Genomic DNA, 142611 nt, shown 5'->3' on the forward strand with positions numbered 1-142611 from the left:
CTGTCCCAAATCCCAGATTCTCTCCAGGTGGGAATGCTTGGCTCCTCCCCCTGGGCATTGGGAGCATCTCCCAATGGGATGAGGAGTCGTGCAGTGGCTCCTTGATGGCCCATTAAACAGAGAGAGCTCCTGGAGGGAGTTCCCTGTGAGTCCTGGGCAAGGCATTGATGGGCCATGAGCAGAAGAGCCCAAAGGAGGGGCCTGGGAAAACACTGCCCCACCTGGTTCCAACAGCTCATGGGGATGGGGATGGGATAAATACTGTGTGCACATCCTACACTGCAACCCAGGACATCAGCCAACCCAAACAGGACCCACTGACCCAGTATTTATATTTTATATTGTATTATAATGTCATTTTCTCATCACAGCTGCTGCCTGCTGGCTGTGTGTGCTGCAGAGGAATTTCTGTGCCCTGAGAAGAGGGTGGCTCTGAGCCCCAGGGGATCTGCCTGGTTGGTTGGGGAAGAGACTTTCTTCTCTCTGTCTTGGTGAGATCACAGAGCAGAGCTGTGTGTGCAGCAGGGATGTCACCAGTGTGGGGTGGGATTGTCTCCATCCCTGCCCTCAGGTTTGTTCCATGGTGGGTGTTTTAGTGAGAAATCTTCCCTAAAAAACCCTCCCTGGCTGCAGCTCACACCAGCCCTCACTCCCCTGCTCTTGTAGAGCTTCGATCTGTTCCTAATTGCCAGAAAATAAACCAGCCAAACCCCACCTGCTCCCTACCACCCACAGGCAGCCCTCCAGCCCCACTCCTCCACTTCCCAGCTTTAAATTCACCTCTTATTGCTGCTCTCTCTGTAAGGCATTCCCAGAGTGTCTGACAAAAATAAAAATCCACAAAAAAACCTCCCTGAAGTGGAAGCTGCAGCTCTCAGGGCACAAATATTGTCTGTTTCTTCAGAGCATCTCCACCTCTCTGGGTCCCTCCTGAAGAAAACCCCCAAAAATACTTAAAATATGATTAATTTTTCCTCCTTCAGACCCCACCGTGGGTCTCTCATCAGTGCAAGGAAATGCATCTGCATTCCCCTTTTACTGCTGGCTGCTATTGGGTGATTAAAAAACGGGGCAGCTGGGGCCATTCATTCTTGACCTGGAGGAAAGCAGGAGGCTTATTAAAAAAAAAAAAAAGAAAAAAAAAATCTGAGTGCTGCAAGAATTATGAGGTAATTAAAAAATAAATAAATAAATAAAAAATCAGGCCAGAGCTGGGACCACGTCAATAAAAGCAGGAGGAAGTGATGTCAGCCCTGTGCAGGATGTGGGGACTGATATTCCTGTCCTCTGCTCCTGGTGTTGGGTCCCTGGTGGTTCCCTCTGGCAGGGATTTGGGAATTCAGGACACAGAACAGATTCTGGGGCTGGGTGGGCTCTTATTTCCTCGGTGCATTCAAGCTGACTTGATTAATACTTAATTATTGATTAATTATTGTTGACAGCCCATCTTTGTAGCTGCAACTTCTTTTTGTGCTGCTAATTTTTTTTCTCTCTTTCGGAGCCATCCGCCTTCTCACAAATGTAAATCAGCTTTTTTTTTGGAATTAGTTCTTCCTTTCTTATTTCACATTACTTTATTTTTTTAGCACAAAATATTTTATACAGATATTTTGTATAACACTCTCCATCCCTGCTGAGTTCAGATTTGGGATAACCCCCGGGGTGACATCACTAAGCTGAGCCATATCTGCCTTCACAGCTCTGCTGCAGCCACCCCAGGTTTGCCTTGGCTGCCAAAATCCAGTGCAGAAAATCCTGGGAGCCTCTCCAGGAGCAGCACAGGGCAGTATTTGGGATCAAAATCTCAGGATTCCTCCCACCAATCCAAGCTCCAGGTCTTGGGTGTTAAATGCCAGACCTGGGAATGAAATCCCTGCCTTTATCAGCCCTACCAGGCACATTCTCACATAACCCCTCCTGAGTCCCCACTGCCCAAAAAAAACTCCTTTGGGTTTTCTCTCTGCAGAAAAGGAAAAGTTTTCCCTGTCAATTCTCCCATAATAACTTTTAGCTTCATTAATAGATTTTCCCTGGAAGCCAAGCTGGGACTTTGCCCTTGAGAGAATCCCAGGTTTTTTTCCCTGTTTTCAGAGCCTTAATTCAAATATTAGTCCTTAATGTGAATGGTACAGGGAAGAAATCCATTCTCACTGCTTTGTTTCCTCAATATTTCCCTCCCAGCTGATGGTGTCAGGTTGGTGGGTGTGAGTTTTTTCCCCTTTTTATGAATGAACATAATATTTTTGCAGAAAGGAAAGTGTGAGCTTGGGATGTTTTCATCCTCGGATTTTAGTGGTCATTAATAAATCCTGCAGTGCTTCCTGCAAGCATGAGCCAAAGATTTGGGATGTTTCCTAGTGGAAAAGGGGATTATTTTTCCATTTTTCCTTTTGCAAAGATAACACCTTGTTCCTGATAAATTCTTTTCACTTTATTTCCAGCTTTTTTTGTCTTGTAAAATAACTTGCCAGGTATATATTTAGATATATATTTATCATAGAGATGCCTGCTTTAAACAAATGGTTTGTTAATTAAATGAAATATTTCTGCCTGGTTAAGAGAGAGAAAAAGTGGGAGGGATTTTGCTGTGAGCTCCTCTCAAAGCCAGGCTGTGCCCAAATCAGGGGTGAGATTTTCCACCTGGGCAGAGCAGGGGATCCCCAGGAGTCAAAATTCTGCTGCCCCAGAACTCAGAGCAGCCTCATCTCTATTGATCTTGTGATGAATCCCAGCTGATTTTCCAGCCTGAGCTGTCCAGCCTCTCATCCTGGATTACAAACTGGAACTTTTACAGGCTCTATGTGGGGTTTGTGGCTTCCTTTCCCTCTCTCTGTCTCCAAAGTCCATGATGCTTCATAAATCATCCTCTAGCCTGAGCTGAGTCTGGCTGCTTTAAGTTTAACTAGATTTTTTTTTTTTTTTTTTTTTTTTTTTTTTTTTTTTTTTTGCTGATAAGCCAGACTTTGAATTCTTCCCAAGATCACGGGTTGGGGCCTGGAATATCACGGAGGAGAGACTGTTCATGGTGATCTATGACACGCAGGGGCAGCAGCATCAGGCTCTCAGCTTTCCCTTAGATCAGCATTTAAAAGGGAAATTTTGGGAGGGAAGAGTCAGGGCTCCCACCAGATCCATGGGAAATGTTGGGATGACAGGGAAATGTTGTGTTTTACATCTATTTCTTGCATTGTGTCAGTGCCAACAACTTCCTTAAGGCTTTGATCCTGATTTCACTCCAAATTTCTGCTCTTCCGACCCAAACCCACCCAGGAGTGGGATTGAAGTGGAGCAAAGCATTGGGAGAACCTGCTGCACCCTCTCATTCCCCTCATTCCTCTTTGCCACCACCCTGACAGCACATAAATTTATTTTCTGTGACAACTCTAGGCAAACGTGTCACGTTTTCAGATCCATCACCATCCCATCCTTGTTCCCCCAGCCACTCCCTGAGCTCCTCTCCCAGGATCACTGGCTTCCAAAATTGAGTGATGGCACTGGGGTTGTGGGTGTGATGTTTGAATGGTGGTGTGTGGGTGAAAAACTTAGAATTTGGGGTTTTGGTATATAGTGATATGTATGGGGCAATATGGAGGATTTAGGGCATTGTCCAAGTCCTTCTTCTTCACCTTCTTCTTCTTAGTTTTGGGTGGATTTTTTTTAATTAGGTGAAAAAGGTCCGCATTGCAGGCCTTGGGTGGTGATTATTGGGTCAAAAGTATAAACAATTGAGGTGTCCTCTCATTATTGAATAATTTACACTTAACCTTGGAAAGAGTTAGAGACAGAGCCGTTTTCTACCTGGTTAGTCAGAGCTCACAACTCATGAGACTGTACTTTAGATAAGAATTAATAAACACCGAGTCCAAACATGAAACTGCAACTCCCGTGTGTTAATCCCGACTCTAACGCGAAGAAAAGAAGATAAAAACCTCACAAGGATCCATGAGATCCATGTGGTTGTGGTTTCCCATTCTCCCTCTGGTAGCACCTGTTGGGCAGCCCAGTCCCCTCCACCCCAGTGATCCCCCAGCCTGACTCATTCTCCCTTTTTTTTTTTAACCAAAAATCCTCCCATCCCTGCAGTCCCAGCATCCCCCCAGTCCTGGATGGGGATGGCACAGGGTTTTATCTCTCTTGGCCCAGCAGGACACAAATTCCTGCAGCCCTGGGGTGGGTGAGAGGGGCAGGGTTGTGTCCCTGTGCTCGGGGGCAGCTCCCTGTGTCACACACATCACTTTGCTGCGTTGGGAAATCTGTGTTCCTGCCCAGCTGGGGGCTGGACATCAGCCAGGGGCTCTGTGGGAAGGCAAGATGGAAGATGTGTCTTCATGGGAATTTGCCTTGCTTTCACTTTTTTATTAATTTTTTTTTTTTTTTTTTTTTTTTTTTTTTTTTTTTAGGTGGAGAGATTTTAAACCTCCAAGATGCCTTTTTTTGGGGGGGTTTTTACAGCTCAGGGAGGTCAGTGGCTGTGAGTTGATGATATCTGCCCTGTCCATGCTGCCTTCCTGATACACCTTCCCTCCCCTCAGGCTTTTGCAGGAGATCAGATTGGCTGAGCCCAGCTCAGGTGTGGACAGGGACACTGGCAGCATCCTCTGTGGAATTTTTGGGGGTCTCAGATCCCCTCCCACCTCTGCTCACTGTTGGAGTCCAGGACATCCCTTTGGATGAGCTGGGACCCAAGGAAGGAAGTTTGAGCCCTGGGCAGGGGGTGTGGAGCTGGTCCAGGGGGTTTGGAGACCTTGGCACAGCCCAGGAAGACACTGAGTTTGATTTTAGTCCATGGGAGGAACTTCCAGCACAAAGAGAGGAATTGCAAATCACCAGGAAGTGAAAATAGTAGTTTAGCATAGTAGAAGATGCAAAATTCAGTAGTTTTGGGGTTCATAGAATAGAGGTAAGGGGAGGACACGATGGTGGGATTTGGGTGGTGCCTCGTGTCCCTCTCCTTCTCCCCCGCCCTCCATCCCCTGGGGTGGTGATGGCACAGGGCAGTGACAGTGGGTTGGGTCAGAGCAGAAATGACCCTTTTAGTGTGAGCCCTGGGCATTGGTGTGAAATTGTAAATACCCCACCCGTGGTTATCTGGATAAATGTGAGGTGACCCCATCGGGGGCCGTCCCCTCATGTCCCAGCCCTGCCCAGACCTCGGCTGGGAGCGGAGTAAACTCTGTGATATCAAATAATAAACAACTCGAGAAACCTGAAAACAAGGCCTTGAAGACTCCACTTCTTTGTACCAACACGACTCGGGGCTTTTAGAGGGCAAGGACTTTAAACAACCTGAATCTCGGGTGAGAAAACCAACCTAAGAGCTCATCACACTCAGTGATGGAATTCCCAAGGTGAATCCCCCAAGGAAGGGGAGAGCCTCAGCACTGAGGTATCTGCTGATGGATGAGTGTTTTCCTTGGCCCTCTCTGCCTCGTGGCTGCTGGACAGTTATCTGAGTGATGAATTCATCTGCACAGGGACCCCTGGATGGTGGGGCAGGGGGAAAGCATCCATTAGAGCGGCTTGGCATGGGGGGGAAGGAATAACAAAGAGGAGAGGGGTGGTGGTTGCACATCAAAGCCGTGTTTTTGCTTTCCAAGCCCATATTTTTCCCTGTGCATCTCCCAGATTCCATCTGGCTGTGGTGAAAACAGGCACAGGCCAGTGGAGTGGTGTGTTGGGGGCTCTAAAGCTGTTTCTGGAGTTTCTGAACTCCAGCTGTGCAGGTAAGTTGGAGAAGTTGTTTGGAAAGAGACCTGGGCCCTGTTTTTAGTGCTGCATTGTTTTGAAAACAAACCCCTTTCTTTTCCTTCTGAATTCAGGGTCTGAAAGTGAAACCACCATCCCCAGTGGTCCCAGGGAGGAGCTGTGGGGGGCAGCCCCTGGTTTTGGTCTCTCTGAGCTGTGTGACTGTCAGAGAAACCAAACCCTCCATCACCTCACCCCCTGGGGCTGCCAAATCACCTTCAGAAAGCTCAGCACATCCCCCTGGATCTCCTGGAGATCTCTGGGTGGCAAAGCAGTCAGGAAAAAAGCTGGAAAAGGGGTTAAATTTCTCCTTCCCCACAATCTCAGAGCGTTGATGGCAGGACCTTTTGCCAGCATTGTGCAATTCTGGCCCACGTTTTGCTTGAACTTTAGTCCTGCTTTAATCCATGCCACAGCAACCTCCAGGGAAAGGAATGTTGCTGATTCCTGACTTAAACTGTGATCAAAAACCTTTCAACTCCTTCCCAGGCCATTGTTGTGTGTCCCGTCAGCGCTGTCCCCAGGGCAAGGGCAGCTGTGTACCTGCATCAGGAGTGTTCCTCCACCAGAGCCAGCAATTCTCCAGCCCTGGAAAGTGATCCTGCAGATGCCTTGGAAAAATCAACACTGCCCCAGTGACTTCCAGTCCCCCCAAAACCACAGTGAGGTCTCAGATGTTTGTTTGGTTTGTTTATGTGCTTGTTTTGGCAAGAGGAAAAAAGGGCCAAAATTAAGTTTAGGGAAATGCATCATGCATCCTTCATCTGGCATTGTGGCTCTGGCAGGGAAAGCCTTTCCACACTTCCTTCCCTTATCAGTGAACGAGGTGGTTGATGCAGGGGAGGCACTTGGACAGCAAAAAGCACCAGCCATGTATCTTTAATTTCTGCTGAAGTTATTCAGGGCCAGCTCCAGGAATCAGGGATTGCAGGAGGATCCCTGGACTCACCCTGGTCATCCAGGTGGGAGGTGCAAGGTCTGCTTTGGGGGATTCTTCCAAATCCAGATTATGTGGCCCATGACCCTGTTCTCTCAAGGAGGACAGTGTGAGCCCACAGGCAGCAGAACGGGCAGGAGTGGAAATTTTCCCGTTTTTTTTGGAAAATTGGGAGTCAGGGAGGAGAAAGCAAAGGGGTTCACACAGGCCAGGAGGGTTCAGTCCAGATTTCAGCCACCCAGAGCTCTTCTTTCCAGGAATTTCCAGCTCTCACCCAGCCATCCAAGGCTGTTTTTGTTGGTGAGCTGCATGAACCAACCTCAGCTGGCTCTTTCCTGGGAGAAGCCTTTGCTGTCCCACCACTCCAGGGCATTCTCCAGGGATGTCTCCAGCCCTGCTGGTGCCTTAAGTTTGAGTTTTGATGTATTTCAGGTTCTGTGCTGCCCAGGGGAGCAGCTCTGAGCTCACAGTCAGTGTCACTCAGCTCTGCACACAGCAGGGACACAAAACAAATCCTTTTCCTGCTGCACACCAAGGACAAGGTTACAACTTTCAGCCCCCAAAAGCACAAACAAGGGTGGCTGAAGGGAGAAAACAAGAAGGATGAGACTTCATAACCTGGAGCTGTAATTGGACAATTAAACCCCAATATGCAAATGGACCAAAATTTATAAAAGTGTGAGACCTCGTGAACGTTTGTCCATTTTGTGACCATTTTGGGTCCATTTTGTGACCATTCTCTTCCAGCCTTATTTACTGGTGGTTCTTGAGGAGTCTGCCACAAAATCTGCCTGTAGGAGCGTGGCAAGGGAACAGAGGGGAGGGAGAGCCTTCTGTTGGATGGTGCTCACACGAGCTTTGTGTTTTCCTTAAACCATCTCAGGCATTTCTTAGAATGGTGAGGCCACAAATACACCCAGGATGTGCTGAGGACAATGGGGTTTAGCATTTTCCAATGCCACATTTTGCATGTTTTAGTATGAAAAAAACCCAGAATGGTTTGGGTTGGAAGGAAACCTCAACACTCATCCCATTCCCAAGGGCAGGGACACCTTTCCCTAGACCAGGTGGCTGCAAGCCTTGTCCAACCTGGCCTTGAACACTTCAGGAAATAGTGTTATATTAATCAATATATTATCAATATTAGCTGAGTGATCAAAGGGGTTTGGGGACTGTCTATGACCATGGGGAGGTTTTTCTGAGCTGATGCCACCCCAGAATTGTTACAGATCCCATCCCTTCCTCACCCAGCCTGCAAACCCATGGTGGTGTGGAGCAGGGAACAACTGTGGGAAAGGAGCTGTAAAGGAAATAATCTGGCTTCATTTCTGTCTAAAAGTGCCAGGAGGAAAGGGCTGAGATGAAGGAGATCTGAGTCCTCTTCCCCCCAGCCCCTCCAAGGCTCCCATGGCCTCCCCAGCCAAACCCCAGTTTGCACACTGGGCTGATGAGGAGCTCCAGTTTGGGGAAAGTGAAGCCAGGACAAGATTTTTTGCACAACTACTTTAATGTCAACTGCCAAACCCACCATTTTTTTTCTCAAGTTTTTCTATTTATTTTTTAACGCGCTTTTGAGGGATGGCCAAACGTAGAAAACTTTAGCCCAAAAGGAATTGCATCCAAAGAATTTATGAGCAACTTTAAAAAGAGAAGGCAGCGAGGAGAAACTGAAAGCCAGATGTAACTGCAGCTTTAGATGGCTTTTAGTTGAGTTTCAGATTTTTTTAGGGGCGCTGACAGGGAACTGTTGGATTTTTTGCAACGGGTTGGATTTTTGTAATCGGGTATTGAGACAACTGTGAACTTTTGATCACTTATTTCTTGGTCTTCTGCCCACATCCAAAAGGGAGTATCTGACCATCTCGTTGACCTCTTGCTTTTAGATGCTGAGATGGGGAAGGGAACAGCAGAAATCAGCAGAATTGCTGTGAAAACATGGATTCAGGAGCTGTGAAACACCCCAAGCAGCTCAGAGACCTGTTGTTCTTGAATACACATCCTGAGTTAAAGGAGCTGCAGGGAAAGGAATTATTCAAATTAAACAGGTCAGTAGGGCCTCGTGTGTTATTTACTTCATTAGACTCACACTCTGGCATGAAGTGCTCTGGGAACAGCAGCAAACTTTGGTTCTGCTGAGGGAGGAGCAGGACAGTGGGGAGTTGGGGAGGAAAGGTCCTTGTTTTAAGTTGCAATGCAAGATGCAACCAGAGCTATTTATTCTATCACCAGCTGTTAAAACCAGTTGGGGAAGAGTTTCTTTATCCCTGCCAGGCCCATCCTCCCCCCAGGGGATCTCTGCTGTCCATGGCCCATCCAGGCTCACTGCAGGGCTCAGACAATTCCATCAGCCCATGGGGAGATGCTCCACCCAGGGGGAGGAGCCCAGCATTCCCACCTGGATCAAACCTGCCATTGGGAACTCCAGCACAGCCTGTTTGCACTGGATTCCCAGAGGGAGACCAGACCCAGCTCAGCCCCACTGGAGCTTCAGAGGGAAACTGCACCTTCTACAGGATCATCTCTGCTCCAGCAGAACCACATCTGTCCCTGCAGGAGGGCTGGGCTGGGCTGACACCAACACCCTGAACAACAACAGGGGGTCAGGTTGTGTTCTCACTCTGTCAGTGTTTTTTTTTTTAGTACTACTGCAGTTTTATTTTTAATTTTCCTAGTATAGAACTGTTATTCCTTTTCCCATATATCTGCCTGACAGCCCCTTTATTTCAAAATTATAATAATTTTGAATGGAAGGGGTTTATATCTTCAAGGGAGGCTCCTGCCTTCCTGAGCACACACCTGTCTTTCCAAACCAGGACAGTCCTCTGTTCACAATGGGGACAAGTGGCTTTGGACGGGGACAAAGCAAACCCAACCCCCTTCAGGAAACTGGAGTGAGCTCCTGCAACATCAGCAAGTGCTCCTTCAGCAAGGATGTCTTGACTGGAGCTCTGTCGACCAGGATGAGGCTGAGAGATGCTCAAGGCTCAGGATTTCCATGTTGAAAAGAAAGGCTTGGATCTTTTTAAACTGGCACCTTTTTTTTAGGGAGAAATCAGTAACAGCACCACAGTGGGGCCCAAAAACTAAATAGAAAATCTCAACTAAAGCAGGACAGAGGAGACTTGCACAGCTTCTGTGGAAAATGGTGAGGGATAATTAGGATGGGGCAAAGACATCAGCATCCTCTGCTGCTCCTTCTCCTCTTCTTTGAGGAAGAATCACAGGATGATTTGGGTTGAAAGGGACCTTAAACTCACCCAGCCCTTTGCCATGGGCAGGGACACCTTCCCCTATCCCAGGTTGCTCCAAGCCCTGTCCAACCTGCCCTTGGGCACTGCCAGGGATCCAGGGGCAGCCACAGCTGCTCTGGGCACCCTGTGCCAGGGCCTCCCCACCCTCACAGCCAAAAATTCCTTCCCAATATCCCATCTAACCCTCCTCCTCCTCCTCCTCCTCCTCCTCCCCTGCCCTGTGCCCCATCAGCATCAGGCCCTGGTGCTCTCCAGTGTGTTCAACCCCACTCTCTGTTCTGCCAGGGATTGTTATTAAGAAATAATGCTCTGCCTTTTCATCATCCCTCCGAGCGTCTGTCTGATGTCATTCTGTCTGGCAACTGAACCATAAAAAAAAAAAAAAAAAAAAAAAAAAAAGGCTCCCCTGGGAGGAATTTCTCAAACAAACAGCCAGCAAGAAAAAAAAATATAATAATAATAACCCATTAAACATAACAGAATGCAAAACCCCACAGCATCTTCCTGATAGATGAGAAGGCAGAGTAAATCTGAGTCCAGGCACAGAGAGTGTTTCCTACCCTGGGCCAGGGCAGGGATGTGGGATGTCCTTACCTGGGTGATTTTCCTGAATTGAAGCTCTTGCAGGGACTGAGATGATGAAGTTCAAATCCAGGAACAAATTTGGGCCAGCAACACCTGCTGCCATCATTTCCACCAGCACAGGGGACCTGCAGATCGAGCAGGTTTAGCTCTTCATGGTTTTTAGCAGTTGGGTTGTTTTTGGTTTTTTCTTTTTTTTTTTTTTTTTTTTTTTTTTTCATTGTATGAGGCATTTGTGTGCCTGCAAAGCAAATCTTGGCTGTGCTCCTGCACATCCATTAATTCCTGCAGGTTGCAGGGTGACAAACACCCCGTGAGCTTTTGGGATGTGTGTAGGTTTCTAGTTTTGGCAGATCTTATTTTGATCCAGAGACCTGCTCGCTGAGATAGGTAAGAATGAAGGAGATTTGTGCAAAACTTCAGCCCCCAAACTGGGGAAAGAGTCCCCTCAGTGTCTTATTTTCAAAATAAAACCCAACCAAGCAGTGACTTGACTCTGGATTTGGAATAAAAAAAAGTCAGGAAGAATGGGGTTTAATAATATAATCATGATAAAACAGAAGGGTGTGGGTTGGAAGGGACCTCAAAGACCATCTAGTGCAGCCCTCTGGCATGGGCAGCAGAAATCAGCAGAATTGCTGTGAAAACATGGATTCAGGAGCTGTGAAACACCCCATGCAGCTCAGGGACCTGTTCTCCTTGAATACACATCCTGAGTTAAAGGAGCTGCAGGGAAAGGAATTATTCAAATTAAACAGGCCAGTAAGGCTTCATGTGTTATTTACTTCATTAGACTCACACTCTGGCATGAAATGGTCTGGGAAGAGCAGAAAACTTTGGCTCTGCTGAGAGAGGAGCAGGACAGTGGTGAGTTGGGGAGGGAAGGTCCTTGTCTTGGGTTGCAGTGCAGGATGTAACCAGCAGTTTGTGTTCTATCTGTTAAACCAGCTGGGGCAGTTCTTTATCCCTTCCAGGACCCATCCACCCTCCAGGGGATCTCTGCTGGGATATCTGCTGACTTTGGATTTGGATAAAAAAATTTAGGAAGAAGAATGGGGTTTAATGATATAACCATGGAAAAACAGATGGGTTGGAAGGGACCTCAAAGAGCAGCCAGTGCAGCCTCTGGCATGGGCAGGGACAGCCCAGTCTCGGGGAGCAGAGGGGCTGCCATGGGAGGGAGTGAGTTGCACTGATGAAAAGCCGCCCATTTGAGCTGGATCCCAGCTGGATAATGTTGTCTCCACCCCTCACACATCTGTAGCTGTGATCCTCCTTTCCAAGCTGCTTCTCCTCAGAGCAGAGGTCATTCCTCTCTGCAAGCCTTGCAAACATCTCTGTCCCTTCCTCCCCTCCTGCTTCAGGGAGGTTCCAGCAGAGCTCCTCTTCATTTTTCCTGGTGGAACCACCTGCTCTCCACTCAGCTTTCCTGGGAAACTTCCCACCAGCAGCTCCATTGTATAAAACAGGTCCATTTTCATCGCCAGGACCCAGAGCTGAGAGGGGAATTTGCTCCTGCTGACAGCCCGAGGCTGGGAGAGCAGCCCACAGCCCCAGAATGAGGTGTTGGTGGTTTCTCTGTGGTTTCACAGGGTCAGTGCTGCAAGGCTGAAATGAAATCCAGGATCTTCCCAAAAGAGCAGCTCCAACAAATCTGGGAGAGGGTGTTGAGAAGTGCATCCACCTTAATGAAACACAGCAGGATTGTGCCCTGCTCCCTGCAGGACCTCAGCCCTGGGCTGGGGCTGCCACAGTGGGGTCTCAGGGGTCTGGGTAGTGCAGCAATCTCAGGGCTCACATTCACTCTTCCCATTTTTTTCCCAGGGTGGGAAAACTTTTGGAAATTCCTAGGAAATGTCTCTCTCTTCTCCTGCTGTTTGGGGCCAGTTTCCTTCCTTGCAGATTGCAATGCAATGTGTCAGTCAGAGCACAAGAGCCTCCCCTGCTCTCCCAGATATTCCCTGGAGGTCACTGCTCCCCTCCTTCCCAGGGCAGTTCCTTGACACCACCCTCTGCAGCAAGAGGGGAAACTGAGGCACAAATCTGACCCTTTTAGGAGGAGACAGACCTTCCCCAGATCTCTGCATGATCTGCAGAGATGGGGCAAACACCCCTGTTTGCCAGACAGAGATTCAACTGCCCTTCCATGCTTCAGCTTCCCCTTGAAAAGAGATTTTCTCCTCTCTGGGGTCCTACACAAATCTCCCTTTCCAGCTCTCTTAGGTCTGATCCTCACTCCCAAGCCCCTAAAACCCCCCAAAAATCTCCTTTTTGGGTCTCAGAGGGGCTGGTATCACTCACACACTGAGCTCAGGGGAGCTGTGAGGTTTTCCAGCCAGATTTTGTTCCCAAGGCTTTCCAACCATCTCTTAACAATAGGAAAGCAGATTTTGTTCCCCCTCTTCCCCAGTCTTGGCAGGGAAGGTGGAATGTGGCTCATGGAGAGGTGTTCAGCCACCTTTCAGGCCAGCAGCTGTTTTGGGGGGTGGGTTTGATAAACGTGCAGGATTTCCAGTCAGCCCCACCCATCCCAGCCAGGGGATTCACTGGAGGGAATGGCTCACCTGGATAATGCCTGGATAATGTCATCCCAGGATTGGGCAGACACAACAACAGCTCTCCTTGGCAGCTCAGGAGGCTGCAGAGATAAAACTCAGCTTCCTTTGGGAAGAGCTGAAGCACAGAGGGTGCTCAGGCTGTCCCAGCAGGCAGAACCAGCCCTGATTTGGAGACCGAGGTGTTTTTCCCCTGTAGAGGGATAAGGCAGGGCTGCTGCCCCAGCACATGTTGGGAGGACACGTCAGGCCCAGGGGTGAAACTTCCCAGGTGTTTTTCCATCAGCTTGTTATCCCCTTGGCCGGTCACCCACTGTCCATGGGACACCTGGGCAGCAGAGGGACAACCCCAACGCCTCAATGGGCAGGAGGTGGCACAAAGGGAAGGAGGAGCCACAGACACGGGCAGGATGGAGAAGATCCACATCTCTGGACACAGGGATGGACAATGGATGGATGGATGGATGGATGGATGGATGGATGGATGGATGGATGGATGGATGATGACTGGAGGGATGGATGGGTAATTGATGGAGGGATGGTGGATGGATGGATGGATGGATGGTGGATGGATGGATGGATGGATGGATGGATGGATGGATGGATGGATGGATGGATGGAGAGATGGATGGATGGATGGATGGATGGATGGATGGATGGACGGACTCTGCCTCCTCCCAGGACCTCCTCCAAGTGGCTCTCCAGCCATAACCCACGTCACTGGGGCACCTCTGCCACCATCCAGGTCTTCCTGCTTAGTGGGGAGACACCATCCCACATTGAGAGAACTTGTGGGAACTTTGGATTTCTTCTCCCCCTCCCTGTCTCCTCCCTCCAGCCACCCCTTTCCTGCTTCTCCCCCCAGTGCAGTGGGAAAGGGAATCACGCTCTGAATTTCCATCTGAGCACAGCACAAGGCAGCCCCAGGAGTGGCCCAGCACTCTCTGATCTCTCACTCCCCAAAATCAAAGCAAGACAAAAGCTCTGTCTCCTTTTCCCTCTTGCCAAAGGCCAGAAATCCCATCAAGATCCAAAGCCTATCATTCCAGTGGGGGATTTATACTGGGGGAAGGGGCATGAGTGGTTATTTGATGATTGTGTTGGGGTTGTTTTTAAAGTCCTTAATATCTCCCTTCCTTCTTTCACTGCACAGCACAAATCCCCTTCCCAACACATGCACAAGAGCAGAGCTGAGCCGTTCACACAGAAAACAGGTGATAAATCACAGGGCCATTGATTCAAACCATTCCAGGGAATGGGAAACACATGGACGGCCTCCCTAATTAACTGTTTGATATGGCTGCGGTGAGTTTGGGTGTAGTTTCCAGTGTTTTGCGTTTGGCTTGCCTCAGCCCTCTCCATGGTAACTGCAGCTTACCAAAAAGTGAGAAAATCCTGTGTTTGAGAGGGCTGAAGTGACTTGGTGCAGCTCAGCGCAGTCACATGAAAAGATCAACAAAAAAATAAAATTAAATACGGTGTTTGGTCCATGGGAATGTTCCCTTCTTTTTCTCTTTCCAGATGGAAAAACAAAACAAACTGGAAGGTTTCTTTTAGGCCCGTTTTTTATCTGTAAATCTGCCCTTTCTGGTGGGCTGTGGAGGGCTCAGACCATCCCCTCTCACACAGGGTGAGGATCCCTCTGCCAGCTCTCCCACCATCACAGGCACCCAAAAACCCCTTTGTCACCCCTTCCCACCCAAACCACACACCAAAATCCCCAAAAGTCTTGGGTTGTGAATGTGCTGGGACCCCTTTCCACCCACAGAGCTCAGCAGATCTGTCTGTCTGCCCTGGGCAGGACACATTTATGGGTTTGTTTTTATTCCCAGGGTGACACCTGGCCCTGGGTGTCACTGTTGGGGTCGGGGGTGCTGCCCCAGCAGGGTGGGAGGGCTGTCCCAAGAGGGGAGAAACCAGGAATGCCAGGATCTAACCCCGAGAGTAACCAAAGCTCTTAATTAATGGATAATTAGCAGTGAGAAACTCTGCTGAGGACTCCAAACACTCCAAGAGGTGTTTTGGAAGGAGAGCCAAGCCAGGCTTTTCAAGATGTGCTTCCCCAACAAGAAGAGGAGGTTCTCAGGAATTATTATATATAACAAATAAATAATTATATAATATTTATATATTATTTGATGGGACAAAGGCTGGGAGCTGCTCCTGTGAGCCCTCAGCACTGAAATTGGGGTGGAGCTGCCCCAGAGCAGTTGGAGGTGGTGGAGACCACAAGGATGGGTGTGGAAATAACAGCAGGATGAGGCTGTGGGGACAGAGATTGACCCAAGGATTGGTGTCCTGGGTTGTGGTGTAGGATGTGCACACAGTATTTATCCCATCCCCATCCCCATGAGCTGTTGGAACCAGGTGGGGCAGTGTTTTCCCAGGCCCCTCCTTTGGGCTCTTCTGCTCATGGCCCATCAATGCCTTGCCCAGGACTCACAGGGAACTCCCTCCAGGAGCTCTCTCTGTTTAATGGGCCATCAAGGAGCCACTGCACGACTCCTCATCCCATTGGGAGATGCTCCCAATGCCCAGGGGGAGGAGCCAAGCATTCCCACCTGGAGAGAATCTGGGATTTGGGACAGGACAAGCAGCCCTGAGCCACTGGATTCCCAGAGGAGCAGAGCTCCCAGACCTTTCTGTGGGATCACTGCTTCAGGAAGAGCTCCTCACCTGGACTGCTCCCCCCACCCTGCTCAGGGTGTGTTCTGACTCTGTCAGTGCTCTTTTGTATTATTGCATTTATTTTTATTTTATTTTTACCTTTTTACCTTTTTTCTATTAAATTGTATTTCTGACTTGGAGCCTCTCACTCGTTTTTCTTTCAAACCACAACAATTGGGTTCAGCAGGTTCCCCCTGGGGACACTCACCCCAAACCTGCTCTGGCCCAGCCAGTCCCACCAACACCTCCAGAGTGGCCAGTGCATTAAAACGTAATTTAAAAGGGAATAAAGATTTCATCCATGTGTGTTTAAAAGCAGCCCTTTCCCATATCCTGTTTTTGGCACGTCCTCCCAGCTGGGCCATTGCAGTTCCCTCCATGACACGGGCACAGCAAACGAGCTGGGAATGTTAATATTTTACTTTTTATTAGCTTTTTTTTCTTTTTTTTTTTTTCTTTTCCCCCCTATTTTCCCCCTTTCTTCACCACAGCCCCCTTGGGGCCCCCATGGAACACCTGGCCAAGCCACTTCTGGTTCCATTTATTGGCAGGTAATTTATTTTTGTGGATCAGCAGGGAAAAGTGACCCAACGAGTCGCTGGATGTCCATCAGTTGACCCTTTGGTGATGTCTGAACGAGGGTTCATTTGGTGTTTGGGGCCTGATCCACATTTCCAAGGAAGTCAAATCTCCCCTTTAAGGTCCAGGGCCGTTAGATCTCAGTTCAAAAACATGGGGGGAAATTAGTCAAATAAATACTCTGGGAATATTATTACATATTACTCACTCTCTGGGAATATTTGAAAGCATTATTCACTCCTTGTGCATATTATTAAAGCAGCTCCCACTCGAAGAAGGACGTTAAATTGTAAAAATCAGTGGGTTTCCTGATCCTTTTATCTTTTCTGCTTTCTTTTCCTGCCATTTCTTTCTTCCAACCTTTATTTTTTGATAAGGATAAGGGAGAAGGAGCCCAGACCCCAGAAAAGCCTTGCCTGCCATCCTCCCCGGTGTGTTTTGGTGTTGTAGCAGGAAGTTCAGCTCGTTGCATCTGAGAGGTGTCAACAGGCTAATGCTCCCCTGTCAGCAGACTCTTCCAAACCCTCTAAAGCCCTTCCAATGTCCGTGGATCCTGTTCAAATTCTGTTCCCCGTGTTTGGCTAAAATTATCCAGCTTTCAAAAGATATAAATGATCTTTTTTTAAATTATTTTTTTTAAAACTTGCATGATCAAAAGAATGGCCTTGTTTTCCTTTTGAATAAAAATGCAGAGGTGTTTTTCAAGGAGACAAAAAAAAAAAAATAATGACAATTTTGCAAATTTTGCAGCCAAAAGCAATTGACCCTTGCCCCCAGGGAAGAGTTTCATTTACTTCTGGCTTTGCCAGACATACCAGTGGTCAACCCCCTCGTGCACAGGGCTGGTCACAGCGAGGGAAATGAAACAGGATTTTGTGCCTGGGCTTTTGGGAACAGCCAGAGCCTGGGCTGTGCAGGGAACACGTCGGGAACACCACTGGGCAATGCAGAAATCTCTTCTTAGGGGCCTCAGCAACAAACCCTGCTCATTTCCTCTTGCCCCTAGAGCAGCAAGACCCAGGAGCCGGCAGATGATCCCGTCTTGTTGGCTGAGAAATTTTCAAAACATTTTAAACAAAGCAGTTTTCCCTGTTCCTGGGCAGCACCTGGGGGCTGATGTGTGTTTTTACAGACTCAGCCCCCCCTGCACACATTTAACAGCTTTGTTGAATTGTTAATACCCTTCCCTGCCCTCAGGAATGTGTCACCTGTGAGAGCCAGAGCAGCATCCTCTGCTGAATCCCATGGAAATGCTTTTCCCAAACTGACCTGTCTGTGCAGTGCAGGATGTGCACAAACCAGCAGTTTGTGTTCTATAACCAGCTGTTCAAACCAGTTGGGGAAGAGTTTCTTTATCCCCTCCAGGCCCCATCCTCCCCCCAGGGGATCTCTGCTGTCCATGGCCCATCCAGGCTCACTGCAGGGCTGAGACAATTCCATCAGCCCATGGGGAGATGCTCCACCCAGGGGGAGGAGCCCAGCATTCCCACCTGGATCAAACCTGCCATTGGCAACTCCAGCACAGCCTGTTTGCACTGGATTCCCAGAGGGAGACCAGACCCAGCTCAGCCCCACTGGAGCTTCAGAGGGAAACTGCACCTTCTACAGGATCATCTCTGCTCCAGCAGAACCACATCTGTCCCTGCAGGAGGGCTGGGCTGGGCTGACACCAACACCCTGAGCAACAACAGGGGGTCAGGTTGTGTTCTCACTCTGTCAGTGTTTTCTTTTTGTTTGTTCGTTTGGTTTTTTGTACTACCACATTTTTATTTTAATTTTCCTAGTAAAGAACTGTTATTCCTATTCCCATATCTTTGCCTGAGAGCCCCTTCATTTCAAAATTATAATAATTCAGAGGGAGGGGGTTTACACTCTCCATTCCAAGGGAGGCTCCTGCCTTCCTTAGCAGACACCTGTCCTTCCAAACCAAGACCAGACCCATTGCAGGTGGGGAGACTCATCTGCTCCCAGGGGGTGGCTGGGGACACAAATCTCCTCCCAGGAGCAGGTTCATGGCCAACAGAAACACAAAGATGGATTTTAACACACCTGGAATAGGTGGGAAGGACTTTGGCTCGTGCCAGGAGATGCTGGAGGTCAGCAGGGACTGCCCAGAGTTTGGGGCTCCTGCAGGAGATTCCCTTTCCACCTGCCTGACATCAGATCTCATCGTGGATTTTCAGCTGTAATAGGAGAAGCTTTTCCTGCTCATGACCAAATCCAAACAATTAAAAATATATAATAATAATAAAGGAGAAAAGAGACGAAAAGAAGAAATCCAAGCCAGGAATGAAATCACCACGTGCTCTGATATCTTGGTAGGGCTGTGGGATGGGCTTCAACCCTGCTGTCCTTTGCCTTTTATTTCCAACTGGGGAGGATCCAGTGGGATGAAGAGTCTGTTTATAGGAACAAACTCACCCATCAGACATCCCCTCCTGCTGATGGATCTTTGTTTGGAAAGGGAGCAAGCTCTCACTGATGGTGGATGTTCACTTCTGCAACTCCTTCAAACTTTCTGCCCTACTGACCCCCTCGAGGGCTTATCCATGGATGGTGAAATAGTTGGGAATTGCAAAAGGAGAAGCTCCTGGAATCCCAAGGGATGAGGGGCTGCTGCTTTCCTCTCCAGCAGAGATCTGTGTGACCCAGGCCGTGTCTGCTCTGCAGGAGATCCCTGTGGTGCTCAGGGATGTGCTGCCATTCCCAGCCTGTGGAAAGCCAAGGATTGGTGTTTTAGAGGCAGTGGCTGCAGGGAGGTTTTTGTCACAGGCTCTCTCTGCGTTTCTAAATCCTGAGCCCTCTCAATTTCTTGGGAAAGCATCTGGTTTCCAGCACTGGGTCTCTCCAATCTGTCATTTTACATAAATATACAAACATCCCTTTTTTGGATGATGGATTAGGGCTGCGCCCTGGCTCGGATCACACAGCCCAGACTGCAAGAGGGGCTTTGAAGCAGGAAAACTTCACATTCCCATCCTGCCAGCAGAGCAGTGCACAGGAGAGACATCCAGGGTGGGAATCACCAAGCCTGGCTCGTTTACACTGCTCCAGCACCACCCCTGTAACATCATACTGTTCATTCACCTAAGGGCCATCACTGCCCTCTGTTCCCTCTGCAATAGGAGGAGCAGGTTGGATCTCACATGGATTTATGCAGGAGAAGGAGCTGCTGGCTGTGATGGAGCCTTTGGGCCCACCACTACCCCAGATCCTGTGCTCAAATCCCCTCAGCAGAGTGGTGCAGTGCCAGCTTAATGCAGGCACAACCTGCCTTCAAAGCAGCTCCATCCCTTTTCCAGTATTTCCATCCCTGTCCCAGTATGTCCATCCCTTTCCAAGTATTTCCATCCTTTTCCCAGTATCTCCATCCCTTTCCCAGTATCTCCATCCCTTTCCAAGTATCTCCATCCTTTTCCCACTATCTCCATCCCTTTCCCACTATCTCCATCCCTTTCCCAGTATCTCCATCTCTCCCCACCACAGGGATTTGGGTTGGATGTTCCTTTGCCCTGATTGCAGGGCCTGCAGGACTCTGGTGAGAAAACCCTGCAGTTTGTCTCCCAAAATAAGCACCAGGGCTGTTGGGTCCCAGTGTGTTTCACCTTCCCTGTGAGAAGGAAAAATATCAGCCCCAACTGTGAGGATTTTTCTGCTGATCTCCTCTCTGAAGCCATAAATCAGCACTTGCCAGAGGCTGGAGTTACCTGCCTGTCCCAGGGACTGATGGAGCCACCTGCCAGCAGGACTTACCAATCCTGAGTCTGAAATCATTTGTTTAAGCCTCAGAGAAAGCTCAAATATTCATGTGATTCATCCAGGAGGAAGAACTTTGTGACTTTTGTACTGGAGTCCTGAACTGTGCAAAACCTCCTAAGGACAGCACCAATTTAAATTCTGAATTCACCTTTTGGGCAGATTTATGGATCAACTCCTGCCCTCAGTGGTAGATTTTGCCTTGGTCTTCTGCAGGGCAACTCTTCACCCACCTCTTTTGATTTTAAAATTTATTTTAAATATTGTCCCTGTGTAACACCCACAGAAATCCTCCCCAGAGCGAGACCAGATGGAGAGGGGCTCTTTGGCTGCCCAGCAAAGCAGAACTGGCTCCATTAGGAAAAGGACATTGCGTGTCCCACACAAATAAACAGAGTTAATGAATCAGGTGCCAGCAGATGGTGCTCAATAAATTGCAGCATCCTGGCTGGGATGAGCTGGTCCATTCCCAGAAAAAAAGAGGATTAAAAAGCATTTGTTGCACCAAAAGAATCACTGAGCAAGCTGAGGCACAGTTTATTGCTTTGTGGTGACTTTATTTCAAACACATTGTGGTATTAACCAGAAAATCACCTTTTTATTGACCCCCCCGTCTTGTTTGCACCCCCCCCAGGTTTTGTTTGGTCAGAAAACATTTGGAGGAGGAAAAATAACATGAAAAAAAAAAAAAAAAAAGGATGTCGCAGTTTAGTTGCAAAAGAAGCTCTGAGTGGTTGGGAAAGATAAAATTCCCAATCCAGTCACTGCCTTTATCTCCCCTGGATGTTCCACTCCCATCTGCTGCAGGGAGAACTTTGATTTTTCTCATGTGCAAATGGAAAAGGATGGAGCACAATGGCTCAGAGGAGCAGGTGGCCTTGGAGGCAGGAGCTGAAGGTTTTTCTTTCTTCTCTTTCCATGAATTACAAGCTGGTGCTTTCCTTTTCAAGGCCAGCTGGGATGTGCTTGGAGCAGCCTGGTCTAGTGGAAGGTGTGGGGGGTTGGAGTGAGGTGAGTTAGAAAATCCCTTTGAACCCAAACCATCCTGGGATTCCTGGATATCCCCTTGCCTGGGACACCTGGGTTGCTTGTTCCTGCTGCCATAAACGCCCCTTGGAGGTCCCACAGGAGGTGCCAGTTTTGTTCTCCTCTGTTCCATATTGCAGGAAAAGAAAATCACTAACAAATCCTCCTCCTAAATACCCCAAACTTCCCCTGGGTTCTGGACACGGGGATCATCCAGGTGGGCACCCATCCCTCCAAAGGATGCTCCATCCTGCAGAGCACCACAGGATTAAAAAAAAAACCTGCAAACAGCTTTTTTTTGAGCAAAAATGCACTTTTTTTGGACAAAGCTGCCAGGAAAAACAGCGTTATCCCAGGGGAACAGTGCCATTAGCTCATTTCCCATCAGCACAAGGAGCAGCCAGGCTCAGTGCAAAAGTGAGATCAGGCAGCTTGGGGCACCCTGTGGGTGTCCCAGCCCCTGCATGGCTCAGCATCCTGGCTGGAGGCACAGCACGGGCAGCAGGTGCAGGGATGGAGGCAGGAAATGTTTATGAGGCTTAGGAAAAGCTGAGGTTTCTGGCAGGTTCCCGAGACAGTCAGTTTGGCCCAGAGCTCCCTTGCTGTATAAATTGTGGAATTAGAGTCAAATATGAAACTGGAGGAATGGGCCAGAGGCAGAGCTGGCAGCTGGGAGGTCAGGGTTGACTTCATGTCAGAGTGTTCCAGCCTGGCTTTCCAAGGAGACAAAAGTGGGGAAGGGGCAAATAAAAAAAACAGGGGAAAGTGCAGGGAACCCCCAAAGGAACAGGGATGGGGCAGCAAGGGGGACAGAGAATTTGCTTCAGGGACTGTGAAGTGGGAAACATCTGCAAAGCAAAGTAGAGAGATGGAGAAACCAACATTTTCCAGGGATCTGTGTCCCAGGTGGGTGTCACCAGAGCCAGCCCTGCTCCTGGGTGACACTGGGTGACACTGGGCGACACTGGGCGACACTGGGTAACACAGGGCCCTGCTGCCCTGCCAAGGGGAGGGTGTTTCTCCATCCCTGTGTTATTTTTGGTCTTGCTCAAGATGCATTTCTGCTTTTCAGGATCAGGGCCGTGCACTGGGTTGACCTCCAGCACTTCCCTGCCGTGTGGTTTGGATTAGCTGACTCATTGTTTGTGGCCAGGCTTCAGGGCCACTTGGTGGGGCCAAGAAGTACAAAAAAAAAATCATCCGTGTTGGGCACAGAGAGTGATTTTTGGATGCAATGTAAGATAGGGAGAAAAGCAGGTTTTTCCTGGGAGTCTTAGAGAAATTTGTGATTTTTTCATAGAAATTTTCTTACGTGCTGCAGGTAAGCCCTGGGAGTGGGGAGATAAAGAGATTTCCAGCATCAGAAGCCTTATCTCCATCCTCCCAACTCTTGTTTTCTCTTTCCAGCCATCCAGACGTGCTGGGGATAGAAGTCAGATGTTCTCTGAGCAGAAACGAGGAATTCAAGTGGGGAAAATTGTACCACGTGGATGAAGTAGGAATTTGGGAACAGAGACTGATGGTGTCCTCTCCTTCTCAGCATTAACTACTGAGGAGCCCCTTCATCTGACACCTCCTGAGCTCAGCCCTGGGGGATCTCACCAACCTCAGCAAGGTAGGATTTCTCTTTTTGGAGGCCACAGAGAGCACCAAGCCACTGTCCCTGCAGGTGGGACGTGCCACCAGCTGTCCCCCAGCAGCAGAGGCTCTCCTGGAGCCAGCTGGGATCCCAGGTAGGGATTTGCTGAACAAACTCTTGTCTGCAATATCCAGGGGTGTCTGGGGCTTGTTCCCCATGGAATGTGTGACCTCAGGACCGTGGAAGGACTCAGGTCCCTGTCCAGATGTTTATGGGGTCTGTGTGTGTTGAGATTGCAGATTCCTTCCTGCTCCAGTCCTGCTCTCATCGGAACTCAGAGGAGGTTTCTGTTGATTTCCCCGTGCTCCAAACACAAATTCTACAAATGCAACAGATCCAGCTGGGATCCCAGGTAGGGATTGGCTGAGCAAACTCTTGCCTGCACCATCCAGGGGTGTCTGAGGCTTGTTCCCCATGGAATGTGTGACCTCAGGACTGTGGAAGGACTCAGGTGCATGTCCAGATGTCCATGGGGTCTGTGGGTGTTGAGATTGCAGATTCCTCCTGGCCCCAGCCCCGCTCCCGTCAGAACTCCCTGGAGGTTTCTGTTGATTTCCCCGTGCTCCAAACACAAATTCAACAAACTCAGCTGCTGTCACCAGTTATCCCAAAACCTGCTGGCACGGGGCTCCTAAAGGATCACCCCAAATCCTGTGCAGGGACCTGTCCTCACTCCCCTCCTTGGTGTGCAAACCTGCACCACCAACCCCAGGCATGGCTGGGGAGAAAATATTGATGGATCCATTCCTGTTCTGGAAGACACCTCCTGTACCCTGAGCTCCTTGTTTGGTCTTGTTGGGCTTTAAGATTGGATATTGGTGCTTTAACATTGAATATTGGTGCTTTAACATTTAATATTGGTGCTTTAACACTGATACTGGTGCCTTAACATTGAATATTGGTGTTTTAACATTGAATATTGGTGCCTTAACATTGAATATTGGTGTTTTAACATTGAATATTGGTGTCTTAACATTGAATATTGATGTTTTAACCTGAATATTGGAGCTTTAATATTGAATATTAGTGCTTTAACATTTAATGTTGGTGCTTTACATTGAATATTGGTGTTTTAACATTGAATATTGGTGTTTTAACATCGAATATTGGTGTTTTAACACTGATATTGATGCTTTAACATCGAATATTGATGCTTGGCGCTCAAACCCACAAGGTGTGCTGGAACAGGAGCAAGACTGTGAGCATTAAAAAGTGCTCACAGATTCAATTTAACATCAAATATTGGTGCTTTAAATTAATTAAATTCAATTAAATTCAATTTAACATTGAATATTGGCGCCTTAACATTGAATATTGGTGAATATTAGCATTGAATATTGGTGTTTTAACATTTAATATTGGTGCTTTAACTTTGGATATTGGTGCCTTAATATTGAATATTGGTGTTCTAATATTGAATATTGGTGCTTTAACACTGAATATTGGTTCTTTAACATTGAATGTTGGTGCTTTAACATTGGATATTGGTGCCTTAACATTGAATATTGGTGCCTTAATATCGAATATTGGTGTTTTAACATTGAATAGTGGTGTTTTAACACTGATATTGATGCTTTACCATTGAATATTGGTGCTTGGTGCTCAAACCCACAAGGTGTGGTGGATCAGGAGCAGGACAGTGAGCACTCAAAACCACAAGTGAAAGCCTTTGGGTGCCGCCTTCCCATCCCTGCCCCCCGTGCCCCCCCTCCACACCCCCCAGAGCTCTGGGGACAATACCCCATTGACTGCAGGCAGCGGGGAGGGCAGTGTGACATTCTGCAGGGTCACAAAGCCCCGAGCCAGCCCTGGCAGTGCCTCACACAAAGCACAGACTGTGCCCATCCCAGCCCCGACACCACTGCTGGGGCCACCAGCAGCACAACGAGGGGTTTATGGTGCTGGGGGACAGCCTTGCCTTTCTCAGGGTGGGGAAACGTCATTCCAGCTCCTCTCTGGAAACAAAATGCCCTTTAAAAATGAAGCTGAAGAGCTGAACTGGTTGTGCCTTGAGCCTGGATGTGCCTGTCCCATCCTGCGTGGCCTTTCCAGGGGTGCCCTGCCCGTGCTGATAACCCCAACATGCCCCAGCCCCCGGGGAGAGGGGGATTGGTATTTCATATTTCTGACGTGCAGCAGAAAGCTGCCAAAATTCCTCCTGCTCCTCACCAGCAGCTCCAGTTGGGTTTTTGTTCTGAGCCCTTTTTTTGGTGTCACCCCTAAATCTCCCTCCTGGTGGGACTGCAGGATGTGAGAATATTGGGGACAGGTAAAATGCTGAGGAAAGCTCAGGTCACAACATAAACCCTCCTGGCCATGAAATTTGGATAAAATTTCCAAAGGTCTGGGGTCTCCATCCTCCAGCACCATCCCTGGGGTCATGCAGGGGCCTCGTCCTGGGTTGTTGTTTGGTTGTGCTCGTTTTATTTTGTTCTTTAATCCCACATTATTTTTATAGAAGCCTCTTTCCCAAACATGCCCTATAAAGTCTCCAAGCAATGTCCCCTCTTCCTGCCCCTTCCTCCCCAAGTAAATATTTTTAGCTCTCATAAACACAAGCCATTAAGCACTCGAGAGAGAAAAGCAGAGTTCTGGGGAGGCACCACTGTAGGGGCAACCCAGGGTCCTCTTCTTAAATCACAACCCAAAATTACCCCTTTATGGGGGAGGTCTCTGCACTTCCAGAGGTTCCACAACTCCAGAAGTTCAACACTTCTGTCTGAACCTCCTGAGGTGTGTTTGGGACCCACCAAAACTCGACCCAAGTCCTGCTCCTCTTTTTGGGGAGATGGGAGGAGGCAAAGCTCTGCAAAGCTGATGCTAAATTGGGTTTTTTTCAAAGGAAAACCCAAAGGATGAGGCAGCCAGAGCTTGGGGAGGTTGCAGAGACCCTCAAAATGTCAGAGAACTTGGAAAATTCTCATCTCTAGCCTTAATTCCCCCAAGACTTTGCTGGACACCACTCAAGGATGTTTCGCTGTCTCTTGGTCCTGGACTGTGTGATTTGATCACAGAATACCTGTGGAATAAATTCCAACGCATTTCCTAAATTTAATGGAAAATTCGCCCTTCTCTTCTACCCCCTAAAGCCAAAAAATGTTGAAATCTGGGGGAAATCTGAGCAGCCTCATAATTTCTGTGTGTTCTGCTGGAGGCCAGCACCCTGACTTTATACAGATTGCACAAGGGACCACAAAGGAGATAAATAAATTCCCTGCAAGGATCACTCAGATCAACGCAGGGAGGAATTCTGTCCAGGTCTTGGCGTGCAGCTCGTGGTTGTGCAATGAGCAGGAGGGCTGGGATTGCACTGATGAGTGCAAGATGTCCCCAGGAAAGGCTGGAGCAAACCAACAGTGCCAGGAAAGGACAGTGGGAAAAGCTCTTGACGACAGCAGAGATGACCCTGCTTGGGTGCAAGGAGGAGAGGGGTGAGGGATGTGGGTTTGGGAACAAAAGTGGCTTTCACTGGATATTTGGGGGCTCAAGGGGGTCTTGCAGAGCTGGAGCCACCAAGGCAAGGTTTAGGGCTGGGAAGGGGTTTAGTGGCAAGGCTTAAATGGAGCAGGATCAGAGCTGGGCTCCCGTCCAAGGTCCAGGGCAAGGCAGGACTCTGAGTTTCCCAAGCTGCCCAAACCTCCTGGGCCTGCAGCTCTGCCCTCCCAGGATCACATTCCCAGGATGGATTCTGGCTGGAGGGAACACAAAGCTTCCCCAAAGGGCCCAAATCCCATCTGCTGCTCGGCCTCCTCGGGCTATTTGTGACATTTTAGATTTCTGAACAAGGAGGAATTTCTCCCTGCTTTGATGCTCCTGTTTCCCTCCTCCCTGGGGAACGTCCCTTCCCCTGCTCTGGTGTAAGGTCAGGCCCTGGAAGTTCCCACAACCCACTGCCCAAAACACCCTCCTGCTGGGGAACCACCCTGCTGCCATCAGGTGCAATCAGGCCTGCTTTCCTTCTCCATCAGCCATTTAGAGGATTTGTTAAAATGAGATTTGCACAATTTAGGAAAATAAGGGGGGGTTTTTTTGAGCTCTCCTAATATCTGAGCAGGAGCATCTCGATTTTTGCAAGTCTAGAGGGTTTTCATAATTCTGTTTCTTTCTCACACCTTCACTTCCAGCTTTATGGGGGAATAGTGTCATCACTGAGGGTTTGTGGGCTTTGCTTTCCAAAGAGAAAGAGATGTTTTCCAAAGGGAAAGGGGCACCTTATCCAACAAAATACCCCAGCATCGTTTTCCATCTCCTGCAGCCCTGAAAGGGGAGAGGTCTCATCCCCAACTGGTGTAAATGGGGGTGACATGGACTGGGAATGATATTCCTTTCCCTCCTTCACAATCAAATCCATCCATCTGCTGCTCTGTTCATTTTCCTCTCACCTCTCCCTGTTTTTCTGATGGATTCAACCCCCTGCACTGTGCAGTGGGTTTGCAGTTCCTGCACCAAGGCAATGCTGGGAGGGGGGAGGATGTCAGCTCGTCCTGAGTCACAAAGAAAACCACACACATCCATCTCCCTGCCGAGTGGGCTTTAAACAAGCCCGATGTGAGTAAACATGGGAGCACAGGCTGCTGGGGCTGTGCAAACACTGCTGCACACCGGGTTATCCTCTGCAGATGTCAGTGCTCAGCAGGCAGGGATGGCCCAAAGGGTGAAGGGAGAGGTGCTGTGGCCTCTGGAGCTGCTCCTTGCCTTGGGTGGGTGCAGGAGGCAGCAGCTCAGTGATGCCTTCTTGGCCAACCTAAAAACAGAGGCCAGACAGAATTAAGAGAATAAAATTCAGTTCTATTTATTGAAGGGCTTTCAGGTGCATTTAGGGCAGACAAAGCCCCCCAGGGGCTGCACCCAAAATGGACAATGGGCACGGCTTTGCACACTTGGATCACTTTGGGCCATTTGCACATTGGGGGTTCATCTTCCAATTCCAGCTCCAGGTCATGAAGTCATTGAGCCCAAGTTTGCTGCCCCCAACTCCCTTTTGTTCCCATCTCTGGGGCCTGAGGCAGTGAGGGGTCCTTGATTGCCAGGCCTGGAGAGGAATTGTTGTGTCTGCCCAAAGTGGGGGAGCAGCAGCTCACAGTGTGTGTGGGGTTTGGAGTTCTGCACTAAAGAACTGCAGGGTTACAAATGCATGAAAAACATAAAAGCTCAAATCTTAAGGAAACAAAACAATCACATTTAAAAGCCCAACAGGTTTATTCTGATTTGGTTCTGCTGCAGGGTTGGTTATTGGTGAACAAGAAACCCAACCTGCAGGAGGCCAGTGGTGAGTCAGTCCCTGTGAGCCCCAAGGCTCTGGGGATGTCCAGTGAAGGAACCTGCTTTGCCTTAGGCTGGAATCAGGATGTTCCATTGTCAGGGTGACGGGAATCTGGAGTTAAAAGGATTGATGTAAACTGGAAGAGCACTCTCACATCCTGGAACAGCTCTGTCTGTGTGCTCCTCCCAAAATTCTCAGCACACCCTCCCTGTGTACAGATCTACACTAAAGAACTGCAGGGTTATAAATATATGAAAACCAGAAAAGCTCAAATCCTAAAGGCATCAAGAGCATCCCCAAACCCACTCCCACGTGCCTTGTTTGGCTCTGCCTCAGCCCCAAACACCTCCAATCCCCACGGGGGTGTGCTGGGGTGGGGATCACACTCTGGGCAGGTTCTCTTGGTCCTGGAGGTTCATTATCCGCAGGGGCTGAGCCCAGGCACATGTAGGAGAGCAGCCACACTCCTGGAATAATGTTATCTTAGCAAATGGGTTTGTTATGGTTGTCGGCTTCCTCCAGGAGCCTTCCTTAATCTGGAAAAGCAGCGGGCCCAAGGCGGAGGGAAGTTTTTCATTATCGGCCCCGAGGAGTTCGGAGATGAGAGATTTGAGGGAAAGGCACAAATCTGCTGTTCCAGGAAAGAAAAATACAGGATTGCTCTCTGGTAAGATGTGAAAATGCCTTGGAAATCATGGCTGCATCCAGAGCGAGATATTGGCTCTGTTTGTATTGTATTGTTATATATTATTATGTTATATGTTATGTTATATGTTATATTATATATGTTATATTATTATATGTTAAATGTTGTAATATATGTTATATATATGTATATATATGTGTATATATATGTATATATATTATTATATGTTATATTATTATTTGTTATATGTTATAATATATGTGTATATATATGTCTATATATGTGTATATATTTGTTATATATGTTATATTATAATATCTGTTATAATATATGTGTATATATGTGTATATATGTGTATATATATGTGTTATATTATATGTTATAATACTACATATTATATATGCTACGCATTGTATATTGCTTGTATTATATATTGTACAATAATTATTATTATTACATCTTGTATATGCGATGCATTGTATATTGATTTTATTGTATATTATATAATATTTATTTTATTATTACATATTGTATGTGCTATGCATTGTATATTGCTTGTATTATATATTGTATAATATTTATTATTATTATTATTATTTATTATTATTATTGCAGCAAACTAGAGTTGAACTCAACGATCCTCGTGGGTCATCGTTTCCAACTCAGAAAATTCTTTCCTTCTGTGATCATTGTGTTGCATTATTAGATATGATGATGATGATGATGATGATGATGATGATGATGATGAATCTATAATGTGTCATTTCCAGCCTGCACAGGCACAACCTGCAGGCCTGGCCAGGAATCAGGAATTCCTCAACGTCACGAGGTTGCACCCATGAACTTGATATTTTTTTTCCCATTTGGGAAAAATAACAGTGGAGTTGTTGTTTTTTTGAGGGTTTTTTTGTGCTGCCAGATCTCTTTTTTTAAGAGGCACCTGCAGAAATTGAAGGTGATGGGTCAAGAGAGGAGTTTTGTTCATCCCCTGCAGCTGGATGGTCTCTGATCCAGCAAAGCAATGTGACTTCTTGTAAATACAAGTTTTTCTAGTGGAAATACTCCTTCCATGTCTTTTGCTCGTTATCCAAACTTGAGCCCTAACACAATTCCAGTGGGTTTGGAATGTGTCCAGCAGGAGCAGCCATGTCTGGGGCAGGGATTGACCCTCTGCAGCCTGGATTGGAGCCAGAGCTCAGGTTTAAATGTGGCTTCAGAGGCTGCTTGGCACAACACCCTACAGTCAGGGGAGAAAAGATATAAATCTATATATATAGATAGATATAATATATATATACACATAGGGATAAAGATAGATGAGACAGAGATAGAGATATATAGATATAGATTATATAGATTATATAAAGATAAGACAGAGATAGAGATGTATAGATATAGATGATATAGATATAGATTATATAAAGATAAGACAGAGATAGAGATAAAGATGATAGAGATAAAGATGATAAAGATAAAGACAAAGACAAAGATAAAGATAAAGATAAAGACAAAGATAAAGATAAAGATAAAGATAAAGATAAAGATAAAGATAAAGATAGAGGTGATAAAGGTGATAAAGATATAGAAATAGAGGTAGATTAGATATGGATAGATATATAGATATAGATAGATATAGATATATAGATATATAGGTATAAATATCTATATATAAATATATAGATATATAGATATAGAGATATAAATATGGATATATAGATACATAGATACATAGATATATAGATATATAGATATATAGACATATAGACATAGATATATAGATTAGATTTAGATGTGAACCAATCTGGGGGACAAAAAACACCACGAGGAACACTAAAAGGAGAGTAAAAGGGATGGACACAGCAGCACGCTGGATGCAAAACCAGAAGGTCCCATCCCCAGTGGGTTTCACCTCAACACAAGCAAATGGAGACACTGAAACACCTCACTGCTGCTCCGTGAAGGGTTTATCCCCAAACATTTGGGCTCAGTACCCAGAACGAGGAGGATTTAAGGCCTTTTACCAGATATCTGTACTCGTTTCTCTCCCAGGACAATTCTGGGATCCATCAGGGGAGTTCCATGACCCAAGCCCGTCTGTCCCACATTTTCAGCCTCTCCACTCCACAAGGGGAATGTTGTCGGGTTGTCTTTTAGGTTTTTTTAATCTCCTTCCCCGCTCCAGTTTTATCAGCTGGTTATTTATTTGGGTTTATTGCCTTCCTTGTTGGCTTTGTCGTTCGGTTTACTCAGTCCCCCAGGCTGCTGAAACGAGGCACCGGGCGAGAAAATATAGGACAATTAATTATTATTTGCATGTTCTCTGGAACAAGCCAAGAAAGAGTCTCCGGGGAGAGGGTGGGATTCGCCTCTGTTTGTTTCCTCAGAGGCAATTTTAACTGGAAAAACGTGAAGAGTTAACCCTTCCCAGAGCCACGTCTCTGCACCACGGCGAGGGCTGAGATCCTGCAGGATGGAGACTGAGGAGGAATCAGAACCAGGTTCCCTGGTGCTTTTGGCTCCACACCAAGCAGAAACAATGGAAAAAAACAAAAGGCGAGAGGAATCCTTGGCAGGGAGGAAGAACAAAACCCTGCAGTCTGGGCAAAGGCAAGGGCAGGGTTATCCTTTTCCCATACGAACACACCCCTCCCAAGGAAAAAAAAAATTAAAATATTGATTTTTTAAAAAAAAAAAATCAAAAATTTTATATATTTTTATATATATATATATATATATATATATATATATCCCTCCAATGGCATTGTTATATATATAAAACATATATATATGGTTTATATATATATATGTTATAACATATATATATCACATATATATATAAACACACACACATACATATAATATATATATGTATATAGATATATACACCCCCAATGCCATTGTTTTATATATATATAATATATATAATATAATATACATATATTTGTGTGTGTGTATATATATATATAATCCCAATGGCATTGTTATATATATATAGAACATATATATATATATATGGGTTTTATATATATGTGTTATAACATATATATATCTCTCATATATATAAACACACACATATATATTTTATATATATGTGTGTAAATATATATATGTATATAGATATATACACCCTCAATGTCATTGTTTTATATATATACACACACATATATACATATATACACATATATATACATATATTTTTATATATATATGTGTGTGTGTGTGTATATATACACATCCCTAAATGCATTTCAGTTGGATGTGGGGAGGAATTTCCAGGCCTGGCTGTGCCCCAGTGTGGGATCCTCCCCCCAGCACCACCCCAAGGACCAACTGTGCCTTCCCTGGGGGCATCTCCAAGGGAAACATTTGGATGCCCCTCACTCTGTGCCAGTTGTGGGGCTTTGATTGTTCTTTACGGGGAGGAAACAAACCACTGGCACCTCCATGATGCATTTGTTGTGGGGAAGCTTGGCTGTTTTGGGCCCAAAGAGAAGCTGAAACATCAGCCAGGACTGGAAAACCAACGAAAAACAGGGAGAGAGGCAGAGGAGGAGGGAAGGGAAGGGAAGGGAAGGGAAGGGAAGGGAAGGGAAGGGAAGGGAAGGGAAGGGAAGGGAAGGGAAGGGAAGGGAAGGGAAGGGAAGGGAAGGGAAGGGAAGGGAAGGGAAGGGAAGGGAAGGGAAGGGAAGGGAAGGGAAGGGAAGGGAAGGGAAGGGAAGGGAAGGGAAGGGAAGGGAAGGGAAGGGAAGGGAAGGGAAGGGAAGGGAAGGGAAGGGAAGGGAAGGGAAGGGAAGGGAAGGGAAGGGAAGGGAAGGGAAGGATTGATTTGTGGAGACTTGTTTATGCTTGAAACAGAATTTCTATATTAAAGAGCAGCTTAATTGCTTTACAATTAAATCCTTCCCATTTTTCTTCAAGATGCCAGGCCTTGCTCTTGAGGACAGTCTAAGGACTGAAGGGAGATGTGCCATCAGATGTGTCATCACTTTTCACTCCCCTTCTCTTCCTGAAAAGCAGAAAAAAATTTTAAATAGGACTGAGCTTCCTTTTCAAAAAGCTGCACACTTCAAACAGTTTGACACACCCCAAAAAATCACACTGTGAACAGCAGAAAAGGGATTTTCCTTCCCTCTGCCATGTCCAGGGATGGGTGGCACAACAGGCACCAACTCACAGAGGGGCTCCAGGGATGTGGAGCCAAAACTCCCCAGGATTCAGGTGGGAAAACATCTGCTTTGCATTAGCACCTCCCTCTTGAGATTTCTCATGGTTTTTATTCTTTCTCCTCATTTCCTTTTCTCTCTGCTCGCTCTTTTTTTTTTCTTTCCTTTGGGAGAAAACAGCTCAGCCCAGCTTCTCCCTGTCTGTCAGTGCCTGTTTTCCCCTGTGTTTGTTTTTCCACCTAATACATCCTCACCTCCAAAGAGAGTGCTGAGCCCAGGGGTTAATGGGCAACTGGGGAAAACTGGAATCAAGGCCAGTCCTTGCCATGGTGACCCCAAGCAAGACCCCAAACCCCAGACCTCACCTCCTGAGATGGATGGAGACGTGGCCTTTGGTCTCCCTAATTTCACATAACATCCACCACTGGGATATTGGATTTTTATCCCCAAATTCTCAGAGATTTCTTTAAGATACCCAGATAGGCCAAGCTTTGATAGCCTCATTCTATTCCTCATCATCCTGCTGCTTCTTCCTCTCCATCCCTGGTCCAGGTTTCCTTCCCTCCCTCTCCTGCCTGGGTTTTACAGCTGGGGCTGCTCCAGGGCAGAGCAGAGAACCTCAGGCAGCTCTGCCACGGTGATTCTCTGCACTGACACCATTTGGAGATGTGTTTATCCTCCCCAGAGCCTGGATGATGCCCTTTGAAAAACATTCTCAGTGATAGAGTTGCAGAAAAAGCCCCCAGTGTATAATATTAAAAAAATATTTTTTAAAAATTTTTAAAACCCTCCCTGTTTTGTGAGGTGAGGAGGGATATATTGAGGATATTTTCTCCTCTCTGAACACCCCAAAGGCTTTGATTCAGCCTCAGTGGAAGCTGCCAGCTTTGCTGACAGGCTGTGTTGAGCAGGGAGGTGCTGGGGTCCCTGCTCGACATTAAGACCATGCTTAAGGGCTGAAAAAAATGTGCACTTTTTAAAGTGAAAACAGCAATTAAATACTGAAACATGGCCCTGAGTGCCTCAGCAGTGAGGGGACACTGTTCTTAGCCAGCTCTGACCATGCCCAATGCTTCAACCACCTGAAAACATCTCAGATGCTCTGATGAATCCCTGTGGTCTCCATTTTTTAATTTCGAGCAAAAAGCAGCTGTTACTGTGAATAATTACCCTCAAGTCTGGATTACACACAGTGTTGTTCCCTTCACAACTCCAAAACATTGCTCCTTGAGGACTTATATTTCCAGGCCTGTCAATCCAACACCTTTCACCGGCGCTAAATTCATTTACAAGTGTGGGGAGGGGAAGAAAATAAAGAAACCCTTTAAAAAATAATCAAGGCACATTAAAAAACCATTTGGGAGCCCATCCACCTCCCAGGCTTGCTTGGCTGAGCTTGATATTAATTAGGCTAAATCCAAAGGCAGCACCTTCCCCAGGAGTTGGCTGGGAAGCTCTCAGCACTCACCCCATGGCTGCAGTTTCCAGGTTTTTTTTTGGTTTTTTTTTGTTTTTTTTAACCTAGTTAAGGATTATAATCTTTAACAGCTGCCTGGTTTACTCAGCTTATTCCCTCTGAGATGCTGACGTTGCCTCGCTCCTCCTGCCCAAATCTTCTCCCAGGATTCTGCATTTATAGGGGTGAAAGAATGTGATGGAGACCTCCAAAGAGATAAAAACCCTCCTCCTGCTGCTGGTCAATAAGAGGTGGGGGTTTGCTTTGGCCATAAATCCACAAGCTCTGCCTGCCAGGTCAGTGTGGGCCAGAAAAATTTGGCACTGACTGTGTTGTATAATTAGAAAAAAAAATTTTTAAAAAAATTAAAGAAATAAAGAAATAAAGAAATAAACCCAAAGCAGCAGAAATGCTTGTGGGAACGTGTCAGTTTGCTGGCTGGGAGGACAACAGGGGAAGTTTAGTCTGCTGCAAGGGCTGGCATGGCTGGGGGGGTCGGCATCCCCTCCCTGCTGGTCCCACAGCTCGTCTCCATCCCCATCACAAAACCTGCCCAGGCTTTCCCTGGCTGCCTGACCCAGGATTCAGATCATTCTCAGAGCGGGGAAAAGGCCTTTTCTGCTCCAAGAGCAGGAATTTTTCACCAGATTCAGGATGAAGCAGCCATAGCTGCACTATTGAGGTGCCCAGAGCTGATGAAGGAAGGGGAAGAGGGGCTGGGGTCTCACATCCTGCCTCCACGTCAGCATTTTCTTTTCCATCCCTGAGCCCAAATGAACATTCCTGTTTTCCCAGGCACAGCAGAGCCCTTCCCAGTTTCTCTCTCCTCCCAGGAGAGGTTTTTCTGCAGGACATGTGTTATCAATTAGCTCCATTAGTCCAGTGCACGTCTGGTTTTGCTTTTGTCTCCTGGCAAAGCCCAGTAATTATAATTATTATTAATAGTAATGGCAGTAATATATATTTATGTGTGTTTGTGTGTGTACGTAGAGATATAAAAATAGCAAGGCAACATCCCAGCCCCAGGGAGCTGATCCATGGCACCAGATGAGGCAGGAGCATTTCCCTCACCCTCAATAGTTTCTATTCTTTACACTCCAGGTAAACCCTTAAAAAAAATAAAATAAAAAAAAAAATTAAAAAATAAGTTCTTGGGTTTCAGCACAGGACAAATGTAAACAAGCAGATTTGCAGGCGGTCCCAAGGGCCAGATTGAGTTTTAGCTTCCTAAAGACATTTGGTGTGCTCTGCCCAAGCCTTCTTCAGCTCTCCAGCTCAGCCAGGGATGGATTTGGACCCAAATAGGGATTCCTGGACACGATTCCTTGGCCTGAGGGGATGAGTCTCATACCTATTTCTCCATCAGATCGTCCTGACCTTCACTTCCCTGCAGGTGAAGGCACATCAGTGTCCCCTGAAGGGAAAAGCAGTTCAGTCTTTTATTAAGAACTGGAGAATCCAAACACGACAAATTCGTGGCAAAGGGAACAAACAATAAAACCCTTTTTAGTGCTGGAAAATGAGAAGCATCGAGTGCAGCACCTCATGGCACTGAGAAAAGCCTCCCCTCTTTTTCAGACAGAGAATCTGATGCTCCACATCATTCCTCCTGCACCAGGAGCCTGTTCCTGTGGCTGGAGGCTCAAAGACTTGATACAGATGCAGGTTATCACTTGTGTCCCCCACAGCCACCAGCAGCTTTCCCTGCCTTGACACCCCCTTCCCTTCCACAGGGTTTATTCCTTCCTCAGCAGGTAAATACCTGGGGATTGTGTGGGGGTTTGGTCTCTCTTTAAGGGCATCTGATTAAAAATCTGGGTTAAAAGTCTGGTTAGAAGTCCTGGAGGAGCAAGGTGACAGCTATAATTTAATTTTCTGCTCCTGAACAGATACTCGAGGCAAAAGGGGTGAAAAAACTCCCTCCCTGTTCCTATTAAAGTCATTTGCAGCTGGTGCCTTTGCACTGTGTGATATATTTGGGGTGAGAGTGAACTTTGTTGTGAGGAGAGGCTCCCTGTAGGAGCTGCTGAGGGGGAAGTTCTCAGCTGTGTCTGTTTCTTTAGGGTTAAACATTAGGGAGAAATTCTTCCCTGTGAGGCTGGTGAGGCCCTGGCACAGAGAAGCTGTGGCTGCCCCATCCCTGGAAATGTCCAAGGCCAGGTTGGATGGGGCTTGGAGCACCCTGGGATAGTGGAATGTGTCTCTGTTTGTGGCAGAAGGGGATGGAATGAGATGATCCTCATGGTCCCTTCCAAAACAAACCATCCTGGGATTCTGTGATGATGAAAAGCAAACTGAGCTTTTCCCCTCCAGTAAAACACGTGAAATTTGCCAAACCATTACAACATAAACGGGGAAATAAACTTCGTTTGCTGGGGGAAAATAAAATCCCAGGCAACCTGCAGAGAGCTGGAGGGGGTGACATCAGGCATCCCTGAGCTGACACAGCCCAGGAAAAGGAAAGGCTTTACCTCATCATTGGCCTGTGAAACAGGGAAGAGAGAGGGCTCTGACTCAGGGAGGGTGTGCTGAGAATTTTGGGAGGAGCACACAGACAGAGCTGTTCCAGGATGTGAGAGTGCTCTTCCAGTTTACATCAATCCTTTTAACTCCAGATTCCCGTCACCCTGACAATGGAACATCCTGATTCCAGCCTAAGGCAAAGCAGGTTCCTTCACTGGGCATCCCCAGAGCCCTTGGGGCTCACAGGGGCTGATTCACCACTGGCCTCCTGCAGGTTGGGTTTCTTGTTCACCAATAACCAATCCTGCAGCAGAACCAAATCAGAATAAACCTGCTGGGCTTTTAAAGGTGATGGTTTTGTTGCCTCAAGATTTGAGCTTTTATGTTTTTCATGCATTTGTAACCCTGCAGTTCTTTAGTGCAGAACTCCAAACCCCACACACACTGTGAGCTGCTGCTCCCCCACTTTGGGCAGACACAACAATTCCTCTCCAGGCCTGGCAATCAAGGACCCCTCACTGCCTCAGGCCCCAGAGATGGGAACAAAAGGGAGTTGGGGGCAGCAAACTTGGGCTCAATGACTTCATGACCTGGAGCTGGAATTGGAAGATGAACCCCCAATGTGCAAATGGCCCAAAGTGATCCAAGTGTGCAAAGCTGTGCCCATTGCCCATTTTGGGTGTCCATTTTCATCTGCCTGAAATGTACCTGAAGGCCCTTATAAATGGGTCTGCTTTTTATTAAATAAATTAAATAAATAGAAACTGCTTTTTATTCCCTTAATTCTACCTGGCGTCTGTTTTTAGGTATCCCAAAAAGTCATCAGTTTTCTTCGTTAGTTAATGAGTTTTGTCATTTAGTTAATGATACTATAAAGGGGGTCAGGATCACAATAAGACAAAGGAATTCTCTGCAGCCACCAACAAAAACAACCCCTGCAGGGACATTTTCACCCAGGAAATCAGGAGTAACTTTAAATACAGATTTATTTCATGTTTGCTACTGACGCACAACCAGCAGAGATCGATGTTCAGTATACATGGTATACACAAAGCAGCCAGCACCACCGGCAGCTCCGTCCTTCTGCTGCACCCTCAGCAAAAGAACCACACACACCAGGAGCCCCCTCCCCTCCTCAGGAACGGGGCTGACGATTTTCTCGGTGGCTTAGGAAGCAGCTGTGGGATGGCAGGACACGAAAGGGCAGCTCCTCAGAGCTCTGTCCCCAGAGGGAAGCACAGCGGGCTCAGATATGCAGGAAAACCCTCGGAAAATGGGGGGGTTTGTTCATGGGAAGGGAGACCTGGAAGGGATTTCCTAAGAACATTAACTCCCGTCCCCTGCTGCGCAGAGCAACCACAACATCTGCTCCTGGCTCTGTGGAGCAGCGTGGAGAGACCTAAAATATGATTGTGTTGAAAGAGGCATCAGATGGATCCTCTGAGGAGGATCCCCGGGGAGGATGAGCCCACAGACGTTGTCACAGGCAGTCTGAGAGCTGCTGGAAAGACCTAAGAAGGGAACTCTTCATGCCACCTGTCCCATTTCTTGTCATTCTCCCCTTGCCCACAGCTGGAGACCTTCTGGAGCCACCCAAGGGGAGTTTAAGTTGTATCTCCAAGGGACTGAGCAAGCACAGCAGGCTCCAAGCTTCTACTTGCTGAGATGGTGTTTTCTCCCTGCCCAAAATCTGTGTCTCATCCCTAAAACACCTTTCTGCTCATCCCAGTAACTGCACAGCTTGACCCAAAAGCTTTGGCTCGCTCACAGTCACAGCTCGTTGATTAAGAGGCACCTTCATCAGCGACACAGCAAAAAAAAAAAAAAAAACAGTGGTGCCTGATGATTTGATCTGAGCAAGAGACCAAAATGATAAATGGGGTTTGGGAGAGGTAAACCAGCCTCTGACCACAATGGGCATGATGCTACAAAACCATCAGAGGTATAGAATAACCCCAGAATAACTGGAGGGGAAATTGGCTGTCGATGCTTTGCAGCAGCAAGAGGTTTGACAGTCCCTCTTTCCCTGCATGCCTGAACCCCACTGAGCCAGGAAAAGCCAAAGACCCAAATTCATCTCCCTCAGCTCAAAAGGGGCTGCCAGGGAAGTCACCCTGAGCTGTGACAGAGCTCAGGATATCTCAGGGAGGTTTTACACAGAGGATAAATACCCCAACCTGGTGAAAGGCTGGAGGCTATGGGATGTCTGAGCATGACATACTGGTCCCATTGAGAATTGAGCACCATTTGCAGAGCAAAGAGAAGTCTCAGTGACTGGGGAGGGGCTGTGTCTGACCCTGTGGAACTACAGCACAGCTGCTTGTTGATTTTTTTTTTGGAATGACAGCTCAAACCTCAGGTCCACTGTGATCCCTTTTAGCCCCGAAAAGCTTCAGGTGGACCAGGGTGTAAAGGAGCATCCAGATGTTCACACAGCCCCATCCCAAAGCACCATTAGGAAAGCTCAGGCCAGTGAGATCCCCTGGAGATCCCCTGGAAATAACACTGGCCCTGCTATGCATCCATCAGGAGTGGAAGGAAGGAGGTTAAAAAAATACAGAGTTAAGCACCATAAAATTTACACTGGTCAGGTCATAAACACGAGGAGAGAATGAAAATAAAGCCACCACCTTCCAGCCTGGCCCGGGGACGCTGCTGGGACAACAAAGTCCCCACCAGGCAAGCCCTGGAGGCATCAGTCCCAGTGCTTCATGGCACCGGTGGTCGTTGCATTGGTAAATCCTTTTGGTCCCGTTTAGCACGAGTGTCGGGGGAGTCCAGGGAGAAGGGAGGTAGGGTTGGTCCCGGGAAGGTGGGGGGAGGCTTCATCTGTGCAATTTAGGGGCATCTCCCTGCCTGTACCACGGATCCATCACGGGCAGGGGATGATGCTCCTCGTTCCCATCCGTCCCCCCAGCTCCCAACCTCCACCGGTGGTTTCCGTGTCCTTCAGTGGCTTCGAGGTAGATGTTCATTCCTGCTCTGTCTCCAAGCTTGGTATAAAAACCCTCTCTCCCAAGTGCGTGGGGTTGTCCCCACACTCATGTCCCTTTTTTTTTTTTTTTTTCCCATTTTTTCCTTATTTCTCCCCTTTTTTGCTATGTGCTATGGACATCTCCCCCACTCCCAACCTCCGGCTGCTGCTGGGGCTGCACCCAGCCCTAGATAGGAACACCATGCCCTTCCTCGCAGGCCCCCCTCAACCCTCTCAGCACGGCCTCAAGGTGCAGAAATCCAGCTCCTGCGGCTTCCTCCGAAAATTGCAACTCTCCCGGGGCAGCAGGCGCCCGGCGGGCACCGCGCACTTCAACGCCCGTCTCTTAAAACCCCGACCACAACTTTTGGAGCAGGGGGACCAAGGTCCAGCCTCCCAGGCCGGGCAGGGCTCCCCGCAGAGCCGGACATCGGCGGGGCGCTGAGCCGCGTCGCACTCGGCCGCCGGCTGCCCGTAGGAATCGCGGCAAGCCACGGAGCGCTTCTGCAAGCCGTCCCCGCAGGTGACAGAGCACTCCTCCCAGCCTCCCACTGCCCACTTGTAGGAGGGACGTTTGTAGCTGGGCCTCCCGCCATCCAGGCGGTTGGACACGCTGAGGACGCTGTTGTTGAGGTCCGGCGGCGTTTTGCCGTCTTTCTTGTAGGAGGATTTCTCCTCCTTGCTCTCCTTGGGGAGGTAGAAGGAGTAGCGCACCCGCGGTGGGGTCATCTTGCCCACGGAGAGCACCTCCAGAGTCAGGGGCTCCTGGATGGGTTTGAAGGCCTGCAGGCTCTCGACAGCGGTGCCGGTGCCGCTGTAGCGCAGGACGCTGCCCTTCACCATCAGGTCCCTCTCGACGGCCGAGACGATGAAGTGGCCGTTGAGCAGGTACCGGCCCTGCGCGTTCTTTAGCGCCAGGTAGTTGTCGTCGCTGACCAGCCCCTTGTAGCCGCGCTGGCGGATGTCGATGTTGGAGGCACCCGCGGGGATGACCACCACGAAGTTGTAGCCGTGCCTGGAAGAGGAGAGAGGGCAGGGCGTGAGGCACAGGGCTGTTGTGAATTACTTCAGCCCTCTGCTTGTAGCAGTGTGTAGACTTGATATTTTTTGAGCCTGAGAATTTCTAGCTCTTTCCAAAGGGAAATTTTCAACAGTTTTTCCCAAAACAACCTTGTGTAAACAATATTCCTTTCCCTTCCCAATATTCCTTTCAACAACAAGTGTTGTTTGCTATTTCTGTTACTGAGCCAATGGCAGAGGTGTCAGCCCTATGGACCAATAATGTGACTTTTAGCAGAGCGTGTTATAAAAGGGCTGAATGAATTGTAAATAAACCTTCTGATTTCTACTGCCTCCTGACTGGAGTCAAACACCTTTATTTCATGTCCTATTGTGACAGCAATGTATCTGAATAACAGGCAACCTGCTCAGTGCATCGACACTCTCCTGCCAGCCTGACCCTCCTACATGGGACCTCCCAAGGCTTTTCCTCATCTCTTGTGAACTTCTCAAGATGTTCCACAGGTCAGTCAAGGAGGATCCTTGTGATTCATGTATTAATTCATCTATAAGCACTCCATCAGCAGAAGTCAACAGAACATTCAATGTGTCCTGCCTCTCCTTCAGAGCCAGCCCAGGTGTCTGTGCACTGATGTGCACAAGAACCAGCAGATTTTGCTCAGGATGGATCTACCCCATCACCATCTCCACAACCCTCCTGCATCCCCCACAGCAACACGCAGAGCTGGGAGTAGGGGAAGCGTTGGTGGCCACCAAACACTCACATGGGTTTGGTGAACAAGCCCGAGACCTTCTTGCAGCTCTTGTTGTCTCCTCCACAGACGCTGCATTTGTCAAACTTCTTCTTGGAGCCCAGCTTCCCATCACAGCCCGCCTTGATGCATTTGCCCTGGACACAGACCGACGTGGAGTCCGGGGAGCAAGGGGTGCCATCCACAACCTAAACCAGGTGAGCAAAACAAGCTGCTGCATTTCCCTCTGGCACATCCCGAGCCCTCCCAGCCGTGCCCATCCCACCCCAATTGTCCTGGATTTGTGAGACAAGAATGTATTCTATTTGCCATCTGTTGGAGGTGGGGGGCAGTTATCTTATCTCTTCCAAGAACAATGTCTCCCTCCGGGGAGATGTCTCCTGCTAATGGGCCATTAAGTAACTCACTGCATGACTGATAAGGTACATCATCCCATTGTGAGATGCTCCACCCAGAAGGAGGAACCAAGCATTCCTACCTGCATAAAATAAGCTTGGTCTAAGCCATCGGCCCAGTTTTTCTTCACTGGATTCCCAGAGGAGCAGCCATCTTCGCTGGATTCCCAGAGAAGCAGCTTCTTCCCTGCTGGATTCCCAGAGGAGGACCAGGCCCATCTACTCTATCACCAGACCTTCACAGAGAACTATACCCTTCTACAGGATCTCTGCTTCAGCAGCATTTCATCTGCCACTGCAGGAGGCACAGCCACCATCCAACTGGACTTTTACCAACACCCTGACTCCTCAGGGTGTCAGGTTTTCTGACTGTATCAGTAGTTTTGTTTGTACTAATTACATTTGTTGTTCTTTTTTTCTATTTTAGTTTTTTCTAGTAAATAACTATTATTCCCATTCCCATACCTTTGCCTGAGAGCTGTTTTTTTTTTTATTTTGAAATTGTGGTAATTCGGAGGGAGGGAGGGGGTTTACCTTTCCCACTTCACAGGAGGCTTTTGCCTTCCTTTACAGACTCCTGTCTTTCCAAACTAAGACACCAATCCATCCCAGAGGTGCTGAGGAGATGCCAGCAGGCACCATGTGGCTCTTTGCTCATGTTCTGCTTTGCAGGCAGGATTTGGGGGTCTCTGGGAAGAGGTGGATGGGACTACATCCCTTTTCTTCTCCCAACTATAGCATTTCCTGCCCTTTCCATTGCAGGGAACGAGCTGCACAGGAGACATTGCTAACACCATCCTGCTCAGTCCATCCTGCTCATCCTGTCTGTATCACCCTGTTGCTTCCCCTGTACCCAAACCATCCTCCTCTATCCCAAGACCACAGAAATGTGCCAGAAACACCTTTACATGAGGTCAAAATGACGTTTTCCAGAGGAAGACCCTCCATGGATTAACTCCAGCTCCAAGCTGATTCACAGCAGACTGGTGGACTCCCTGCCCTGATTTTTCAGCCTTCTGATAGTTTACATTTCTGTGCTGGAGTTTCTCAGGAATTGTAAGATAAACCAAGAGTGATGTTTTGTAAATATACATCCCTTTCCAGGGGGAAGGACAAACTGATAGACTTCTGGTTTGACCAGTGGGGTCAGAGAGGTGTCAACCTCATCCCCCAACTGCTGCTCAAAGTCCAAACCCTATTTAAACCCTGAACCCAAAAATAAACCTTCTTCTTTCCCATTTCACAACCTGAAGGTGTGAGTGTGATCTCTTTGTGTCCACCTAGTGACAGACTCCCCTCCTCTACCACCTCATCTAACACCATCCACCCACCAGACAAGGAAAATCCATTCATTTTCAGCAAACAGGAGCCATCCCACAGTCCAGGCACTGCCCCTGGGGGTCTCTCACCAACCTTGGGGGCCAGCACATAGAAGTATCCGGTGCCATTGGCCCGGCAGATGAGCTTGCACTTGTCCCGGGGCGAGACACCGGAATATTTGGGAACCCAGGAGACGGAGGCAGTGAGGCGGTTGGTGCTGTGGCTGTAGCCATTGAAAGCCTCACACTGCTCCTCACGGAAGCTCTTCCCTGGCACTGAAAATAAAAAGGGACGTGGTGTTAATGGAGTGAAAAATAACAGGGACAGGGAGCCAGCCTGGAGCTCCAGCTTTAGTTTCCTGGGGGTTTGCAGTGATGCACCCCACACCCTCAGCAGGTGCTTCCAAATAGGGAAAGAGGTTCGGTTTACATTTAGACATGTTAGGAAGTTTAGCTGGAAGATTCTATGGGTTTCTCATTGTAATTGCCTCAGAACCAGCCCAGAATTGTGGATTGGACTCTGAGAACATAACTCAAAGCCTGTTGTTACTCTCATTGGACCAAGGGCCAAAAAGCCCACCTGAGCTGTTAAGTACTAAAGAAAGAGAACAAATAAACTCCAGGCTTTTTGAGATGTTGTTGTAGGGTGCCTGAGATTTCTCAGCCATCTATGGATCTCAGGCATCCATGCGCAGCTTATTATTTGTTTTCTATAACATTTGTTATTTTGCTATTTTTTCTTTATTAACCCTCTTGCTTTACAAACCACCTTGGAGGAGCAGTCTGGCTCAAATTAACTCTACCCACTTCTCTGCCAGGCTGGCCCTCAGACTGTGGGTCAAACCCCGAGTCGAGGCACAGCAGCAGCAGCAGCCCTTACCCGCGGCAGCGCAGGGCTCCAGGTTGCAGGAGCGATATTTGACGCGGATGCCCTCGCAGTAGGAGCCGCCGTTGGCGGGCGCGGGGTCGGTGCAGTCGCGCCGGGCCAGCTGCACCCCACCGCCACAGCTCCGCGAGCACGGCCCGTACGGCGCCCACCGCGCCCAGCCGCCGTCCACCTGCAGGGAGGGATGGATGAGGAGCTGAAAAACCTTCATCTCCACAGCTGGAGATGTCCCTTCATCCCCTCCAACCACCCACAAATATTCCCTTGTGGAGTCACTTGTCGCTCCTGCATTTTCTTGCTTTCAAGTGTTTGAACCTTTGCAGCCTGATTCTCACGCTGCTTCGTGTAAATAATATTGTATTCTTAGAATTTATCTGTGTGTTTTGCATAGTTGTTCTTCTCTGAGAGAGAATGTGACTGATGGTCATAGTGACCAACGGAGTCAGGAGGTTGTGACCTCCTTGGGCCGATCTTGGCCTTCTGTACAAAATGTATATAAGTAAAATTAGAGTCAGATAATAAAGAGCCTTCCATGTGTGACCTGCTGCTGCCTGCTGTCCTCTGGGAGGGTCCGCTCCCACATCGTAACTTGTTACCCCTCTAAGAGCAGAAGTAACAGTCACTTGTGCCATTAAAAGAATTTCCAAGTGCTTTGCCTTGGAAAAGCAAAGATTGAAGATACCCCAGGTGTAACCAAAGGCTTCTCCCCCATGGATCCCTGCAGACATTGTGCAATCTTCTCTCTGGGTTTGACAAGTCCATCACCCACCCCATGGTATCCCCTTTTGTAAATACACATTCCTTTCCAGGGGGAAGGACAAACTGATGGACTTCTGGTTTGACCAGTGGGGTCAGAGAGGTGTCAACCTCATCCCCCAATCACTGGTCAACGTCCAAAACCTATTTAAACCCTGAACCCAAAAATAAACCTTCTTCTTTCCCCTGTCCCTGTTTCCCCATTGGTTATGGGGCTGGGTGTCCTGTTCCTCTCTTCCCTATGGTCACTTGCCCCTGCCCTGCCCCTTGTCCCACCCATGAACCTCAGACCCTGAATAACTGAGAAACACCACAGGTTCTCCCTCAGCACTCACCCTGTACTCACTGAGTGACCCTACAAGGTATTTATTGGGGCTCCCATCCCAGCACTCACCCTGTACTTGCTGACGTTGTGCCTCTCCACACAGGCTCCCTTGAGGCAGAACCGGCCGTCCCCGCAGGCGGTGCCGTCGGCCCAGGGGAAGTGCCGTGTCTGGCAGACGATCTGCCCCCGGGCCTTGCCCGTGCACCACAGCTTGGCACAGTACTGCATGTAGGGGCAGGGCTTGGAGCCCACCCCAAAGGCCAGCTCGCACTGCTGGTTCAGGCTGTAGCTGGTCCCCGGCAGGTCCTCAGGCAGAGGGATGGGTTTGGCGGGCTGGTCCAGCAGACAGTCCCCTGCAGGAGAGGGGAGAGAGGTTTGCTGGGTGCTGGGGGTGGTGTGGGGCACAGCAGGGAGGGAAAACACTGCCAAAACTCCCCCCAGGGATGCCCTGGATCTTGGCTGTATCCCAGACACAGATGATCCCATCTCCTGGTGATGCATCAGAGCTGTGCCAGCAGCCTGAGTGCAGATGTCACTGCTGGGGACACCCTGGAGGTCTGGACACTGCCAACCTCCCATTTCCTTCTGAATTTGTCTGCAGAGCCAGGAGAGGAACAGCTCTACAGCCAAACATCTTTTCCCAAGGAAACACCTGCAGGGACAGCCCCTGTTCCTGGGGGACAGGGACACAGGTGGGGGGACAGGGACACAGGTAGGGGGTGAGGGATACAGGTGGAGGGGCGGGGACACAGGTGGGGGGACAGGGACACAGGTGGGGGACAGGGACACAGGGGACTCACCATGACCACTGTCCAGGAAGTCAGTGATGATGGCAGCACTGCAGGCTGACCAGGGGTTGGCACGGTCGATCTGGATGAGGGTGGGGGACATCATGTGGTTGGTCTTCAGGCGGCCAAAGACCTCCTCACAGGCCTTCACGTTGTCGTGGGGCATGTTGAACACGTGGCCTGGGGGTGGGAAAAGGGAGGCAGCATGAATAACCCAGCAGAAAATGAGGAGCAGGAACCCCTCCAGCTTTTTCAGGGGAGATTGAGACATGGAGTGGGGTTTTGGGTTTTCTGTGCTGACAGGCATTGACCATCAAGCAAACACTGCATTGACCTGAGGCCGTGGAAAAGGCTCCCAAAATTGAGTGACAGCACTGGGGGTGTGGGTGTGGTGATATCACAGGGTGCAAAACTTAGAATTTAAGTGTTTAGGATATAGTAATATATATAAAGCAAGATGGATGTTTTAGGGCATAGGCTACTCCTTCTTTCACCTTCTTCTTCATGGGTTTGGGTGATGTTTTGTAATCGGGTGAAAGAGTCTGCCTGGCATCATCTCCTGAGTATTAATCCCAGCTCTAACAGAAGAAAAGAAGACAAGAAACCCACAGCAGAGCCTCGCAAGGACGGCAGCTGTGGACAGCCCAGAAGAGTCAGCAAACACTCCAGCTCTCTCATGCACATGGAGAGCACACAGGAAAGGAAGGGCAAGGGAAATTGTGACGAGAAGGTGACAGGTGACTCCAGCACTTGTCCCACTGTCTCCTCCCTCCCAGAGGTAGGTGTGCCTGTTATTTCAGGACTCCTGAATCCCAGAAACCCAGAGCAAAGCCTTTTGCTTCCTCAGCAGCCCTTTCCCTCCAGGCTCAGGGGAACCTTGTACCCAAGGCAGAGTTTATCACCAGACACCGCCTCTTATCTCATCTCCCAGAGGTGGAAACCAGGGCTGCTCTGAGCTTTACCAGCTCCTGGAGCTCCCCAGAGAGGAGGAGGAGGAGGAGAGGTGGGAGACTTACCCAGCTCGTGGGCGGTGGTGAAGGCCGAGGGCAGCCCGTCGTCCTCGATGACGGAGCAGCTGCGCTTGGGGTCACACATGGTGCCCACGTCTGCCATGCCCAGAGTGTCACAGGTGGTGGCACCACACAGGTCCTGCCGGGCACAGAGGGAAGGGGTTAGTCCTGGGGACAGCACAGGGGTCACAGTTCCCTTTTCCCACCTCATCCCTGGCCCATTACAGGGAGTTCCCAGGATCCAGAGGCAGGAAACCTCAATCCCAACCCAGCCCAGACTGCAACGGTTTGCACTCAACCCTGGCACCAGGGATGTGTGCAGCATCCTGCCCAGCCTTCAGCAACAGCTTTTCCTACCCAAACAGCTCCTCTGGCCAGGGTGGAGCTGGTTCTGTCACAGGGAGCCAGTCTGGGTCCCTTTGTGTTAAGTGTGAGCTCAAGGACCAGACCCAGGTGGGTGATGAAAACACATCAAACCTTGGAGGACTGAGACACCTCTAATCTCATTTCTCAGCTTCTTCCAAGGAACAAGAAAGCCCTGGACCAGCTCCAGGGTTTCCAAGGCTAAAGAAAGTGCTGCTGCCTCTCTGAGACACTCTGCAGCCATCCTTCAAGGAGCAACCAAGCTGATCAAAGCAAGAACCAGCTCAGCCTTCCACCCCCAAACTGAGGACAGCCAGATCCCACATAGATGTTGCCAGGAGAGAAGCTGGGAAGGGTCTCATCGTAGGCAGATCTTCCCTTTCCCAGATTTTCCTAAAAAAAGTCCATTTAAGACACACCAATGCTGCAGCCTGGTAGAAACCTTGTCCCAGGTGCTCTTCCCCTGCTGGGGTGTGGTTTTTTTTGGGTTGGGAGGGCTGGAGCATCCTCCTCTCCCTCAGTGCTGCCCCACTCAGTGGGCACGGAGCTGTTTTCCACATGAAAAGCAAAGTGAGGGACTCTCTGGGCGCTCCCGTGCTATAAATAAGTGTGATTCATGCTCAGCACTCGCCCAGCCAAAGCGCCTGGGTTGCTGAAAATCCTGCAGGAGCTGCTCTGCCAATATTTCCAGCAAGGTTTCCAAGCTGAAGGCATTCCCGCGCAGGCAGGTTCAGCCGTGGGTAAATAACGGCCCTGATGATTTCAGAAAGCCCCAGCCAGGGCTGAGATGGCTTTAACAGCAGACCTGGGGCTGCAGAGAGCACAGCAAGGCCGGGATCTCCAGAGAGGTGACGTGAACAAACGTCTGGGTCTGCACTGCTGGTGGAAAACCCCATGGTACAGCCGGGTTCAGCGCTTTGCTCTGGGATTTTCCTGAGCAGTTGGGACTCTGCTGCATCCCTGACCGCACCACAGGGCAGGGTCAGCAGGGAGGAGAGGTGGCAATGCCCTGGTGCATTGGTAGTGCCACCAGTGATGGGCACAGGTTGATTAATGGTCAGAGTCCCAGCCCCAAAACACCACCAAGACCCAGTGCTGTCACCACACTGAGGCCACCCAGTGGTGCAGCTTGCCCAGGACCCCCTGCCCCTGCTCTGACCAGCACTGGGGGGCTGGGGGTGAGGATGGGGCACGGGGAGGAATGTCCCAGCCTCACACTCCCAGCTCCCTCACTGCTCTTTGAAGGGCTCTTTCCTGGCCAGCACAGCGAGCTTTGGCTCCCGGCCCAACACCTGCACTGACACACTGACCCACTTCTGCTCCGAGCCTCGCTGGGACACACGGCCAGCACCTCTGCAGGGGGATTTCCCTCCCTCCCTCCTCCCTGCAGCCTCCTCAGGGCAGCCTGGCAGCACCTCTGGGCTTTACTGAGAGGTGCTGGTCCTCCACCTGAACAGCTCCTGCAGCCCTGCCAGGAGCAGAGAGGAATGGGAGAGGTTCAGGGTGGGAAAGCACCGTGCAAGGAGCCAGTTCTGCCCTCACTCAGGTGTCCCCTGTGCTGGCACAGACACAGGGAGGGGCTTGGTCCCCCAAGGGGCTGCAGGCAACCTGCTCAGTGCATCAGCACTCTCCTGCCAGCCTGACTCTACATGGGACCTCCCAAGGCTTTTCTTCATCCCTTGTGATCTTCTCAAGACGTTCCACAGGTCAGTTAGGGGGATCCTCGTGGCTCATGCATTGATTTTCATTTACTCAGAGTCACAAGCGCTCTCCCTGCCACAGAGGCTTCCTGTGTGCATCCAAAGCAACTCCAAAAAGAGCTGAGGCTTGAGCTGCAGTCTCCAGATCCCTCCACAGCATCAGGCTTAGGCTGCAGCCAGGTGTTCCTTCATGCAACATCCCTCTGGTTTTTTCAGCAAAGCAAAACGTCTGCCAGTGCGACACCAAGGTCCAGGAGGGGTGGGAAGGATGGACAGGGATATATCCTCTGCAGGGATATTTCCAGGAGGCAGGAGGACAGCTGGATGCTCTGCAGGACCCTCCAACAAGCAGTGGAGGGTATTTCCTTCAGGCAGGAAGGGAATCTGCACCCACCAGCTGATCAGGCCTGAGCTCCCCAAAGGCAAATCCGTCACTCAGCATCGCCGATGTTGGAAGGGAGCAAATCCAAGCAGTAAAAAAAGAAAAAGAGAGCCCCATTCGTCAGCAACTCCTCAACACGACTGAAAACTGCCTATCAACCAGCCTGGAGGTGAAATTTAAGTTGGGGGCTTATGTAACAGCTTTTTGGCAGGAAGATAAGCTCCGGGCTGTCAGGGGACCACAGATGGATGCACTCAAGGAAGGCAGATGTCTCCCTGACCGTGTGCCTTTGCATGGAGCTTGCTTTGGGGATTTCAGGAATGGATGCTTTAGCAATGTGTAAAAAATGCAGCCCAGACGTGATCCACATCTTTTTGAATGGCTGGGACCGACTGTGTCCCACGTGCAGCCCCGGTGACCTCAGTGGGTTTCCAGCAGAGGTGGAGCTGGCTGGTCCCTGCAGAGGTGTCAGCTCCTCTTCCAGCTGCTCCAGCAGCCTGGCCTGCGCTCCTGGCCGTGCTCCCGCAGGATTCACAGCTGGCCCACGGTGAGGAGGACAAGAAGACACGCAGGACAAGATCTCACACGTCCTGCACAGCATCGTTCCTGCTCCAGGCCATTGTCAGCCCTTCCCCAGCCCAGCCTGGGGACAGCTGAGCAGAGCTGGACGCTGCATCCTTCCCACCCACACGAGCCTGACCTGGAAAAATGGTTTGGGAAAGGTCTCCCTGACACTGAGGGGAGTTCCTCACCTGTCCCTAATCCAAAAACATCTGGGCAGGGAGAGTGGAAGGAGAAAATGCAAGGAGGCTTTTCTGCCAAAGCCTGCTGCAGCCAGGAGAGGACATGACTGTCCTCCTCCCTCCCAGCAGTGATTGTGGGATGCAGGCACTGGTCTGACATCCCGACAGGAATAAGGGAAGGATCCAAGCTGGGCTCATCCTCCTCCGTCCCAGCAGTGATTTTGGGATGCAGGCACTGGACTGACATCCTGACAGGACTAAGGGAAGGATCCAAGCTGGGCTCATCCTCCTCCCATCCCAGCAGTGATTTTGGGATGCAGGAACTGGACTGACATCCACACTGAGACAGGACTAAGGGCAGGAGGAACAATGGGGAGAGGCTGTGGCAGCTTCAGTGTCTTTGTGGGGCTGGGAGGATGCAGAGCTCACCCCACACCCCACATCACCACAGAGCCAAACCAAAGGCAGCTCCAAAGCCTCTCTCTCCCCCCACAGGGGTCTGACCATCCCACAGCAGGGCTGGCGGTGCCTCTGGTGCTTCCCTTCCAGCCCTGAACCACGTCCATACAGCCCAGGAGAGGTCCAGCTCCTCAGGAGGACCTCACACATGAGTCACAGCCAGCAGGGAGAGTTTTTTGTTTTATTTTTTTTTTCTTGGCAGGTGGCACTGCGAGCTCTTCCCAGCTGGGGAGGGGGAAGCAGGACCACGCTCCTCCTTTTCTGGGCTCAGAGCTCTCATCTCTGGGCGCACTCCCTGCCAAATCCGGGAGTTTGGGAGATGGAGCAGCATGTGGGGCAAACCTGCCTTTGGACAGGGCAGGGATTTTTTTCAGGCTGTGAGCTAAAACCTGCCCAGGGGACAGCTCAAATCGGCTTGCTCCATGCCCCAAAATCTGAGAGTGGAGGAAAGATGGATCAACCACAGGCAGAACCTCCCTGGTCCTGCACACAGGTGGCAGAACACCTTAACCCAGCCCAGGGCTGTGACAGGAGCGACAGGCAGTGACAGGCAGTGACAGCAGTGATGGGCAGTGATGGGCAGTGACAGCAGTGACAGCAGTGACAGCAGTGATGGGCAGTGATGGGCAGTGACAGCAGTGACAGCAGTGATGGGCAGTGATGGGCAGTGACAGCAGTGACAGCAGTGACAGCTCCTCCAGGCCACCCCCCTGCACCCACCTGTTTGGTGAAGAGGATGGCGGTGTCCCAGTACTCGGGGTGCTTGTCGCTGACCTTGTTCCATTTCTTCTGCCAGGCACAGAAGTTGCGGAGGGTGAGCGCGGCGTTGCTGGTCACTTTGGGCCCTTTGTCGTCCTGGCCGATGAGGAGGAACTTGACCACGGCGATGTGGATGGGGTTGCGGATGCTGGGGTGCCGGTAGAGCCGGGCGGCCGTGGCCATCAGGGTCAGCAGGTAGTGCTGGAGATCATCCCCGTGGAACTTCACCATCGACTCATCGGCCACCACCAAAGTCTCCACGTACCGCGGGACGGAGGCAAAGCGCTTTGCCCGGCCGCCCTTCCCCGCAGCACGGCCGCGGTATTTCTCGAGCGCCTGCAGCACCCCGGGGGTGAGCGCGGATCCCACCGCACAGCGCGACGCGCCGGCCCCGACGGGGCGGGCGGGGCTGCGGCGCTGCAGGCGATGGAGACCCCCCTGCGCCGTGGGGCTGAGCAGGTACTCCACCCCCCGGTAGCCGAAAGCCCCCCGGAGCCCCCCGCAAAGGCTGAGCGCGGCGAAGGACTCGCGGTCGGCGTTGACATCCCCCGAGTAGAAGCAGTGGCGGAGAGCGGGGAGGGGACGGGACGGCGCCCCCAGGTAATGGGCGGCGAAGGAGGGCGCGATGAAACCCGCGTCGGGGGAGAGGTGGAGGTAAAAATCCTCCCCGAAGGCCGAGAGCTGGATCACCACAGCCTGCCCGCCCCGGGGGGGCTCCGCGGGGCCGCCCCGGTAATAAAGCGGCCCGTTGATCTCGGGGTCCAGGCGCACGGGGGTGACCAGAGCGGAGTCCGGCTCCGGGGGTCCCCCCGAGCTCAGGCGCAGCCCCGGCGCGCCCAACAGCAGCAGCGGCAGCAGCGGCAGCATCGTCCCGGCGCCTTCAGGCCGGCGGCATCGGGGGAGGCGCGGGAGGGGGGGAGAAAACAGGACCCGGCCCCCCCCTTCCTTCCTCCCTCTCCTCCTCCTCCTCCTCCTCCTCGTCCTGGCCCCGCCGGTACCTGCTCTGCGCTCTCCCCGAGCCTTTATAGCCCCGGAGCGGGGCGCGGCTTGGCCCCGCCGCAGCCACTCCCGGGGCCGGCCCAGGAGCGCAGAGAGACCGGGGAGAACCGCGCTCCGCCCGGGGGGGAGGAGGAGGAGGAGGAGGGGGCGGCACCGCCGGGAGAGCGGCAGGGGATGGAGGGATGCGGGTTTGGGATGGAGGGATGCGGGTTTGGGATGCGGGTTTGGGATGGGATGGGTGGGATGGAGGAGTGGGATAGGAGCGTGTGGGATGGAGGGGGATGCTGGGGGTGGAATAGGATGGAATGTGGGGTGGGATGGGGTGAGGTGAGATGGGATGGAATGGGGTGGGATGTGGGGGTGGGACAGGACAGGATTGGGGTGTTGGATGGGATGGAGTGGGAGGAGACCCCCTTCACCTTTATCCCCACAGCCCCCCAGGGATGGGATAGAGTGGGAGGAAACCCCCTTCACCTTTATTCCTGCAGCCCCCAGGGATGGGATAGAGTGGGAGGAGACCCTCATCACTTTTATTCTGCAGCCCCCAGGGATGGGATGGATTGGGAGGAGACCCTCTTCACCTTTATCCCCCAGGGATGCCCAGCCACCTGCCAGGCTCCCTCCTGCCACTCTCCAGTTTTTCTGAGCCCTGCTCTAAGCAAAGGGATGGAGCTCTGTGACCCCGAGGGAAGGGGCCTCTGGTTACGACAGGGGTGTGCAGGGAAGATAAAAGGTCACAGAATCATTGAGTCATGGAATGGCTTGGGTTGGAAGGGAACTTTAAAGGTCAGCTATTCCAGCCCTCCATGCTCTGCTCCCTGCTGGTGTTTGGGACGCTTCAGTGGAGTGGGGAACCCGCTCAGGGCTCAGTTCCCTGCTTTATTCAGGGAGATCAATGTTTTCCACAGCCCAGGGGTGTCTAGCACTGAGCTCTGGGCTGTGCCCCTCCATGCACCCCCAGACCTCCCACTGCCCCAACAACCCCTGGGGGGAACAATCCCTGGTCTGGAAACAAAGCAGCTCCCGGGGCACCCCTGCCCACCCCACCCTCAGCCAGGGACAAAGGTGATTTCACCTCTGAGCTCAACTCCCTTCACCCCTGACCACCAAAGTGCCCTCCAGGAGTGTTAACACCTGCAATATCCTCTCCTCTGAGGCCACAGGACAAGCTGTATGGAGCACAGGGGAATTCCCCAAACCCAGGGATCACCAGCACAGCGTGTGGAGGACACTGGGGCAGTTGATGCTCTTGGGAGGTAAAGAGATCTCATTGTGGATGGGAGTTTTGGAGAGCAGTGAAGAGTCCTCAGCACCAAGGAACAGATTTCTCAGCACCAGTGAGCACCACAGTTTGGTTTAGTGATAAAATTAAGGCCTCTCATGGCCAAGCTGGCTTTGATGTGATTTCAGCAAGGCTAAAAACCTTTGAAATCCAAGCACAGCTGAAGAAAGCGTGAATGCATGAAACAGAATCCAAGGCACAGAGCCCACAGCCCACAGCCCAGCTCCTTTTGCTGTGGTTTGCTCAGTCGTGTGCCTTGCAGCTGAACTTGTGACCCAAAAAAAAAAAAAAATCTGACTGCACTGGGCTGAGGGAATCAGGGATTTTGTCTGTTGGCCAAAGTGCAACGTGCCCAGGAATGTTGGTGATGGAAAGCCCAGGGATTTTGGTGATGGCCAGCCCAGGGGATTTTGGTGATGGAAAACCCAGGGGATTTTGGTGATGGGCAGCCCAGGGATGTGGGTGATGGAAAGCCCAGGGGATGCTGGTGATGGAAAATCCAGGGATGCTGGTGATGGGCAGCTCAGGGATGTTGTTGATGGGAGTGAAGGAACAAGGGAAAGGGGACACAGCCTTGAGCATCTCGAGGTGCCAGGAAGGAATTTCTCCTCCCCGCAGCCTTGCTCTGCTCAGCAGGAAGAGTTTCTCCAAAGAGCACAGAGACATCCAGAGGCTCCCAGAGCTGCCACCAGCTGCCTCAGCCTAGGGGTCACCAGGCCAGAGTTTAGTCACTGCTGCCCCTGAGCTCCAGCCCCTCCATCTGGGAACTCTCATCACGAGGATGAGTCAAACCAAGCTGGCAGGAACTTTATCTCCATCCCAGAGAACATTTGATTGTCTCCTGATGGGGAAAGGCAGGCAGAGGACGTGAGTGCTTTGGCTGTGCCTGGGCTGAGACTGATCCACCAGGCTCAGTGTGTCCCGTGGTGCTGGGGCTGTGCCAGACCCCTGGAATGGGAGCAGGGGGATGGATCAGCTGGATGCTCCATCCCAGCCTCCCCAGGCCTCACCCTGAGCAGATGAGACTCACCCACCCCAAGGTTTTGTTTCCAAACCAAACCAAACCAAACCAAACCAAACCAAACCATCTGCAGCTCCACTGCCCTGCCCAGGGTGGGTGAAAAGCTGTGGGGTACACAGAGCTCATCCTCCTCACCCTTTCCAGGCAGCTCCAGCAGGTACAGGAACATTCCAGAGCCTTCCATGAAAAGAGGAGACACATTTTTATATTTTAGTTTCCCTCTTGTTCAAGGATATAATGTGATTTTTTTTTTTTTTTTTCTCTCTGGGGGACAAACCAGCAGCTGTTTGCACCCCACACCTGAAGGAAGGGGCTGGTCCAGGTGTCACCTGGGTCATTGGTGACACTTCGGTGTCACTCCAGGTCCTTCCAGGTGCCTGGGGCTGAGCCTGGGCTGCTCCTCACCCCCTGCAGCTCCTCTGGGGTGGATGGAAATGGGATCAATACGTTGGACTTGCAGGAGAGCACACAGAAATCAGGGAATGGAGATGGAAAATGCCCTTGGAATAATCTGAGCAGCCACAGGTAATGAAATACATCAAGGGATGCAAGGTGGATTCTGCTTCTGCTTTGATTTTTGTCTAGAAACCACTTTAAGGTAAAAGGTTCATCCACTGCTCACTCTGATGTTGAAATATCACTACGAGCTGGCCTGAAGTGTGGATTCTCCTCCTCCCACCTTCCTCTTCCTTCCTCCAGGAAGCACCAGGTTATTTTCTTTCTTCTATCCACCACCGTGGTGCAAATGTGTCCATTTTAAAATAAAAAAAAAGAGCAAAAAAATAACCACCTGAAACCTCATATGTCTCTTGGATGTTCCATTTCACCAAAGAAGTTGTTTTAAATAAACATTTTAGAGAATTTTAGAGCAGAAAGGTGGTTAAGGCAGGGAAATCTGCCACTCGGGCACTGGATTTTGGCATGTCAGAGGTTTGGGCTCCCACCCAAAAGTTCAGGCTGTGCTCTCCCAACTCCCCATCACCCAGGCAGGAAGGAAGATCATCTCCAAGGGGCTGAGGATGAGTCAAAGTCCATTGTTAGTCAGCTTTGCAGGAAATAAAGGCTTGGAGGAAAAAAAAAAATCTAACTGTGTCCAGGTAGGGTCATTGGGGGTGAGAAACACAAGAAACCTGAGCCTGGGGAGGACTCAGTAACACAAAACCTGCCCCATCCTGGGGCCAGGAAGATGCTGGATTTAATTAATTTAATTTAATTCTGAGGGGATGACAGGACAGGAGGTGGGTGGGGTGCTCCTCCTGGGGCTCCCCACACTGTCCTACCCCACAGAGGAGGAATTGTGCTCAGAGCTCCTCAAGGACACATCTCTGTGTCCCACAGCAAAAATCAACCCAGCCTGAGCACAGGAGACAAAGAGAAAGATCCCTGAGCCTTGTTCATCCCTCTCACAATGTCCTGACACACACAATGGCACCTCTGGGAGGGTTCTGGGTGGGAATATCAAGGTATATTAAGAAAAAAAGAGATGTGACTCCTGGTTTTGCACAATTTCCAGCTGGTGTTGCAGGTCCTGGGGATGCTGATGGTTTATCCCCTCTAAAAACATCCAAAATCCCCTCTGTCCTCGCTCCCCTCAGTATTTAGGGTTTTCTCCTGTTGGAGGAAGAGAGACACAGGTTTTTCCATGGTGTTTTCAATCAGAAAGTGGAAATTTAGAAGAGCCACACATCCCAAAGCCCAATATCATCTGTTTCCTTCCACCTCCAGCCCAGAGACTGGCCCAGGACTCCCAGCACTGAATTGTTCCCTCCTGGGGCAGGAGGAGCAATTAACCCACCCTTGATTAATTCCCTTTTTGGGATGCTGGGGTCAGGAACACCAAAGGTGCACAAAGGGGGGAGCTGCAGGTCTGGGTGAGCCTGAGGGGCCACTAAACCACGTCTGGAATAAACCTGGGGTGATGGGGGTCCCACATCCAGCTGTGCAGGTGCTCATCACTCAGGAAAACCATCACAAAATTCATTCATTTTCATTCATCGACCCATTTTCATAAACCATGTGAGAGTGGAATAGAGAGGAGAGGAAACATTATTATTATTATCATTATTATTATTATTATCATCATTATTATTATTACTATTATTATTACTATTATTAAATATTGTTATTATCATTATCATATTAAATATATCTTTATAATAACATTATTTATATATTGTAATATTTATAACATTAACTTATATATCTATATAAATAAATAACATATTTTTATATGTATCTTTATATGTTATTGAATTTATATTTTATTATATTATTATTGAATTTTATTATTAATAAATTATTATTAATAATAATATTTCGAGAATTTACGTGCTATTCCATAGGAAATGCAGCCCTACAACAGGCTTGGAGGGTTTTGGAGGGGTTTGGGGGGTTTTGGGGGTTTTGAAGGGTTTGGGGGGGTTTTGGGGGGTTTTGGAGGGTTTTGAAGGGTTTTGGAAGGTTTTGGAGGGTTTTGGGGGGTTTTGGAGGGTTTTGGAGGGTTTGGAGGGGTTTGGAGGGTTTTGAAGGGTTTTGGAGGATTTTGGAGGGTTTTAGAGGTTTTTGAAGGGTTTTGGAAGGTTTTGGGGGGTTTTGGGGGTGTTTTGAAGGGTTTTGGAGGGTTTTGGAGGGTTTTAGAGGTTTTTGGAGGGTTTTGGAGGGTTTTGGGGGGTTTTGGAGGGTTTTGGAAGGTTTTGAAGGGTTTTAACCCCAGACAATCCTTGGAGCATCTTCTCCCTGATGTCTCAGGACACCTCAGAAGCCCCAAGCCCCAGACAGGGAGGAGCAGCTCCCCAGGGAGGAGGCTGCAATGCTGAAAACAGGATTTAGCCCTTGATTTTTGGAAGCCACAAACCTGTTTCTCCTCCACCTGGACACAGCTGGGGCTCCAAACCCACAGTGAGGCAAGGCTGACCTCTGGTGCCACAGCCTGGCTCTGGAAATCCTGGTGTGGAACAGAATGAAGGAAATGGATGATGAGGTTACAAACCAAAATCCAAATTAAAATAAAGAATAAGTACAGAAAAAAAAAATAGAGAAAATTATATGGAGAGAAAAAAAAAATCTAAAGATGGCTTAGAAATTGAATTCTTACAAATCGTATCAAATCAAATTAAACCATCAAATCACAGCCTTGATGTGCCCAGCACCAAAGGCACCAAATCTCAGAGGCAGCACCATCAACTCCTGAACCAAACCCCAGCCTGGATGTCCCTGCCCTTCCCTGACTCCTAAAAAAATCTTATTTTCCCACCTTTAGGGGATCCAGGAGAATCAGCATTTGCTCAGCATCACCCACAGCAGCCAAGCCTGTGGTGCTGCTGATAAATCATCTCATGGGAGTTTAATAACAAGTTCAAATACAGCACTAAGGAGAAGAAAAAAAACCTTTTTTATGGGTTTTTCAGGGTTTTGAGGCATCAAACCCCTAAACCATCACCACTTTTAAGGCAGGAGAGCCCTCTCGTGGGGAAACAGAGGACAAGGCAGAGATTAAAAAGTCACACTGGCATATTTTGCTCCTTAATTCACTCACTGGCTCCAAACTGAGCCCAAAATTCCCTTTTTCTCACAGGAAAAACCATTCCCTGCCTCTTCCTCCCCGACCCTCACAGTCAGGGATGGTTTAACTCAGGACTCTGAGTTAAACCCCAGACTCTGCTTTTCTGGTAGACATTTCCACCCACCTGATGACTTTAAATGAAAAATAAATAGAAATGTCCCTTTTTGCCATGGGGTGGGGTTTAAACTGGCTGCAGGACCTTTTTCCCAGGGAATTCCCAGGGATGGATTTCTCTTTCCCACCGCAGGGCAGCACTGACATCTAGTGGTCTCATTTTTGGGGGAATTAGAGATGCTTCATTAATACCTCAAATAATCGTCCCAGGGCAAAAAGGAATAACTAAAACTCATCCCAGAGCTGAAAATTCGGACGCAAAGCAAGGAAAGGACAGCAAAACTCCCCAGACTCCCCCAAAACGGGGCGATTTTGCTGCTGCAGAGCAGGAACGTGGGGCTGTGTCATCCTAAGAGCCAAAAAAACCCTCAAATTTCAAATACTCGGGGCATTCCCTGGAGAGGAGAGAGGAGGGCGAGTTTTGGGGTTAAAAGGCAGGAAACCCCCCCAAAAAAAACACCTTGAGGCTCTTTCCCTTTGCCAGGTGAGGTTTTCCCCTTTCCCTGGTTTATAACGAGCCCTACGAGGAATTAATTCCATTAATTCCAGCTACTGTTGGAATGAGAACCAGCAGTGCCTCCCAGGCCAGATGTGTCCTCCAGGATCAAAGACGCAGCTCCAGGAGCGAAAAGATGGGAATAAATTACACTTTGTTGTCTTTGCAGCTTTACCTGTCCTCGTTGGGAGAGGGGGAACTGCCCTCCTGCCTCCCCTCCTGCAGGAAGGGAAAATCCAGGGAGATGTTGGCACTTTTCTGGGGTTTGGGGTTGGAGGAGCAGAGGCAGAGTCAGGGTTGGCTTTTGGCTCCTGGTGCTGGCTCTGTGCTCCCCTTCTGGTTAAAATACAAATTGTCCCCAGCCCCAGGGAGCTGGAGAGGGAGGAAAAGCCACCTGAGAGAGGGAAAGGAGCAGCTCCTGCCAGGAGAGGAGGAGGATGATGAGGAGACCAGCCAAGGCTCTGGGTTTGGGTTTGGGTTTGGGTTTGGGTTTGGGTTTGGGAGGATCCCTTTAGATATTGGAGAAATGTCCCAAACCAAACCCCAGCACACCTGGCCCTGCTTTTCTCCCTCCCTGCAGCATTTTGACCACCCAACATCTGGATTGGAATTGTTCCCTCCCACACCTGGGGCACTGCCCACCACGAGCATCCAGAATTATTTTTAATTATTAATTCCCTCCTCTGCCACAGTCACAAACCTCATACTTTAAAAAGGAATAAGCAGAGCTGCTGCCCCCAGAGCTGCTGTTTGCAGCCAGGGCTGTGTGGTCACTACATAGGTGGGGATGTGGCTTTTAAATGGAGATAATAATAGAGAGAGAGATGTAAATACACCCCAGAGCAGCCTTTAACCCCACTCCTCACTGCCCAGACTGGCCACACTCTGCTTTTCTGCTTTCCCAAGAATCCTGAGGTGCTTTGCTCTTTCAATTCTTTTCAATATCAGGCTGAGGGGGGAAAAAACCCAAATGTGGAGGAGCTGGTCCTTGGGCTGGCACTCCCAGCAGTAAAACCCAAGCCCTGAGCAGGAGCTGCTCCCTGCAGAAGGTTTAGAAAATCAGAACAAGGAGCAGAAAAGGATCCACCACCCCCAAACTGCACCGAGAAACCTCCCAGGATGTTCCAGTGCAGCACAAAGGGAGCTCCAGGGGCCAGGAATTTCATGAACTAATGGAGAAGGAGAGGAAAGAAGGAGTAATGGACACGCAGTGATTTCCCTCTCTCCGTGACAGCCTTTCCTGAGCGGGTTCCCAGCCAGGGACAGGATGTCTCTGCCCATCTCATACCTGGATTTACTGGGAATTCAGCTTTTCTGTGCCTGCAGGGCTTGTCCTCACCTCGAGGGAATTCAGCAAACTCAGCCCGAAACGGGGTGAATGGAGGGTTTGTAAATGGAGGGTTTGTAAATGGAGTCACACAACACACACACACACACAGAATAAACAAAAAGAAGAGCAACAGGAGGAGCTGGCTGCATTGTAATATCCTCATAGGTATTTTCCACAAGGCTGATTGAGCCCCTTGGCCTGTTCCAGCTGGAGGAAACCCCATGTGGCTGCAGCTGTTGGTTCAGAGCGCGGAAACTCCCTGTCCGTGTGTCCTGCTGGAGTTTCCCTGGGGCCCAAAGCCCCCCTGGCCCAAAGCCCCCCTGGCCCAAAGTCCCCCCTGGCCCAAAGCCCCCCCTGGCCTGGCTGGGGGAAGGACATGGGAACCCCCCGAGGCACCTTCTGAAATGAGATGCCCCAGCTGGGGAGGGATGCTGAGATCAGCCCTGGGGTAAATCCTGCCGTGCTGGGGCAGGGGGAGCTCTGCCAGGCCCCGGCCCGGGGGGACCCCCAGAGCTGGGGAAGGGTCAGACCCGCCCGGGCAGCGCTGGGGATGAACAAAGGGTTAATGCTGGGAGAGAGAGCAACAGGCTGGAGTTGACACTTGGAGGCAGGCGGGGCTGCCGGCGCCTGATTGGCCTCAAATCCCATCCAAAAGTGGGTTGGGGTTTCTTTTTTTCTTTTTTTTTTTTTTTCTTCTTCTTTTTTTTTTTTTTTCCTTTTTATTTTTTTCCTTCTCTGCTTCTTCGTCCCTTTTTATTTATTTTTTTTTCCTTTTTTTTTTTTTTTCCTGGTTTTGGGGGGAATATTTTTGAATATTTTTTTGTAGGATTTTTTTTTTTTTGGTTGCCTTTTTTTTTTTTTTTTTTTTTTTCTCTCTCTGTTTCACTTCTCCTCCTCCCCCAGGCTCCGGCTGGCAGGGGAGGGGAATGGGGAGAACAGCGAGAGATCAAAAATAAACCTCTTATGTCAAAGCCGGGGGGAGAAAGTATAAATACAGCGAGCTCCGCGGCCAGCACAGAGAAACAACCCGGGGGGGCATTTCACCCATTTTACCGATTCGGGATGGGGCGGAGGGCTCTGAGAGCCCCTCTCCCCCTGCACCTGCTGCTGCTGTGCCAGGCGTGGGCCGCGCCCGCGGGCCGGGAGGCGCTGGCCGTGCTGCCCGCCCGCCTGCCCGCGGCCCCGGGGCTGCTGGCGCTGCGCCTGGCCGCCTTCGGCCGCGCCGTGGTCCTGCGCCTCCGCCCCGACAGCGCCTTCCTGGCCCCCCGCCTCCGCCTGCAGCGCCTGGGCAGCGCCGCCAGCCCGCCCCAGTCACTGCTATCCTCGGGGTCTCCGCTCCGCCGGGGCTGTTTTTACTCGGGTGCCGTCGAGGGCAGCCCCGATGCCCCCGCCGTGCTCAGCGCCTGCGGCGCCCGCGGCTTCACAGCCGCTTTCCTGCTGGACGGGGCGGCCTACGAGCTGCAGCCCCTGGGGCCGGCACTGCCCGGGCCGCCCTGGAGGCGCCTGCACCGGCTGAGGAGGAGCTGGGCCCCGCCCGGAGTCCCCGGGAGAGCCCCCGGGAGAGCCCCCGGGAGAGCCCCCGGGAGAGCCCCCGGGAGAGCCCCCGGGAGAGCCCCCGGGAGAGCCCCCGGGAGAGCCCCCGGGAGAGCCCCCGGCAGCGCCGGGCCCGGGCGGCCCCCGAGGGTCCCGCGGTTCGTGTCGCAGGCGCGGTACGTGGAGACCCTGCTGGTGGCGGATCAGTCCATGGTGCGCTTCTACGGGGAGGACGTGGAGGTAAAGATGCTGTTCCCCTTGCCTGTTTCCTCCTGTCCTCTGTCCGCATCCTCCTGTCCTCCTCTCCTGCATCCTCCTCTCCCCTCACCCGCATCCTCCTCTCCCCTCACCCGCATCCTCCTGTCCCCCCCGTCCACATCTTTCTGTCCCCTCCTGCATCCTCCTGTCCCCCTCTGCCTGCATTCTCCTGTCCCCTGCCCGCATCCTCCTGCCCGCATCCTTCTATCCCCCCTCCTGTATCCTCCTGTCCCCCCCTGCCTGTATCCTTCTGTCCTCCTTCCCGCATCCTCCTGTCCTCCCCTTTCCGGCATCCTTCTATCCCCCCTCTGCATCCTCCTGTCCCCTTTCCCCGCATCCTCCTGTCCTCAGCGCTGTCTCACTGCTCTCTCCATCCTCTCCATCCTCTCCATCCTCTCCATCCTCCCGCCCCTCGCTGTCCCCGTCCCTGCTCTCCCCAGTGTCTCTCTATCCCCTTTATCCCTCCATCCTCCGTCCCGTCCCATCCCCGCCGCCTCTCCTCCTCCCAAAGGCGCTCCTCCAGCCCTGCTGCCTCTGTGTCCCCTCCTGTCCTGCCCCCCGAGCCCTCCCGACCCCCGGGGACACCTTTGTGTGAGCGAGAGGAGTGACGGGGGGACATCAATCCGCACCTTCCCTCGCTGCAGAACCCCCGGGCAGAGCTGTGGTGTTCATCCGTGGGGTTCTCTCGGTGTTTGGGGACTTGCCCAGACCCAGAGAGGTGTCTGTGCTCACACTGTGGTGTCCCCAGGGGCGGGGGACAAGGAAAGAGCCGCGCTCAGAGCGATGGGCTGAGCTCTGATAGTAAATAAAGCAGAGACTGAGCACTGAGCAGTCCCTGAGCCACCTGTTAGCACCGAGCAGATGGAGGAACAGCCCTTTCCCTTCTCCAGCAGCGCCAGGAATTCTCACCCTCCCTAAACCCTCCCTGGAGAGACCCTGCCCCGATAAAGCTTTTTTTTTTGGGGGGGGGGAGACCCCAAGAGCAGAGACCAGGGTCCCCCAGCCCTGCACATCCATCCCCAGGGAGGTCCTGCTGCCTCTTCCATCAGCCCCAGGTTGTTTTTGGTGCCTCTGGCACTGCCAGCTCCTCACCCCGGCCCTGCAGGGATGGGTGGTTCTGCTCCAAATCCAGGTTTGCACCAGCAGAAACACTCCGAGGTCTTTTTTTGCAAGGAATAATTAATTAAAGTTGCTCATTCTCGGGTTGGGAGCAGAGTCCTGGGAGCTGGAGCTCAGCTGGGAGGCTGAAACCACTTTGGCAGCCCGGCTTTGCCTCTTCTGCCCACTTTATCCTCCCCCCAGGGGCTTCTCTGCTCCCAACAAAGCAGCGTTTTAATTCCAGCCCTGCTCAGCCCAGGGAAACGCTGAACCTTTGGGGCTCCAGCTGATTTCAGCTGCTCAGCTTCACTCTTTTTACCCCTGGCTGGGTTTTGCCACCGAGCCAGGCTGGCAGGAGCAGCTGGCACAGGGTCAGAGAGCCAGGGCTGATGCTCTGGGAGGCACCTCGGCTGTTTACAGCACTCAGAAAAGGGTTTGAAGTGGAGGAAGATGAATTTTTTAGCTGAATTTTGATTTTTTTTTTTCCCACAGACGTGATGGTGGGAATTGCTCTCTGTGGTCTCTGATTCCCCAAGAGGACAGGGAAAAATAGCACAGGGAACTTTCTGCACCTGATGGCTTTAAACCAACACCCAATGGTGTCTGAATTGTTAGAAATAAGGTGATTTATTTGTGCTAAGGGAAATCCTGATAATGCCCAGCTTGAGCTGAGAAAAAAGCAACAATTTACCTCTGGTTAAACCTGTGAATTTTAGCAGCAGGAGAGGAAATGGCACCTCCACACAACCAAGGGGTGGAATGGGCACCCTGCCCTGGTTTGGCTGCTCCAGCCCTGGCCTTGGCTCTGATTTTACCATCATTTCCTTGCCCCTAGAGCAATACCTTTGCATCACCTCTCAGGGATGGGAAGGAAACCTTCAAACATCTTATTTTGGATTATTAAATTAATAACATATTAAAATATTTGGGAGAAAACTTGCACCAGCTCTGGTGCAGCAGCTAAAAAAAAAAAAAATAACCAAAAAACCACCTGCTGTTTTTCTGTGTCTTTTGTTCTCTGGAACAAAAATGCAGAGAGCAGCAGCACAGGAATCTTATTTCTCCCTAAATACCTTTGTTGTAGGGTGAAAAAAAAGCAGTGGCAAGTGTTGCTGAGATCTTAGAGAGCTGCCTAGGAGAGATACCCAGGGAGTCAAAATGTTGAGTCAGAACAAACCGTTATTTACATAATGACTTTTTCTTCCCGTAACCACACTTTAATTACCAAATATTTATTAAAGGTCACCAGCATTGTTTGTATTCCCAGTTATTTTCTTGCATAAGTTGTAACAGCTCGAGCAGAAAGAGTCACCCTAAGATGCACTCGAGCGTTGAGGGTTATAATCAATGCCATGCTTGTGGTGGGAAAATGCTGTTAATGATTTATTTCCAATCAATTTGAGCCTCACAGCTCGGCTCTTAACCTAATTTGGACAATAAGAGCTTATTCTTACCTTCATCAATAATTTTATGTAAAGGAGGGAGGTGTGAAGGGAGTGGTGAAGCAAGAGGAGAATTGGACTTGAAATTTGGGGGGTTTAATCATTGTTTGGGGGTTTAATCATTGTTTGGGGTTGATGATTTTAGGGGAGGGGGTGTTTTGGGGGGCAGCAGCAGCAGGACAGTGCTGAGCAGTAAATCCTGGGGGCTGTGGAAGGATTGAACCTGCAGAGACTGGGAAGACTCTGATTTGGGAAAGGAGGGAAGCTCCAGGCTGGACATGGGAAGTTTTACATTTTTCTTGCAGAGGATCCCAAAGGGACTGTGAGCATCACTCAGGGAACGCAGTGTGGTTTGGAGCAGGGGAAACTGAGGCAGGAGATGGGGCTGAGCACCTGCAGCTGGGCTGCACTTGTGAGGATGCTCTTCATGGCTCAGGAACGTCAGCCAAGGCACCTTAAAGCACCAGGCAGCTCCAAAGCCCAGCTGCAGCATCCCCAGCCAGCTGGCAGGCAGATGGGATTCCTGTGGTGGGATTTCTCCAGTCTCTCGGGTGCAGATGAGACGCATTTCCAATCTTTCCTCCGCAAGCACGACGGCCCTGATCCCCTTTCCCTCCTCCCCTGCAAGTGAGGGATCTGCTGTTCCTGACTCCCTGGATGACTGAGGACCACAGCAGGATCAGCTCAGTCTGGGAACGCTGGGATTCCTTGCTGACTCCTGTTTTTTTTCCAGGCAGATTGATGAGGTTTTAGGAGTGCTGATGCAAACCCTTCCCTTTCAGAGCAGACAGGAGTGCGGGGCAGGGGGCATTGACAGGGGGCTGCTGCCAGCTCTCCACACCCACATGGACTGGGGGTAATTCCAAAGCCCCAGTTCTCCTACACTGGGTAATTCCAAAGCCCCAGTTCTCCCATATCCACATGGACTGGAGGTAATTAATTCCAAAGCCCCAGTTCTCCCACTCTCAGATGGACTGGAGGTAATTCCAAAGCCCCAGTTATTCCAAAGCCCCAGTTCTCCACATTCAGATTTACTGGAGGTAATTCCAAAGCCCCAGCTCTCCCACACCCACATGGACTGGAGGCAAACCCAAAGCCACCCTGGAGCCCCTCGTGTCCGGCTCTTAGATTTGCTTTAGGGTATGTTGTAGTGTGAGGGGGTAAATGCACTTAATCCCTTGACAAAAGAATCCAGCCCCTCCTAAAGCCATCCCAAAGGAGTGGGATTAAAGGGGATGTTTGCTAAGGGGGACCTGTGTGATGGTGCCATCCACCAGCTTTCCTTCTGGGATTTGTCCTCTGAGTGTGACCCTGAGGCTGCATCCATCTTGGGGCAGGAGGACCAGGCAGCCTCTGAATATCTGAATGTTCCCCTGGCTGGTGCAGTCTCCTCACACCGGGATATTCAACAGCTGCTGCATTTCAGGGCTTTGGAATGAAACTGCTGCCTCCCTCTGAATGAACTCTGTGCTGGCTCCCAGACTGCAGCACTCCTGCTCTGGGATACTCTCAGGATGGGCTTTTACTCCATCTCTGCCTCTGGGGACAGTCTGAATGTGCCTCAGTTTCCCCTGCCATGAACGGGGGTAATTTGTGGTTCAGCCTCAAATATTTTTTGCAAGGGAATTCTTGGCCTGGGCTTGGAAGCAAAGGAGGAGGAGGAGGCTGGAAGGGCAGCCAGCAGCCCCTGGGCACCCCAGCCAGGGGGAGCTCACAGGTGGTGCTTTGGGGGAAAGAAACAACCTGAGATGTTTTTACCCGTTGATTTTTAAGAGCTGGGTTTGCTTCCTTGCATCTGCCTGTGCTCCAGAATCTCAGCTTTTCTTTCTTCTTTCCCCTCTCTGCAGAAGTGCTGGCTTCTAGAGAAAAATCAGGGGGGAAAACCCCAAAAAATCCAACCAACAGGCAATCCCACAGCCCCAGGCTGGGCTGAACTTTGCTCCCCACACATTGGGGAGCACTTTGGAGGGAGGCAGGTGGTGCTGGAGTGTTCTGTGGGTGCTCCCTGCTGTCCCTCTGTGCTGGGTGGGTCCAGCAAATCATCCTGTGCATACCCCAGAATAATAATAGTGTCTGTGTCAGAGCAGTTTCACCCATCACAATAATAATAATTAAAAATAAACGCCAACGTTTGGGGGATCTTTGCAGGCTTCAGCTTCTGAGTGGTTCCCATGAAAGGGAAGAAATCAGAAAACTCCATCCTTCAGTAAAGACAACCAGCTCAGTTCCCCTTGCTCTGATTTGTATTTCTTTCTCCTGTCCCTCTGCCTGTGCTGGGGGCTCCTGTCAGGCAGTGCCTGGCTCAGGGCAGGGCTCCCCCAGACACAGAGGTGCTGTGGCAGGAGGGGTCTCAGAGCTGCTGTAAGGCAGCTGTGGCAGACAAAAGTCATCCCTCCTCATTTTTAGGGAGAAGTGGGTGGAATTTGATACTGAGAGCAGAGGGAGCCCAGGATTGCAGCTGGAGGGAAAAGGGGTATCACCCTCTGCAGTGCCTTGACAGAAATGCAGTGCCTGGGGCAGAGAAGGGAAACTCCACAACCCTCTCTGGTTCACAGGGGTGTCCTCTCCCCCCAGGGCAGGTAAGAGGCTGATTTTCCAGCTGTGTTTACCAGACATCCTGCCAGGTCTCCCAGGACGCTGCTTGGACAAGGCAGGGGAGCTCCTTGTGCCTGCAGGGCTGCAGTGCCTGGCAGGAAGGCAGAAAGCAGAAACCAGTGTGTTTGCAGCCCTGGGCTGCTCAACCCCAACCCAAAGCTCTGCCCTGCACCTGATCCCAGTGCCCAATCTCATCCCCAGTGCTGGGAAGGGAAGGCAGCATTCCCTCCTGGGCGGATGGTCAAGCCAGAGGCAGTTTGCACAGAGGATGGGACCAGCAGGGTTCAGCTCATCCCCGGCCAGTTGATGGCCAAAAACACTCAGCTGGCCTCTCCTGAGCCCTGAGCATCTGTAATTTGCTCTTGGCCATGGCTTCAAGCCCTTGGCTGGGCCAAGGCAGTGCAGGTGGATTGCTGCTCTCCCCAGGGCAGCCAGGATCCATCCAAAACCCGACCCACTCCTGCACGGGCCAGGGATGGGTATAAATAGACACCAGATGGTGGAACAAGTGAATTTGACCTCTTCATCTTCACTAAATGGCTGTTTGTTCGGGTTGCTTTCCATCTTCCCTTTCCAGGCACGGGGAAGGTGCACAGATGTTTTCCAGGTCCCTCTGTTCCTATGCTGGTGGATGTTTTTGGCTTGGATGTACCCCTGAGGATGTGAGGGTTGGTGTCCTGGGGGGTTTGTGGTATGAACTGAGATGTCCCAGGTCAAATCTACTGTTATGGACAGAAAGCTCTAATGGGTTAGGAAAGGATGCAGATTTATTGCCTTGGAAATGAGGGATGATCCCGTGAGGAGCAGCTCCAGCACAGAGCATCCCTCTAGACCTTCAGGGGTGTAATTTTGTGATATTTTTAGCAAGCTTCCCAAAGAACTTTCCCCACAGGGCGACCAATTCCCCCAAGTTCATGGAGCAACCACTTGTGGGGATCTCACCTCAAATTTCTTGCCTCTGCAGTGACTTCTCCGTGACGTGAGTTGCATTCTCTGGTCTGGATGTGAGTCACGGCGTGGAGATCTGGCCAGTCTAAATAAACCAGTCTATTCCCTGCTCCCATCAGCCTTGCTGGGGCCTGCCCTTGGATAATGAGCCAGGGAGGACTTGGGATGTGTCTTGTTGAAACAAAACATCTGTTTACGTGGGGCTGCCAGTGACGGGATAAAATGCGGCAGAATAATTTAAAATAGCCACAAGTGCCCTGGGCAAGTGGCTCTTGGTGCAGAAAATATTCTGTATCTCACTCATTTGCTAAGAAAGCAGCATTTTGTGTCTCAGAAAACACCATTGTCCTGGCAGTACCACGATGGACGAGCACACAGAGTCAGCTTTGCTCAGGAAATGTATTTTGGGTGAAACTCGGCTGTTGGAGAGGGCTCCCATCGGGTCCTTCCAGTTTAATTGGGCTCTGAATTGAGACCGCAGGGTGTAATTTGTCTGGGGAGGAGAGAAGCCACTTTCTCTTTCCCAATACTGTATTGTGTAATAGCTGCATTTTTTTCTCCTGACTCCAGGCCGTGAGCAATGCCAAGCAGAGGAGGAATTTTGATGCTCTGATAAGATGTTTACATCAGCCTAAACATTGCTGGCGCTTTTGACATATGAAGTAATCCCTGGTCATCACCAAGCAGGGGATGCTGCTGGGCAAAGTCTTGGCTGTCAAAAGTGTTTTAGTTCCAGTTTGTTGCTGAGGATGTTGGGTTCAAACCCTGTGACCAGCACAGACAGAAGTTTTACTGAGTGATTTTTCTCTAGTGAGATGTGTGTGAGTTGGTTCCTGTCCTGGGGCAGCGAGGGCAGGGTTAATGCTTTGGGAATATGCAGAGAACTCTCCAGAATGCTGAAGTTTTCCACAAGGAATTTCTTCCAGAGAGATTTCTAGGTGCAAAGGGCTCATGGGAAAGGAGACACAGCGTTTGGAGCAGGGGATGCAGCAGCACAAGGTGTAAAGCATCACATACAGGAAAGCCCTGAGTCCATCAGCCCACAGTCTGGGACAGGATGTGCTTCATAAATGAGGCTGTTTCTTTCTTTTCAAACAAAAACAACTTCCCTGCAGCAGAGGCTTTACCCAGGCCCATCTCTCCCTGCACAGAACCACATCCTGACCCTGATGTCCATGGCAGCTCACATCTACAGGCACCCCAGCCTGAGGAACTCCATCAGCCTGGTGGTGGTGAAGGTGCTGGTGGTGGAGGAGGCGGCGGCGGGGCCGGAGGTGTCGGACAACGGGGGTCTCACCCTGCGCAACTTCTGCAGCTGGCAGCAAAGGTTCAACCCGCCCAGCGACCGCCACCCCGAGCACTACGACACTGCCATCCTCCTCACCAGACAGGTCAGCAGCAGTCACCCCTGGGAATGCCCTGCAGCAGGAGGGAAAGGAGTCAGGGCATCCCTGGAAGGGGAGAAGGGGGTTGATTGTGGTGGTCGATCCCGCGCCGTGCAAAGAATGGAGTTTGCAGCGAAGCAATTGGGGAGGTGGGTTTATTCGGGGTGCAGAACAGCTGTGGGTTGCTCAGAGAGGTGTTGGGGCTGAATGTGGGGTCCCCTCCCCGTGCTGACTGCCCCTCCTGTCTGGCACAAACAGGACTTCTGTGGACACCAAAGCTGCGACACGCTGGGAGTGGCAGATATCGGCACCATGTGCGACCGCAACAAGAGCTGCTCGGTGATCGAGGATGAGGGGCTGCAGGCAGCCTACACCCTGGCCCATGAACTGGGTAACACGTCCCTTCCCAAGGGGAGGTCTGCTTCTTCCAGTCCTGATACTGGGAGGGGTTGAGGCACAGCTCAGCACCAGCATCTCCTGGCTGGGGGCCACTCACTGAGCCTTGGGGAGGTTCTGGCACTGACAAAAGCTGGTTTGCACCAGCAGAAACACTTAGTACCCAAAAAATTCAGGAAGTATTTCTTCACTGGAAGGGTTGTCAACCATTGGTAGGGGCTGCCCAGGGAGGTGGTGGAGTCCCCATCCCTGGAGTTCTTCAAAAAATGCCTGGACATGGCACTCAGTGCTCTGGGCTGGGTGACAAGCTGGGGATCAGTCACAGGTTGGATTTGAGGATCTTGGAGATCTTTTCCAACCTTAGTGATTCTGTGATTTACCTGTTGTGATGAGCTCAGGTGTGGGATCAAGCATGTCTCTGCCTTGGTTTGCCATTCCTGCACTGACTCATTTTTGCCCAGAAAAGCTGTGGCTGCCACAGCCCTGGGAACATTCAAGGTCAGGTTGGACGGGGCATGGAGCAACCTGGTCTAGTGGAAGGTGTCCCTGTCCATGGCAGGGGGTGGAACAAGATGAGCTTTAATCTCCCTCCATCCCAAACCTTTCTGGGTTTCTGCAAATTCACATTGCAGGCTGTACCACTGAGACAGAGCAAGCAGCTTTTAATTCCTTCTGATTTCTGGAAGCAAAGAGCTTTGGCAGAAAAAGGAGCTGCTTGGCACCTTACAGACAGTCCCACACAGCATCTGCTGAGGAGCAGGAGCTGTGCTGGGGGGCTCAGCTGTGCTGTTCTCTGCTCCCCAGGCCACGTGCTCAGCATGCCCCACGACGACTCCAAGAACTGCGAGAGGCTCTTCGGGCCCCTTGGTGAGCACCATGTGATGGCTCCTCTCTTCATCCACCTGAACAAGAGCCAGCCCTGGTCCCCTTGCAGTGCCATGTACCTCACCGAGTTCCTGGATGGAGGGCATGGTAAGGCTGGAGTCAGCTGCGTCGGGAATGGGAGGACACAGCCTCGAGGGAAATATAGGTTGGATATCAGGAAAAAGTTTTTCACTGAAAGAAAAATAAAGTATTGGAATGATCTGCCCAGGGAGGTGGAGGAGTCACCATCCCTGGATGTGTTTAAAACAAGACTGGATGTGGCACTCGGTGCCAGGGTTTAGTTGAGGTGTTGGGGTTGGGTTGGACTTGATGATCTTGGAGGTCTCTTCCAACCTGGTGATTTTGGGATTCTGTGATCACTCAAAACAGCCTTTTCCTTAATTGCTCAGACTCTTTGCCATGCCTTGAGGGGTGTTTGGGGTGAAAGGGGAATCAAACCAGACCACAGACAGAGGTGTGGGGTGCCCTGCTTGGTGCAATCAGTGGCATCCAGCCCTGAAATCTCCATCTCTACCTCCTGCCCCTTGCCCAGGTGACTGCCTGCTGGACGCCCCGGCCGAGCCCGTGTCCCTGCCTGCCCAGCTGCCCGGCCAGAGAGCCCTCTACAGCCTGGACCAGCAATGCCAGCAGATCTTTGGCAAGGACTTCCAGCACTGCCCCAACACCACGGAGGAGGATATTTGCTCTCAGCTGTGGTGCAGGACGGGCAGTGGGGAGCCCCTGTGCCACACCAAGAATGGCAGCTTGCCCTGGGCTGATGGAACCCCCTGCAAAGCCCAGGGGCTGTGCTGGGACGGGCGCTGTGTGCAGCAGGATGCCCTCACACCCCAGGTAAGGGGACAGTTCTGGGGTGGTGGCTGCACTCCAGGTGCCACCAAAGCCTCCCTCTCACTCCCCTTCCATAGCTGGACAGGGAAGGGAAAAGTAGAATGTTCATGAGTTGAGATAAGGACTGAGAAATTACTCACTAATCACCATCATGGACAAAACAGGCTCGAGTTAGAGATGTTAATTGAATTTACTGGTAACAAAATCAGAATAATGAGAAGTAAGACCTTAAAAACACTTTCCCCCACACTTCCCTCCTTCCCAGTTCTCCCTTCCCTCTCCAGCAGCACAGGGAGACGAGGAATGGGGGTTATGGTCAGTTCATCACAGGCTGTTCCTGCTGCTGCTCAGGGAGAGGAGTCAGAGTCCTTCCCCTGCTCCAGCGTGGGGTCCCTCCCATGGGAGACAATTCTCCATGAATTTCTCCAACATGAGTCCTTCCCATGGACACATTCTCCACAAACTGCTGCAGCGTGGGTCACTCTTCCACAGGCTCCTTCAAGGGCAGGCTGCTCCACTGTGGGTCTTCCACAGGGTCCCAAATCCTTCCAGCACAGCTGTTCCAGTGTGGGTTCCTCTGTCCACAGGTCCTGCCAGGATCCTGCACAGCTCAGGTTTCCCACAGGCTCACAGCCTCTTTCAGGCATCCCCTGCTCTGGCCTGGGTTCCTCCAGGGTGGATCTCTGCACCCCCATGCCCTCCACAGGCTGCAGGGGCAAAGCTGCCTCACCATGGTTTTCCCCACTGAATTTTGGGGGAATCTCAGCTCCGGTACCTGGAGGAATCCTTGCCTTTCCTCCAGCACTGCCCTGGGTGTCTGCAGAGCTGTTCCTCTTATATTCTCACTCCTCTCTTCTGTGCACCCAATTACATCTGCCTAATTTTTTTTTTCTTCTTCTTAAATACATTTTTCCCAAAGTCAACACCATCTCTGCTGGGCTCAGCCCTGGCCAGTGCTGGGTCCATCCTGGAGCTGGCATTGGCTCTGCTGGACATTGGGTTTGTGGTGTATCCCCCACCACAAACCCAACAGAGCTGGGCTGGGGCTTGACCCTTTGGGATTCCCAAATCTCTGATTCCATCCCTGTTGTCTCCTTGACCGGCTTTGGATTGGGTTGATTGGATTGGATTGGATTGCCTCTGGCTGTCCCTCCTTCTTTAATATTTATTACTGGCAAGTCCAGCTGATAGACGAAAGTCAGCTATTGAGCCGTGGGCTGGTCTGAATCAAAACAAGCAGTGCGGATCTGCAATTAAATCGTGACTTTTTGCCTTGCTGGGGAAATGAGCAGCGATTTCAGAGTCAGTCAGCAAAGTACTCAAAGCCCAGCTTACGAACAGACCGGTGGAAGTTGGTATTAACTTTGTGTGAAGTGTGTGCCAAAGAGCTTTTCTGGATCAGGGCTGGGGGCAGATTTTAGCTTTGCTCCAGCCCTTAGCTCGCCCTGGGAGGGAGCAGCTGGGGCTGGGCAGGCTCAGAGGTGGATCCAGCAGCTTCTCCTGGCCTCTTGCAGCCGGCGGTGGACGGCGGTTGGGGCCCCTGGAGCGCGTGGGGCTCGTGCTCGCGGAGCTGTGGAGGAGGCATCCAGTTCTCGCACCGCCACTGCGACAGCCCCCGGCCCCGGCACGGCGGCGCCTACTGCCAGGGCCAGAGGACCAAGTACCAGTCCTGCCACACCCAGGAGTGCCCGCCCGATGGTGAGGATGACCCTTCCCAAACATCCACTCAGTTCCCGCTCTTCCAGAACGTTCCAGGGAAACGTTACAGAACGCATTGCTTGGATATTCATACATGGGGGGAGTGATAGTTTCCTGCTGGGGGCTGTGACCTCGTGTGGCTGATGGAAGGAGTGTGGGATCCCTCCTTCATGACATTCCTCCGCTGTTTGCACACTCACCCCGTGCTCTCACTGTCCTCACCTCACTCCCATCACATCTCTGTGATGGCCAAGGACAGCGGCCCACTGGATCTTGGGCCATGTTTTGTCACAAAATAAAGATGCCTGACTCCAGTCAGGAGCAGTAGAAATCAGAAGGTTTATTTACAACTCATTCAGCCCTTTTATAACACGCTGTGCTAAAAGTCACTTTATTGGTCCATAGAATTGACATTTCTCCCATTGGCTGAGTAACAGAAATAGCAAACAACACCTGTTGTTACGGGAAAGGAATATTGTTTACACAAGGTTGTTTTGGGAAAAAGAAAACTGTTGAAAAGTTTCCCTTGGGAAAAGCTCAGCAAGTCTCAGGCTCAGAAAATATCAGGTCCAAAATGTTTCACCTTTCCTTTCAGGGAAAAGCTTTCGGGAGCAGCAGTGTGAGAAGTACAACAGCTACAACTTCACTGACCTGGAAGGGAATCACTTGGAGTGGGTTCCTAAGTACGCGGGAGTTTCCCCCCGAGACAGATGCAAACTCTTCTGCCGAGCCCGAGGGAGGAGCGAATTCAAAGTCTTTGAGGCCAAAGTAAGAAAATCACTAAACTGAGATTCCTGGTGATGGGAATCACCAATGTTAAGACTCCTGGTGATGGGAATCACCAAAATAAGATTCCTGGTGATGAAAATCACCAAACTGAGATTCCTGGTGATGGGAATCACCAAAGTTAAGATTCCTGGTGATGATAATCACTAAATTCCCATCCTCCCTGGTGATGGGGATCCCTCCTGTTTACCCCATGTCAGAACTCATCTTCTCTGCCTGCCCCTCTCCCAGGTGATCGATGGCACGCTGTGTGGCCCCGAGACCCTCTCCATCTGTGTCCACGGGCAGTGCATCAAGGCCGGCTGTGATCACGTCATCGGCTCCTCCAAGAAGCTGGACAAGTGCGGGGTGTGCGGTGGCAATGGCTCCACGTGCAGGAAAATATCCGGCTCGCTTAACAGATCCAAGTGAGGCGCCAGGGAAAAGGTTCTGCAGGGATGGGCTGGGGGAGAGAAACACCAGCATCCTCTCTCTTATTCCTTTTTTTCTATCACTGAAGTTGTAGGCTAGGAATATACTAGGATCCAAGCCAGCATCCTCGGCTGGCTGGCATTGCAAGAGCCTGGGCTCCTCCCCAGACTCCGGGGCTCAGGTTCAGTTTATTTCGGGGCAAAATTCTACAAGCCAAGTAGAGTTTATTTCCTAAAATAATAACTGATGTGACGGGCTCAGTACACCACTGGGAATAAATCTGCTGCCCCAACGAGTTTACAAAACGCATTTCACGCCAGTGCAGTGAGTTAGACACATATCCAAGGGCTGACATGTGATATAAATGTTCAGTAACTTTTCACTGGGCTTGAGGGTGAATTTGAATGCTGGGACAAGGGCACTGAGGCAGCCACTTCCCTCACCCGACATCTCTGTGGCTTTGCCAAAGAGCAGAATTTAAGGCTTTTATTGGAAATCCGTATCAGAAGCCCAGCCATCCAGTTCCATGCAGCGAGGTGACTCACACAGTCAAATTATATTTCCTAAATGGTTTCCTTCCAGGGAACAGCTGAAACAGGGCTTCCACTCTCCTATGAGTTGTTTGTGGTTGACTAAAGGGAGATTAGCATAGGAGCTACAGCCAAGAAGAGATCCCATTAAGATCAGGGTGAGGGAGGCCAGGGTGACGGAGAGCAGTTTGACTCAAAGGCTTTTTTCCAAAATACTCTGAACCTAATTACTGACCGCAGCATCCACCGTGGGGATCCATGGAAAACGATCCTGTGCTGGCTCCACAGTGTGAGTCACAGCACTGAGCGCTCAAGGGAAACCTTCAGTGTGCTGCTCCAGGAGCCTTGGTGCTCCAGAGATGGGCCCTGGCTGGCTCTGCAGGAAAATGCTTCCCTGGCATGGAATGTGCTCGGTATCCTCCAATGGGATTATTTCTGCATTGTGGTGGTGGCTGAAAAATCCTTCAAAATGAGAGTTGAGGGTGCAGAGACTCCCTTCTATTCTGTTGTTCTACGTCTATATCTGTATCTGTACCTACATCTACATTATCTCTATATTATCTCTGTCAATAGGTGATGTCACCCTTCAGAATCACCAGTGACAGGTTTTCAATCCCAAACACTTCACAGTTTCCAAACACGGGGAGTAAGGGGAATTTCCCACCTAGGCTGGTAATCACAGGGCTGTTCATTTGATTGCATCGCTCATTTTCATATGTAATTCAGAGAAATCTTCCAGCTGAGCTCACATCTAGAACATCTGCAACATTTCCAGCTCTTGAATGCTCGGGTTTACAGAGGGGTGGCTTCAGAGCCAGGATCCTGAGTGCTGTTCCATATATGAGTGTGCTCTTAGTAAGTCTTGAACACTAACCATGTCCCTTTGCCCCGTGCAGATACGGCTACAATGACATTGTCACCATCCCCGCCGGAGCCACCAACATCGACATCAAACAGCGCAGCCACCGCGGGGTCCGGCACGACGGCAACTACCTGGCCCTGAAGACCCTTGAGGGCAAGTACCTGCTGAACGGAGACTTTGCCATCTCAGCCATGGAGCAGGACATCCTCATTAAGGGCACCATCCTGAAATACAGCGGCTCCATGACCACTCTGGAGAGGCTGCAGAGCTTCCGACAGCTCCCGGAGCCCCTGACCGTCCAGCTGCTGACCATTGCCAGCGAGATCTTCCCACCAAAAGTCAAGTACACCTTCTTCATCCCCAAGGACGTCCCTTTCAGCAAGCAGAAGGGCAAAGAGAAGAAATCAGTCAACGTCATCCGGCCCATGCTGACCTCGCAGTGGGTGCTGGGTGACTGGTCCGAGTGCTCCAAGACGTGCGGCTCGGGCTGGCAGCGGCGGACGGTGGACTGCCGGGACGTGGAGGGCCAAACCTCCTCTGCCTGCAACAGATCCCTCAAGCCTGAGGACATCAAGCCCTGTGGAGACGTGCCGTGCCCTCTGTGGCGCCTGGGCCCGTGGTCCCCCTGCTCCCAGACGTGCGGCGAGGGCGTGCGGACGCGCAACGCCTCCTGCATCGATTACACCGGGGAAATCGTTGCCCCGGAGAAATGCAGCTCGCCAGGGCCACCACCAGCCACCTCGGCCTGCGTGCTGCAGCAGTGCTGAGCTCACTGCACTGCTCACAGTCAGGGGTGCTCCAGGCTGTCACCACCCTGGGGCAGGACAGCAAGGGTGCCGTGGGCTCGCTCGCCAGACAAATGACCGCTCTCCTGTGGTTCGTCCCCCACCGCATCGATTTCTACCTCAGAGGGGAGAATAACGGCGGCAAAACAGGGAGGAATCACTTCTTTTCCTTTCTTTCTTTCCTTTCTGGCTGGCAAGTTGTAACTTAAAGGGAAAAATAGGCATTTCTGTAGGGTGTTTGCGAAGAGCTGTCGCTGAGGGTGGTTGCAGATTGCTTTGGTGAGGTTTGCTGGGGTTTGGCACTGGAGAAAATGTGGATCGTGGTTTTGCCATCGCCCCAGCCCAGCTGCAGGTCAAGGAGGTCCAGGGTGGGTGTCTTTGCTGATGAAATTGGGATCTCTTCACAAAAAGCATGGGATGGGTTGCCATCCCCTCCCTGCAGAAGCGTGGTGTCCTTGAGCGTGAGGAGTGTTTTATCAGCTGTGGGTTTTACTTGGGAGATAAATTGCTTGTGTGAATGGGAGAAGGAATAAGCTGAGAGCCAGATCCTGGCCTGAATCAGGCAGGAGGACAGGTGAGAGGTGGTTTCTGCTGGATTTATAATCTACAAGGTGACAAACCTCTGTCTCCAAACACCCCCAACATCTGCAGTTATCCCGGAGCTGTTACCCCACACCTCTCCTTCCCCAGCTAGAAAACTAAGGCTTAATTACACCTGATCTGTCTTACAGGGCCACTGTGAGGATTAATTAATTCCTAATTCTGCAGTGCTCTGACTGTGAAATGCCCATTGCGATGCCCTCTGGAGCAGGCACTCTGGTGTGCCAGCGTTTCCTTTCCCATTCTTGGCTCTCAGTCCCCTGTGGGCTCATTTTTTCAGCTCTGCTGTAATTTTGGAGATAATTCACTACCCTGCTTTGCAGCAGGGATGAGCCCAGGATCTGTAGATCATGCCAGAGGTGACCAGTGCTGCTCTTCACCCCTGCTTTCCTGGGATATGTGAAAATGCTCAGATCTGGTGCCAGCTCCAGCCTTGCTTGAGCAATTCTCAGTCCAAAACCAGGCCTGGCAAGGCTGGAGCTGCTCTTTCCCAGCGGGAAGCAGCCACAGCCCTCTCCCCAGCCCAGCTGCTGCCTGGCCCCAGCACAGATGGCTGTCCAGACCCTGAACTTTGCCCTTTCCAAAGCAATCCCTGGCCCTGTGCTAGCAGCAGCCAGTGCCTGGGGAGCAGGGATGGAATTTGGAAAGATTTTGCTGTTGCTGGATGAGCAATTCAGTATCTCCAGGCTCCTCTCATACCCCGCCTTGGCTTCCTTTTTGGCAGCAAAATGTTGAATTTCCAGTGGGATCTGCCTTTTTCTCATAGGAAGGGGAGGAGGGCTGGAATTTTTGATGTTTCAGATTCCCCATTCACATTTATGGAGCCAAATCCTTTTCCTTGTCCCTTTTCCCCAAGTGAGCCAAGCTCGTGTGGGACCCTTTCCTGGTTGTCCAGCCAGGTTTGGAATGGGATGGTGGGATGAGCTGCTCTGCTGAAGACAGAAACCTCACTATTTACCTGAAAACATGAAACATTCCTGTTTTATCTCCCATACATGATTTCTATCAAAACCACAGGAGCTACAGCTCAGGATTGAGAGTATTGAGGGCTTGGCTCCTTTATTTTTATTTTTGAAAGGGAAAAAAACTGAAGGCCAGCTGCAGAGTTTGGACGCAGAGCTGTTTGGGCTGTGGCACAGACCTACCTTTGGGCAATGTTCTACATCTGCTAATTAATCTCCAGGAATTTAAGTTCTAACAAATAGCTGGATGCTAAAGTCATGTAAGCCTTGCGGGGTTATTTTCTTTTTTTCCCCTCTCTGAGTCTGCGAGGGTTTTAACTCAAAGCCAGCATGTGTTTCCTCTCCAGTGTCACCACCAGCATTTCGGATGGGTCAGGACTATCAGGCTGAGACAGTGCCAAGGAAAACGTCTGTATTTATCACACAGGAGCCGTGCAGGCCAAGGGGCTGCTCCAGGTTTTTTATAATCACTGTGCAGCTGCTTCCCTGGAGCTTCCTTGGTGTAAAAACTCCTTTTTGAGGGCAAATCCTGCTGCTTTTTCCAGCGAGGAAGAAGGTGGGGAACCCCCTGGTAGGCAGTGATGCTCTGTGGGTGATGCAAAGTGGAATTCTTGCCCCAGGCTTCTGTAAAAACAAGTAGCCTTTATGCTGATTTAAGTCAAAGAGGTTTTATATATTAGGCTATATATATATATATATGTATATATATATATGTTTCCCTTCAGTGAAGGATTGTAGCAATGTACTGAGCCTCTTGTGTTAGGTATTTATTATGAATTTCTGTTTGGTTTTGTACAGTAGCTGTCTGGAAAGGAGAAAAAATAAAAATAAAAATAAAAAAGAAGGAAAAAAGAGATTTAAAAAGACTGTGTTTTAACATGCTGCTCGCACATCCCCTCTCTGAAAGCTGCAGGGAGCTGGAGAAGGGATGTCTTTGCTCATTGTTTATCCACTCTGGTATCTGACTGGTGTTTCCCCCTCCCTTGGTACCAGCCAAGCTGTGCAAGCCCAACAAACCCAACCTAAACTAAGCTTTGGAATTCATCTTAAGGAGAGGGGGGAATATACAAGTTTCTGATTTTTAGCCTCTTGTTTGTATTTGTTTTTAATTTTGAAAACAGTCTGTGGCTCTGCCTTTACCCCTTCAATAAAGGACTTCCTGCCTTTTATCTCTTTGCATTTGTCTTTATTTGCACTTTTCTCAGCACTATTATTATCTCCATCCCAGAGAGATTCTAAATCTCTCCTTTCTGTATTTTATTGATAATAAATGGTTCATTCAGTTTTAAGATGCTGAACCAAAATATCACATAAGGGAATAGACAAAATCCATGGAGCCAGAATTATTCTGCAGAAATGTTGAAGCAACTTTGTTTTGCGGATGCCTTATTAGCACCTAATTATTTTCTATACATATACAGTATATCTATATCTATATATATAATAGATAAAATATAAAATATATAAAAATAACAGAAATTATATGAATTTTAAATTATACTATTTTATTCACATATATGTAATATATATATATTAAATATATATTATATATTTAATATATAAATATATTTTATATATAATTATTTAATATATAATTTTAAGTATATAATTATATTATTTTAAATTATATAAAATATAAAATATTATTATTGAATCATGTGGTTCTATTACAGTATAGAACCATATCATATGAACCATATCTCATATATATATTAACCATTCCATATATATTGTGTATATTATACATATATATAATATATGCGTAATATACATATTATGCACATATCACAGAACTCTGTTTGTATTATATATCTCTATATATCATCTATTAGATATATACATGTTATATTATCAGAATTCTATTACTCCATGATAATATATTTATATACATTATACATATCATATGTATATATAATATATATTATTATTATATATATCACCCCAAAATATATACATATATAGTGTCATAGAATTTTATTAAGTCTATTACAATATGTATTAGATAATTATAATTAATAATTATATTCCAGATAATGTATCTATATACATAATATATATAATACCATATAATGGGTATTATAAATACATACTATATATTGAATACACACAACACAGACATTAATAGAGACAGAGTATGTCTATATATACATACAGAATATAAATCTGTATATAAATATATATAATATTTAAATCTCCATATAAATAGATAATTCTGCTGTTTACTAAGACAGCCAGTCCAAAAAGGACTTAAGCAGAGACGATTCTGACTCCTTCACTTCATGTGTGATAACCACAGGCAGTGGAATTTGGTGCTCTCTAGATCTGTAGTTCTCTGGAATACTGGAGGGCTAAATTTGGTTTATGCCAATGGGAATTTTGGAGCCACCTCGTTGGAATAAACCTGGGCTCATCACAGGGGAATCTGGAAACCTGGCAGCTGTCCTGGGTGATCCCACCCTGACATCAAACAGCAGCTCTGGGTTATTTTCTATATATGAATAGAATAGAATAGAATAGAATAGAATAGAATAGAATAGAATAGAGATAGCAATAGGAATAGGAATAGGAATAGGAATAGGAATAGGAATAGGAATAGGAATAGGAATAGGACAGTCACTGTTACTATTATTTATATGATAACCATTTTATTATACCACATTAATATTATATATAATACATATACAAAATTCTATTATTATAACATTCCACACTATATGATTACTGCCTATATTTTGGGGATTTCCATGCACTGATGCAGCCAGAAAACGCTGCTGCAGAGGCTGCCCTGTGCTCACCCTGCCATGGGTTAAGCCACCAGGGGCCGTGTCCCCACATTAATGGCACAGCCACTGGTGCCACCCTATTTATAACCAGGTGTGACATTCATTCCAGATGACTTCCCCTGGCACAGGGACAGCTCTGGCCTGCAGCTCATTAAGGTGACAGCCTGCCCTGCCTTTTCCCCCACATTTTTACTTCCTCGTTTTGTTGCTGTTGCTGGATAATTTCAAACAATGCCCAAAGGCTTTGGGATATGACCAGGTAGGGGAAAAGTCCTTAATTAAGTGTAATCATCATAATTTCAATTTTAAAAAAATAGTGGGATAAGAAAATAAACAGTGGGGTAAAAAACAAACCTTATGGGAACATTTCTTACATTGTATCCACGATGGTTCCAAAAAGACAATGGGGACCAGCAGGCAGAGATGGATGTCTGCAGTCCCTCCAGGGAAAATCACTGGGGTCAACCCATGGCTGAACCTCCCCAGCCAGGGGAATCATATTTTATGGGCATATTTCCTCTTGAAAATCATGTCCAAAGGATGTAGGATGCCACAGGTTTTTCCCCCCAGGCATGAACATCACCAGGTATGTGTTGAAATGGTGGTTTGCTCCTTGAGCCCAAGAGCTTCTCCCTCCAAAGACTGGGCTCTCCTGATCTCCAACCCCAGCCATTGCTGGATAATTGCTCTCCCTTATCCTCGTGCTAAAACTCTTTATTTCAGTGGTTTTCCCCTCTCCTGGGTCCATCCATCCCTCCCTCCCCATGTCTTTGTGGACAGGAGTCAGACTTAACTCTGCTAAACTTTGCAAGGCTCGCCCCACAAAACACCCTCCCCAGCTCTGAATTTATTATCCCTGGACAGAAGGGACCACAGTGTCCCAGCAAGGTCACACCAGCACCCGGTGCTTCGGCCACAAATCCATCCTCATTCCTGATGGAATCATCCTTCCTGCCGTGTCTTAGAGCCACAACATCCCTTTTCTGCTGTTATCCTCTGCTCAGGATTTATCAGGTATCTGTCAGATCCTTCTTTCTCCACACAGATACCTGATAAATCCATCCCAAGCAACTCTCTGGTTCTTTGGTAATGGCATTTCTGAGGGGCTGTTGCAATTTAGAACATTTTAGAAAGGTTTCTCTCCTAAATTCCTGCTTTAACCTCCTCTCCTGCCAACCAGGATGCTTTAACCCTCAGCACTACACTCCCTGAGGAAAAGGGAAAGTAATTCCAGGTCTGGGGGGGGGACATAAACCCCAAATCCTCCCCAAATCAGGAGAAAATCAGGAGTTTTCAAGCAGAGAAGTCAGCAGGGTTGAGTTAAAACAGATTAACTGGAGTTAACAGGCAGGAGGATGGAGAGGGAACAGCTCCTGCGCTCCAGTGGTAAATTCAGGAGCAGGCAACAAGTCCTCGAGCGTGGGAGCAAAACCATTTTCCCTGAGGAGCTGCTGGGTCAGGGAGGTGAGAGCAAGGCTGTGCAGAGAAGGTGTCACTTGCTTTGGTTGTTAATGGTGAATCCTGCCAGGAACAGGCTCCTGGGAGTGCAGCGTCTGCTCCAGGAGCTGCTGAAGCACAGGAAAACACATCCCACAGGCTGCAAAAAGAAGGTGAACCAGCTTCCAGCCAGAAATGGCACCTTCTGGGTGCCTGAATGGGAGAGATTCAAGGATTATAAAAAGGGGCAAATCCCAGGGATGGATGGGAGATACATCTGAGTGTATGGGAAAACAGAATTTCTGTGCCATGCCCTTAAAGCCTTCCTTGTCTAAGCAATCTCCAGTCACTTCCCTCATGCTGCAGACAGGAATCCCATTGAAAACTCTCTCCTGTTTTATACCCACCAAATTCCAGGAGGTTCATCCTGAGATCCCTCCACGTCTCTATAAATGAGCAGTAGATGCACAGAGCAGTTTTATCAGTGAATCACTCGGGGTTTATGTTGGTGTTGCTCCAATCTGTGTCCACAAATCAATCCCAGAATATTGTAAAATGCCTGTAAAAGCAAATCCCATCACTGGGCAAACACCAGGAATCAGGATTCGGCATTTCTCAGCCTCTCACTGGGAAAATTGCAACTCCATGGAAAAAGCAGAGTAATAAAAGGAACCTGAGCAGGTGTGAATCAATGCAGCTCCTCCTCTGGTTTTTCCTCTCCCTGGCTCTGGGAATCACTGGAGAACCTCTGCAGGTATCCAAGGCTGATAAAATGTTAATAAAACAGCCCTTTCTGATGCAGGGAGAAGAAAATGAGGTCTGATGTGCCCCTGCACAGTGATGATGTGTGAAATCCTCTGTATCCCAAACCTGCCACCTTCCTGCACACAGGAATCACTAATTAATTACTGAATTCACTCTTTAAAAAGAAATTCAAGGTAGTTCTTTATTTTGGAGTTTTATGGCTCATTCCCAGGTTTAAAGACTTGGTTTATTTCTGAGGCACAGTGAGAACACACAGACCACACTTAATTTTTCTGTCTCCCTGCCATGATTTTGTGCAGTTTAGACCCATTTTGGCCCCTGTGCCAAGCCCACGACCTGCTCAGAGCAAGTTTCAAGCCTGATTTGAGCCTGTGTGACAACCCAGAGCACCGAGAGTCTCTGCTGGGCTCACCTGACGCTTTATTCATGGAATTGTTACAAATCAGCATTTTAGAGCAATTTTAAACTTCCAACAACATATACAGGGAGTCAGCAAGAAAAGGCACATCAGATTCTGCATCTACAGGAAACAGCACCAGCTCTGGGTGGACTAAAATCACTCACTCTACAATTTACCATCAAACAGCCCCTGTTGAGACTTTTCAGAGCTTTTTGGAGGAAAGGGACAGCAGCCTGAGGTTTTTTCCACAATCTTCTGTGGCTCAGGAGTTTCCATGGTGTAGCCAGGAGCAGATTTCCTTGAAAATTGTCTCATTAAAGTGGAAACAACACCTGCAGACGTGTGATGTGCTGAAATTGGTGCTGTTTTACTCCTGCTTTACACAGGAGTGGATTGCAATGGATTGCAGGAGAGATCCTGGGAATACAAAACCAATGTAAGAGGAAGTGAAATGAGAAGATTTAAACAAAGTCCAACTCTCTGCTCTGGTTCTTCCCCCAGTTTTTCAAGGAAGGATCCCTGAGTTTTCACAACACAAAGGGAGTTTGGCCCCTTTTTTTTCTGCTGATGGAGCAGCGTGGCTTTTCCAGGGACAGGGTTTAAATTTTTTACTGCTGATTAACACTTTTGGACCGTGGCCCTTCAATCTGTTTCCTGCCTCAAATCACCGGGAACTCATCACCAAAGACAACAAACCCAAACCACACCATAAAACAATCCAGGGAGGAAAGGGCTGCGTGAATCCTGTTGGATTAAAGCTCTGTTTAGTGCAGATTCGCACCAAATTATTGGGGTGGATTAATCAGAAGCTCATTAAAGTTGACTGGGATTGGTTACAAACCAATGGGTGGTTTGTGAGGGCAGAATTCAAGGGCTGGAGGATGCAGGAGCAGAGAGAGCACCGGGACACCACGGGCTGGAGAACGGGAGCACTGCAGCATCCTTGGGGGATGCAGGGCTGGGGCATCTCAGTGCCCGGGGGATGCACGGCTGGAAAATCCCGGTCCCCGGGGCCGCCGGTGCTCGGAGAGGGTTGGGATGCACAGCCGTGGGGATACACTCCCCAGCCCCGCTGGCTGCCTGTCCCGGTGTGCCCCCCGTTCCCCGGTGCCCCCCGTTCCCCGGTGTGCCCCTCGTTCCCCGGTGTGCCCCTCGTTCCCCGGTGTGCCCCCCGTTCCCCGGTGCCCCCCGTTCCCGGTGCCCGCTCTGATGGGGCAGGCGGGCACTAGGACCCTGTTCCCTGCCCAGGTCCCCTCTGTAGGTGAGCAGCACCAGGACCTGCTCGGCCTCCGCCGGGCGGCCCTCAGCCCCCGTTACCCCTTTTGGGGGGCACTCAGGCCCCGTTTTTCCCCTGCTGGGGTACACCAGAACCCCGTTACCCTCCGTTGGGGCGCAGCAGGACCCGATTTTCCCCCCGTTCGAGACCAGCGGGTCCGTTTCTCTCCGCGGGGCGCCGGGCTCGGCTCAGCGCCGCCGAGGTGTGGCTCAGTGCGCATGCGCTGCGCCCCGCCTCCGCCCTCCCGGCCGCCGCCGCTGCCGCCGCTCGCGGTGCATTGTGGGACACAAACAAAGTGCCCGGGCGGCGCGCGCGGGAGCTCGGACGGAGGCGCGCGCGCTGCCCCCCCCCTCCCCCCCTTCCCCCTTTCCCCCCGCGGGCACGCGCAGCGCGCGAACGCGCGCGCCCCCTCACGCCCCCCCCCCATCTCCGCGCGGGGGGGTCGCGCCCCCCCCTCCCCCCCCCCGGGTTTCCCGCGCGCCGCCCGAGGGGGAGGCGGCGGCCTCCGAACCCCCCCCCCGACAATATCCCGACCAATATCCCGGTCATCCCGCCGCCTCCCGGCCCCTCCCGGCCGCCATGGCCCCCAGATAGCGGCCCGGCCTCACCGACCGCCCGCAGGTAACCGGGGGAGCGCGGCCGGGGCCTGGGCGGGAGGGGGGGCCGGTCGGTCGGTGCGCGTGTCCCTCAGGGGCGGGGGGCGGTTTGGATCAGGCTCCGGCCCCTCATTCCCCCCCCACCGCCGGTTCAGAGCCGTCCCGTTCCTCAGCCTGTGTGTTCCCTCCCGGCCGTGCCCGCGGCCCCGCTCGCCCCCCCGGGGGATCCCATTGCGCGGTGCACAGCCCGTGTGTCCCCCTCCCGCGGGGCCGTGTCGCCCCCGCGCCTCGCCGAGGGTTCCCGGCCCGGGGGGTGTCTCCTGTGGCACCTTTCTCCGGGGGGTGTTCCCTGTCCCTTTTGCCCGGTGTTTGGGGGTGTCACCTCCCTTTGGGATGTCTCTTGGCCCGTGTTGTGTTGTTTAGAGGTGTCCCGGTGTTTGGGGTGTCCCTTGTGCCGGTGTTCCCCCCTCCCGGGCTGTCCCCTGCCCCTCTGGGGACACACAAACCCGGAGTTCCAAAGGGGCTGGGGGGGAAGTTGTGCTGTTTCCCGCATCCCAACGGGATACCTGCTGCCTCCAGTGCCGGCTCATGGGAGGAAATAGAGGGATTCCCACTAGCTGAGAGGCAGAGCTTGCTGTGTCCCTTTGTTGTTGTTTGTTTTCTTCCTACACCAGCCCCTTGTGCATATTCCTCAGTGCCCATCTGCCGGGGTCTGCTGCTCTGCCTCTGTGTCCACACACCGTGCTCCTCTGCCAGGAGCTGCTCTGTGTTTTTCTGCTCTCCCTCCATCTCTCCAGAGTCGTTTTCCTGTATAAACACAATCAGCAGATTCTGGGAGGGTATCATCTGTTTCTTGCTTGCTGAAAGCCTTTAAAGCCTCCTTTAACACACACACAGGGTACTCCCAAAATCTGCTTCCATGCAGATGTGGAGTGAGCTCTGGTCCTGAGCAGCACAGCCTGTTAAATCCCACACCTCAGGGGGCTCCTGTCTCTGCAAAAAGCTGCTGAGGTTTTCCCCATCCACAAAATCCTAAGGGATGACTCCTCCAGCCCATCTCCTGTGCTGTGGAGCCTGTTCTGCCCCCTGATGAGGGATGTGTGTCTCCTCCTCCACACTTGCCAGGGTTATCCCACTGATTTCCTGCCAGAAGTCAGTGCATCCCACACTCTGTGTGTTTGCACCCCTCAGGGAAGGTTGTTTCTATGGGTGTTTCATGTCCTGGGTGTTCCCACAGACTCCCAGCTGTTCCTGTGCTCGCTCCCATCCCCTCCCTGCTGTCCCCCCTGTGCCCACCTTGGCTGCCTGTCACATCTTCCATGGATGAAACTTCTGCTCTTTTCCTCTCTGGGCCCTGCTGATCCTGTGGGAGCCTCTCAGCTTGAGCCTGCCTTGGTTTGTGCTTGGACTAAAGTAAAATTAGAGTAAAATTAAGGAGTCTGTGTACTCCTAGGTGTCAGCACATCCCATGGATCTAAAATACCATCACTTTTCTCTTTTTCTGGTCATACACATAATTTGTCCACTCCGTTTTTTTATCTGAGACCTCAGAGCTCCTTGCAGTGCCTGAAGAGTTTCCAGGAAAGCAGGAGAGACACTTGTGATGAGGCCACAGAGTGACAGGACAAGGGGGATGGCTTCAAATGACAGAGGGAAGGATTAACAGGGTGTTGAGGAGAAATCCTTCCCTGTGAGGGTGGTGAGGCCCTGCACAGGGCGCCCAGAGGAGCTGTGCCTGCCCCAGCCCTGGGAACATTCCAGGCCAGGTTGGGCAGGGCTTGGAGCAGCCTGGGCTGGTGGAAGGTGTCCCTGCCTGTGGCAGGGGAGTTGGACATGATATTTAAGGTCCCTTCCACCCCAAACCATTCTTGGATGTTTCTAGAAGTCTCCTGCTCTCATAATTGTCTTTCTCTGAGACTCTGGGTTTGCCATTCCCCCATGGAGAGTTTCTCAGTTCTAGTTACACCTTTGCCCCTGTTTTCTCTCTGTGCTTCTGCCTGATAGGAGACTTTCCCTTAAAAAATTATTTTATTTATTCTTGGGGTGTATCCACAGGTACCCACATGGCAGGTGTTACTTAGGCAGAGCTCACCCAGTTCACCCCTGAGCTCCAAATGGATGTTTCCATGGATGAGGTGGTGGTGATTTATCACACACAGGACACACCTGGGCACTGCTGTGGACACTGATGGGTCCTGTGCAGGGAGGTCACAGAGCAGCACCCAGGAGTCTTTCAGAAAATTGGGAGTGCAATGAGCTTTTCTTCTGCCCTTGAGGTCTCCTCCTGCAGCTCAGTGTCTGCCTGTGATGCACATCCAAGGTGTGATGAGCCTGGAGACCTTGTCTGGGTTTAAAGGAGGTGGAGCTGAACCTGAGAGCTCAGACACAGCTAAATACCTCCATTGATGTCCAACTGTTTATTCCAGGAACCAGTTACAATGCTCTAAGTGCCTCTCCCTTGGGACTCCTTCTATTTAAACAGCTGGTTTTAATCCCAAGCTTTAATTGGTGCTAACACTCTCTTCCATGGGAAGGGAATTTCCAGCCCCACTTCAGTCTCCCCAGGTGGATGATGATGATGATGATGATGCTGAGGGAGGATCATGTCTGGGAGGTTTTGCCCTGGTTTTGTTTACAAGGTGAGGGAATTCCTGTCTCTGTGACTGTGAGAGGTTTGGAGAGGAGAGACTGTCCTTACATATTCCTTCTGCAGTACGTAAGAGGAGTAGTCAGTGAGTGAAACTGAGTCCTTGCCACGTTTGTTGTAACAGGAGGTTAATCATAAACTCTGGCACTTTCCAGAGGGGTGGTTTCACTCTGCAGTGTCTGTAGAGAGCTGTGCTGCTCCGAGGGTCTGCTCAGCTCTTTGCTAAGAGAATGAAAAGCAGAACAGCCTCCCCCTGTGTGAGGCTGAACAACCATCCAGACACTGGTTTTGGTTGTATTTGGTGGTTTTTCTGTGAATGGATGTGAAGTGTTTGAGTCTTGGGGGGTATTTCACATCACTATTTCACTGGCCTCGTCCATTAGATCTGCCAAACTTGCTTTTCAGTGAGCTTGGAGAACATCTGAGTGTGTTCCTAGGAGAACATCTGGTGACAAATGTTGGAATTGGAACTGGAATCCACCAGCTTAAAGAAAAAGAGAATCCACCTGTGACAAAACAGTGCTGGCTCGTGACGAGGAAGGAGACATCCCCTGACGTAGAAGGGATTGTCTGTTGACATTCTTCTCCCTCTCCCGGTTATAAGTAGGTTATCCCCGCTCAAATTATGCAACTGTGCAGACAGCCAGACTTCAGGAATTCCAAATACTTCAAATGTGTCAAGTGCTGACTCCTAAATTAAATGCCACGGTTGCAGAGCGTGTTCACAGTCTGTCACTTGAAATGCGACATCAATCTTGGAATCGCGTGTGGCTGAGAAGGGGCAGCAACTTAATTGCTTGTTTCTCTCTCAGGAAGTGTTATGTGAGGGTGCAGGAGCCAAACTGGGTGGGAGATGTGCCTCTCTACCTGTGACAGCACTTCCATATGGAAGGCAGCAGTTACAAGCAGAAAAAAAAAAAAAAACTACTGAAAACATTGATTTATGTAACAAATTGAAATGCTTCGTTTTCTGTGGCTGTTGTTGCCTCAAAGATGCAGTTTGCAGCTTCTAGGTCTAATTAAATAGTTGTGTGCTTATTGCTAAGTAAACACAGGAGTCCATCACTCTCCTTGCCTTGGAGAGCAAATTGATTCTTCTGATGGTTTCACCAGAAATGGTGGTGGTAGGAAACGAGCTGCAAACCTGATAAAACAGGAGGGCAGGAAATGTAAACGCTCAGCATTTCGTTCAGTTCTTACATTCCATTTAATCAAGTTAAGGGAGTGACTTAAACTGTGCGTTATTTGTAAATAGCGTGTTCTTAATGTGTTCCACTTTAGAGCTGGGGAAATCATGATTTCATGTGAGATTTATCAGAGGATGTGAAGGGTGGGTGAATAAGGGCTGCAAAAAGTGTGTTCTGGTGATGAAGGGTTTGAGTGGTCTGAGCTGGCAGTGCCTGTTGGAAGGGAATTCCCTCCTGTCCTGGAGGGAATTGCCCAAACATTTCAAAAAGTTTATACCTGGAGCCTCCACAGGATACCCTGTGGTGAATCCCTCAGCTTGTACAAAAATAATACCTGGCTTCTGGGGTTTTTTTGCTTCTTTTTAAATTGTCATCTCATTGAGCGCCTCCTGCTTTCTGTAGTGTGAGAAAGAATAAAGAATCTTCTTTGCATCAGCACCTCCTTTGTGATTTTATAGGTTTCCATGTTCTCAGTTCTCTCTCTTTGGGTCCTCCTTTTCCAGGCTGCATTGTCCCAATCTCTTTAGTATTTCTGTGTGTGGAGGCAGCTCTGTATCACTCTGGTTTGTTTTGGTTTTTTTCTTTGAGCTCTGCTATTGCTTTGAGGTGATTTGACCACATTTGTTTACTCAAAAAGACTGAACAAAGGGAGATGTGCTTTCTAATAAAGGGATATTTTGTAGGTCCTGTGTGATAACATTATAAACATTTACTGTGTGTAATATTTAAATTCAAATGAACACAGTAATCGTAGGGAGAGATACTGTAGTGGAAATACAGACACTGAAGAAGATCTCAGTTTATAAATACAGCTACAGATGGCCCTTGATAAAGCATTTTGTATTTGGATATTACCAAAGAGAGCATTATGGAAAAAAACTACAGTTGTGGTGGAGCCTTGCCAGAGTTGAGTCTGGTGGAAGGTGCCTTGTCCTGTGGAGACCTGAGAGAAATTCCTGGTGGGTTTGGGAATCCCTGGTGAGTTAAGGGACACTTTGCCCCCTGTTAGGGACAGAACTGGCAGTGTCGAGGCTCTGTGGTCTCACAGTTCCTGCACTTTGCTTTCAACATCTTGTTTTGGTTTTGTTTTTAAGTGGATAAATACCCCTGTTTTGAAACACCTACTGTGAGAAGTGTCGGTTAAATGTTACTAAAGATGCTGGAGGTTAAAATAAAACCCACAAAACTCTCCTTATGCCCAGCACAAACCATGGACATGGTTCTGGCCATACAAGGGCAGACAGCTCCAGCCTGTGGAGCTCCTGCTCACCTGATAACAGCGATTTGTGGATAAATAAACACAAGGACTTTTCAATTTCGCAGCCAAGAAGAACTCCTTTTAGGCATTTATCTGCATAAATGACTCATTAGGAAAAATAAAGGTACTCGTAGTGCTGAAAGGGTGATGACACAAGCACATTCCTGCCTTGCTTGAACTTGTCGAGGATTCTTTGGGAGCTGTTTCCGTTGGGAAGGAAAGGTGGCTGTTGTTGGTGTGTCTGTGACACCTCGGCTGGCTGGCAGCACTCCACCTGTCTGGATCAGCGAATCCTGCTCTCCTCCTCGGATCTGTGAGATTCTGCCTTCATCTCTCCCCTCCTGCTCTTTCTTTATCCAGTTTTTTGGTGTTTTGTTTTGTTTTGTTTTGTTTTTTTTTTTCAGTGTTGCTTCCAGCACTTGGGGCTGCTGTTCTTCAGATTTGTATTGCCCTTCAGAAAAAAAAATAGTTGATGCGGATTTCATTAGGGTGTGATGCTTCCTGGAATAAAAGTGAGAGAGAAAAGCTGTCATTTGGTGTAAAAAAAAAAAAAAAACCCTGAATATTTCAAACAATCAGTCAGTTGGCAGGTAAGCTTTGTGCTGAACTGGTAAAAAACCAGCATTTAGCCAGATTTGTTTGTTACAAACCTACTGATTGTGGCTTGTCTTGCAGTCACTTATTTCTGTCAAATGAGGGGACAAGGGAATCATTTCCAGGGACAGGAGAAGACACGGTTTGGGGGATATTGAAGAGGAGAGACTCTGCATTTTATTTGCTTTTGGTGTGACGCACCCCAAATTTTGCCTTGCAGGAAAAGAAAAAATAACATAGATAGAGAAATTTTGTTATTTTTATCTTTTTTGACTCTTCCAGGGCTCCAGAGGAGTTGTGCTTCCAAGAAAATCTTGAGCCATACTACCATTTTTTCCTGGTGTTTCCTCCACATGCCACCACCAGAAAGGGCTTGGTGATTTTTGCTTTTCTGACTAATTTGAGAGTCTTTTTCATGTATATTTTTCCCCCGACTTTGTGTTGATTTGCCTGCAGAGTGTCTGAAAGTGAAGGCTGAAATGCTGTGGGTAGCCATGGTAAAACAAGAAAAAATAGATTTCTGGGATTAGATTTGAAATTAGCAGGTTGCTGCAGTTGCTGCCACGTGCAGATGAAAGTAATATATTGACATTTTTTGGCAATTTGCAGTGCTTAGGAGTATTTAATATTCACTTGGGGGGTTTTGTGCTGTTGTTAAAGACCAAGGAATATAAAATTACAGCCTCATTTTTTATTACAGAGTGGGAAGTGGTCATCTAACAGCTTTTCTACACTGAGAAATTGAGGGAAAAAACTTAACCTGAATTTGCATGAAGCAAAAATATAAAAAAAGTTCCTGAGATGACATAAAAATGATGCATGAGCAGTGCCATGGAAAGCGTGGTTAGAGTTGAATATGTGCCTTAGGGCTGGAACACATCAGTTCCTTCATTGTAAACTGATTATTCTGAGGCAATTCCCTGCATAAGGATATGAGGAGGAATCAAGTCACTTGTTGCTTTTATTCTACAAAAAATAAATAAATAAATAAATAAAAACCCCAAAAATTCCAAAAAAATAAAAATAAAATAAAATAAAAAAACAAAGCAAACAAACAAAAAAATTAAACAAACAATAACAGAAAAGTGGAGATGTGTTTCTTATGTTTATGGCACATTTAGTAGTTTGATCATGTGTGTTTTTTAGGGAATTGGTGATAAAACCAAAAGTACAGGGTAGTGAATCTGCAGTGAAATATCCCCAAATGCTCTGTCTTAGTGAAATTCACACATTAATTTTTATTATGAGAGTGAAGGGAATTCAGTGTGGACCAAACCTTTTCCCAGTTAATTCTCATATTGCAGAACGAGCCTCAGTTTTAAGTGCTGCCAGAAAAATCTGTTTTTATGTGTTTTATGCAATGATGAGATTCCTACAATGCAAAATTTAAAGCACCAGGGGCTGGGGAAGGTGGCATTTATCTGCTTTGCTAATTCAACTCTATGAAGGTTATATCAGACACATAAACTTTCTGCAGCTTCAAAAAAGCAACAAGTTAAATCTGGGCCCTTTGAAGTCGTCAATGGTAACATTCTGTTCTCCAGAAGCCACGACTTCAAATGATCACAACCAAAACTCAGAAAAAACTGTCGTGGCTGAGGAAAACAAGACAATTCTCCCCAGATAAATCTTATTTCAGAGTGTCACTGATACATGAAACGTGGGGTTTATTGCAGTTATTTAGAAAGGTAGAGAGCCTTTAAAAAAAAAAAAAAAAAAAAAAGACATCTTATTTCTCTCTCTGTAAATGATCTCAGGAAACATCTGAGTGTTGAGAAAAGCACTCTGTGACATCAGCTCAGTTTACATACAGCAATCACTGCTGTCCTGCCCTGATTATTGTAATCTCTGCTTTTAATTAGATGCTGAGATTAAGAGCTGTTGTGCTGCTCAGTGCCCTCGATGTGTTGTTGTTGCTCCCTGTCAGTTCTGCCTGCTCTGCTGTCCCTGCTGAAGGAAGATGCTCTGAAAAGATCTAAGCACAGTTTGCTTTACAGACACATTAAGAGAATAAAAATACACCAGAACCCCCTTCTCGAGACTCTTTCAGGAGGTTAAAATAAAATAGATATTGACAATACCTGGCAAGAAATGAGGCACTGCAGCAGACTGGTGCTCTCTGTGCCTTTTATTTAACTCTTCATTTAATTTAAAGTATGGAGATCTTACTGCAAAGTCACTTTTAACTCATCGCCTTCCAGTTCACAGCTCAAGTCAATTCTAATGTATAATATCAAATTTTCAATTTGTGCTGTTGGATTTCCCATGATCCTGGGACTCCAGTTCTCAGCCATGTGGGTTTGTGTGTTGTGCTGATATTGTGCTGACCATAACCTTCTGATCAGCATTTTCTGAGCCAGTGTCTTGGAGATCTTTGCTGAAATAAGTTCTTATGGCACTTCACAGGTGAATTCTTTAATCTGTTATCTGAGTACATGAATTTTTTCCAGCCAGGTCTTTACCTTCACCTCCTTGTTTTCACTCACAGCTCTATTTGTCACACTAGTCAAACATTTAATGAAGTTCTCATCATAGCTGGCATTTCCTCTTTTTCTGAAAAAATACATTATCAATTCAGTTTGAGACACTCTGACTTCAGTAAACACAGGTGGTATCCCAATTTCTGTTTGTTTTCTTACTCTTCCTTCTTTTTTCTTCAGTTTGTTTTCTCTTGGCTGGATTTCTGCACTTGTATACAAACACCTGCAATCACGTATCTCTGAGAGACGAAAACATCTCTATATTTTTTTTAATAATCAAACCTTGCACACTAAATATTTGAGAGACGAAATTATCACAGTGCTAAATGTTGCCAAGCTTATTTTGCAGGTGTGCACCATAAAACCAGACAGCCTTTGAACAGTCCTGCCTCTCTCCTGGTGCTCTGACACCTTCTCCCTGAGAATTTAAAGTATCACTGTGTAATCACAGCAATGTTTCATGGAAACACTTTTAGACTGGCCCCTAATGGAAGGAGTGGCAGCATGTTCTGCACACCTACAACATGACATTTAATCTGCAGGTTTTATCTGGGCCAGGAGTTGTAGCTATGCTTTAATCTTGCTGCATTAATCCAGCACACTCAGAGCTCCAGGTCGGCTCCCAGTGGTTCCCAAACGTTTGGGTTACAAGCTGTTGCCAACTCGCAGCTTTTCCCATCAGTCAGGAGGGTCTGTGCTCAGCCAGGGCCATTTTCAGAGCTCTGCTGATGGATTTTCACTGCCCTGAAGCCAATGGGGGCATTTAACAGTTGAAGCTTCACTGTGGACAACTTAAATTCCAGCCCTGTGACACTTGTGCGGTTCATAATGTCCCCATTTATCTGGGCATTGGTTTTCCACTCCAGACCTGCTCTGTGGCAGCTGTGAGTCCATCAGAGCACAGCTCTCATTTGCCTGAGACATAACTGATGTGCAAATCCTGCCATAAAAATTAAAAAGAGAGGACTGAAGTGGAATTAAACTCTCCTCCCAATTTGAGATCAGACAGGAGAGTGTTGCAGGCACCTTCCTGCAGGCCGTATATCAGGCTTGATAAGGGACAGGAATAAATCCACAAGTGTCACTCTCATGAGGAAATGACAAGCCAGAGCTGCAAGAGAGTCTGCTCTGAGTCTGTGGCTGCTGCTGAAGTTAATGAGTGTGGCCTTGGAATGTGTAATTATTACAGTCAGGCAGAGGAGGGATTAATTCTGCCAGATGGGAGAGCTCCATCCACTCTGAGTTGCAGGACATGCCTGGGGGGTTCAGACAGATCCACTCTGGAAGATGCATCAGCCCAAATAGGTAAATTCTGTGCCTTGTTCTGTTTTTGAAGGTTTGTGGAGTCCCTGTGGCCGCCAGGTTTGGACATTTCCATCCTGTGCCCTGTGCTGGGCTCTCCTCTGCAGGCTCTTCTCCTTTCAGCCCACACAGACTCTCTTTAATATTTCCTTTTACACTCCCAGAGCACAACTGCTGAGTTTTTACATCCAGCTTCTTAATTCCCATCAAATTACTAGTCAGGAAAACAAACAAAAATCCCTAAGACACGTTGTGCTTCACCTTAAATATAGAAACAGCAATTCCTGAAAAATAGTGATGGTTTAACTAATGGCTTTCAGCTTTTTTCTTTGCTGTGACCTCACAGTACAGGAGCAACAGCTCTGATATGTTCTGTGTTGGTTTTAATATTCTAAAATAATAGACACATATATACACCTCTTTTTCATCACACTGGATGTTTTGGGGTTTTTTTTTATTTTTATGTGCTCAGGCAGTCTTGTGACATGAGGAAGACTTTGATCACCTGAGTTTGGAAACTGTAAATCTTTTCTTGGAGTTTTATCATTTTGAATGAGATATTTGGAATGAAGCAAATATTTCTGATTTATGCTTGGCCCATATTGCTTTAACAGCAGCTGTTGTGCTTAATATCCTTAGTGTAAAAATACAAAAATTCTGCAGAACCACAGAGGAACAGGAAGTACAAACTGAGGTGTTGGTTGTCCTTTTTTTGGGAAGGGAGGTTAAATCAAGTACCAGGAAGGTGTAGAAGTGGATTTAAAGGATGGTGCAGTGTCTCACCATATCTCACACATTGCTGCTGCTAAGAATTGAAACAGAATGCCAAAATAAGAGGATTTTTTTTTACTCTTTCTTGTATGGGAATATAGAGAAGTTAATTAAATAATTTTTTAAAATGCTAACAGTGGTTAAAGCATGCTTGTTGTCAGCTCCTGGATCCAACACTCAGCTGAAGTTCCACTCAGTCTGAGATAATCTGTGCTCTTCTGCTTGGGGAAAGTCTGTTGGTACTGCTCCCTTAAAATGTGTATGTAAATGTTTTCTAATTTTATCCTTTCAGAAGTGTTCTGTTGCAGCTGACATCCCATCTCCACTTACAATAAAACCATTTTGTAGAGCAAATTGATGGGTTTGGCACCCCACTACTCATCTCAATGCCTCCACCAGCCCTGGGAATTAAAAATGCACCTACTAGATTTGCATCATGCAAATTCATTTTTCCACAATCTGAGTCAGTTTTTTTTCCTATCCCCGTGAAAGATGAATGTTTTCGGTGGCAGTGACAGTGTGAGTCAGAGCTGCAACTGTGAGCTGGGGCTTTGCCACGGCCTCACACATCTGCTTTCTTCTTGTGGCATGAAGCTTTCGTTACAAAGCTTTTGGTTTCCATGTTGTTATTCCATTAATTTGAGGGAAATTGGTAGGAATAAAAAATGTGTATTTCATGGGCACTCTGGGCCTGACTTTTTCCCGAGTAATTATTTTGGAAGAAGAGCTGTTGGATGTTTTTCACCTTGTCTTTTGCAGATAAACACCGTTCCTGGTCTGTTGGAGGACTCACAGTAAAGAAATATTGTAAATACTTAGAGTAAAGAAATAAAGAAATGTGTCCTTTTTGCCCCTATCTCTTTCCTGCCCCTGGGCCTTGTCACAGCTCAGGATTTCCAGATGTGCAAATCTTTTCAGCAGCAATTTTTAGTGAAGAGTTTGACTTTGTAAACCTCAGCTCTTTGCAGCACTCAGGAAAAATTTACCTAAATGTTCACAAATTCATTTAAAATTGGGGGATGAGAGTAACTTATTGTCAGGATGCAGTTTCTGGGTGTGATAAACATTCAGTGATAATTATGTAGGTGATTTACATTGACCTGGATCAGTTTGAACCGCAGCTGCTTCCTGGTGGTGTTTTAATTTCCCTCCATGGAGCTGAAAAGTCTCTTTTGGAGCACTGCCTGCCACCCTTCTGCTGGGCTAGACCTAAAATTTAAGATGTAAATTCCATAATTTGGAAAGTGTGTTTGCCAGGTATTTTTTTAGAGGAAGAGGTGGATGCTTGTGAAGCAATTTGCCACTGTAGGATCTTTGGAAAGTGCTGTTGTAAAAATTAAATAAATAAATTTAAAAAACTGAGTGTGGAACGAAGGAACAGGCTGGGGGTGAGCACAGAGCACCCAACAAATGTTCCCTGTGAGTGACACTGATGGTCATGAAGTCAAAATTCTGGCACATGAACCTGTCAACAGTTGTGTGCAAAACCCCAATCTTTACAAAATACACGGTCTTGTCAAGTGCAGTGTTTTTGGAGTACATTGGGAAAGCACAAGACACTCTTTATGTGCCTTCTGCTGTGAAGGGAGTGTTAACTGCTAACAATAAAGAGCTGGGTTGTAGTATTTCAGCTTTCAGCTTGTGAGGTGAAATTGCTCTTCCATTCCAGCTCCCGAGTGGAATTCTCTGGAATTACCTACCTGTCATCAGCCACTCCTGGCTGGGCAGACAGAGATCCCTCCAGGGGACTGCTCAGTGTGCAGCTTGAGCCCTGCCCAGGAACAAAACACCTCCAAAAAATTCCTCTTCTGGGACAATTGTCCTCTTCTGAGGAGCTGGGAGGAAAAGGACACAGGGGCAGCATCAGTGTCCTGGGATATTTTGGTGAAATGGTTTGCAGAGTCAGTCTGGCTCCAAGGACTCAGTGCTCCCAGTTGTTTGCAGGCTGTGCCATCACCTCATCCCAGCCCAGGCTGCAGCTTGGCATTTCTCTCAGGTTTAACATAACGGTGTTTATGCAGTAGCTCCTCAACACTGGCTTCTTTGTGCACTCAGGGTTTGGAATCTGCTGTCCTGGAGGAAATTGCAGTTTTCCAGCCCAATTTCCCAGAACGGGGTCATTTCCCTGGTCCACTCACCCAACTGCAGGCAAAGGTTACAGGTTTGCATTCCAGGGATTCCAGAGCTGCACACTGACATCACTGTGAGCACAGAAACTCCTGTTTTCCTCTTTGACATGAGCACTGTCAGCCTTGAGGTCAGACTAGTTTTACCAACCTGAGCTAAAATATGATTTTAAATAAATTTTAAATAGAAAGTGCTGTTGATTGGTTTGAAACTAGAATGGTGTGGTGGCTCTGGCCAGCAGCTTTGTGAAATGAAGATTCACAGTGGAGATTACACCTTTTTTTAGTCCAGCTGCTGTTTGGGAAGCCAGATGTGTGTTTAGATAGAAATAGAAATAGCAGACTTGAAGTTTTTGATTGAAGCAGTTGTTGTGATTCAATTATCAGCTTAATTATATTTAATTATAGTACCCAGTTAATTTGAGGGCGTTGGGGGTGCTGGTACCTGTGTACTGCTGGGAGATTGCAGAGATAAAACGCTCCAGGTGACATGTTTATCCCTCTGGAAGATTTGTCTGGGCCTTGCTTGCTGCTCTTGGTGGAATGCTGCCCTAACCAGTGCCCAAGGAGTGATCTGCATTAAAAATAAATTATAATATATTTTTAAAAATCTGATTTACCCCATGGGCTCACAGTTGGATGCATCTGAGGGCTTGGGGAGCACCAGGGTGGGAATTTCCTCATCATTTTGAGGCTACAAAGTGGTAAAAAGTCTGTTTGGTTTCAGCGTTGGGAAAAAAAGTTGTTGTTTTCATGCTGTAAATTGCCGCAGGTCAGGATACAGAGGTTAAAGGGAGGGTTGTGGTTTCGTGGTGCTAAAAATGACTTTTGTTTTGAAATGATGTGACTAAGTGAGAAACTGAATGCGAACAGCTCCCTGAGTTTGATTCACTGACTCTTCTAAAATATTATTCTAGATACCATGTTTCAAAGCCAGTTATTTGAACCATAACATTAAGCAGCAGGTGAATAAGGAGCTAAATTCTGTGTACATGGAAGTAGATACGTTCCTTGAGCAATATTTTTCAATTCCAATATAGTTTCTTTTCCATTCACAGTTTTATTACATTACAACATTACACTTAGAGTGTTCAGTTTCATCTCTGCTGTTTCTAAACTCAGAAATTTGACACCTGCTTAATCCCAAAACAGTTCCTGTGCCCTGGTAGCTGCTGCTGAAATTTGCATTTCAGTAGCCTTGAAACAGTGGCCATGAGCTGAGATACTCCAAAAGGTCAGGTCTTCATTTGTGCTCCTGGGAGTAAAAAAAAAAAAAAAAAAAAAAAAACTAATTTTCAAATTAGTTGTACAAAGCCTTTGGTGCAGTAGCACTTCCTTTCAGACTGCTCTTGGCTAATAGTGTACAAAACTGAAGTGCTCCCATCTGAATTCTCACCTTGTTCAGGGCTGCTGTGATGGTGATTCCTCACATTTCCAGGGGCAGGAATACACGCTGCAAAATCCATTCTCTCCAACTTGGAAATGTCTGTGGCAAAGTTAAATACAGCCCCTTAAATATGGACTGTGAATATTTTTAAAACTTGTGAAAGTGTCTTTTGAATTTTGCTGTGTTTCTCTAGAGGTCTGAGATGTGTTATGGGCTGGGGGAATGGGAGGAGGAGCCTCACTCTCCCTGATACCATCCCTGCTCCCTGCATAGAGAATCCCCAGTAGTTTGTGGCTCCAAAATTAACAATTTTTCCACCTCCAGCCCACTTATCTCTTAGTTTAGGTGTGCACCTCGCTGTCCCCAGCCCAGCATTCCCAAGGTGTGGGTATATTTAGTTCTTGGATGTGACATCCTGCACCTCACGGTCCCAGAGCTGCTGTCAGGGGCTGCCTCAGAACGGGAAATAAAGTGTTATTTTGAAATAGTGATAATACAGAGATGATGGACTGGGGCAGAGTTGCAGCCCTTCACCCTCTCAGGTCACTGAATTGAGTGCAGCCATAAAAGTGCCTTGTGCCACTGAAAGATTAGAAAGAACCATTGTATAACCTGGCTGTGCTTTAAGAACCCTCATCCTTTCATGTGGAAAACACTTTCATACTGTTTAAATTACCTTCTAAAAATATTTGATGTTTTTTACTACATCATTAACTGGAAGGAGCTGATATTGTTTCCCCCCTCCTCAGCCCAACCTTTTGGATTTTCCTGAAAATACCATGTGTGTGTGGATGTTCCTTGTTCGCACTGAGCCCTGGGTGGGAGCCACTTGTTTGAATGGAGGTGTCAGTGCAATGAGGGTGAAAGTCATTTTACAGAAGTGATTTAACAGAGCAATAGCCCACATTTGTGGCAGGAACGCTGCTCCTGCAATAAATTTAAATCAATTTATTGCACATCGCCGGCTTCCGCTATTTTATTTTAAATTCCGTAACCAGATCAAGGTCAAGGAAGCAAAAGATGAAAGGAGAAGGGGAAAGGAAGCCAGAGGAGCAGAGAGGGGGCAGGAAGGGGGGAGCAGGACAAGGAATGGTTTGGAACAGGCAGCAGAATCGAGCTCTCATTTGGGACTGGAGGGCTGAGCATCAGAGGAACAGAGAGGAAAACGGGCTCGTCTTTTGGGCCTGGAGGAACTGGGAGGATTGCTCTGAGATTCTTCTCCTTGTTTAGAACAATGCATTGGTGCTGTTTCTAAATACCAGATTATTCCATGGCTGGTGCCTGTGAATGTATTGTCCTTGTAGGAGCTGCTGAACAGAAGTTCCTGTGCACTTCTGATGTGCCAAGGAACGGCTGCAGCCACCAGGATTTCAGGAGGAAGGGTATCCAAAGGCCATTCTTGAATGTGCTGCTACAAGATTTTGCTGTAGCGTGTTGGTCTGAGATCAATGAAATATGCTTTTCATTTGATTCATGCTGGAGAACAAACAGGCTGCATATTCAGATGCCTCGTGAGGTCGTTCCGTTTTCTTTTCATTGAAGGGAATGTTTTGCTTGTGCTTAACTTCTTCCTCTGCACCCGTGTGAAATTTCATTTTAAACCCAAATGGCCTTTATAGTTTCCACCAGACTTTATATATATTATCAGGTGTTAGTTAATCTGTTCCCTTGAACAGTTAATGTTCCTCTGCCTGCGAGGGTTTGAGTACCAAAAGTGAAAACCCAGGAACAAGAAGCAGCCAAGTGTAAATGTCTGTAGAACCAGGTGGGCTGTGACAGCTGCTCTTTCAATGTGTCACATTTTGGGGTAAGTTGTTCCACACTTGTGAAGCTCCACGTGAACCATTTGCAAGCATGGAATGTTTTTTTTTTAATGTGGAAGGGAAAAGAGGATGATGTGCAGAATCTGACTGGCTCCAGAATGAATCAAACAAAGTAATGGTGTTGATAATTCCATTTTGTGTTAATTGTACGACACAAAAAACTTCCATGGAGTCTTGGAAGGGGCTTAAGCAGATGAAACATTGTGGTTTATGTTCCCTTTACAGTGAAATTTTTCTGAAATTTTGGGGGGTCAAACACCCCGTTCTCATCAGGACTTTGCACAAAACACGGAGAGAACTGGTCCCCAGGAAGGCAGGATTGTGTTTTTCAGAAGAAAGAAGTTGCCCTCCTTGTTTTATTTATCACATACATAAAATCAGTTTATGTGTATTTGATTTAAACTTAAACTTTCCTTTGAGGTTTATATTGCATTGTGTTTGTGAAAGAATTTTCAATAACTCCTCATCCTAGTTTAAAGCTATTAAAAGCAGCTTTAGGTAATCAATACCTGCACTACAGCAGGAAATCAGACCTATTGGCAACTGTTGTTTTATGTTTACTAGATTGAACTCTGGCCTCTGAAAATTCATGCTGTAGTTTCTCTGAAGCTTTTCTGGTATTAAATACCTTCCCTGGGAGATTTGCTTACTCCTGCACCTTTGGTGTTGACTCAACCTGACTTTTCTGCTTAAAAGAAATTTCCAATACTCTGTCAGGTTTAAGAACTGTGAAGAATGGTTTTCTGGGCCTAAAAAATAAAAATACAGGGTTCTACACAGATAACAGTTTTTGCTTTACTTTTAGTATTATAATTTTTTTTGAACTGTGTTGGGAATTTGGTTTTGAGTGGGCATGGCAGGAATGTGGAGAGAGAGAGAGATTCCCCTGTAAGTATATGGAGATTCATAGATGTGTGGGAGATGGTAGGGATAGATTGTAAATAATTTAATCTGTGATTATGAAAATTACAAATAATTGTATTTCTGTAGAGTTAGTCCCTTGCACAGTCTGGAGCTTAAAGGAACGTGACCTTAGAGGATTCAGATGAATTTCTTCCTACAGAATCTTACAATCACGAATCCACTTGACTTTTGCTTTCAGAGTTGAAAATGACAGTTTTCCTCTTTATTTCAGGATACCTTTGATCTGTCATATGTGGGAAGAACGCTAAGAGAACCTTCTAAAAATGGGTGTTAAAACCTTCACTCATAACTCCCCTGCCCACAGCCAGGAGATGCTGGGGAAGCTCAACATGCTCCGCAACGACGGCCACTTCTGCGACATCACCATCCGCGTCCAGGACAAGATCTTCAGGGCTCACAAGGTGGTCCTGGCTGCCTGCAGCGATTTCTTCCGCTCCAAACTCGTTGGGCAGGCAGAGGAGGAGAGCAAGAGCGTGTTGGACCTTCACCACGTCACGGTGACGGGTTTTATCCCCCTCCTGGAGTACGCCTACACCGCCACGCTGTCCATCAACACCGAGAACATCATCGACGTCCTGGCCGCCGCCAGCTACATGCAGATGTTCAGCGTGGCCAGCACCTGCTCCGAGTTCATGAAGTCCAGCATCTTGTGGAATACCCCAAACAGCCAGCAGGAGAAGGTGCTGGATGCGGGGCAGGAGAACAGTGCAAACTGCAATTTCACCTCGCGGGACGGCAGTTTGTCCCCCGTGTCCTCGGAGTGCAGCGTGGTGGAAAGGACCATCCCCGTGTGCCGGGAGTCGCGCAGGAAGCGCAAAAGCTACATCGTGATGTCTCCTGAGAGCCCCCTCAAGTGTAACACACAGACCAGCTCCCCCCAAGTGCTCAACCCTTCAACCTCCTACCCAGAGTCCAGAAATCAGCCCGTGGACTCGTCCTTAGCTTTTCCCTGGACTTTTCCTTTTGGAATCGATCGGAGGCTTCAGTCGGAGAAGGTGAAGCAGGCGGAGAACTCTAGGACTTTGGAAATGCCGGGGCCCTCCGAGTCCGGCAGGAGGGTGGGGGATTATGTGACTTGTGAGAGCACCAAAGGCAGTTCTCCCCTGGTGATCGAGGAGGACGTGCGTGTCAAGGTGGAGAGGCTGAGCGACGAGGAGGTGCACGAGGAGGTGTCACAACCCGTCAGCGCGTCCCAGAGCTCCCTCAGCGACCAGCAGACGGTCCCAGGGAGCGAGCAAGTGCAGGAGGATCTCCTCATCAGCCCTCAGTCTTCATCTATAGGTATGGCCATTTCTGCACTTAAATATCCCACCTGGAACAGGAGCACTGAGGGTTCTGTTGGAAAAAATCTGCCTCCTGGGTTTTCATGCTTTACTTTCGTGAAACTCCCTTTTTTCCCTCCGATTTTTGAAATGTCACACATAAACTTGGAGTTCTTCAAATAACTTTAACTATCTCTTAACAAACTTTAAATAATTTTAACCAACTCTAAATAACTGCAGAAGGCAGCTGAGGATGGTGAGCCTGTGGTTAGCCCTCTTTATTCATAACTTACTTTTTTACCTCCAGTTGCCTGGCTGGGGAAACTTAATTCTGCTTTCATTAGTGCCAAAAGGCATGATCTCAGCTGAGCTGCAGCATCAGATTTGAAAAGCTTGTGCCTGTAGCCACAAAGGGTTAGAACAGTACTTTGCATCAGACATCAAATCTGGTATAATCATGACAGAGAAGCTTTTGTAAGAGGATTTGCAAAATAAGTGGGGAAACGCTGTCATCTTAATGCCCCAGACAAAAATAAAACCACACAGTCATAATATTGAGAGTCTTTCCATTTCTGTGGGATTTGATTCTCAAGTTGCTTCTTCAAATGCTGCTGGTTGCTGAGAGAAATCTTTTTTTTTTTTTCTTTCCATGAAAGACAATTTGAAACCAGTTTTGGGTTCTTATAGCAGGCTGTTCTTTATTAAGAGCTAATACTTAAAGGTTACTGGAACAATCCCTTTTTTCCCCTCTGCACAGAATGCATTGAATGGCTTTTAGTAAATCAGAAGAGAGAGCTTTTGCAATATTTCTAGTTTAATTATCAAAATTTTGCCCAAGTCAGCTATTTTACTCTCAAGTGGCTTGACCTGTGCTCAGCAGAGTTTTATTTGCTGAAAGATTTTTAATATCACCTGTTCCATTTGAAGACTGTGAGGATGGCAAAAGGACTGCCCTGAATCATTCAAATAATGTGAGTGTGAAAGAACAGCAATACACATTCAAGGCCAAACTATTCAGGTAATACTCACTAAAAATAAATGAAAATATTTCCCATTTGTGCCATCCTTTGCTGTTGGAATGTTCTCCAGTTTGTAGAGCTCACATGTTGATATTTTATGCTTTTTTCCAAAATAAATATGTTTTCTTTATTGGAGACAAGGATGTTTACCTAGACTTGATGTCTTATAGTTTAAATCTTTAAATGTAGTTTGCCAAAATAGTTCATAAATTCAAAACTAAAAGAAACTATTCCAGCAGGAAAAGTGGTCCTTGTTCAAAAACAGGATTTGTTTGATTCAGTTTTTAACTGAAAGACTTTGCCAGTGATAAGAGATGCAAATTATTTCATCAAAGTAATTATATCATCACAGACAAAACAGAACAAGAAGCAATAATGATTAGGGGAAAGTTAAAAATAGCACATCAAGTGATAGATATCATAAATATATAAATAAATATCACACCAGGGCAGCTCAAAGAACAAACTGGGTGTAAACTCTCAGCCACAGATGAGAATCTCAGGCTTTAGTGATGATCATTTTTAAACTTAAATATCTGTCATTGCTGTTAGTACAGCATGTTCTGCCTTAAAACAGCTGCAGAGAAAAGAAAAAATATGCCAGGGCAAAAATCTTTTAAAAGTACAAATCTGCTCTTTGTCTTTGAATATGTTTGAATTAATATTGAGTGGTCTTGGCATAATAACCATCCTCAGAATGGTTTTTATTCATGTTTTGCTATAAAGGGAAGCAGTGTTCTTGCTTTTTAGCACAGTTATGGTACAGCACACGTTGTGGCTGTAGAAAGCACTTTTTACCTCCCCAAAAATGCATTACTTTATGCAGTAATTTAAGAATAGTAAATGGAGGCAGCAAGATCTGTTTAAATACAGCTTTTTTTTTCTTCCCTGAACATATTTTCCTCATATAATTGCATATATTTATCTTTTATAGTGCATTTACAAAAGCATTCTTGCCTCTCTGATATTGCAAAAAGCTCTTATTCACTCTTTGGGAAATTTAAGAATTGTTCATTTGCAATTTATTAAATTTGGAAACACTTTATGATACAGAAGGAAACGTGGAGCAGGAACTTGATAAATTAGTCATTATAGTTACAAAACCACTGTGTTTGAGGAGATACTCTCATAACTCATTAGCACCTTTGGCATTTACAGGTGAAGGCATGAAATTAAACCTAAGAACAGTTGGGTTTATTTTTCACTAGACTGTCATTTAAATATTTCATGAGAAAGAAGGATAAATCAAAATGGGATTAATTTCTGTGACAGTATAGATTCTCCAGTTGATGAATTTCCAAAGTATAGTTTGTCACCTCTTAACAAAATCAAAAATTTTGATTTTACTAATTTGGCAGCTGCCAGAGATTCAGTTTTGGCCCCACACCATGGCATCACACTGAGACAAGAATCTCTCACTTCAGGAAAGATCTCTCATTCTTTTTGACAAAAATATGCACATTTTCTGCTTCACCTTTCACATCTCTTTGGTTTTCCATTTTCTCTGACACTTTCCAGTGCACACCTAATTCTGCTTGACTTTCCTGGTGACCTTTAGGCTCCCCAAATTCAGATTACTCACCTACCCCTCTGTTAGAAAGCAGAATTATTTAACCCCAGCAGCAAGAACAGCTCTTAACACTGTCCTACACTCTGTTTGTCCTCGAGGTGGAGGAGCAGGGGGAAAAATCTCCTCCCTCTGTGCTCCTGATTCACTGAGGACATCAATGAACATCAGTGCATGAAGATGTGGCTTTGTTTTAGTGCTGCATCTCCACTGGATTCTGTTCCCCTTGAACTACATTTGCCCCAGAGTGTTTGGTCTCTTTTGTGTTGCATTTCTGATTTTTCAGAGGGTTCTCCCCATCTCAGCTGCTTATCAATAAATGAAGACATTATCAATTAATATATTTATGGAAGATTTGGGACACAAATGCCATTTAGTGTAGCAGGTTCGAGCTCCTTATTGCTCAGGAAATCTTGAAAAATTGTCAAAATTGTCCCTTTAGGTGAATGTAACATTTCTGCTTTACAGTGCCAGTACTGGATGTTTTTGAAAACTGTCTGTATTTAACATTTCCATTTTCTAGGTGCACCAAACATGTGCCCTTTATCGAGTTGTCAATTTACCGGATAATCTGTGCAGAGAGAAGCTGATTTGGAGCTTCTGGGTGATCTAAATTATTTTCCCAAGGCACTTTTATTATCTTATCACCCAGGAAGCCGCGTCTATCAGAGATTCAAAAAATCAACCTTGATGTGTATTTACCTGCCCTCCAACCCTTTTTTTTGAACAGTTATTTGCATTAAATTGCCTTGTTTTTTTGATTTGCCTAGGCTCAATAGATGAGGGGGTCACAGAGGGGTTGCCCACACTCCAGAGCACCTCTGGCACCAACGCTCACGCAGACGACGACGATCGGTACGTACCAACCCCGTGTGTGCAAAGTGTTCTGCACCAAGAGCTGTGCTGTAATTAACCTCCCCAGCCTTAATCCCACAGTGTTTAGTTTTGTTCCTACATCTAGTTCTCTGGTGTTGATCAAAGTACAATCAGTGCCTGGAGGGACAGATGCTTGAGAAGAAATGGAGGTGATGAAAGTCAGGATCTGCTTACTCGTTGCTTTTTTTTTGTTTCCTGTCTGTTTCCAGTGAGGAAAGATAGTCCTGTTCTTGTTGTTTCTTCATCATTGCTCTTTATTAATAAATTTTAATTAAACCTCTGTGTGAAACATGCATGCTAAAGCAACAAGCTGAAAACAAGGACCTAACCCTGATTACAACAGACCTTGCTCTACTGCAAGCCACAGAGCAGCCTTAAATCTCTCCTCCCAAACTTTCTGCCTGTAGCTTCTTACCAAAATGCTCCGTGGCACTTGCTGTAAATATTTAGCAGCTTTTTGCTGTGCTGAGCTGAGTGATTTATTAAAGGAATCCCTTATAAGGGAAGGCTGGCAGAGAAAACCAAACTACACCGAGTCTGTTTGGTCAAAGAGACGTTGGAGTTGTGTCAGTGAGGTGCCCACACGTGGCACAAACTGCTCTGGCTCCCAGCTCTGAGCTATTCCCTCTTTCCAAACTGATTTTTGCAGGGATTTGTAAGACAAGTGGGTCTGAGGAAGAAGAAGTTTGAACCTTTGGAAGTTGTTCCAGAAACTGTGTCAAGAGAAGCTCCCTATAGATATAAAAACCAAGAGCTGCATTTTCATAGCTCATAAAATCTTTCCTGTCCCACTTCCCTTAAAAAGGGAAAATAACTGCTTAAATAAGACTTTTTTGGGTGACATGGAAGATTTTATCTGCTAACAAACCTGAGTATAAAAATAGCACCCAGCACTTAAGGGTTGAATTAATAGTAGGAGCACATGTTGCGCTTGAACTAATCCAGGATTTTAAACCTGTAATTCTGAAGTCAAGTGGCACACACATTTCTGCAGTGGATTATTTCAGAAATTTCCTACAAAACTGCAGAGCTTCAGCACAAACTGCATAGAGAATTCAAAAGATAAAAAAAATCTTTAAACACACCGAAAATACCCACTCAAAGATATCTCCCATGCAGAGAAGGAATGAATATTTACCTTAGTTTATTCCCCAGTTTGAAAAGAATTAGAGTGACAGAAATATCAGCAAAATGAACTTGAATTTGCTCTTTGTTTCAATAGCTACAATTAAACTAAGAGTCATGGGGATTTTAGATTCCAGAACTAAAACTTTCTACCAAATGATGTATCTTATAAATTCAAATGAAAGTGTCAAAAATGTTCTTATTCCAAGAACCAGTTAAATGTGTAAAATGGTCTTTTCAAGACCTAAATAATTTCCTTTCAGGGGTGAGTGTGTATTTGTGTTGTCAGTGTGTTCAGATACACTGGGACAGCCCTTTAACCATGACTTAAATTCCCATTTCAAGCATGGAATGGGCACAGCAGCCAATAAATATGACCTGTCATTCACTGTGCAGCAGTTTGGGCACACAATTTTGGGGGCATAAGAATTCTGAATTAAATAAAATGTGTTTCTCTAGCTGAATCAGAAAAAAAAAAATCAGTATATTGGACAGATGGAGAAAATTTCCCTCCCAAACTGTTTGAGTGTTTCGTGCACCTTTAACTCCATGTTGTAGTTTCTTTCTTATTTCTTTATTACTAGAAATTCTCAAAATATCAAAATCCACTGTGTGTGCCCAATGCAAATTAATGTTGAAAAATATATATGTTGTAATAAACATATATTACATTTCTGTTTCTAAAACTAAACCAAAGATTAGTCCCTCTAAAGATCTCTCAATATTCCATCCGTGTCACTGTGGAAAGAATCATAAAAATTCCAAAAACTGAAATGCCTTATCTCTTGAGCTTCTGTCTTAAATAATTAACATCATTAATTTGGTCTCCTGCATAATCAGTGTTTCATAAACATTAGTTCACATATAATTGTTGTCAGCTTAATAGGCACACAAGAATCTGTTATTAAAGAATTTAATTAAAATTAAAGTATTTAAGTATTAAATAAATAAAGCATTTAAGTATTAAAATTGCTGCTCCACAGTGAAGTCTGATCTGTTCTCTCTCTGATATTTCACATTTGGATTGTTACACACTTTTCTAACCTTTGCCTGCCTGGTCTCTGTATCAGTTTGTGGCTGCACTTAAAATGGACTTTTATAACTTTTAAAAGTTATAGAAGATCTCTCTGATTCAATAGAATGAGACCCTCCACTTCTCCAAAATAATTGTTATTTGCAAATAAAAAACATTTCTAGGTTCACCAGCATTTTGGCATTCATGTTTGTCAGAGTTTAGTTAAATAAGTAAATAATCTCAGGGTGAAAAGAAGGAAAAGTGCAAGTAGAATATTTCAGTGAAAAGATTTGAAACCTCTCTCTCTCTCTATGGAGCTGGTACAGAAGTTCTTGGAGATGTCAAACAAATCTCAACTGTTAAATGCCACGTTGATCACAAATGGCAAGTCGTGAAAAATTAAGTAAATGTGGGGGGAAAAGAAGCAGGGGAGTGAAAATCTTGTAGTGTTTCAAATATAATCTCTCCACGGTGCTAAATTATGTCACCGAGTAGGTATTTCACCCTGCTGGCAGTGTGAGCATGGGAAAAGCCAGGCACTGATAGCTGGAGAGCCTCTGATTCCTCTGGATCTGCTTTAATCATCCCCTCCTCATCAGAAAACATGTATGAATTAAAAAACCAAACTTTATTTCCAATTTCTTCTGTGGAGTTGTGCCCACAGCACTTCTCCTTCAGTGGAGGAGGTGACACCAGCACAGGAGTGGAGGGTGAGTCTGAGAAAGCTGGAAACAAAAGGAGAGCTCTGGCTGCTGATTCCTGCCCTACTTTGAGTGTCTCCTGAGAAATCTCCAGGATCACAAAGTGCCTGTGACTCCTCACAGTCCCCCAGGGCAGGATGAGGGAGGCAGGACCTGAGGAACATGTCAGATGATGAAATTCTTTGTTGTCACAAAAGCCAAATGTTATTCTTATTTGAGCACGCTACATGTATAAAAAAGGAAGTGGAGTGCCAGGGTTGGTCAGGAATTTGGTTAGAAAAATCAGAACCTGTGTTTGAAATACCCTCACTTGGCCTGAACTGGCTTTTTTTAGACCCCAAAGTGGTAAAGAGCTCCATTCTGCCAGGCCCAGAACAGGAGGTAGTGACTTTGCTCTTGCAAATATTCCCTTTGTCACACATCTCTGTTTTCCACACCTCTGGGACCCTACTGTGTATCAAAAGTCAAGGACAATAAAATTCCTTCTTTAGTGCAAATCTTCCTCCAGTGTGAGATCAGAAATCCTTAAGGGTTTTACAGACTGAATGATACTGAACTGCAGGAAACTCTTTAACCTTGTGTGTATCAAGAGATGCCTGGTGCTCTCTCTCCACTTAAATTTTACAACTGGAACTTTTTATGCTGAGAATTCTGCACTCAGAATTCAGATACCTCCTGTCCTCACAGCTGTAGTGACATCCTTTCCCAGAGTAAAGACAATTTAAGTGTTGATTTTAAAGAGATGATCCTAGTCCCTGCCCTCCTGTGCTGAGCTGCTCTGTGGATTTTTGTGTGATGTCTAGGAAACTGTATCTGTGCAAAGTGCATTTTTCATTTGTGTGAGTGTTAGAAATCCCCAAATCCAGCATAAACCTGAACTGGGCTTGAGGGGGAAGCAGAGCCAGCAGCAGGATTTCCTCAGTTAGGAAAACTTTCTGTGGGGAGTCATCACTGCACCTTTTTTGAGGAATTACAGTTGAGTAGAGCTGAAGCTGCAAGGAGCTGGCCATGGAATGAACAGTCAGGCTCAGAGCAGTTCCCTGCAGCCAGGGGTGGCTGATATTCCAGCAGCTGAAATGGCTTTTTCACCAAAATACAGACCTGAATGCTCAGGGGAGGGAGGCTGGGAACAGCTGAAATGGCTTTTTCACCAAAATACAAACCTGAATGCTCAGGGGAGGGAGGCTGGGAACAGCTGAAATGGCTTTTCCACCAAAATACAAACCTGAATGCTCAGGGAAACCTCTGGTAAGTAAATACAAACCCTGTTGTTCCCATGTTTGTACCAGCAAATCTGTTCTTATTTCACTCTGCCCTTTAGCAAGTTCCTTGCCAGAGGACTGGGATTAGAGCACTATAGTTCCCTTAAACAGTTTGCAGCTGGAGGCTGTGGAGGAGCAATTAGTCAGTTTTAAATAAATTACTTTGAAAGTTAAATTGTTCCTTATTGCAGCCTGTGTGCTGGTTTTTTTAAACACAGCACTGGAGCTCTTTGAATTAGACAAGGAGCAAGTATTGCTTCATTAGATTAATATTTTAATCTTAGAAATATGTAATTGTAGATATTAGTATTTGTTAATGGAATTTGGATTGAGATGAAAAATTAATTGGTTTTAATTTCATTTGTAAATAATCACTGAAGCTGCAAAATACTCCTTTGCTTTTCATTTGCTCAGCTCTATAAACTCTTCCTCAGGGACCGTTTAGTGATTGCAAATCATTGATGTGCTGGAGAAAATGCCCGTGCCTGGAAAATAACATTCAGTTTGCAGTTTGTGCTCAAGCCTGTTGCCCAAAGAAACAGAATTGTGAGCTTATTCCCTGGGTGTGTTCAGATGTGCAGAGTCAGTGACTGTGAGACTTCAGGTGCAGATCAGACCCAGAGATTTCCAGAATAAAGAAAGATTTCAGCAGAAATGTGACGTGCCACACAAAAGCTTCATATTTTCACACATGAGGCTTCTTGGATCATTTCTCTGGCTTGTTTATAAATCAGTGCCTTTTTTTTTTTTTTTTTCTTTGTAGTCTGGAGAATGTTCAGTATCCCTACCAACTCTACATTGCTCCTTCCACCAGCAGCACAGAGAGGCCCAGCCCCAACGGCCCCGACAGACCCTTCCAGTGTCCCACGTGCGGGGTGCGCTTCACCCGCATCCAGAACCTGAAACAACACATGCTCATCCACTCAGGTGAGAGCCCCCTCTGCTCCCCAGCATCCCTGACTCACTCTGCACAAATTGCAATAATGCAGCTTTTTCACTCACCTGGGTAGAGGTTTGTCTCCTTGGTCGCTGGAGTTTGACTGATAGTTGTGCTCATGGATGATTGGTATTTGTGTGGATTGAAAAAAATAAAACTGATTGCCTGGAACTCATCAGGATAAGTCATTCTCCTGAAAAAGATCTGAGATGAAGTAAAGTATACTGGGCCCTTTTATTGCACTGAAGTAGATGGAAATTCTTCCTCTGCTGTGTTTTAGAGGAGACTTGCAGCCATAAGCAAATGTCTGTCTGTGTCCTTGCATTGAAGAATCTCAGACTTTGGATCTCAGACTTTTTGGAGGGATTGCAGGACAACTGAATTGGTTTGATAATCAATTTAGCTGCTGCAGGTAGCACAGGCAGACAGAGATTTATGTGAATGCCTCCTCTGGGCCTTGGTCCCCAAATTCATTTTGATTTCTAACCAAGCACAAACTCCCCAATGTCTTTGCTGTTGGTGTTTTCAAGACTTGCCAGCATTATATGGTGATAACATTGACATTTGAGGGAATAAAGGGAATATTGAAGGGTTATTATTGCATTTGGCACCAAGGCTCATGGTGCAGCATCTCCTGGTTTGAGTCTGACTCTTACCTGAACCATTCTGGGACAGAGCAGCCACAACTGACAAAATCTAATTTTTTCCCCTGTCACCAATTTATTGAATCCTTTCAAGCAAAATAACCAGATATGTGTTTAATACTTGAAAAAGAAAATTCTGTGGGTATATCTGGTGCAAAATGATCCCAAGCCTGTTGTTAAAATCTGACAGCAAAGAGTCTCTGGCCAACCTGTCAACTGGCAACCCCTGGGTAAAGTTGGGAGAGATTTGAATAGCTGGTTTGGAATAATTAACATGCAAAAAAACTCTCAAAGCTTGGAAATGTTGAAAGTGTTTTCACATGATCAAAATGACTAAAGAGATTTCCTTCAAACTACCAGAGGAAATAGGTGCCCTTGGACAGTAGGAAAGCATGAAAGGTCTGAGCTCCACCAGACCATATTGCAGTTTATTAACTTGTTTTCACAGGCTTAGCAGGGCGTTTCAGTGTAACCTTAACTACAGCTTTCTCTGTCTAAAAGCCCTCAATTAAAAGTTCACCTCCTGCTTTGAAAGTAAGGAAAGCAGAGTGAAAGACTGAGGGAATTAACAGCCAGTGCTGATGCACATTCAGCCTTCTGAAAAAAAAATCTTTTTTATTCCTTGACAGCCCTATTATGAACAGAGCTCCATATTCCAGATTCTTAGCCTCATGTTTGGATTTTCCCACTTTCTAGAGTTCAGACTTTTTATTAAATCTGAAGGTTTTGGTGACTCACACTTCTATGTTATAATAATTCTGTTTGTGTGATTACACACTCAGCCACTGCAACATGTTGCAGAGCTCACATGTTTTAGACTAAGACATGAAAAATGAGCTAGGAAGTGAATTTCTAAATTAATACCAGTAAAAAACGGGAGCTCAACTGTGTCAGAGAGCTGCCTGTCATGCAAAGTTGACAAAAATTCTTGTACAGCAAGGTTCCCACGCAATATAAAGGCTCCTATTGCCCCTTTTATCACCATTCCTGCTGCATTACAGGGGTGTCCCAGAACACTTCTCCGAGGCCAAAGGCAGCCAGAAAAAAAAAAAAACAAAAAACATTGCAATTAAGGGAAGGCTGATAATTGCATTGTTGGGAACCAGTCTGGCACAAGAATCTGCCGAGATCAAAGGGGTTCAAAGGCTCTGGAGGACGAGTGCAGCATCAAGGTCCTTGCTGGCTGTGCCTGGGGATCTTTAATCCAGGGGGGCTTCAAACTGTGGGGAAGGAGCCTCAGGACAGGTCACAGCCATGAGATTTCCTGGAGGTCATTACTGAGGGAGCGCAGCTCTGCTCTAATTATTCCTCCCTTTGTAACTCTCTTCCTCGAGCAGGGCTTTGCAGTGAGTGCCTCCAGCTGCTGTGGCACTCGGGGTGAATTATTAAAAAAACTATAGATATTGATCTAATACCAATATCCAACTATGACGGGCAAAGACTCTCTAACAGTTTAAAGTTAGAAAGTGTGTGTTTATCGCTCCCAAATACACACACACAATTTACAGATGATCACAGGGGGTTTTATGTACAGGAGTATTGAATACCCAAAACACAAATGCACATTCATAACTCTGGTACATCCCGTTCCCTGCTTTGTATGGTAATTAGCCCAAAAAGCCATTAAGCATGGGGAGTTTGTTCTCTGAAATGGGTCGGTGGATTTTTTTATGGGGTGGGGTCCTAAAATGATGAAGTAAGATGGGTCTTCCTCTCTTTGACTTTTTAACCTTTGACAGCTGAATCCTGGTTTTCCAGGACTATTTGATTTATGATTGTATTGTATTGTATTGTATTGTATTGTATTGTATTGTATTGTATCGTATTGTATTCATGGGGTCTATTGATTATTCAGGGTGCAAAAGCTTAGTTTGACAGGTTTTATGATTTATCAGTTCCTTCCATGATTTATCAGTTCCTTCAATGATTTATCAGTTCCTTCAGTCTGGCTTCTTTTAACAATAGGGAAGTTTAGCTCCCTTACCTCAGTGATATTTATTTTGACTAAAATCTTTAGTTGTGCTTCAGGGGGAGGATTTTACCCCTGATCCTGATCCCACACAGGGGTGAACTTGTTTTCTCTCTCTCTCTCTCTCTCTTCCCAACAGGCATTAAACCCTTTCAGTGCGACCGCTGTGGGAAAAAGTTCACCCGCGCTTACTCGCTCAAGATGCATCGCCTGAAGCACGAAGGTAAACGCTGTTTCCGCTGCCAGATATGTAGTGCCACTTTCACTTCCTTCGGGGAATATAAACACCACATGCGGGTTTCCCGGCACATTATCCGCAAGCCTCGGATTTACGAGTGCAAAACATGCGGCGCCATGTTCACCAACTCTGGAAATTTAATCGTTCACCTGAGGAGCTTGAACCATGAAGCGTCAGAGCTAGCAAACTACTTCCAGAGCAGGTGAGGTGCACAGCAAAAACCTAACAGGGAAACTTGCTTTTTTTTTTTTCTTCTTTTTTTTTTTTTTGCCCCTTTTTTTTTTTTTTGCCTTTTTTTCTTCTTTTTTTTTTTTTTTTTTTTTTTTTTTTTCCTTAGATCATCATTTCCTGCTTTCAGGGCAGCCTGCTGTGCCTCTCGTCAGGTTGCCAGCTAATTTCAGTCAGATTTGATTCCTGCTCCACTCTCTATTGTATCTGGTCTGTCTTACAGCATGGGGAGCTGTGTAGGAGGCTACTGGAGAATCCAGTGATATGCAGAGGCTGGTTCTGGGTTACTTAATTTCTCTTTTCAGTAGTATCCATGGCCAGGCCAATGATGGGAAGCCATAGTGTTCTGTCCTGCAGAATCTGTGATTTGATATTGATTTGCTTTTCAAAATCTTGTTCCCTTTCATAGGGCACAGACCTCCTGCTTCATTTGAAGTGCTTGCTTAACACTGTGGAAAGATTGCATGACTCCAGACCTTCTCCTTTCTCATTTTCTAGATAACATTACTAAATGATTAGGCTAATAGGTTTGGAAATAGTAAGGGCCACTTGGACATTTTTTTATCAGGGCACAAAAGACTTGGCATATCTCACAAATGCACTGCTAAAGACTATTAAAGCAGTTCTGAGCTATCAGATGGGCACTGTATTCTCTCATTGATATAAACGTAATTGTTGGAATTTGAGATAAAAAATACAAAAGTTGGATGAGAAAAACTGAAGACAGGAAGGTCTTCTAGGTTTTAAATCTACAGAGAGAATGCAGCTTGGTGTGTGTCAGTCATCTGCCTTCAGCAATGCAAAAAACATGTTGTGAATGTTAGAGCATCACAATCCCACCCCTCCTGATTTCCAGACATTATTTTTTTCCCATTAAAAAAAACCACTTGAGTATTTTGTTCTATTTGATTAACTCAGAAGTGACGTAGGATGAAAAAAAAATGCAAAACAAAGCAGGAAAGCCAGTCGCTGTTCTTTCAGCAGAATATTGTTTAAAAGTACAAGTGCTTCATATCTGTGGGCTTACACTGTTCTTGTTCTTGGCTCCTGTGCCAAAACCAGAGTGAAAACTCTGCAGGGTGATGCCCTGGCTGTGGTGAGCACTGCATTGTTGTCAGCAAATTAAAGTCATGTTTAAGGGGCTGATTTTAGTTGCCTATAGCCCTTCCTTCAGTCTGATTTGACAAACACGAGGTTTAGCAGAGCTGGCTGAGAGTTTGGGTTGGAGCAGTGAATTCTGCTGTCATTGAAGGATTTCTTTTAACTGAGGTATTGCCAGGTGAACCAAAGCACACGAGTGTGTTTATATGTGATATATGTATTTACTTGTCTCAGGTACAAACTTCACGTCTGGTGCTGAAAACTTGCAAAGAAATTTATTTTCATTATGTCCTTATGCGCTGAAAATACAACTGGAGTGTTTGATAGGTGTACCTCAGACATGGAAAAGGCCACATTTCACCAGGGCTGAACTCATTTTTGTTTCTATTTTTACAGCCTGAGAGCCCTTTTTTTTTTTTTTCATTGAGGTTTTCAGTGCCAAATGTGTTCCAGACATTAACTTGCATTCTCATCAAGGTGATACAACCTAATAATAAGAAGTTGAAATAGATGCCATTGAATAAATTCTGTGTATGTGTGTGGAAATGAGAAGCAGGTTATGGTGCTTAGTGGAGTATGTCAGTGCCACGATCTTGGCCAGTGTGAAATGAGTATCTGTGTTCTCTGTCAATGCTTGTGTGCTGGAGGTGATACCACAGTGTGAGAAATGACATTTCTCTTCTGTCCTTTGCCCCTCTTCCAGTGACTTCCTAGTACCGGACTACTTAAACCAGGAGCAAGAGGAGACCCTCGGGCAGTATGAGCTAGGGGAGCATGGCTTTGAGAGCAACTCTTCTGTCCAAATGCCTGTCATTTCACAGGTGTCGTCAACTCAGAATTGTGAAAGCACTTTCCCCTTGGGGTCTCTGGGTGGGTTGGCAGAGAAGGAAGAAGATGTGCCAGAGCAGCCAAAGACTAACGCCACTGCTGAGGCAGCCGCGGGTGACCCTCCCAAACCGGAGCTGTCATCTATCACTATCGAATAATTCATGGTTTGGTTTTCATTTATTTTGTTCTTTGGAAAGTGCCTGTGTTTGGTCCTGTACATTTTAATTTAATTTTTTTTAAAAGGAAAAGCGGGGAGGTTTTCCCCTTTTTTACTTTGTAAGCTTCGCTTTAAACGGAAAACTGCGACAGATGTTACATTATTTTTCATGACTGAATGATCACTTCTGTGAAAATATTTAAGACTGATTGCACAAAAAAAAAAAAAAAGATCTTGTCAGAACATCATGGAAGCTGTGATACACTTCTAAAGAAGAACAACCGATTCAGATCACTTTAACTATTCCTTCTTCCACGGTTAGAGCAGCTCATTAAGTTTCTCTTGCTTCTGCAGGGCCCTCTGGTTAAGGGAAAGAAATCAGAGGAAACCTTTTTCAGATGATAAACAAAAGGAATGCATTGGAAACCACGATTGAACAGTTTTGACTAGTTTTGAGTGGATGCTTTAATCTTCTGCATAAAGAAGTGACACTTCCTATATGTGCCTGCTGCTTTTCAAAGCCCTCACTGTGCCCCGTGCTTGGGAATGGGGAGTGGTTTTTGAAAGGAGCAGTCACACAATTCTTCAAAAACACACACAGTCCCTGCCCAGCCCAGATGAATGCCAGGTATTCCTACTTCTTCTGTTCCAGTCCTTTTAGAAACTGCTTGATCAAACAGCCTAAACACATCAGGCCAGCTGAGGTGAGGCCTGGGGAGTCCAAAGGTGCACCAGGAATTGGGAATGATGGAAAAGTGTTCAGCCATGCAAGCCTGACAAACATCTCCTGGCTGTGTCTGTCTGTACATGGGGAACCACAGGAAAATTAACGCTTTCCCAAACTGAAATTCTTAAACCACAGCCAGATAATTTCCAGTTCTGATCATTGCCCCCTCACATACTGTATTTTTACTAATCTTAGAGGTAGTTTACAGACCAGAAAAAATAAGCTCTTTTGTGCATTATTGCACTTTTTTTTTGTTTATACGTATGTATGTATAGTTTCAGAGATTTTTATTAGCCTGGTTTGGACAAAACAAGCAATTTATTCTCTCTAAGGACAACTTTCTAACCAACAGGGGGTTGTTTACAAAAAGCCTATAGAGCAATGATGAATTGTTCCTGTTTCAAAACACTTTAAATCCTTGCCAGCTCGGTTTATTAAAGGCCATTACTCCAGCTACACACACAGCCCAAGCAAGCAATAAACTGAAAACACTTGCAATTTCATTTTTCCATATTTAGAAAAAGCTACAAATGGAGGGTGTGGGATTTTTCAGAGCAGCGAGTCTTGTTTGGTCGAGGCCGTTTGGGTTCAAGCGCTGCTTTGAAACCTAAATTAGGAAATGCATTAGGAGGTTTGTGATTTTTCTTACAGTTTCTGAAGTTAATTCAGTGTTTGATGCCAAATGCCCACGGCCTGCAGATGATGTGCTGAGTGAGTAGGTATTGCTTGATGTCAGTATTCCAAAGCCATGATAAACTCCCTTAGTCCTGAGTCTTGTTTTTTTGTAAATTGTTGTTTTCTGGCCCGGATTTGTTTCATGCAAACACGAGGAGGAAATGAAACCAATAGAGAAGAGGTTGCTCCTGAAGAAACAGAAGACACAAAAGTTGTATTATATTACACATCAATTTGTATTCAGTCAGCCTAGGCAGCTCTGATACTCTCTGGGGCTGAGTTCTTTCTGCTAATAGCCAGCTTTTGTAAGGAAAAAAGTTTATTGACCTTTGGAGAGAGTTTAAAGAGTTTCAGTGACTTAAGCAATTTTTCTCTTTTTAGTTAAACCCCACATATTTTAGTTAAACAGAGGGAAAACAGTTGGGATTTAAGCACTTCCCAAGTTGCTGGAATGAGGTTTCTCCAGCAGATCCAAAGGGTGTTTTAGAAACATGCTGCAAAGAAGTTCTGTGCTGCAATTCAGTCTTGATTATACCCACCTTTGTGAGGCTTCTCAAAAGGGCTTGGAGGAGAAATGCTTTTCCTGGGCTGCTGTGCTGTGAAACAGCCCAGTGCCTGTTGATGAGCTGGATCCAGAGACCATTTCTCTTCCACTTGGGATTTCTCTGAGAAGCCAGTGAGACAAGACAATGCCTTTTGCTGAGCTTCATTCTGAACTAGAGGGCTACGACACTGAACTCAAATCCAGCATTTTCTCTTTTTTCCTGATGTGTTGTGCAGGGAAATGAGAGTCCTTTGTGATTCATGCTCTGAAAAGTGCTTCACCCAAACCACATTTTCTGGCTGCAGAGATGTAATAATCAAAGGTGGTCAGGTATGAGCTGGAGGACATAATCTGATCATTACAATCTGATCATTTTCATCCCTCAAGTATTTTGCTAAAGAGTTCATTGGTGAGAAGGTACAAACACACCACAGACATATCTGGATATTGGATTTTTAAGACTAAAAAATTTTGAGTCAGAAGGCAAAATTGCTTTCAGAATACCAAAGAGAAGGGGGAAAGTTACAAAGACTTCATAGCTCTGATCTGTTCTTCCTTGAAAAGAAATGAGGATCATTAACACCGAGGTACAAGGCAAGGCCTGGGGTTCATTGTTCATTTTCAACCTCCTTATCTCTGGGCAACATCTTAATTTAGTTCTCACTTTTCACTCTGCTTCAGCTGGAGGAACAATAGAGTTCTTGGAGGATTTTGTTTGGTTGGTTTAGGGTTGAGTTTACTTGTTAAATTTTCCTGTCCCTAATTATTTCTCGTTAATAACTTTTCTCCATAGAAATGAATACAGTCAAAATGCAAACATCATTTTATTTCTGCTCTCTAACTTGTTGGAAGTGTCCAGTTCTTTGAAATGCTCATGTTCTTCACAAGAGAGATGTAAAAACACAGGACATCTTAAAAACAATTTATGTTGCTAATGTACTTGGATTCCAAACAGAGCAAGAGAGATAACTCAAATAGAAAAAAAAAACTTGCCTTAAACTACACTTGGGATTAAACCTAAAACATAATATTTTTTTCAGTCCATTATCAGAGGGTTTTGAATTCTGGGATGCATTTTCATATTCTTCCATTATCAGAGGGTTTTGAATTCTGGGACGCATTTTCTTATTTCTACTTAGTTTGTTTTTTTCCTCCCCCCCAAAAAAAAATCCATCATTTAGTATAAATTTCTATGTCTGCTTGACAAGGGTCAGGGTTGCTGTGGTTCAGCCCTGGTGCTCCGAGCAGAGTCAGCCACAAGTGGTGTTTTCCCACAGCTGGAGTTGTTGTCAGGCTCAAAGAGACCACGGTCAAGCCTCTCATACTGAGAGATCACCAGACTCGCTTTATTGAAAATGCTTCTGGCTTCACATGGATTCTGAGTCTAAAAGGTGTGAATTTAAACTTTTTAAAAAAGTAATAGCTGCCAAGGCAGTCGGATATATTTTATAAGACTATGATCCCTATATGTCCCCTGCGGGATGAGATTTTATTGTTTTTATGGTTTAAGGGTTTTATAACGAGGGCTTTGGGCACTTCTTGGTCGCTGGTTCCCCCCTGCAGCCCTGGGGCTGGGGGAGCACTGAGTGAGTGCTGGTCTCTCCCAGAGACAAACCAGGAAACATTTTATATGCAAATCCAGCGGGAGCTTGGTGCGCCCTGCAGGGATGAGAGAATTCAGATGGAGGAGCCACCTGCTGCTCCTCCATCCATCGCAACTTCCACACACCATCAGGATATGGAAAACAGCTGATTTTTTTCATTCAGGCCGGTTACGTTCGAGTTTTGTTCACAAGGTGAAAATCCTGTTTTTTTGGAGGGTTCTCATCTCTAACTGTAGACATAATAAATCCCCATAGCATCGTGATGGCAGGTAAAGAGGGTTCAAGGCCAGACAGTGCCTCAGCCACATCAGAGAGGTACCTGCTAAACAGAGTGGGTTCCAAGTATTTGAGGAAATGTACCATAAAATAAAAAAAAAATGTGATTTTTTTTAGTGCAACAGTACTTACAGCTCTGGGTTTTTCGTTCACTCCGTGTGTTGCTACTGCAGTAACTCCGTGTCCCACAGGTCTCAGCTACAAATCTGGTTGCACTAAAAAAATAAATAAATAAATAAAAATAACAAGTGGAATCTGGTGCTGCCAGCCTGTGTGGCAACTGTACCTACAGTCTTCCTGAGGGTTGCTGAAGTCCCCAGAAGAGTGATTTTGTTTCACCATTCATTTAGCTGATGCATGCTTTGATATTCTGACCTGTAACCCTGGCTACACCGAGTCCTTGGACAGCTTCCTTTGCTCTGTTCCTGCAGTGCCTTCACTCCAGGTGCTGCCGCACGGTGAAAACCCTCAAGAGGGGGAAAAGCAGGAGCTGGAAGGGAAAAAAAAAAAAAAAACAAAAAAAATGTGAATTAAATTATTGTTGGGCTTCTTTGTGCATTTTAGTAACAGTGAAACCCCCTTAACTGTGCCAGTCTCCAGTCACCAGCCGTATATCCAGTCATCATCTCATCCACAGTACAGCTTCTCTTGTTGATGCTGGCCACAGCTAGATTACTTGGCATGTTTATTGACCTAACAGAATTGGGTTTTTTTGGGTTTTTGGTTTTGTTTTTTAATGTATACGATGTTTAAATACACTTCACATTTTATATAATACTATCTGGCTATTAGTATTTTTCAGGAAACCATAGTTCTTGGTGGCTATATATATTTTTGTGACTTTTTTTGTAAACTAAGTGCCGTTTCAACGTTACAATCATTTTTAGAGTTATTGTAATCAATGTGAATATCATGTTTTTTCAAATCTGTTCTGAGCCTGTAGTGTTTGCTTTGTGATCATATGTGTAATGTATATATTCTGTATAGTTACATTGTATTGAAATACTAGCTTGTTTGATATAAGAAAAGTATGTATTGGGTACCTTTTTGCTAGCCTGGTTGTTTAATCTTTAAAAAAAAAAGTTCCAAAATACAAAAAAAAAAAAAAAAAAAAAAAAAAAAAAAAATTCTCCAAACTGGTCCCATTATAGGTCAAAATTAAGGGGGGAGAAAAACTAGTTTTGAGTGTCTTTGGATAGAAACATGAAGCTAAGATTTTTCATTAAAATATTAATGTTTTATGGAGTATATCTTTGCTTTGTGTCGTTATTTAACTCTGCCAGAGTTTGCCTTGCAGTACAACAGAGTCCCCTGGACCTTCAGTGTCTCTCTTGAACCTTTACCTCGCTGTTGAAGTTTGAACTCTCCTATCCAAATTATAAAGTTAATAAATTCAACCTACCTGTGTGTGAATTTGAGTGGCTGTGCCCTGACTCTTGGACACATCCCTCTCATTTCAAACCCTGCAGGATTCCCGTGGGAGTGTCTTGAGGAATGCATGCACTGCATCTGGGTAAACTGCATTCCCAGTCTCCCCCGTGCCTCCCTGGGTGCTTCAAATCTGTGTTTTGTGAAGCTCCCATCGCTCAGAAGGTGAGTTTTTTCTCAGAGAGTCACTGCCTGTTCCCCTGAATGTGCACACACAATCCAATCTTTAGCCCTTACAAGCTTCTCTTGATTTTGGAGTGGAAATGAGAGCTGCCATCCCATGCCCATCTCTAAACAAGCTTCTCCTCCCCAGGGAGGCAGGACTTACAGACAAGGTACTGTAAAAAGCAGATATATTTGATATATTTTCTGGTCTTGAAGGGTTTTCTTTCTTTCTTTTTTTTTTTTTTTTTTTTAAGAGGAAGTGAGCATTGATGGCACTTCAGTGTATTTTTCTCTTTGTGGAGTCTGGACATTGTCTAGACTTCTTTAAAGAAAAAGCAATGTCAGCTACAAACAGATTGCTCTTAAATATGAAGGAATGAGCAAGTATTGGGTACAATTCACTTATGTCAAAATAAAGCCCTTAATTATTTGTTGGCTTGGAGCGTTTCTGTCTGCAGTGCAGAATGGCTTTCAGACCACTTCGGGCCCAAGAGATCTGTCAGTATGGCTCTGGCATTTGTGAAGAATGAAAAACAAATGGCAAAATGGATCATTTAAACTCTCAGAGGGCAGGGAAAAGCCTCACCTCCCTCCCAGGTGAGCACAGCCTGGGTCAGAGGGGATGATCAGGAGAGCTCAGGAGGAACAAAGACACCCTGAGGAGTTTGGAGGAGCTGAATCTCAGCTCCAGGAGCATTTCTGTGTGTTTGAGTGAAGAGACACACAAGGAGAAAGGATCCCGTGGGGTTTGATGCTCCATCATTGCAGGGAAACAGTCCACTGCTCTTGGAGGAACAAGGTAAATTACAATCCCAGCCACTGAAGCATTTAAATACTCTGCCTTGCCAGAAATTTAAATTGCTCCTTAAGAGCTTACCCATGTTGTGAACTTTGCTTTTTGCCAGTAGCTCCTCTGACTCAGCGGAGTTTATTTTATAGCCTGTGTGTTAATGGGGTGCACAGAACTGTTTTTGGGAGAGTTTCTGTGCATAAACAAACCCTTGCACTGTGTAAAACAAAACTGCAGAGAAAAGACACCAAAGCACAAGACTAATAGACAACAGAGCTCAGAAAACCAAAACATCTCTCCAGGGTAGGACTTCATCTTCCCACAATTTAAACGAGAAAAAAAAAAAAAAAGAACAAAAATCCTAACAAAACCTTTTATATAACTTCAATGTTGCAGCGATCACTTTCAGGGTTGACATGACAGCAATTACAAACAACAGTTATGCAACGGCCTCGTTGATTGAATTGAAATTAATACAGAGAAAGGAAGGAGCCAGACAAAAAAAAAAAAAGAAATGGCTTTGGGTTGGTTTGTTATGCTTGAAAGAAATAAATAAAAAAAATGCTCAGGTCAGCCTCTTTTGAAAAAAGTGAGCAAAGGCCAGGCTGAAATATCTCCTTGAAGAACAGAGTGAATTGGTCTTAAAAATTCTCTTTGTATTAGAGGCAAAATTGTATTTCTCTTCTAAGCCTTACAGCTCGTTTTTGTTTTTTTTAAAATCTAACTAGCTAGTTCAATATTTTAATTTTTCTCAAGTTCCTTTAAGCCTCCTTTTTAAAAACCACTTGCCAGAGTCTCCCTGGGCATTGTGATTGTGGCTGATTCACTGCACTGCAGGGGAAGGGCCCCTGTGCACCCACATCGTCCCCTCCACTCTCCATCTGGATGTTTGGGAATATTTCCTTAGGATGAGCAATGTTTGATTGGGCTTGGATTCATGGAAAGAAAACCTGGGAAAATCCTGAGTCAGAGCATTGACAGGAGCTGTTCTGGCTCATTCCCTGAGGTGTCTCTGATGAGGGAGGATGCAATGACCGCTCACACAGCAATGGGGTTGTGCAGACATGAGCCAAAATCCTCATGGAATTCATTTACCATTCAGAGGTAGGTGGATCAAACCTGCCAGGGTGGGTCTCCTATTGAAGAAACACTCTGGATTTTCTGTTTCTCCTGAGCTGGTCCAGTGCAAGGTTCCCCCACCCAGGGCAGGGGAACCAGATGATCTTAAAGGTCTTTTCCAACTCAAACCCCTCTGTGATTCCAGGGATTTCTCCTGTTGATTCAGGGAATAAAGCACCGAGGGAGAGATGGGGGATAGGAATTAAACCCGTTGTTTCTTTGCTCCTCCTCACTTTTTCACCCTGAGCAGAAGAGCTCTGAGCTTTTTGCTCCCAGAGGGAGAGGAGGAGCAGATTTTGGAGGAGATGGGTTTGCTCCACATCCCACTGCCATGTGCAGGTCACTGTGAGTCACCCTGGGAATGCACTGCCCTGCACAGAACAGGTTCAGGCAGAACAGTGCTGAAGGAAACCTGCAGGATGGAAAACACTGACCATCCACACATGCCACGAGCTTTTCTGTGGATTCCCTACAGCTTTGGACTTGTGGCTTCATCCCCAGCAGCCTCAGGAGAAAAGCTGATCTCCTGAGTTGAGTTCCCAAAGGCCTCTTGTTCACAACTCTGATTTTTGGGCCAGGAACTGAGCACTGCGTGTGGCCCTTGGCTGCCCAGTGCCATGAAAAGTCCAGTTTCTGTTCTTCTCCCTTGCCTTTCCTGCTGTGGGTTCTAAGGGAACAAGGACAAAGTGAAATCTTGTGGCCTCTGACATCCTCCACACCAGAAATAAAGCCCTGGGAGGTTAAATCTGCTGATTTTTCTGGCCTTCCCCTCTGGAGACACAGACAGATTAGAGGAGCTTGATCTATAGCGTGGCTGGGCAGCTGTGATGGGTGCTCTGTCACAGCCCACAGCAATCAGGATAACACAAACCAGAGCCTTCCCTGCAGCTTTGTGGAACCCTTTAAAAAGTGATGGATGTTCTGCAGCAGGAGAGGAAGGGGAATCACTGGGTCAGGTCAAACTGCAGAACACGATAACCAGGGCAATTAATGCCCCTTAATGGGGAACTGCAAGCTCCTGGCTCCTTGGATATTGCAGAGTTTATAAGCCAGGCCAGATTGCCTTTGAAGTGCAGCTCTCATCAAGGGAAGGCTGGAGAGCTTTGCTGCAATAAAACCATTCCATGGAGATGATCCTTGGTGCTGTCTGCCGTGTCTTGAGTAGTTTTTGGCTCTTTTTGTGTGAGCACTGTGGGAGCTGTGCAGCTTTGGGGGAGAGAATGGGATCCCTTTCTCTGGGAGCTGAACTCGGGGGGCCTTTTCCCCATCAGTTGCTGTTTGTGTTGTGTTTTATTCCCTGAACCAGCTGCAGAGCTGGAGCTGGGCACGCAGTGGTTTTGTCCTTGTTGCTGGTGATGGTGCCAGAGAGGCTGAAATTCCATCTCCCAGTGGATCTGCAGGGCCCTGAGAAAGCCTCTCCTGAGATGGGTGTTGGGAGGGACAAAGGCTGTGACAGCACCAACCAGGGCACATTTTCCTCTCCTGCAGCACCTCGGATGTTTCAATCTCTTCATTAACCTGAGAAAATTCCATTTTCCAGGTACCTGCTGCTTTCCTGTCTTCTTGTCTCAAGCCAGAGAGGGAGGACTCAAACCCCTGCAGGAAGAGGGAAGGATCAAACCACAGCAGGAGAAACCAAAGAGGAAGAGGCAATTCCTGCTGAACGAATGTCACCAGGATATAAAACCCAACCTCGTCCTGTCCTTGCCCTCCAGATCTGTGCAGGGCCACGGCTGTAAATCTGCACTTCCTCTTCTTATTGCTTTGTGCTGTTCTGGTTTCCTCTGACAGAGTGCAGCCACATCATTCCAGGGTTTCCTGTGCTCTGAAATTGGCACAGAAGTTCAGGAACTGAGGTCCTTGTGACCATGATATTTTTTATACAAATGCATAAAATTCATTCACTGTCTTGCTTTTCGTTTCTTTTATCAGGGGTGTCTAGCACTTTGCTCATTAAAATTAACTTTATTTTTAAATTCCTGTAGGGAGGCAGAGGGAATGAAGAAGTGGGGTTTGAGCTTTCTGAAAGTGAAATTACTGGATTATTGTAATTATCCCCAAAGCAAGAATACAAAACCTGCTAAGTTGCAAACTAATTTTCACCGCAACTTTTTAATTTAGAAAGTGGCTTTTAGAGTTGGTTCATTCTGAGAAGGTGGAGGTGGAGGTTTTGTACAAAATACCTCCATGATTTTAAAACAGCCTCCAGAAAATGCTTCTCTTTTATTTTTTAACATGATACACCTTGCTCTGAAAGGTTTTCTTCTTGACTTGGAAGAGAAGGTGATTTCAGGTCATGATAATCTCTCATAAAGAGGACTCTGGCTTGGCTCTGGGCAGGCTCAGGGAGGCAACACTCCTCTCTTTGCATTGAACTCATTTTTGGCACTTTGGCTTTGGGACAAAGAGGTGCTTTTGTCACGGTTTTGAGGACTGAAAAACAAACCCTTAATTACCCCTGAGAGAACCAAAAGGACTGTACTGAGAGTCACCAAAATGTGCTGGGAAAAGGGCAGGTGCTGGCAGCCCTCCTTCAGCTCAGCCATGTGTAATTCCCCAGCAATAACCATGGAGCAAAACCCCTATTTATAGCAAATAGAACAGCATTGGAGCAGGGGAGAGGCTGGACTCTGAAAATTGCATTAGCACATTGGCAGAGTGTGTTCCTGGCCTGGAAGAGTGTCCACAACACAACACACCACTCTGCTTAATCACCCCGAGGTCCTGCAGCCCTGAGTGACAAAAAGCAGATTTTGCAAAGCAAACCCAGCCCTGCTCTCACCTCTCCATTCCCCTGTGCTCAGACAAAGCACTTCCCTCTCTGCACAACCCTGTGGTGAATGAACCTCGAGTCTCCAAAGCCAAGTCTCGATTTAGCTCGTGGGTTTTTTATCTCCAGAGGTGTTTCATTAGCTCAATTACAAGTGACATGTTCCACTATGTGCTGCTGACTGAAAAAAACTCAGCCAACCTAAATCCCTCTCCAAATAGAATCCAATTAACCTCTTACTCCCCCTGCTTTAATCCCCTGTGGCCCATGACTCACTCACAGCCACACCTTTTACAGAAGAGCAGAGTGAACTCCCTGAGATAACCCTGAGCTGTTTGTCCTGGGGCTCTTGGGCTGGGCTGTGCAGTGACTGTCCCAAAAATCAGAGTTGTGTGGTTTGGGATGGTGGCCAGGGACAGTTCCCTGCTGCACAAACCACCACGGGCAGGGGTGTAGAGATTTCCCTGGAGGGCAGGGACAAGGAGCTCTGCAGAGCTCATCCAGCTCATCCCCGTCTCCCTGCCTGCCATGCTCACATCTCCAAACTGGCTTTCATTTCTATTTCACTCACAGGTTTTATATCTGCAGAGTGGCAAAAATTGTGCTGTTGAGGAGGAAGCAGCCCTTGGGACTGCTCAGAACATGTTACAGCAGAGCTGTGGGGTTATAAATGGAGAAATACAGTAGAAAAACTCCATCTCTTCCAATACCAATGTTTTGTGTGTCTTGATCAGCACAATCCAACTCTCTGCACTCCAGCCAAAGCTACTTTTGGAAGTTTTGCTACAAAAAGCACCATAAAATTTCATATCCGTGTCGGGTTTCGCTTTTAATTCTTACAGGTCTGAATGTCCTGAACAAGGATGTTTCAAATAAAAATAAAATAAAATCTGGTGTGTGAACTGAGCCCAGGAATGCTGCAGGGCTGTCCAAGATGAGTCAGTGTGTTCTGGGGGGTCAGAGACTGTCTGGGGAAGGCTGATGGGATCTGGGTGGGATGGGATGGGATGGGATGGGTTGGGATGGATGTTTGGTGTCCCACTGATGTGTGCAGGGTCCTGCTGCAGCCCTGGGACAGGGACAGAGACAGGGACAGGGACAGGGATAGGGACAAGGGACAGAGGTAGAGACAGGGACAGGGCAGGGACAAGGACAGAGACAGGGACAGGGAGAGGGACAGGGACAGGGATAGAGACAGAGACAGGGGCAGGGACAGGGATAGGGACAGGGATAAGGGACAGGGACAGGGATAAGGGACAGAGTCAGGGACAGGGATAGGGACAGGGACAGAGACAGGGACAGGGACAAAGGGGCAGGGGCAGGGACAGGGACAGGGATAAGGGACAGGGACGGGGAGAGAGACAGACAGGGGCAGAGGCAAGGGCAAGGACAGGGATAAGGGACAGGGACAGGGACAGGGGCAGGGACAGGGACAGGGACAGGGACAGGGACAGGGACAGGGTGGAGGCCACTTCCATGGGGCTGTCCCAAGCTGCAAATCCAGCACACAGGGAACCAGTCTGGTCAGGTTTTCCTCAGACAATTATCTATTTATTCTCTTCAGATGACATCCCTCTAAATCCTCTGCTGGATATTCTGCTTTTAATTCTCCTTTCCTCCCCGGAGCAGAACATCCATCCTTCCTGTCTTCTGCTGGCTGCAGCCCACCCTTGCCAGTGCTCCCAAGAGCTCAGACCAAGCTCCCATCATCAGCACAAACTCCAGCCTCCTCCTCCTCCTGGTGCCCTGGCCAGGCCAGCTCAGGACTCTTGGCTGATTTCAGGTGGTTTTCTCTGCTCTGAGCCCAGAGAACCCATCTGGGTTTGCCACAGAGACAACCCCACTCCCAAAGCTGAGCTCAGCCTGCCCAGAGGTGTTTTCCCCATCTCCCCAGGCAGGCTGGGTGTTCACAGGTGTCACATCCCCAGGAGCTCTGGGCTGTCTGAAATCCTGAAATCCACCCAGCATTGCTGTGGCTTTGGCCTCTTTCTCCATCTCATGCTCTCTGCTCTTGGAGATGTTTTGTTTGTGCCCTTCCCCTTAAGGGGTCAAGAGCTCCCACAGGGGAGTTTTCCATGGATCCAGACTGCTCCATGCACGAGTGGATTTGTTCAGCTGAGCAGGCAAAACCACAAGTAAATCAGCCCGGGGGATTTTTTTGTTGTTGTTGTTGTTGTTGTTGTTTCTTTTTTTTTTTTTCTTTTTTTTCCCCCCATTTTTAATAACAGTTTACTATTCTGTAAGTGCATGTAAAGCACATGCCCTGTTCTCCCAGCCAAGGAGCCCGACAGCCTGTCAGCAGAACTACCACAGGTCTGGAGTGACTGATTTATACAAGTAACAGCACACGTGCCAAGACCTGGCAACAACCTCCTCCTCCTCCTTTTTTTTTTTTTTATTTTTTTATTGCAATGACTTGGCAACCCTCTGTCTTCTCCTTCATCCAAACTTTTGCCTTTTATAGCCTTTGAATAACACCTTTTTTTTTTTTTTTTTAAATATATGTAGCAGCTTCCCCTCCCTTCTCTTTCAACCATTTGCTCTCCTTATCTGAATTGGCCACGGGACAGGAGCTCTTGGCCCCACAACAAGCAGCTCCTGGCTGAGTTGGCACAATCACAAAGCAGGTTGCACATGGACCTGTGTTTTTGTGTGACTGGGATGGGCGTGGCAGGGATTTATTACACTTTTTACCCGTGTTCTGACACCTCCAGGATTGTGGGTTGTGCCTGTTTGTGTTCAAGCTCACCTCCCTTCATAGAAAGGTGGCACAGGAGTGTTTATTGACATTATTCTCATGCCTTCAGCGTGGGACACTCATTTGAGGAACCACACAGATTCCTCTGTGTCCACACAGGAATTCCTGCATGGAATTCACACACATCAATAAAGCACCTTGTGTAATCTCTGTCAGAGATCCAGGCTGGCTGATGGAAGATTTTCTGCCTTTCCCTTCCCAGCCTGTGCTCAGGTGCAGCCTCACTCCCAGCTGTGCAGCTCCCCCAGACACCAGCATTCCCAGGCACAGACAGTCCCTCACACACCAGCTTGTAGATTTATGATTTGTTGTGAGAGTGGAAAAAACAGCTGCTGCGAGGCTAATCAAATACAGCAGAAGATTTAATGCAAAATATTGAAAAAAAAAAAAACCACTGTCTGGTAGGAGGGTGAAGCTCTGAAAAAACACGCTGAGTCTGGTGGAGCTGGGCCAGAGCAAGAAGATTTGCACCTGGCCATGATCTGGGGCTGGAGGAGGAGGAGGCTTCACTCCCAGGCTGCCAGACACTCTAAAAGTCATGTTGGGTTTGGCCCTGGGAGGAAGCTCCATCAGTCTGGGGCTGTGGTTTTCCAGGGCCATGCTCAGCCCGGAGCAGGAGGAAGGAGGAGCAGGTCGCTGGCAGAGCAGGCTGCAGCTCTTGCTGCTGCCTCCCTCCTCCCCAGCCCTGTGGACACATGGAAATCCTGTTCCTTCAGGCACCTTTCACCAACCCTGCTAAGGCTGCAGAGGCTTGGAAATCATTAACTGCAAATGAAAGAATTTCATCTCAGGTTTCTGCTTTCTGCAATTTGTGATGCCACGAGAAGCTCAGGCTGGGATTATTTCTGTGTAATAACACCCAGTGCTGCTGCTTGGCAGCTCAGGGATGGTGTTGGAAGGGACAGAACCACATTAAATACTCGTGGATTTCAACTATAAACTTCCACGGGTTTGGATTTGGAGGGCTCAGCTTAGCTGTGGCAACATCCTCATCTCCTTTTCCAGGTGCTGTAGGTGGGATTTGTCAGCACAGCTCTTCCCTCTCTCACCTGGCAGGTATGGCCTCACTCATCCATCTCTGAGAGTCAGACCATGAAAATAGCACAGGATTTATCTCCAAAGTGTCCTTCCCACAGAGCTGGGCTTGGCAGCCTCAGAGTGCCCAGACAAAGCCACCTGCTGCTGTTTCCTGGGGTTCTGAGCAGAGAATCAGGATTCCTGACCCAGCACTCCCAGAGAATCAGGATTCCTGACCCAGCACTCCCAGACTGTGGCTGAAGGACAGGTGAGTTCTGTTCCTGCCCATTCCTGCTCTGCTGCAGGACACAAGAGGCTCCAAAAGGAGTTTGTTCTTCTCAGCTGCTGGTTGTGGTGTGTTATTGACCTGCAAAAGGTGTCAGTTCTCCTGGTTGGAAAGTCTGGCAGGTCAATTCTGCTGCTCACCCCTTGCTGTGAGCTGGGCTAAGGTTTTCTGGGAAGAGCCCTGGGCTCAGCTCACTGTGTGCACAATCCTCACCTGGACCTCATTGCCAGTTATTCCTGGTCTTTCCTGCCCCAAAATGCCATGAGCACCTCCCTGCCTGGCTGATGCTTTGGGACCAGCAGGTGTTTGGGGCTGTCCAGCCTGTCCTTTGCCTCACAGCTCTGCTCTGCCCAGGAGCCAAATCCCCTTTTTCCAGGGGGAGACAGCCCTGGATGGCACCAAGGACACCCCAAATTTCACCAGGGACACCCCAAATTGCACCAAGGACACTCTGACTTACACCAGGAACACCCTGAATTGCACCAAGGACACCCTGAATTGCACCAAGGACACCCCAAATTGCACCAAGGACACCCTGAATTGCACCAGGGACACCCCAGATTGCACCATCCAGGGATATTAGAAGCATCTGCTCCTCCCAGATGTTCAGTCATCTCATCATTTGCTGGATTTCAGGAGCCCTCCTCAGTTCTGTGAGACACTCACTGTTCTCAGCTGTCTGGGAGAGCGTGTGGGGTGGGGGGAGAAATGTCTTTGTGTGACGCCAGCAAAGGAGCAGAGACAGAGGTTTTGTGCTCTGTGGAAAATACTTGAAAGGCCTTTGAGCTCTGGCTGATCTCCACGATTCGTGTGTTCTCGGCAGCAGCAGGAGGAGGGAGGGAGCAGAGGGAGAGCAGGGCTGGGGAGTGGGACTGGACATCACCCCCAGCTCAGGAGAGCTGGGCAGGATCCATGTGGCAAATGGAGCTGGATGCAGCAGAATCAGCTCAGATCTCAGGCCCAGCAGAGGCTCCTTGGAGCTGCAGGAGCTTTGTCAGGAGCTGGAGGCATTTCAGCCTCATGGGCCAGGCACAAGTGCAGCTGTGGAATTGGAATTGCCTGTGGCACAGGGCACAGGGGAGGCTGCCCGTGTTTGAGCCGGGCATTTTATGTCTTTGGTTTTTCTCCAGATTTATTTTCCTCTTTCTCTGCAGATCAGCTTTTAGAACGACTGATGCACTGCAGGCTGTGACCCAGCAGTGCAGGAAACCTGAGGCACGAAGGTGCACAACAGCCAAGACACCAGGGGGTGTTCAGCAGAGCTGTGCTGTACCTGAATTCCAGGTGAAACCCCCCAACTCACTGCATTTTGGCCATTTGCAGAGTTCCTTTTGGCCCTGCCCAGGCTGACAGGTGGGTTTGAGCTGAACCTGGGCTCCATTTCTGATGGAAACATCTCTAAACCAGACAGGATTTGAGGAACAGAGGGAGTGGGGCTCCCCATTTTTCTCTCTGAGTTCCACCAGGTACAGACCAGAGCAGAAATCTGGCACTGATTAAAGCAGTGGCAGAAAGAACTGTCCCTTCAGTGCATCCCTCCCACTCCTCACGGAAGGGAAAACTCCGTGCAGCCCCCAAACTTTCCTAGTCACCACTTGTTCCCTTTCCTCTGCACCAGCAGAAAAAGCTTTGTTAAAAATGAATCCTTTTCAGGATTTGGAGTGTTTTGTTCCTGCCAGTGAGTCAATGGTTTTTCCAGTCCCTCCCCCACAAGGAGTGAGTGCAGGCTGAGTGTGGTCCAGAGGAAAATGTGAGCTCCACGTGTCCTGGCCACATGCTGGTACCAATGATAACCAGATGGAGGATTTCAGTCCCAGCTCTCCAGCGAGGAGGAGGCTTAGCAGGAGCCAGGGCAGAGTAAATACAAACCCCAGCCCAGCCTGTGCCCAGCAAACACCTTCCCACAGGCAGGGCAGGGCTGTGGGACCTGTTTGTGGGGCTGAGCTGGGGAGGGCTGGGCTGGAGAGTGCAGGAACCTCCTGTAAAACACTCATCACTGCGCCCAAACTCCCACTGCATCTCTCCATCACTTTGCTGTGCTGCTCATCTCCACTCCTCTGACTGGGCTGGAGAGTGCAGGAACCCTTGTAACAAACTCCTCACTGAGCCCAGACTCCCACTGCATCTCCCCAGCACTTTGCTGTGCTGCTCATCTCCACTCCTCTTCATCTGAGCGCATTTTCTGCTCTGGAAGAGGAAATTAGAGGGGCTGGACAATGGCAGAGACAGGCCTTGGGATGATTTCCCCAACCTCAAGTGGTACCTCATCATTTTGGCATCTTCCTCATTTCGGATGCAAACAGTGCCAACCATCTGTAGCTGGGACAGCCCATCAATTGCTTGGCAGATTTGAGGGGTGTCACAGCAGAAACTCTGTCCCAAAAGCAGTGCAGGAGCCCCAGAGTGCAGGTCAGACCTCTTTGTCCTTGCACACAAAAAAATGTCTGCAGAGCTCTCAGCTCCCCCAAACCATCACCATCATCACCATCATTTTCTGCAGAGTGAGAGGAAATCCAAAGCCCAGATGATATTCCTGTAACAATCTAAACACCTGGGAAGATTTGGACATGGCAGAAGGTCCTCTCAGCCTGAATTTGGTGTCTTAGTTTCCCTTTCTCAGCCTGCCCTGGTCCCACAGGGGTGAGATTTCCCATTCCTCTGTGCAAACAGCAAAGTTCCTGCAAGCACCAACACCTCACCTCCCTCTGCTCCCGCTTCCTTATTTAGAGCCAAGAGAAGGGAGTGAACAGGAAAAGATCCATTGATGGTTTTTGGGGTAAAACCCCAGGTAGGTCACCTTTATCAAAGATAAGCTCAGCACACAGAAAACATGAGCCTCACTCAGGCAGCAGTTCACAGGAACTTGGCAGAGGCCTGCCTGCATTTCAGAACCCTTCTCCTTTTTTTTTCTAGATGAAAGCCCTGCAGAAGGATTTGTTTTTCAGACAGAAGGCAAGCCAAGTTGGTGATTTCATCCTAAGGCAGGCTGTGTCAAGCTGGTCCTATTCAAACATGCAGGAAATCAAGGCTGGAGCTGGTTCAGAAATGAGGATGGAGAGTGGGGGTAGAGAGAGGGGCCCTGAGGAGGACAAGAGACTGAAACCAGGCTCAGGGAGGGTTCTGCTGTCAGGAGCCCGTCCCTCAGCCTTGCAAGGATCAACTGGCACCGTCACAAGTGACATTTCTTGATTTGCAGCTCTCCCACCTCTGTCCTCACAGATCCTGCTCTGCCCAGGGCTCAGGTGGCCACCACAGCCCAAGGAGGATTTCCCTGGGCTCCCTCATTCCAATCTGCTTTGTTCTGTTTAAAAAAATCATTGCTTTTAAATTAAATTAATTTTAAATTAAAGGAGCTGCTTTCTGAGTGTGAATGGGGAGAGGAGAGGGGAAGGGGAAGGGGAAGGGGAAGGGGAAGGGGAAGGGGAAGGGAAGGGAAGGGGAAGGGGAAGGGGAAGGGAAGGGAAGGGAAGGGAAGGGAAGGGAAGGGAAGGGAAGGGAAGGGAAGGGAAGGGAAGGGAAGGGAAGGGAAGGGAAGGGAAGGGAAGGGAAGGGAAGGGAAGGGAAGGGAAGGGGAAGGGAAGGGAAGGGAAGGGAAGGGAAGGGAAGGGAAGGGAAGGGAAGGGAAGGGAAGGGAAGGGAAGGGAAGGGAAGGGAAGGGAAGGGAAGGGAAGGGAAGGGAAGGGAAGGGAAGGGAAGGGAAGGGAAGGGAAGGGAAGGGAAGGGAAGGGAAGGGAAGGGAAGGGAAGGAAAGGAAAGGAAAGGAAAGGAAAGGAAAGGAAAGGAAAGGAAAGGAAAGGAAAGGAAAGGAAAGGAAAGGAAAGGAAAGGAAAGGAAAGGAAAGGCTCTGAACATGGGAAAAGGGAGAGGCAAATGGAAAAGACACTCTGAAGACATTCTTCACAACCTCACAATGCTCTCCACCTAAACCTTTGTAGAGCAGCTCTGGAACACCAGTGGTGGAGGGGAGGCAACAGATGGCAGAATTCAGAACATTTGTTCTTGGGTCTGCTTCAAAATCCCTGAGCTCTTTGGACAGTCCATTCCCCAGCAGCGAGGGAAGGACTGTGTAGAGAAACAAAAATTGGCATCATTTTCCCTCCTGCATTTTCACAGCTGCCAGCCTGCCTGTTGTGCAGTGAAGTCATCACTGCAAGGAGCTCCAGCACATCACAAAGAGAAAATCCAGCCTGGGATCTGTGTGTGAGTGTGCATAATCCTCCATCCCCAAATAACATCTGCAGGAGCAAAGGGAGGCAGCTTTTGGTGCCTGGAAAAAACTCAGACCTGCCCCCTTTGCCCTCACTCTGCAGAAAAACTTCAAACTTCAAACTCCTTCCTTTCCAGCAACTGCCTTCCTCAATCCAGATTTTCAGTGGTTTGGGGTTTTATTTAAATCTGATGTGAATAATACCAACAGAACTTTTGTAACTTGGCCTGGGAGATGGGGAAAAACTCAGACACCAAAAGCCAAGGCTGGATCTTAAATGTCGAGGTTCATTAGGAACTTTTTAACTTCAGTGCCTGGAGCTGGAACCTGCCCCTGCAGGCTGGAGGGGGAGGAAATAATGTTTGAACAGTATTTCTCTCTGCTCCAAGAGATACTGTCAGGCTTGGGGAGCATCTTGTGGTAATTAGGGGAATTCATTTCGTTGTTTAGTTCAGCAGTGGGAGTTTTTCCTGATTATTTTTTTCCTTTTTTTTTTTTTTTTTTTTTTTTGGTTTTTTGTTGGTTTTTGGTTTTGTTTGTTTGTTTGTTTTTTGTTTTTTGGGGGGTTTTGGGTTTTTTTTTTGTTTTGGGGGGGTTTTTTGTTTGGTTGGTTGGTTTTTTGTTTGTTTTTTGGTTTTTTGGGGGTTTTTTTCTTTTGTTTGTTGTTTTGGTTTCGGGGTTTTTTGGGGGTTTTTTTGTTTTTTGGTTTTGGTTTTCTTGGGTTTTGTTTTGGGCTTTTTTTTTGTTTTGGTGGGATTTTTGTTGGTCTTTTGTGTGTGTGTGTGTGTGTTTTGTTGGGGGTTTTTTGGGTTTTTTGTTTGGGTGGAGTTTTTTTTTTGTTGGGTTGTTTGGTTTTTGTGTGTGTGGTTTTTTTTGTTGGGTTTTTTTGTTGGTTTGGGTTTGGGGTTTTTTTGGTGGAAAGGATCCATTAAAATTTTATTTTCTGCATTTTTGACCAACTGAAAAGTCCTCTGGCAATATTAAAACCCCTTGTTCTCACAGCACTCCCCTCCCTGCTGCAGAGCACCTGGGTGAGAAACACTTTGGAAGTCAAGGAAGAAAACCTTTCAACCCAGCATTGTGCTGTATTTTGAATTTTTTGGCTCAAAACACGGCACAGCTGTAAACCAAACTCGCCTTTCCCCTTCCCTGTCCCTGCCATATCTTCTCCCTGTTCATTCCCCAACCCACCCAATGCCCATCCCTGTGCAGACAGAGCCCCCTGTGCTGTGGGTAAATCAAACCTTGGAATTCCTGTCCAAAATCCTGCCCTGAGCCCTCCCCAGTCACTGATTTTGGGTGAGTGTGAAAGGGAGGGATTGAACTGGATCATCCAGATCATGTCCAGGCCAGAAACAGCTTTTCCCTCCCTTTTCTGGCTGCTCTTGCCAAAGGCAGGGTGGCACCTGTGTCCCCCAAATCAAAACTCCCTGAGCAATTTCCATCCCCTGAGAAAAACCACTTCACCAAACCTGTTAAAGGAAATAACAGCTTTAAGCCCTTCTCTTTTTTTTTTTTCCTTTTTCCTGCAAATATTGTTCCATTAAAAGCTCATTCTGCAAGACCCACTTGAAATTCTGTGTATTTTTTTTTCCATTCTCCTTCTTTTGTGTGTTTAATTCAGTACATTTTTCCAGACCAGGATTTCTGAGTGAACCTCAGTGCTTTGTGTGGCACTGAGCAGTGACAGAGTCGTGTCACCCTCTCTGCTCCACTGGGCACGTTTCCCCTCTCAAAAACTGATATCTGAAACACTCCTGGCTGCCTTTGCAGAGCACAGAGCTCCTCTCTGGGCTGGGGGAGGGCTCAGAGTGTCTTACACTGAGCTCAGGCCAGAAAAGCAGGTGCTTAATGATTAAAGAAGCCTTACCAAAAAAAAAAAAAAAAAAAAAAAAAAAAAAAAAAATATATATATATATATATATATATATATATATCCTTAGCTGGGAAAATGCAGGTTTTGGGCTGGTTTTGTGACTCCCAGTTACTCAACTGAGAGAATCTCCCTGAGCTTTTCTATTTGTTTTTTCTCGGGTTTTTGGACAAAATGCTTGGAGGTGCCTGCCTGGCCTCAGTGTCAGTGGGAAAACAGGGAAGATTGATACCTGGGAGATGGAATTGGGCAGGTTTGCCCTTCTGTGCTGAGCAGAGGATGACATTGGGGGTCTCTGGATTAGGGGGACATTGCCAGGGCTGTCCTGTCCTCCCCACCAGGTGGAGACAGATGTGCTGGTCATGGGCCCTGTGGCTCCAGGAGTCATTTCTGTGTCTGATCCTGAGAAATGAGTGTTGTCATGGTTACCTGCCTCCCTTTCCTGCTCCTGCCAGATGTGTCCTCTGGAGCCTTGGCTTGGAGCAGAATCAGCATTTCCCTCCTGTTGGGATCACTCTCTGATCCAACACCTTGAATTCCAGATGTGCTGCTCTGTCCCCCCAGGGTGACATTTGTGTGCTGGGGCGTCCTGGGAGCCTTGGGAGCTCCTGGCTCCTTTCTGATCCTTCAGAACAGGAGGGAAATTACTGAAATTGAGGCATCAGTGGGTTTATTTAGGGTGCAGCCCTGAATTTGCAGTGGTGTGGGTGTCTGGGTGGGTTCTCTCTTCACCAGCCCAGGCTCAGAACAGAAAACCTCCCAGGGCTCAGCCCAGCTCTGCCTTTTCTCTCAATCTTGTTTTTTAACATCAAACCAGTGTGGCAAGTTCTAAAGTGACCTGAACCACAGAGATCAGCCTCCACAAACCCTTTGGATTTAATTTTCTTCCCACCTTTTAGTGCCTTTTTCTGCTTCTTTGCCAGAGGAGGAAGCTGGAGTGAGAGGGGAGCAGGTTAACAAAGAGTCTCTTCAAGGGGTTTTTGTGCTGCCTTTGGTTGGCATCGCTTTGGAGAGGGAACTGAGCTCTGGAAAAGGGCTCATGCAAGAGTCCCATGCAGCAGGAGGATGGCAGGGAATGCAGAAGGGGATGGCAGGGAATGCAGCACAGGGATGGCAGAGAATGCAGGAAAGGGATGGCAGGGAATGCAGCGAGTCATGCTGCAGGAATTCATGGAGGAGGAAGGTGACGACACAAGATCATTTCCCTTTTAACACAGAACATTTCAGAGATGCTTTAACAATTGATCAGTATCTAAATGTACAGCCTGTTGTTGGCGATGGGTTATTTTACAGACTAACAAGTGGGAGCCACTAACAGGCTGAACTCCTGAGCTGCAGGGAAGGTGACTGTCCCATGGGGAAGGATAACTTGCTCCTCCAGGCCTCTTTTGAAATGAGGCCAATCATTTTTGATTGCCATTTAAGAAAGATAAATCTAATTAAAATTATGAGGGTGCAAAGAACCCACTGCTGCTTTCTTTCTGTTCAACTTTTATAGTAATAATGATTACCAAGGAATGAGGGGCAGGGGAATCTCTGTGCACAGACTGCCAAGTGTTACAACACAGCTCTGGCTCCGGCTGCTGAGCCCCCTTGGAGCCTGGGCTGGAACATCTGCTCCAGGTTCAGCCTGGGCTGGAACATCTGCTCCAGGTTCAGCCTGGGCTGGAACATCTGCTCCAGGTTCAGCCTGGACAGGCAGGCAGAGGAATCTGGTCCTGACTGCTGCACCAGGGGCTGGACAGCTGGAGCTGGGACTCTGCGTGCCTGGGGTGCTCCTGGGGACACAGCTCACCTTGGGAGGTCGTGCAGGCAGTGATCCAGCCTCCTCCATCCCCTGCTGGCTCCTGGAGGGCTGGAGTGCCTCCCAGCAGGGTCCTGGGCTTCCCCAGCCCTCCCAGCAGGGTCCTGGGGAGCTGTTCTTGGCATGGAGTGGGAGGGGAAGGAGCTGTTGTGGGTAGGGCAGCAATCGCCTCCTGCGGGAAGGGAAGGGAAGGGAAGGGAAGGGAAGGGAAGGGAAGGGAAGGGAAGGGAAGGGAAGGGAAGGGAAGGGAAGGGAAGGGAAGGGAAGGGAAGGGAAGGGAAGGGAAGGGAAGGGAAGGGAAGGGAAGGGAAGGGAAGGGAAGGGAAGGGAAGGGAAGGGAAGGGAAGGGAAGGGAAGGAAGTTGACTCTGGAGCTGGGAAGGGGCCAGCACTTGCTGCTCTGCCCTGCTGACCTGGGAAAACTTTTGGGTGAACTAACCTGCCCAGAATTCTCCAGGAACACATCAGAGGTTTTTGCACACCCCACTTTCAATCTGAAATCCACATCAGACTTTTCCAACACCTGTCTGGGAGCTTGTCCTGGAGCAGTGGGCAGTGAGCAGCTCTGACTGTCCTGTGGATTTTATGAAGTTTTTTTATTTTATCTAAAATGGCAGGTTATACAGTCTTTTAGATATTTTACAAATGCAAACACATTTTTGTTGGTACACAGTACAGAAAGAATGTAAATAGATATTGTTTTACTTGTTTTTTAAGGTGGTTAAAAGATTTACACTAATAACTATACTTATTAATATTTGGAAAACTCATTATTTTCTATTAACACTTTAACATCTAATTTTTAGCTGTGCTACAGATTTCACAGTTGGCCTTGGTGTGGGGCTCAGGATGGGCAGTTCAAACCTAATTCCAAAATATCTACAGACATTAGTCTTTTAATTAGCATTAATAGGGCAACTTTTATCTTAATTAAAAGCCTGATAGTGACGCCAAAGTCGTATTTGAGGTTTAACTGCTACAAGACCCTGACTGAACTGTGTGTTTGTTAATCCTCAGTCAGGGAGTTCTATTTCACTGAGCGATGTTTATTTAACACACAATAAGTGCCTTAATGAATCTCTATTAAAGGCATATGTGGGAACCTTCATTTGAAGCATTACAGAAGAGGGTGAGATCTTCAATTCATAAAATCCTTTTTAAAAAGCTGTGAGCTCCAAAATCTGGCCAGTGCCAAAGCAAACTGTATCCTGCAAACTCTGTGCCAGATGTCTCATGTGGAGTGTGCTTAAGGTCCAAAGAAAATAAGGAATGAAGGGAAGAGTTTGGCCACTGGTTCCCTAATCCAGCCCGTATAAAGGAGTTTCATTTCCATTCAGGAAATAACCTCTCCTGGATGGATCCTGTTCAAACTGTGTCTGCAGAACAATCCTCAGCAGCACCTACAGCTCGGAGCACAAAGAGGAGCTCGTGGGAAGCTTTGGGAAGGATCTGGAAGCATTTGGAGTTTGAGACAGAAGAGACAGTGAACAGGTTTTTGGTGTTGCACTGGCCACTGCCTGGCCTGATGCTGAACACAGAGTATTTTGTTATGTGCTGGGTGTGATGTGAGATGAAACTTCAGCCAATCTGAGCCTCTTGTGTCAAACTTGCTCCTGTGCCTTGTTCTGCTCTGGGCAGGGCACTCCAGGATATTGGGGTTAAAACAAAATCCAAACTTAGTGTTTAATCCCAAACATAACCATAACCCTAAAACTATCCTAACCCTAAACATTGGGTTAACCCAGCACCAGCACTAACCCTGACTATAACCAGCCTCTAACCCTGAATGCAACATTTCCACCTTTCAGAGGTGGTGATCTGGAATTTCTGGCAGAAAAATCCCTTTATTTTCAGCAAGGTCAGCAGCTCAGTCTTGGTGTATATATACTATATATATATATAGTGTATATATATACACTCTCTATATATAGTGTATATATAGATATACACACTATATATATATAGTATATATACACACTATATATACTATATATACATATATATTTGTGTATACATACTATATACTTGGTATATATAATATATATACTCTATATATATATAGATAGATAGATCCCATATAATATTATATGGGATTAATCCCAATGCTTGCTGCTTTGAAAGAGGGGATCCCATTTATATATCTATATATACTATATATATACACACTATATATACACACACACTATATATATACTATATATATAGTGTGTATAGATATATACTATATATACTATATATACACACTATATATATACTATATACACACTATATATATACTATATATACTATATATATACTATATATGCATATATATTTGTGTATATATACTATATACTTGATATATATATACTATATATATACTAATATATACTATATATATATATATATATATCCCATATAATATTATATGGGATTAATCCCCAATGCTTGCTGCTTTGGAAGAGGGGATCCCATTTCTTTTGAGATCCCTCTCTTTGGCAAAGAAACCACTCTTGGATCCACACATTGGGTGGTCTTGGTGAATTTAATATTTTCTAATAAACAGTTCTGTCTGTTAGAGCTGTTACTGGGGAAATACTAGTGAGTGTTTTCTCCTGGTACTTTTAACGTGTGAGCAGCTCCTGGTGCTGTTCAGTTTGGCTCCTGACTCTGTGAGAAGAAGGATTATGATGGTGCCTAGAGCTGAGAGGGAAATGCAGACACCAGGGGCTGTGGTGCAGTTCAGGTCATAACCAGACACAGTTTTCTCAGCTGGCACTTTGGTGAGCTCTGCTTTTGCTGAGTTTGTAGCTGAACTGAATAGTTATATTATATATATATAATATGACTATAACTATATATATATATATAATAGTTATTGGCAGAAAGGATTTCATGTTGCCCTTTGAGTGTGGTGCATATAAGATTTAGTACTTGGAAGGGGAAATTCCCTGAAATCCTTTTGTCCTGACAGAATTTGTCTGAGAGCAGTGATGTTTCCAACTCAGTGGTTTAGAGATGGGCAAGGGCCATTGGCTCCTTTCACAAATCCACAGCGCCCTTGTGTGGTGGTTTTATGAGCTCTGACCTCTGCCAGGTGGCTAAGCACCATCATTTTGGTGTTATCTGCCAGTTTTCTCAGGGTATTTCTGCCCCATCTTGCAGACCATTAATTAAGAAAAATGTTAACCAGGATAGGTCCCAGTGCTGATTCCTGGGAGACATTTGTGCTTGTTCCTGGCTCCAGGTTAGAATTGGTGCTCCTGTCCAACCCTTTCCAGTTCTGGTCATTGTTGGCTCATGCAGCCTTTGAGTGGATTGAAATTCATATTTTAAAAAAATGAAATTGCCAGGTTATGCAAACCCACAGCTTTCAAAACCCCATTACACCAACATCCCTCACTGCACATCTCCATCAACTCCCCCAGAGTGAAAGAAACACCCTATAAAACATTCATGAAAGGCCAAGAAGGAGTTTTAATTACGGCTTTGCCCTGTAGGTGCCAACTGAGTGTTTCCTCCTTTTCCTTTTTGACTGGTGGCCGTTCCTGAGCTTCATGAACCGTCTGCAGAGCTCGTAGCCTGGCCGTGAGGCTCTGCTCTGCTGCCCCTCTCCTGGCTGGGGCTGTTCCCAAGCAGCCCTGGGTGCTGCAGCAGCCTGGAAACTCCTGTTGGATGGTCCTGGGGCTGTGACATCCCTGGGAGTGTTGTCATGACCTGGAGGACTCGTTCTCATCCAC

The 142611-nt window shown here is 47.6% G+C and overlaps 3 protein-coding genes across 4 annotated transcripts; 2 read left to right on the top strand and 1 right to left on the bottom strand.

Annotated features, from left to right (window-relative positions):
• Window positions 1–39454: 39454 nt before the first annotated feature.
• Window positions 39455–52226, bottom strand: ADAMTS15 (ADAM metallopeptidase with thrombospondin type 1 motif 15; the record flags this gene model as incomplete). Its single annotated transcript, XM_083878107.1, has 8 exons — window positions 39455–40717; window positions 41487–41662; window positions 43283–43464; window positions 44069–44246; window positions 45225–45508; window positions 45956–46123; window positions 46960–47092; window positions 51321–52226. 8 exons carry the CDS (start codon window positions 52224–52226, stop codon window positions 39937–39939), a joined length of 2808 nt encoding a protein of 935 aa, XP_083734233.1. The 3' UTR covers window positions 39455–39936.
• An 8999-nt stretch (window positions 52227–61225) lies between these two features.
• On the top strand, window positions 61226–76585 carry ADAMTS8 (ADAM metallopeptidase with thrombospondin type 1 motif 8; the record flags this gene model as incomplete). The annotated part of the gene is made up of 9 exons (XM_083878187.1): window positions 61226–61936; window positions 69189–69428; window positions 69681–69813; window positions 70623–70790; window positions 71236–71534; window positions 73046–73229; window positions 73825–73997; window positions 74247–74422; window positions 75853–76585. The coding sequence occupies 9 exons, from the start codon at window positions 61226–61228 to the stop codon at window positions 76583–76585; spliced, it is 2817 nt and encodes a 938-aa protein (XP_083734313.1).
• Window positions 76586–85336: 8751 nt separating this feature from the next.
• On the top strand, window positions 85337–118348 carry ZBTB44 (zinc finger and BTB domain containing 44). Of its 2 annotated transcripts, none has more exons than XM_083878018.1 (6): window positions 85337–85447; window positions 102133–103202; window positions 106540–106624; window positions 111512–111675; window positions 114438–114738; window positions 116569–118348. In XM_083878018.1, exons 2-6 carry the CDS (start codon window positions 102185–102187, stop codon window positions 116849–116851), a joined length of 1851 nt encoding a protein of 616 aa, XP_083734144.1. In that variant the 5' UTR covers window positions 85337–85447; window positions 102133–102184; the 3' UTR covers window positions 116852–118348. The 2 variants fall into 2 exon arrangements, with proteins under 2 accessions (XP_083734144.1, XP_083734145.1); XM_083878019.1 differs by having other exon boundaries at window positions 114438–114521; window positions 116569–116705.
• Window positions 118349–142611: the final 24263 nt, after the last annotated feature.

This window comes from Zosterops lateralis (genome assembly GCF_965231275.1).
Source record: "Zosterops lateralis genome assembly, chromosome: 25".
NCBI classification, from domain to species: Eukaryota; Metazoa; Chordata; class Aves; order Passeriformes; family Zosteropidae; genus Zosterops; species Zosterops lateralis.

Excerpts from the sequence above, each read along its gene's own strand:
- ZBTB44 (XM_083878018.1), top strand. The coding sequence starts at position 102,185 with ATGGGTGTTAAAACCTTCACTCATAACTCCCCTGCCCACAGCCAGGAG. Across the intron at positions 103,203-106,539 it reads CCCTCAGTCTTCATCTATAG|GCTCAATAGATGAGGGGGTC; the intron begins GTATGGCCATTT and ends TGATTTGCCTAG. Across the intron at positions 106,625-111,511 it reads CACGCAGACGACGACGATCG|TCTGGAGAATGTTCAGTATC; the intron begins GTACGTACCAAC and ends TTTTCTTTGTAG.